Genomic DNA, 141356 nt, shown 5'->3' on the forward strand with positions numbered 1-141356 from the left:
AAACATTTATTGGGCACCTGCTGTATGTTGAAGACCTAGAGAAAGTCACTTGTTGGTCCAGTATGTCCACTCTGGCTCAAGGCGATGTGACATTAGGGGACATACACTGCACTTGGAGCCCGGAGACCCTGAGCCTTAGTCCTGGCCAGGCCACAGATTGCTGCGTGACCTAGACCAGCAGCCATGTCTGGCTATTGGTGGTTTCCTCTGTGTGGGGAGCAGGAGGGGGTCAGCCTAGGTGCCTGCTGAGCCCTGGCCTTCTGGGCTGCCACCTGTAAGATCCTCATATGTCCCTTGGTCCGGAAGGGCTGTACTTGTCTGGCAATGAAGTGACACCCTCCAGGACATGGGTGGCAGGGCACCTGCTGCTTGAGGCTCGAAGAGTCCTGGGAATTGCCAAAGCTGAGCGGGCGTCTGCCAGGAGCCCATGGCCAGCCTGGGTGCCCAGGGCTGCTCCCTGCCCTGTTTCTCCCGGCTTCTGCCTCTGGAAGGAAACCCTCCCCCACACACAAACTCCCGCTGGCCCCCTGCGGGCACTGTGGCATGGCCGTCCTCAGAGTATCACTACCCCACTCTGCGGACGCAAGGCAGGCTCAGAGAGCTCACCAGGCAGCCAGTGAGTCCTGGGTGGGCTGAGAGGCCAGCTCTGGCTCTTCCTACCTGAGGGGCTGGTGTGTCGACAGGCCTCGCGACTTCCGATGTTTTGACCTTTCGATGGTGTGAAAGCAACATACATTCAGTAGAAACATACTTCAAAAATGTTGAATTTTGACCTTTTTCTGGGCTAGCGCTAAGTGGTATGGTACTCTTGCATGAGCTATTCAACAGTTTACTATAAAGTAGGCTTTGTGTTAGATGGTTTCCCAGCTGTAGGCTAACGCAGGTGTTCCGAGCGCATCTGGGGGGCTGGGCTAAGCTAACCTCATGGTCAGTAGGTGTAGTCCACGCAGTCTCAATGTGGGCTGTCTTCACCTCGCCACGGGTGTCTCAGGACATAACCCCATCGTAAGTGGAGAAGCATCCGTGTTGGTTTGCCGTGGCCACCATGGCAAACTGCCACAGACAGAGTGGCCTAAATAACATTTATTCCTTCACAGTTCTGGAGACCGGAGTCTGGATCAAGTGTGGGCAGGGCTGGTTCCGTGTGAGGCCTGGGGGACCTCGGCTTCCAGACGGCCGTTTTCCCCCCGTTTCCTCACATCATCTTCCCGCTGCGGGTGCCTCCGAGCGCAGATTTCACCTTTCACTAGCTGTGTTGGATCAGGGCCCACCCTAATAACCTCATTGTACCTTAATGACAGCTTTAAAGGTCCTGTCTCCAAATGTAGTCATATTCTGAGGTCCCGGGGGTCAGGGCTTCATCGTGTGGATTTGGGGGGACACAGTGGGGCGCTCTGCAGATGGACCTTTCCGTGGCCTCCTAGGGCCCTTGTTCTCCCTGCCCACGTGCCGTGTCCAAGAGGACGGGAGCATGTGGCCAACTCAGCTGTTTCCCTTTTCCTGCCCTCCCTGAGAGGACGCTCCTTCAGGCTCTGGGGGACTGCTGGTGACCACGGCTCTGTCTGTGGCTGTCACTCTGTGAGCGGAGCCCATCCGTGGCCAAGAGTGCCTTTGTCCTCCTGAGCTCCTGCCCCAGGACAGGAAAAATCACAGGGCTTGAATGCGGCAGGAGATGCTGGGAGGGGCCCCCGTGGCCTGGGGGGGCCCTGGGTCTGTGCCCCGGGGTCTGTGCCCCGGGGTCTGCCCTTCTCGCCGGGCTGGGAACCTCTGACTCACTGGGCTTGCCCAGGGCTGGGGGGTTTCAGCCTCGTGAAAGTCCCCCACAGAAGGGCCACGGGGTCCCGACATGCTGGAAAAGCGTCCAAGCAGCCAGGGCCTCTGGGAGCTGCCCCAGAAGAGAGGATTCATTTGTCTTTAGCAAACAGCATTGCAGCTTTTTGCAGCACTGTGCAGAATATGAAGGAAATCGAGTCCCTTGCATTGTCCCATCATTTCTGATTTTATGCTTTTTTAGTAAGAAAGGAAGCCCCAGACCTGCGTCACCAGGCCCCATTCCTTCTCCAGCGTCCTTTGGGCTCACGGATGCCCTCTGTCCCCAGTACCCCAAACAGCCTTAGCTCAGAAGTGGGACTGGGGCTCCCTTCAGCCCCACACTCCGCACTGAGATAGTAACTACACGGGACAGTCTGAGGTACGCTGGCCTCTGGGGAGCCCGGGCAAGGTGGGAACCTCTGACTGGGGGGCCTCAGAGAACCATCTGAAAGCCAGAGGCTCACTCCACTTTAGAAAGGTGACCTGACTTGCTCCAGGTCACACAGTCAGTGGCCCAGGGTGACAGGCAAATCCCTCACCTGCTGAGTTTTGCATCGATAAAACAGGACAGTTTTCTTGCAGAGCTTTTGTGCCAATGAAGGACTCCCAGAGCTCAGCACCGCACATGGTGGATGAATGACTGTCTGCGACACATTGTCAGTTCAGAGCGGGCATCTGATGTGGGCCCCGAAGGACAAGTAGGGTCCTCACGGGTGAGACAGGCAGTAGCAGCGCTCCCAGGAGGGAGGCTGGCGGGCACCAAGGCTGATGCTGGGACCAACCAGGACAACTTTGGGATTGTGGAGCAGTGGGGCATGTGAGGGAACCAGGTGGACACCAGGCTTGGCATACTAGCTTGGGGGCTGGGCTATGTTCTGTTGGCTGTGGGAGCCATGGAAGGTTCTTAAGCAGGGCAGGGGCCTAAGCAGAGGGGTGCAGCATGTGCTTGTGCTCACGGCCACCCTCCCTAGTCCTGCCACCTTGCCAGCTTGGAGAGCTTGTCCTGGGACCTCCATCATCCTGACTATCTCTTGTGAGCTCAGTGGGACCCAAGGGGACACTATCCCACGGGGTCAGAATGGAGAACTTCTCTGACATTAGAGACTTTAGAGGCCAACTTATATTAGGAGCTGGGCTGGGAGGGCAAGGGACCTGCCTGGGTCGTAGGACAAGGCTCCCCGGGGCCAGCTCCTGGCCAGGGTCTCGGGGGCCTCTGGACATGGGCGTGGAGTGCCTTGCTGTGCTGCACATTGTCGTCTCCCAGTTGGGCTGTTGGCAGGTCAGTGCACAAGGATCCCTGAGCCCTGGGCACCATGTGTTGAGCTCGTGCTGTGAGTCAGGCTTGGCATCCGGTCTCAGCCTGCACTGTCCCCTCTGAGCCTCACCACATCGCCAAGAGCTCAGCACAGCTGTGCCCTTCCTGTCCAGGTGACAGGGCGAGGCTCAGGGGCGAATGACTTTCCCAAGAGCACTTGGCTCAGAGACAGCAGGGCTGGCCTCCCCGTTACCACGCCAACCCGGGCCAACCCAAGCCTCTGGAAAAGTCACCCTGGGTCCTCTCCCTCGTTGTGGTAGGGCCTTCATGTTTTGCTGTGGAGGTTTCCTGCACGAAGCCCAGGGAATTCGGGGCTTTATTCCCTTGGCATGTCCTGAGCTTTGTCAGTGATCACTGGTGTGGGGACAGCTCGCCTGTAGTCCATCCTGTCTCTTCCTGCGGTGAGCAGCTGGGCCCATAGGACGCTGCGCGGGGGCTGGGAAAGTTGAGCGCATGGGAATGGGCTTGGGCACCCTGGTTGAATTTGGAGGAAGCACCTTCTGGAACCTGCCCCAGAAGGTGACACTCCTCCCAGTGCTTCTGGGTAGTGCCTCGCAGAGTAAAGTGGTCACATGGCATGGGAGGAGCCCAGAAAGGTGGGGAGAGCCCAGGCAGGGCTGAGACCCCAGGGATGGAAGGCTGCAGTTTGGGAGCTGCAGTGGGCAGAGCTGAGGTGGGTGGGCCTGAAGTGGGTGGAGGCAGGACGCTGAAAGTCAGTTGGCTGCAGCTGCCTTAGACCCAGGGTGGGTAACTAGAGGGAGACAGACCAGGGTTTGAATATTGTCTCTGCCCGTACTGGCTGTGTGGCTTTAGGCTGGTTAGTTAACCTCTCTGAGCTCAGTTTCTAATTCTGCCGAATGGACATAAGCACACCTACCTCCTGGAATGGCTGTGAAGATTTGAAGCAAGGTCACGTCAGACTTTTGGCATTTTCTTTCCAGGATCAAAATGGCAAGTGCCTCCTCTTGGGACTTCGGTAGTGGAGGGAGTAGTTTTGCTGTCTCTGGGGAAGTCTGGAGTGAGCCTGCCAGAGGTGTGGAGGGACCAGGCGTAACCCACTGATCCACACTCCTGTCCTGTGTGCAGCAGGCAGTTACTGCATGAGCCAAGATAAGATGCATAAGGATGATTTGTAAACTGTTAATTGCTATACTCATAAAACCTAACTTTTGCTTGGTAGGCAAGTTTCAGACATTAGATCAGGAACAGGTATTTTTTCTGAGCATTTTCTGCAGAGCAGGGAAGCTGCTACGATCTACGTTATGGGTCCCCACACCTTTCAGAGAATGAAGACTCCTTTTCGAATTAACTCGTGTTCCAATGGTTGTGTTCAGATGTCCATACTGCTGAAGAACATGTTCAGTAACAAAAGCAACAGGGGATTTTGTGATACTTCCAAGTAAACCTTCACTTTTAAAAATTCCCCGAGCAGCCACATGAAGTGAAAGCCATGGTCGCTGTGTGTGCAATACAGACTGAGCAGCTTGTCTGCAGACAGCCACATGTGCAGACTCTCCACAGTCCCCAGGTGGGGAAGCACTGATTTAGGCGTGTCCCTGGACTCCTTGTGGAGGGGTGTGTGTGCGTGTGCGTGTGGTAGTGAAGTGGGGTGGGAGAGTGGGGAGGACGTGGCCACCTGCAGGCTGGGGGAGCCTGGCTCTGGTCTGTGTATCAGTGATGTGAGCAGAGGTTTTGCACAGTGGTGTTCTGGTGCCTGGGGTCATCGCTACGGTAGCATCCTGATTTTCTGTGGCTGCACAACAAACCACTCACACCTCAATGGCATGAAACAAGCATTCTGTTACACTCACGGGTCCTGAGGGCCAGACATTCAGAAAGGGTGTGGGGCAGATGCCCATCTCCTTGCCACGATGTCTGTGTTTGCATCTGGGAGGACCTAAAGGCTGGAGGTGACTCTAGAGCTGGGGCCAGAATCCCCTGGGAGCATCTTCACTCACACATCTGCTAGTCGATGCTGGCCATCAGCTGGGACTCAGTGGCCGTTCAGCCAGAACAGCTCCACGTGACTTCCACGTGTAGTCCCTTCACATGGGGTGGTTTGGGCTTCCTCACAGCATGGCTGCTGGGCTCCAAGAATGAGCATCATAAGAAAGCCAGGCAGAAGTTTGTGGCATTTTAGGAGCTAGCTTGGAAGTCAACTGCTATCAATATTGTCATATTCTTTTGGTCAAGGCCATCACAAAGGTCCACCCAGTCTCAAGGGGAGGGGTCTTAGATTCCACCACTTACTGTGAGAAGGGCCAGTGCCATTTGTATTAATAGAAGAGCACATGGGATGGTTGCTGTCGCCATCTTTGAAAACACAGCGTGTCACAGTGGTTTGATCAGACAGCCTAAGAGGAGCTCAGAGAGAGAACCGACTTCTGGAAGGACACAGTAGGGGATGCTGGAATGCATGGATCAGATGACGCATGCTGTGGGAAGCGTGAAACAGACACATGCGCTAAAAGGTTGCAATTCGTTGTGGTGTGTGGCTTCCCCCTATTCACTGACACCTCCTCGGTGGCAGGCACCGGGCTGGCTGCTGGGCCTCCAGGTGAGCCAGACAGGCATGGGGCTCACAGCCCCTTAAGAGGAGACAGACGTCAGAGGGCGTTCAGTGCAGCAGGTGGGCACGAGAGGACAGCAGTTCCTGCACCCAGCTGCCATTTACTGCCCACCCATGGGCCAGCCCTAAGCGGGGCACTGAGGACCTGGGCTGGGTCAGACCCCAGGAGATTGTGGCCTGGGGCTGACAGCAGTACCAGAGGGGTGTGTGGAGGTTGACAGGGAACATGGTGCATTTTCCTATATTCAGTTCCATCTGGAAATGTTTGTGCACAAGCCTTGCGTCTGTTCTCAGGACCCCAAGATAGAATCGAGCTGATCGTGTCCTTGGGGAGCCACCGTCTGGCCACAGGCAGGTTGGGATCAAATGGGAGAAACCAGAGCCTGTGAGTGCAGGGAGAGGGCCAGGTCACCTCGGGGCGGCGTTCCAGGGTCTCTGCAGTGTGCTTGTGCAATAACTGAAAGGGAGCCGTGGCACATCCCGGGAGGAAAGTGCCTGTGCCTGGGGTTCCGGTGGTGCTGGCACCACGAGCTTCCTGTGTGTGCCCACGTCTTTGTGTCCTCATTGTCCCCTATCTCTGTGCCCACGAGTGTGAGTGGCTTGGGGACAGGGGCTGCATCTGCCTCACTGCTTGGCAGGGACCCACCCAGTGCATGTTTGCCCAGTGAAGGTTCACCATGTCTGGCCACACGGGGACAGTCAGAGACCCTCGAAGCCCCTTCCTGGGCCCAGGCCGTGAGGGCCTTGGCGAGAACGGGGCCGGCTCCAGAACACAGCGTCCCGGCTCATGGTTATAATTAGCCATCAGCCCTTAAGTAGGTTAGGAAGGAGGTGCCCACGTGTGATTTGGCATGATTTTCCAACAAGTAACGCTTGGGCAGGACAGTAGGGAGGCCTAGACCTAGCCTGAAACCGAGATGCGACCTATAAAGTGAGTACTCCAGGGCAGGGGGGACTCTACGGCATGGGTGGGGGCTTGCAAACCCTCAAGAGGGCAGTTGCGCAACGTGGATGAGAATTCCAAGTGCGTGTTCCTTGTGCCCTTAATTCTGTGTTTAGAAAATTAGCCCAGAGAAGCCCCCGTGCCAGAGGGCAGAGCTAGCATGGGGTGCTCATGGCCACAGGGTGCATGAGCTCTGCTGTCTGCCTGCAGGGACTGGCTGAGAGCACCTCGGCACAGGACTGGGGCCAGCTCTGGTGTCCCCCAGCTCCCGGCCCTAGGGAGACACATCTCAGTCCTGGCCCCTGGCCCCTGGCCCATGGGGGCTTCTAGGCCAGTGGTGGGAGGCAGGCCAGGGGACAGCAGCCACCCAGCAACACTGTGTTCCATGGAAGTGTGCTTACTCCTCTCCTAGGAGGCACCTGCCCACCCTCTGAGTTGCCACCTCACGTCACCTCCTCCCAGAAGCCCTCTCTGACTGCACATAGGTTCATCTCCCTGCAGAGCCCCCAAGGAGTTCTCTGCTTGTTGTCATGGTCAGAAGGAAAGATCCAAAAGGCAGAGCTGGAACTGTGCATGCCGGAACCCGCCCTGGGGGAGCCGGAACTGCAGGAGTGCATGGGTGCGTGCGTGGTCTTAGAACACTTACTCACAATTATTAGGACATATCTAGGCAATCTGGAAACCTCAAACCAGCCGTTTGCATGATACACACAGTAGAGCTCTCCGAAATCATCTTGGCAGATGGAGTAGGGTTCCAGTGAGCACCCTCTGCTTTGGGCTGACCCCAGATTTTCCCCTATGTGAGTACTCAAGGGGCCCCATGTCCCAATATCAAGGTGGATTTACCTCCAGAGCAAACCCAGGAAGACAGGAGAACAAGACCAACATGGGCTGTAGGTCTTGCCAAACTGGGACCTGCTCAGGCTCCAGTGTTCACTGGGCCCCCAGAGAAGGATGAAACTAAATATAGATCCGTGGGAAGAGAGCGGAAATGAAGAGTTGAAACAATTCCCAAGGATCACGGGATGACGAGTGCCTTGCTGTCTGAGTGAAAGGTGGGTCGCTGGACGGAGGGGAGTTTGGCTGTCCCGTGCCCTGTTGGCCTGGCCTGCCCCTCCCGCTGCCGCCTGCCCTGCTGGGACAGTGCCCGTGGGCACCTCTGTCCCTCTGGGGCCCAGTGCTGCCCTGCTCCTCTGTTGAGCAAGTGAACGCATGATTTGCAGACCAGCAGGGGGCTGAACAGGCCCCCGCTGGGCCCTCGCCTAGCCCTGTGACCCTCTCTGTGCAATGGGGACGATCAACCGTTCCTGTGGGACGTGCACCAATGAGAGAGTGCACAGGGCCAGGACTGCATCTATTTTGTCCACTGTGGTATCCCTAGGGCCTCGACCAACTCAGGGCACAGAATAGGCCCTCAAACATTGGGTGAATGAGTGAATGAATGAACCAATGCCTTGACTGTTTTAGCATTTGGAGTTGAGTGCACTTTGGCCCAGTGGCATAGTTTTGGCTTACAGAACGCCGTCACGGGGACCTACAGTGGTTTCCAACGTCACAGAGCGCCACGGAGGATTGGGCAGGTGCTCTGCGCCTGAACATGGGGCTGTGGCAGCAGGATGAGGAGGGGCCTGAGCACACCGTGCACCGACCAGGGTCACCTGAAACACACGGGGCACACAGCACATGCGGTATCACAGTTGGCCTCCTGGTTTGATGACTGAGGGAAACCATGGGACCTGTGGTCGTGGCATCTGGAATGAGGGCAGGTTGGTGGGTTTCTGTGAACAAAGTGGGGAAGTTGCTGCTAGGTTAGGTCTGTGCCAACAGGGCGAAGAGGAGAGTGAAGCGTTATGTGGGTTAACAGTCCAGAAGCGGCTCCTCCAGCTCACAAGGCAGAGGGAGTGTGGGGTCTAATGGTCAGAGTGAAGAAACCAAGGCGCCCACCTGTGGTTTCAACTGGGTCTGGAGGTTCTCCCGCCAGGACACACGGTGCGGCTGAGAGCTGCCTCCACGTCGCAGGTAGCAGTGGCGTCTGTGGGGTTCAGCCAGCAGCAAGGCCTAGGGGTGGGTCTGTGTGGGTCCTGCTCAGAGTTCAGGACTGGGTGCAGCTGGGCGAGGCCCCGGTGTGCAGAGGTCAGTGTGGAGGACCCCGCCATCAGGAGGTCGCCATCGGGCCATTGCAGCCATGGGATGTTGTGGCCAAGGACCCGGAGGAGCAGCTCCCTTGCTGCAACCCCAGTCCTATGACTGCTCCCTGCACTGGCTGGGTCACCAGTTTCACGGCTCATCTGATCTGCCCTGTGTCTTGGGAATAGTTGTCCCCATTTTGTAGATGAGCAAACCGAGGCTCCGAGGGGTCATGTGACCTGCCCAAGGTGGCATGGCTGGGGATTGGTGACCCTCCAGTTCCTGCTCTTCTAAGCACCCCACCTGCCACCCACCAAGCTGGACCCATTCATGAGTGCACACCCAGGACAACTGGTGGATGAGGCTCCTGCTGGAGCAAAGGTGTGGCCCTCTGGGAATACTAGGCCAGGGGCCAAAATCTAGGTCTATGGGACAAATAAAGTTTTATTGGAACATGGCCACGCCCATTTGTTTATACATTGTCTACAGCTGCTTTTCAGATACAAGGGCAGAGCTGAATAGTTGTGACGGAGACTACATGGCATGCCAAGCCTAAAATACTCACCGTCTGGGCTTTCAGAGGAAACGCCATGGACTCCTGTGCTAGACTGTGAGACCCAGAGAGGACCTCAGAGGGATCATTTTTCTCCTTTCCAATAGCCACCCCCTGCCCTGCACACCTGGCCTCTGAGCCCTGGGGGGACACAACTCACAGCTGTTGTTCAGAGCCACGTCAGACCTTGCTCGAGCGGCTTTACCTACTTCAGTGGATATTTGAAATTCCTCGTAAGACCAAGCCCCAATTTGCCGATGTAAAAGCTGAGGCTCCGCAGAGTTAAATCAGGTCTCCGAGCTTGCACAGCCCCTGACAGTCGGTCCAAACCAGGTGGTGCTGGCTCCCGTCCCGACTCCTCCAGGTCCAGCAGGCTGGTGGCAGAGCAGTAGTCCAGCCTGGAGGGGAGTAGCGGGCTCCCGTGGTTTCCCGGAGGGCCGCGTCCCTTTGCAGTGGAGGTCGTGTGTTAGTGACAGCAGCCACCACGCTTGCTGTTCCCGCCACGGCTCCCAGCACGGGGGCTTCATTATCACAGGGGATTAGATAATCACAGCCCCTCGTACTTGAATCTTACCCCTTGAGTTTATGTTTCATGTGATTATCACAGCAGGGACCTGTTAGACCCAATTATTAGAACTGATCTTAAAATTGTGAAACGAACCTGCCGCACTTGTGGTTAAGTCTTGGGGTGTGGTTGCTCCTTTTTAAATGTTTATATTTTTTGATAGACTTTATTTCTTAGAGCAGTTTCTGGTTTACAGAAAGTGCGGAGAGGTTCCCATACATTCCCCCTCCCCGTCCCGGTTTCCTGTTATCAACATCTTGCCCAGCTGTGGTTTGCTTATTACAACCGATGAACCAATATTGATAGGTTATTATCTGAAATCTGCAGATACATCTTGGGGTTCCCTCCTGGTGTTGGACATGCTCTGCTTTGGACAAATGCACGAAGACCTGTGTCCACTGTATATCACAGTAGTGTACAGAGCAGTGTCACCGCCCTAAAAACCGTGTGCCCCACCTGTTCATCCCTCCCTCCCCCAGACCCCCGGCGACCACCGATCTCTTTACTGCCTGCCTTCTCCAGAATGTCGTGGAGTTGGAATCATGTGGTATGCAGCCTTTTCAGGTGTTTTTCACCCAGCAGTGTACATTTAAGCTTCCTCCATGTCTTTCTGTGGCTTGATAGCTTGTTTCTTTTTATCAGTGAAAAATATTCTGTTGTCTGGATGTTCCCCAGTTTGTTCATCCATTCACCTTCTGAAGGACACCTTGAAAGTTCTGTTTTTATTTTTATTTATTTATTTTCCATCTCCCCCTCCCCTAAAGTTCTCTTTTTAATGTAAAATCCATACACGGCAGGCTTTGGGCCAGGTTCTGGAGGACCGAGGTGAATTTCACCTGGCCCCTCCTTCCAAGGCCTTTCTGGTCTGGGATGATTGACAGACAGGTGGCCAGGGCTATCCACCCACTCAGACCTTGTGTGAAGGTGCATGCCACACACAGCCAGGAAGTGGGGGAGGGGAGCCTGTCACCCTGGTGGGAATCCCAGAGGACTTTGCAGAGGCAGTGGCATAGGAGGTGACTCTTAAAGGAAGGTATAGAGAAGCCGAGAGGGCCTTCCACATGGAGGGAACAGCATGTGCAAAGGCCCAGAGGCACCAAAGAGCATGTGTCCATGAACGATGAGTAGGCTTGGGAGCAGGCACCAAGAAGGTGGGGTTCTGGGAACTGGGGCTGTCCAGAGGGGGACATTTAAGACTTATACTCACTGAAGGATGTGTGTTTAGGTGCACAACAGTGGTGTGACTTTGTTACCGAATCAAGGTGAATGTCACTGACAAACAGGCATGTTAACATTTAGTTTGCCATTCTGGAAAGGACTCAGTGGGTTAGGTCACATTGGTCCAAGCAACTGTTGGTATCGCTCGTTGTTCTGGCCAACGCTGTGCTTTGTGAGAACCACGGAGGACCAGCCTTTAGCCCTGCAGTGGCACCTCCCTCCTGGAACCTGACTCCAGCTGGGGCGCGGTTTCACAAGTGTCATGGGGACATCCTGTCCCTCTCTCCCAAAGTGCACGTTTGCTCTGCACTCCGGAAGGCGCTGTCTGAAAGGACAGCCTGTGGTCCGGTCGCTGGCGTGCACCAGGCCAACTCGGTGAGAGACAGCCCGCGTGGCACTGGCCAGGCTGGGCCTTGCTGTTGGGAGCCGGCAGCTCCAACTCTGATGTCCGCGAATGAGTTACTCGGAACAACCAAAGCCGTTTTAAAAATAAAAGCTCTTGGCCCCCTGAATCACGAACTGTGTGTGGGGGGCTCAGGAGCACGTGTTGGGAAGGCCCCCCGGGGCAGTGCCAGTGCAGCCGTGTTGGCAGCCTCGGGCCTGGCTTGCCTGTGCTTACCTCCCTCGGCCTCGGTGTCCTCACCTGTGGGAGGGGCCGTCACAGCTGCCTAGCAGGGGTGTCGTGGGGGAGAGTCGACATGTGCATTGCCCTGAGGACAGGGCCCAGTGCACAGCGAGGGCTCAAGAAATACCAGTTGTTAAAAAGAAGGAAACGGTTTCCTTTCCACGAGCTTTCCCCAGCTGCCTGCTGCACATGGAGCCGGGGCTGGCGCCAGGGACAGAGGGGAGTCGGTGCCCATCCCTAGCCCTGAGCAGCTGGGAGGGAGGGCAGAGGCGCCTTATGCCTCAGCAGCTTCGTTCAGGACTAATCTGTTATTTGGAAAGATTGTTCCCATCAGCAGTTGTGCACTCCCGGCCGCTGGCTCCCTCAGACCTTCATGGCCAGCCAGCTCAGCTTCAGGGCAGAAGGAGTTTCTGTCTCTAGAGCACAGTCTGAGGGGGGCTGGGTGGGCTGGCACGAGCCACCAATCGGGGACTTCTGCGTCCCGTGCAGGGAAGCTGGCGCAGCAGCACAGGGCAGCCTGGCGGGGACAGCCCTCCCCGCACTGCCGCGAGCTCGCAGGGCGCCTAGCCCAGCCTCCGTCTGCTCACCCGCAGCACCTGCTCTGCTGCTGCCGTGGGAGGGGAGGCACCCTCTGGGGAGCACCCATCAGGTGTGTCGTCGCCTACTGGTCAGGGACGAGGGCGCCCAAGAGGAGGCAAGCAGAGTTGTGCAGGTTTGCCACGGCCACCCTGGCCTCTCCTAGTATGCCCCTGTCCTCGCAATTTGGCAGCCACGGCAGGTGCAAATAGTGAACCCTCTTGGTGGGGCAAAAAGACCCATGCTTCAAATGCACAACATCCACCCACCTGTGGTCCCAAGGGGGCTGGAGGGGAAACCTGCAGAGGTGGCACGTGCGCCTGGAGGTCCTCGCAGTGCAGTGTCTGCCTTCCATCACCAGAGGGCAGCACCACTGCCACCAACCCACAGCCCCCGGCTTGGGCGCTGCAGAGGCGGCTCCAGGAGGGTGGGGTAGGATCCTGCAAGCACATGGCAGCTCTTGCAGTAGCTTTGCCCTCAGAGCCAACTATATTTCCAGAAGCCTGGAAACGGGTGATGTCAGGCCATGTGTTCCCGAAAATAACGATAGCTATTGTTTCTTGAGCACTTATTGTTTTGCTGGGCTGGTTGCTAGGCAAACAGTTTTGTCCATAGTCCTGGTGTCCCTGGGGCCAGCTGGTGTGCACTGAGGACAGATGGGCAGATGGACAGACAGATAAATGGGGAGTCGGGAGTTTCGGGGACTCACCGAGGTCACAGCCTGTGGGAGGTGAGGGGCGGTCGGACCCCACAGCCCGTGCTGCCCCCGGGACTGACACTGACGTTTCCCGAGTGCTGGATTTGAGCCGCACTCCAGCAGTCTGAACACTTGTCTGACATGAAGAGACGAGCGCATTGTTCCTTGCGTTGCCAATAGACAGGAGCCCCACACCCCCCACCCCTACGCTCTCTGACTGAGTCTCAGACGTGGCCTGAGTCACTAGCGTGTCGGCCTCGGGAGCCCCGGTGGCCCCGCGCCAAGTGCAGCAGGCGCAGGCCCTGTCCGAGGTTTCGAACCGCAACTCCGATGCCTGCTCTGCAGCGGGAGCCTCAGGGTCACGCCCAGGAAAGCCTCACCTTCGGTCCCTCCGTCACCTTCATTGAATATGGACAAAGTGGTTTTTGCAATGATTCTGTGGGTGAAAGGGGCATGGGACGGACCTGCCACGAACACTTAGCCCAGAGGGAGAAACATCACTGTGGTCTCTGGGGCTATGGAGGAAGCTCAGAGGGCCCCTTGCTGGACTCTGCACCACCCTGTTTAGCGTCCTAGGCTCCTCTTGAAACTGGAGACAGGCATTGGCCCCTGGGCCCGGCTGGATTATCTTTCATGCTGTTCACCTCCTTTCCTGCACCTGCTTCTCCAGGCTGACACCTCACCCTCATCCCCAGACAGGTGCACCCAGCACCATCGGGCCGAATCCCCATCCTCAGAAGGCCTGCGTCACCAGGATGACCTGGGTTCCTTCTCTGTGCTGCTTCCTGTTCAAACCCCCATCTCTGGGCAGGGGGACTCAGCAGAGGATGGGTGGCCAGATCGGTGGCTGCCAGGCCATTTGGGGCTGATGGTTACAGAGTCCTCTTTTGGCTCCTGGGTTGTTGGGAGAGAGCAGTCTGCCTTCCCGTGAGTCCGATGTGTGGCAGGCTGGCTTCTTGGCTGTTTGCTGCAGACAGGAGCTGGTTTTCTGGGCACGTAGTTGCAGGTGTGGGCCAGTTCTGTCTTTCTATGTGGCCTCTGTCTGTGTGTTCAGTTTCTCGTAAGATCACGTGGATGAATTCCACCGTCAGCAGAAAGCACCTGCGTGGGGCCTGGGCTGCGAGAAAGCCTGCCCTTGGCAGCTGCCATCGTTGGTGACTCGTGCTGTCGTTGGTGACTCGTGCCCCCCTACCGAGGGGTGACTAGCAGAATGTGGGTGGGGAGGAGAGGGCTTGGAGCCTCAGGCGCTGCACCTGTGTCAGCGGCCTGTCTGAAATGATGACGGCTGCATTAGTGCACAACTGCTGGTGGGAACGATCTTTCCAAACAGCAGCTTAGTCCTGAACAAAGCTGCGTTAGCTTTCTTGGCTGCTGTAACAACTGACCCCAAACTTAGTGGATTGAAACAACACAAATGTATGGTCTTACAGTTCTCTGAGCTAAAATCAAGCTGTTGGCAGGGCCGGCTCCTTCTGGAGGGAGGGAACGTCCTGTCCTTGCCTCTTCCTGCTTATGGAGGTGCCCGCATGCCTGGGCTCGCCGCCGCTTCCTCCTTCCTCAAAGCCAGCAGCATGGCGTCTCTCTTTCTGCCGCGGTCATGGCTCCCTCTGGGAACTGTCCTCTGATGTCAAGGACCCTGTGATTGCACTGGGCGCAGCTGGGTAACCCGGAAGTCCTGAACTTAATCACATACGCAGAGTCCGTTTTGCCCTGTCTGGAAACGTGTGCACAGGTCCTGGGGATTAGGACATGGACATCACTGGGGGCTGTTACCGGGCCGACCTCAGCCACTGACCACAGAACCTCCTGCCCACCCAACCCCTCTGCGCCTTCCCTGGGCTCCGGGAGTCGTCTGTCCTTCTAGGCTGTTACTTTGCCAGCCAGCACTTCCTGGGCATTAGCTGCCCCTACACTTGGCCCAAGGCTCCCTCGTGGGCACTGCTCGCCTGTGTGTGTCCCGCACACTGGGCCCTCTGCCTGCGTGGCAGGCCTCCCTGCCCAGCCTCCCCTCTGTCCAGCCAGCTCCTCCTCATGCTGCCAAGCTCAAGGGGCTCCCTGGAGCTTCTCCCAGTGCCAGCTGGGCTACCAGGTTGTCATTGTTGCTCACCTGGCTGTCCCCACTGCCTGGCTGGGAGCCCCGGGGCAGACCTGAGGCTTCTCTGCCATGGGGCCCCGCATGCTGTGCGCTGCCTCCGTAGGCGCTCTAGGGGGATGGGGATGAGGAGTGCACGGCCTTGCCCAGTCCCCGGGAGCCCCACGGTCAGGCTCTGTGACCATCTGTCCTGACTCATCCATCTGCCCAGCTCCTCCTTGAACATCTTACACCATGGCCAGCTTTAAGGGGACAGCAACAATATTCAGATCAATGTCCCAGGACCCAGAGGAAATTTGAAGCAAACTCCCAAGAGGACCGTGGCTCTTGTACCTGCAGAGAGAGGACACTGGTCCCTCCCCTGCTGCTGAAGGGCTGTGAGCTCACCAGGGGATGCCTTGCCTCTGAGACCCTGGAGGGTCGAGGCAGCAGGGGTTGGGTCATCCATCAGGAGGGGCAGTTGTGGCCTTATCACTGCATCTGTGCACGCTCAAGGAGGCAGGGCCACCCACTGGATGGGGCTGCCACAGATGGGAGCCCACACTGGGGTTGACCAGATGGCCTTAGCCCCAGGCCCCTCACCTGTCCCATTATCTGACTCCTGCGGTCCCCGAGGGAAAAAGGGACATCTGTCCATCCAATGCCCTGTGGGGCTTGCGCTTTGTGCTATGGGCTTGCTGGGAGGGCCGGGCCCTGCGACCCCACACCCTTGGGCCTGGCGCATGCCACCCTTTAACCCGCTTTCCTTTTCCCACAGTGTCGCAGCCACAGGCTGCTCACAGCCCCCTGGAGAAGCCGCCCAGTACGGCGATCCTGTGCAACACGTGCGGGAATGTGTGCAAGGGCGAGGTGCTGCGGGTGCAGAGCAAGTACTTCCACCTCAAGTGCTTCGTCTGCAAAGGTGAGTGGCGCTCGGTCCCTCGTCCTGCTGCAGCGGCCGCAGGGACAGTCCTGCAGCATGGCCTCTGCACCGGGCCTCCCGGTGGCAGGTCCAGGCCCCCCAGAGTTCCCTGGGAACCTCGGGTTAGGTTCGAGTCCAGAATTCACATGCAACAGTGTGATTTTCAATGCAGCATGTGTCACCTGTGAGTGTGATAGAGGAATCTGCCGGAATGGGGAGGGTCAGACGACAAGAGTCCAGAACCCCAGGGCTGTCCTCGTACAGGAATTCCCATCCTGTGGCCAGAGCAGAGTGGCCACCTGGGCACCGTGGCCAAGAAGGCAAATGGTCACTGTCAGCCACATGAACTCAGAAGTGTGGAGCACCCAGGACCTTCCCTGGGCCACAAACACCCAGGCCCCTCCACCCAGAGGAGCACAGAGAGCATTACTGTTTATTCCAAATGAAAATCACTTTAATTTTTCTCTATTATAAAAAATAATGTAAATAGCATACTACATTCAAATAATATCAAAAAGATAAGAAGAAAGTAAAACAAAAAAATCACGTGAGAGCCCGGTGGCCCACGTGCAAGCTCCTTCCAGCCTCTTCCTGTGCTGAGGACGGTGCATGTTCCGCTGTGTGCAAATGGGACTGAACGTATCTGCATTCAATTTTCTAAAAATATGTGAAAATAGCATTTTTCATATGCAAATCAAACCAATGTGATGTAGCTAAACCCAAAGAGTTTGCAGTTGTAAAGGAATCATGTTAATGATGCTACAGATACCACTCTGTGCTGTGCAATATGGTCACAACCTGCTCTCCTGTGCGTTTGATACCTGCCCTCCTAGGCTGTTTGGCGATTCATGCTACCTTGGTGCAATGAGGGTTTACTTGTTTATGGGCAAACAAAATTAGGAAATTGTAGAGTGACTCAAGTTTCACCTAACATTGCACGGCCCCTAGTCTGTGACTGGGGGCTGCCTTTATCCGCTCCACAAAGGGTCCCAGGAGGCCCCACTGTGCGCCAGGCCTGGCCAAGGCTGTGGACTGCCCTGGGGACTGAGAAGGTGAACGCTTTGGCTGTGACGGGCTCGCAGGCTGGTGAGGGAAATGGGTGTGTTAGGTGAGGTGTGCAACATAATTTGAAAAAGAGTTGACTTTTTATAGTAAAAACCATGTGCCGGGGGAGGGGGATGCCCACAAGGGAGGATTTAGACACTTCCAGAGAGGTCTTCGTAAAGGAGGTGGTGTTTTGGCCATGACTTGCAGAGCGCAGAAAGCTGCCTGTCTGAAGCCAGGCCATTCCAGGCAGGACAGAATCCTCCCAGTGCCAGCAGCCCATAGGACGCGTGACTGCGTTCCGGAACGGGGAGGCTGAGGCCTGGAGGTGCTGGGAGCTTGTCTGGGGTTTTGATCTGTGCCTGCCTGTGGCCGTGAACTGGGCCCTTCCCTCGCAGGTTCCCGAGGAGGAACGGGGGAGAGGGGCCAGGGCAGCAGGTGGCCCCCGTCTCTGTCTTTGCCGGCCTTGTCCACTCGTCCACATCCTGCCCCAGGCCCTGTGTCACCACTGTGTGTGGGGTGGAGGGTCCTGTGCTTTGAAAAGGGAACTTCTGTTGCAGAAAGGGCAACACCCCAGAAATGACCCTGGTGCCACCGGCCTCTGGAGGAGGTCCGCGCCCACGGGCAGGCACGGGGCAGGGCAGGGCAGGTGACTCAGTGAAGACGGTGAGCTGTCCTGTTTCTTGCAGGGGCAGAAGTGCCCTGGGTCCCTCCGGCTGAGGTGGACCCAGCCCTGCCCCTCAGACACTGCAGCTCTGCGCATGGGCATGTCATGCGATGCCCCAGAGTCACCTGGATCCAGGGGTCCCCTGCACATCCACAGCCTGGCTGGGGCCCTGGTGACTTCTCCCCACAGTGCCCCATCTTCCCAGACACCCCAGCCCGAGTCCTCATGATGGGACCCGGGACACCCCCAGGATGGTGGTTTTGGGGCTGCTTGGAAGAACAATGACATGAACAGCATGCACTTTGGCACACGCTGGGATTTGTTTTCTGGGAGCAGATAGAGCAGGCTCAAGCTGAGGGTGTGAACTTGGTGGCCTTCAGCACCTGCTGTCACCTGCCTTACCACCTGCCTTACTGGGTCCCCTGCCACGGGCTCCAGAGCAAAGGGGGTGCTCAGTGCCAGGGAGGTCTTCCCTAAGGAGAGGGGGTGGCTGCTGTCCTGGTCACTGTCCCAGCCTGCGCTCGGGTATTTCCCTCCCTGCAGCCTAAAGCATTTCTTCCTTTTCTTGGGGGCTTCCCAGGGCATCGTGGGATTTGTCTGGTTTAATTTTCTCAACTCTCCATAAAAATACATTTGCTGTGTTTCTGAAAAGTGAAACCCATTAGAATGCTCTTTTTTAAAGCCTATTTTAAACGACAATGGGGAAGTGAGCACTTTATTTAAAAGGATTTTCTGTAAGCACGGACCTTAGGCATGCAATGAAATGCATCAGACTCCTAGAATGGAGTCCGTCACCTGGCATGACCCAGCGGGTTGGTTGGTGGTGGGAACTGACCAGGTCCCCTCACCACAGTGTCCTCTTGGGCAGGTCACTTCAGTCTCCTCCAATAGACATGGAAATAACTGTAACCCCTTCCTAACCAGCCACACTCTGTCTGACCTGGGGCCTGGGATTCACGCTCCATCAGCTGCCTGAGGCAACTAGTGACTCAAGTGGTGGCAGGAGTCTGTGGGCACCCAGGCCCATTCCCAACACTCACCATCACCCCGCCCGCAGTAGGTTATAGGAACTGACTCTGGGCTGGGCATGGTGGCTCACGCCTGTAATCCTAGCACTCTGGGAGGCCGAGGCAGGAGGATTGCTCAAGTTCAGGAGTTCGAGATCAGCCTGAGCAAAAGCGAGACCCCATCTCTACTAAAAATAGAAAAAATTAGCCAGATGTGGTGGTGCACACCTGTAGTCCTAGCTACTTGGGAGGCTGAGGCAGTTGGGTCACTGGAGCCCAGGAGTTTGAGGTTGCTGTGAGTTAGGCTGATGCCACAGCTCTAGCCCAGGCGACAGAGCAAGACTCTGTCTCAAAAAAAAAAAAAAAAGAAAAAGAAAAAGAAAAAAAATCAAAAAAAGAAAAGAAATAGAATCTCACTCTGTGCTAGGCACCATGCTGGCCCTGCAGACGCAGCAGGGCCTCTGCCTCGACAGGTGGCCTCTGCACTTCTCCTGCTGAAGAGCTGCATTGAGCAGCTAGTTCCCTGCAAGCTTTAATGGAAGCTGTGTTTGTTTATGTGTGAGAACCACACAGTCTTGGGTTAATCTTTTATCCAGGCATTCATGGAAATGCAGCTTATACATCATTCAGGTGCTTTTGGGGGAATTTAATAAAAGACTCAGCTCGCAGTGTCTTAAACAAGGTGGATATTTATCACCTTAATTGGAGTCTCAGGTAGCCCCCACCCCACGCCAGGGTTGGTTAATTTATCAACTCAGCAGGGTCATGAAAGGCCTGTTCTTCTTCCACTTCCCCTGTTTCCTCTCCCACATCTCATCTTCTGCACGTCAGCAATGGCTCTCCTCGTGGGTTCATGATGGCTGCTGTGGCTCCAACACCACATCCTCACAGGGTGGCATCTAGCCTGGGAAGGGGCAGGGGGAGAAGTGTACAGGCAAAAGGTCTTTGTCTCCCGTGATCCTCCCTCTGAAGTCCCCCCAGCCTTCCCATGTGAATCATTGGCCAGAAATGGCTCACACGTCCACCCCCACTGGCAAGGAGGAACAGGGGATTGTGACTGACAATCTTGTTCATCCTCAGGTAGGCACATTACCAGCTGAACCAAGGCAGGGTCTGTTAGCAGGGAAGACGATTGTGTCGCAGTCTGATTCTGATTGAAGCGGTCCCACTGTATTGGGTTCTTGCTACCCAGGCATTTGTTTGATGTGCCTCAGTTTACCTGGGAAAATCCATGAAAGAAATGACATATTCATAAGTATCCTCTTGTCCCTGGCTTGGGCCTTGTTGCCAGAAGGTCTGGGTTCAGATCCCTCCTCTGGCACCCACAGCTCAGGTACATCTTAGGCACATTTCTTAACCCAGTTTTTCCAACCGGAAGATTTGATCAATAACTACTGACTGAGCACCTGCTGTGTTCCAGGCACTGTTCTAGGCGCTTGGGATATATCCATGAGGAAAACAGACATCCTGTCCTTGTGGAGACCAGTCTGGTGCAGGGAGACAGATGGAAAGCGCTATTCAGAATAAACAAGCAAGATAAGGCCCGGTCAGGAGTTCCAGGGGAGTTACTATTTTAAACTGGGTGGTCAGGGTGGGCCTCAAGGAAGAGGTGACCTTTGAAGTGCAGAAGGAGGTGAGGGAGTTGGTTGTTCACCCATGTGGGGGAAGAGTGTTCTAGCCAGAGGGAACAGCCAGTGCAGAGGCCCTGCAGCAGATGTGGGAACAGCAGGAGTCCCTCGTGGCTGGAGCAGAACGAACGGCTGAGGGCGTGGGCAGGTAGAGCCTGTGCATTCTGGCGAGGACTTCGACTTTGACACTCAACGAGGAAGCCAGAGGAGCGCCTGCTCCGTTTTAGGTTTCTGGTGGCTGCGTGCTGCGCGGGTGCAGGGAGGCCCGCACAGGAGTTGGGAGAAGCATTTGGAGGCAGTTGCAGGAGCTCAGGCCAGAGATGATGATGGCTTGGACAAGAGGGTGAGGAGGCGTTTGATTCTGCATATATTTTGAAATCCAGCTGGTTCTGTCTTCATACTACAAAATGGGAATAAATGCACAGCATAAATATGTTGAACATATAGCACATAGTAGGTCCTTAAAAATGAAAACTGTTACCATTTTTACAAACAGCTTGAAATTTGCCTAGAAAAATGAAGCTGGTTCTCTTGACCCTTCATGGGTGGCTGAGCTCTGTGCTATTGGAACATGTTGTCTAGAAAAACTGATCTGTTGCCTCCCTACTTGCAATGCCCTGGAAACACTGCAGCAAGGAAAAGGTGAGGCCAAGACCAAGTGTGACCTCGGGAAAGCAGGCGTTTTCTGGTCTGATTAGCAGCAGAACTGAGCAAGTCCACGATTTTAGCAAGAGCCAAGAAAGCAGGCAGGGAGGGAGGGGTGCGGGTCCAGGGAGGACAGCGTGAGTCGCCTGTAACTTGGTAACACGGGTGGAGCTGTCAGTGGGGACATGTCCATCTGGGACTATAAATAGCCGCTTGCTCTAGGCAACGGGGAGTGAGAGGGGATGTTGCAGCATGCCTGCATGCCCGCCTTCCTGGACGTTCAGGGGCGTTTATGATACACAGCCCCACAGGAAGCCCCAGACAGGTGTGCCTCGGCCCCTAGCCCAGGGCACTCCTCGTTCTGCACAGCCTGGCCCAACAGGATCTCATGGCAGAGTTGTGACAGTCACAGCAGGAAGGGATCTCAGGTGACATCTGCCCTGTCATTTACAGGAGGGGAGTCTGAGGCAGAGGCTGGGCCAAGCCGGGGGCTGCAGTGACCGGCCAGCCCTGGAGCCACTCGCTCGGGATAAGGCCCCTGGAGTTCTCGGTTTCCCTTGTGCATTAATGGTACTTGATGCCCCACCCATGAAGTAGAAAAGTACGGAGGAGAGAGGGGAAAACCTCCCCGCGTGGTTACTATTAGAGTTTTTTGGTATATATTTTTACAACCGTTTCCGTTGTATGAGTCTTTTTTAAAATGTGAAGCATGCTCTATACCTAATTTTGTGTCATAATTTATTTACTTCAAACTACTGCGTAAGCACTATCCCCATCATATAGATTCTTCGACATGCATGTCAGTATCTTCCCAAATCCCTTCAAATGCATAGCCATGGTAAGCTTGGTAATCATTCCTCCATTGTTGGACATTTAAGTCATTTCCAGGAGGATGCAGGGCTAATCGGCTTTTTATACCCCATCTCATTTATTTCTTACAACAACCATGCAAGATCAGTATTGCAACTCTATTTCAGAGGTGAGGACTATGAGGTTCAGAGAGTTTAATTAACTTGCCCAGGGTCACACAGCTGGGAAGAAGTGGGAGTGAGGATTCAGACCCAGGCTGCCTGACTCTAAAGCCCAGGCATTTATTCACTGCGTTATACTAATAGTGATGCTGCAGGGAACACCTTGCGACTGAACTTCTATGGGTATTCATGATCACTTCCTTGGGATAGATCCCAGGAGAGGGACACGAGGTCAAAGGGCAGAAGCAGTTTCAACATTCTTTAGCGTCGGTGCCAAAGGATATTTCAGAAAGTAGTACGAATTTTTCCCACTGTTCCCTGCCCTCTCCTGTTTCTTGTAAATGACCCCAGTGTGTGCCCAAAAAACAGTGCTCAGTGTCACCCACCCTGCTCTGCCTCTCTCCAGTGTGTTTGCTAATTTCATATATTGCAAAATGTAATATAATAATAGTGTCTTATCTTGACATGGGTTTCTAAAATTCCTAGGGAATCTGGACTTTTTCCTTTTAGCAGGCAGAGGTCTGGGTTTTGTCTGCCTTGCGGTGACCTTAGCATTCTCGGGGCAGCTGGCATCGGACCAGGTGTCTCCCCGATAGTGGAGCGCCTGGCTGGGATGCTGTCTTTGCTCCTGCTCCCAGGGCCCTGTGACGTAGACTACGCCGTTTCAGTGGGCACCAGAACCACTGCCACATTCTTCTCCTTCAAGGAACAGCTGATGTCATCACATCTTTATGAAGAATAGAAAAGTAGCCAAATGCCAGAGCTGTGAGTGCTGTGACCGTCCCCTCCTCTGTCTTGGTACAGGTGGCGTTTACATAAAAATACTGTAACTCTCCCAAGTAAGGTCCCAAATAGTCTGTTCTTCCCGAGTCGGGATGCATTTGCTTGGTCTAAGACATGGTGCAAGATTAAACAAAGATTTTCCTGCTCAGACCGGGTGTTGAGGAGGAATTCAGAGCCCGCCATGACCGCGGCAGCTGCAGGCCTGGCTGGTGGCCGGCACGACTGAGGCTCACATTGCACCAGCTCACGGGGTGCCCGTCTGGGTCACCAGTACACCTTCAAAGGAGGTCCTGTTGTCTAGACGAGGAGCTGGGATTCGAATCCAGGCAGCTCCAGGGCCCGGCTCTCAGCTGCTTGGCTTTATGTCTCGCCTGGTCAGGAAAGCTGACCTCTCTCTCCTTGGAGAAGTGGAAGTGACTAGGTCCGGGAACGAAGGCTGAGCAGCTGCTGTGTGGCTGTAACTGGTTGCAAGATCTTGGTCACAGGTTTTGTACATGGACATCAGTTGTCTTGCTTTGTCATCGGCATTCCACTGGCTCCCCTCAAAGGACGACGGAACGGTTAAATTGAAAGGTCCCATATTTACATTATGCAGAATTACAGCCTTTCACGTGTCAACTTTAACATGTACAAGGGCTACCTGGGTTTTCAAAACTCTGGCTCAGGGGCTGTGAGATGCTCTACGCTATCAGGACCCTGGGCCGACGAGGCCAGCGGGGCTGAGGCTGCAGGGGCTTCCTCTGGGGCGGTGGCCAGCCAGGGCAGGCCATAGGCTGCTGTCTCCGAAACCGTGCATAACTCCCACGTGTCCCGGCACTGGAGGGAGAGCGTGTGGGGGGAATGTGCATGTGTTCCTGGGACACCTGTTCAGGGCTTCTGAGCTGTTGGTAGCTGGCAGGCTGTCCCAAGGTTGGGTGCTCCGTTCTCCACCCGGCAGAGTTCCCTTGGCCCCTCCCCAGGGCTCTACGGTATCAGCTTCCTGGAGCAGGTGTGTGCTGGGGGACAGGGACAAGAATGATTGACATTCAGGTATCCCCAGGCTCTCGAAGTCCTGAGGGGCATCTGGACTTGTCCACATCATGGCCAAGGGCTGTGAGGACGTGAAGACCAGAAGATTGGGGGGTGGCTTGGGAAGCCCCAAGGTAGACTGGGTAGACCCACCATGGGGACCTCGTCTGTCCTCCCAGTCCTCCCATGGGCTCTCACGCATAGTAGGCACTCAGGTTTTTACCTCTCTCCCAATCTGTTATATCCGGTGCTGGCAACAGCCCACCTGGAGCTGGGAAGGGGCTCATGGGGAATCCTTGGTGGGGTCTGGGAGGCTTAGGGAGTGCCTAGCGAGGTCGGGGGACTGGCCCCTCCAGGTAGTCTGGTTCCTATCCTGGGTCAGTACCCCTTTCCAGAAGCTTCCTAAAGGTAAGTTCACTCCGTTCCAGGCCCAGGGGACAGAGCTGAAATCTATCCGTGGAGCCTGGCCCCCCAAAGTTTGAGCGAGGCCCCTGAGTTTGTGGCAAGGCCTGCGTCAGGTGGGGCGTGTGTGTGGAGGGGGCTCTCCCTGGGGCTGTGGGGACGTGGGATGGTCACCTCTGCTGCCAACGCCACCTCACCATCCCCTCCTCTCCCCCAGCATGCGGCTGCGACCTGGCCGAGGGTGGCTTCTTCGTGCGGCAGGGCGAGTACATCTGCACGCTGGACTACCAGAGGCTCTACGGCACCCGCTGCTTCAGCTGCGACCAGTTCATTGAGGGCGAGGTGGTGTCCGCGCTGGGCAAGACCTACCACCCCGACTGCTTCGTGTGCGCGGTCTGCCGGTGAGTGGGCGCTGCCCGGCCTCCTGGAGCCCCCGGTCCACCCGTCCTCCCTCCCCTCCTCTCACCCCCACCACGTCCTCTCCTGGCACTATGGCCACATCCCAGGGAGCGCCCTGAGCCCAGGGCTGTCTGATGCTCCCTGGTCCCCGGTGCCCGGCACAGAGCAAGGGCACAGTGAGTGACCACTGCGAGGGGCTGGGTCTCCTGGGCTGAGCGGGAGGCCGGCAGGTGCCTTCCCACGTGCCTGCTTCCTCCCTCCCTCTCCACAAACCCCCACTCGTTCCTCCCAAGGGAAATGTTCCATTTCTAGAAAACAAAGAATAAAAAAATAAAAAACGGTTCATTTTCTGCTCTGTTCTCCCTGTCTCACCACACCCAGTTTTCAGGGGACTCTTTCAATGTTGTTTCCAAAGCAGTTCTCTGTAGCTACAGCATGTGCCCAAGACAGAAATGGAGCCTTTGTCGGAGGAGGCCGAGGAGAGGAGGTGGCACCGACAAGGAACATTTCTGGCGGAAGAGTCACTGTGTGTCACTGCAGCGTGACTTGGGTCAGAGCTCTCCCAGGGATTATCTGAATGTGTGATCTTTGTGTACACAGCTTAGAGATGAGGGCTGACAAGCTGACAGTTGGTTTGAAAGAGCATCTCTGGACAAGCCACTATTTTAAAAATAATAGCAGACAGTTCTGGTTGTGTTGGAGTAACTGGGGCTGGACTCATCTACCTGCCACAGACAACTAGAAAACTGGACAAACTATATGAAACAACTGTTTCCAGATGTCAGAGCACAGGCAGCTCAGGATTAAGAGAAGGAAAAAGCAAAATGAGCCCCGTGATCAGCAGTTTTCTGACTGGAGGCAGTGTCTTGAAGGCCAGGACAAGGACGAGAGCCCAGGCAGAGCATGGCACCCTCCTGAGGCAGGAGGCACTGGCTGGGAGGGCAGAGGCCGCAGGAAGGTATAAGGTGAGAGTCCAGAGGGGAGAGGGCAGTGCAGAGCAAGAGCTCTGGAGATCTGCATGGCTGCCTGTGAGCGTCTGACCGAACACAAAGCCACACAGACATAGAGGACATGCCACAAGGTGGGGCAAAGAATGACAGGGTTGCTGTAAAATAAACAGTTCTCAGGTTCGGGAAACCTCCGAGCTCTGACCAGAGTGGAGATTCCTTGCTGGACAGCCAGGGCATGGAGGAGGGACACCAAAAGGGCCAGCCTTGCCGACAGGACCAGAGTAGCCTGGAGCGAAGGCTGCAATGAACATGCTCTCACAAAGCACAAAACAAGCCTCAAGGAGACCACGCTGCCCCTGCACATACACCAATCGCCTGCCCGAGCAAAGCCCAGTGCTTTTCACAGGAAGATAAAAAAAAAAAACCCAGCACTCAACAGCATAAAATTTCCAATATACAACGTCCAATCAAAAACCACTAGTCATAAAAAGACACTGGAAAATGTGAAACAAAGCCAGAAGATCAGTCGATAACAGTAAACCCAGATTTTATAGCAATGGTGAAATTAGCAGACAATGACTTTAAAATAGCTATTATAAATATCTTTACATATTTAAAGGAAACATGAACATAAGCAGGAGAGTTATGGAAGATATAAAAAGATACCAATGGAGCTTCCAGAAATGAAAAATACAGTTCCCGAAATGGAAAATTCCCTAGAAGGCATCACAGGAGATTGGGTATTGCAGAAGCAAAGATCAGACACAGCAATAGAAACCCTTTAACGTAAGCAAAGAGAGAACAAGAAGACTGAAAAACACGAAAAGTGACTCAGTAATCTGTAGATATAGATCTGTCTGTCTATCTAGGTTGGGGGGAGACCAAAAAATATTTGAAGAAATACTGGCTGAAAATTTTCCAAACTTGATGAAAACTATTAACCCATGGATCCAACAATCTCAGTGGACCCCAAGCAGAATAAACACAGCAAAAACCTACCAACTCCGGTGTGTTGGTCCATTTTGCATTATAGTCCATATAAAGGAAATACCTGAGGCTGGTAATTTGTTTTGAAAAAGAAGTATTTTGGCTCACGGTTCTGCAGACTGTACAAAGGTGGCACCAGCATCTGCTTCTGTGAGGGCTTCAGGAAGCTTCCAGTGAAGGGGGAAGGTGAAGGGGGAGCAGGTGTCACATGGCGAGAGTGGGCACAAGAGAGGGAGGAGGCAGTGCCAGCCTCCTCTCGTGTGAACTAATAAAGTGAGAACTCACTCATTATGGGGGGGGCACCTTTCATGGGTCATCTGCCCCCATGACCCCAAACACCTCCCACCAAGCCCTACCTCCAACTCTGGGGACCAGATTTTGACATGAGGTTTGGAGGGACCGAACATCCAAACCATATCATCCATTATAATCTAATTGCTTAAAACCAGTGATAACAAAATCTTAAAAGCAGCAAGAGAAAAAAATATCTACAGAAGAACAAAAGAATGACTACAGAATCCTCATCAGAAACTATGCATGCTAGAAAACAATAGAACGACATCTCTAAAGTGCCGAATGAAAAATACCTATCAAACAATTCAATACCAAGGAAAAAAACCTTTCAAAAATGAAGATGAGACGCTAAAGTGTATGGGGTTTCTTTTGCAGGTGACAAATATGTTCTAAAATTGATTCTGGTGATGGTTGCACAGCTCTGAATACACAAAAACCCAATGAATTGTACATTATATTGTATATGAATAAAATAAATGTCAATAAACTGTTACCAAAAAAATGAAGAAAATATAAAGACTGTTTTAGATACACAAAAGTTAAGAGAATTTGTCGCCAGCAGATCTGCACAATAAAGTTACAGGCAGTTTTGTAGGCTGGAGGAAATACGAAATGAACAAATGTGAAAGCCAATCATCAGCTGGTGGAGAACAATTAGACACGTAAGTCTGATGTAGGACTGGTATACAAAGTACCCAAAGAACTTTTACAACTTGATAATAAGAAGAACAAAAAAATGGATAAAAATGGGCAAAAGAGTTAACAGAGACTTCACAAAAGAATAGATATGAATGACCAACAAATACATTAAACAGGGCTTCACATCATTAGTCATCAGGGGACGCAATCGAAGCCGCAGTGAAATGCCGTCATACGTCCGCTAGAGTGGCTAAACCAGAAAGGTGGATACTGACAAGTGTTGGTGAGGACGCAAAGCAAAAGGAATTCTCATGCATTGTTGTTAATGCAAAATGGTGCAGCTCCTATGGAACCTAGTTTGGCAGTTTCTTATAAAGTTAAATATACACTTAGCATATGATCAGAAATCCCACTCTTGTGTATTTACCCAAGAGGAATGAAAGCATATGTCTACAGAAAGATTTGTCGGCAAATGTTCTTAGCAGCTTTATATGTAACAGCCCCAAACTGGAAATGACCCAAATGCCCTTCAACTGTTGAGTGGAATACCTGCTGTGGTTTAGCCACGCACACTCAGCCATAAAAAGGAGCAAACTGTTGTATGTGCAACGTGGGCGAACCTCAGAAATGTTGTGCTGCACAAACACCAAAGACTACCTGCAACATGATTCACTTACGTGCAGTTCCAGAAGAGACAAATCTGTCCATGGTGACAAAGCTGACCACGGTGCCTGGGGCCGGGGGTGGGGGTGGGGGTGATTGTGGACAGTCACAGGGGACTTTTTGTGGAGGACAAAATATTCTATATTTTGATAGTGGTGGTGGTTACGTGGGTGTGTACATGTGTCAAGATGAACCTCAATAAAGTTGAATAAATAAAATGATAGCTACCTTGCTCAGCTCCGCACCCCGGGTACAGGCAGTATGCTCAAGCTTGCCATGCTGTACGTCCAATGGATGAGTGAACGAATGAATGACTGACACCCCTGCGATGCAGGTGTTATTGGGCCCATTTTATGGGTGAGAGACAGGATTCAGAGAAGTCGAGTAACGTGCTCTGTGTTATCCACCAGAGATTCGCTCAGAGCACATCTAGGGATGGGGGCTCCCCCTCTGTCCCAAGGTCCACCATCTCCAGGAGGCTGCAAGACTCTGAGACGGGGGAGGCAGACCACAGTGCTAGTGCGGAAGGCCAAGCACAAGGCCTCAGAGGGCTGCAGAGGCCCCAGGACAGGTGGCGGGTGAGAGGACTGCAGGACCATCCAACAAGCCTGGGGCCCTGGGCCCAGCTCAGCCTGTATTTCTCCTGGGTCCCCAAGAGCAGGAATTGGCCGAATTGGAGCCCAAGAACACACCTGCTGCGTGAACAAGGGCCCTGAATGCCAGCCCCATACAGTAGGGGACTACAGCTGGGCTTTATCAGAGGAGGCTCAGCCCATCGGGGAGGTGGGGCCACAGCCCCACAGGAGAGAGCAGGCTGAGCTCAGCCTCCTGGGGAAGCGTCAGCCCTTTACTTGTGCATTCATTCATTCTCTCACTCACTCAACAATGAATCCACTATCTCTTGAGTGCCTGGGGTCTGGAAGCGCAAGGAGGTGTTGAAGCAGGGGGCTCAAAGGGACACGTCCTGGTCCTTCTGCAGCCTTCTGCCCACAGAGGCACCAGGTCCTCTAGCCAGGCTGAGCTTGCGAAGGCGGTGGCCCAGCGGCTGCCAGCAGCTCAGTGGCAGCAGGTGTCCAGGACAGACATGTCTTAGGGTGTGCTTCTGGCCCCTGTCTGCAGGAGGCCTGGCCTCGGCTTGCCAGACAGCAGCGACCGGAGCCATCTCTCAGTCTCAAAGGAGAAGTCCTCAGAGCTGCGGGGTGGGGGTCTTTGCTGCCCCACACCCAGCCTCCCTCTAGGCACTCGATTTGGATGCAGAATTTAAGAGAGCACCAAAAACTCAGTAATCAAGGTAAATGATGTTTTAATGCAGTAGTTTTAAAAATTGAAATGAATGCAAAATAATCCATTTTGAACAAAATGCCAGAATTTTAAATAAAGACAGGATCTGATTGTACAGCCCCTTGACTTCTTCGAGGACACTGCCCTCTTAGGGGTCCACGTAGTTAAATCGTGGAACTTTGGAGCCAGACAGGTCTTGGTTTGACTCTGGCTCTGACACGTGTCAGCTGTGTGTCCTTGGAAAAGTTAAGTATCCTTTCTGAACATCAGTTTCTCACCTACAGAGAGAAAGCGAAGCACATACCAACTTGAACAAATGTCCTAAAGTCATTAAAGGAGGCAGCATATACGGTATCTGCTGTAGCGCCTGGCTCCTGGCACACAGTGGATGCTCAGTCGGCGGCGGCTACAGCCATCAGGATCGGACTGGCGTGAACAAAGACCCTGTGTGGGCAGACGGCAGGGTGGGCTGGGGGAGGCCAGGGGTCCAGGCAGCCCGGCTGATTGCCATGTGCCAAGCTCCGGGCTGGCCCTCAGCGGGTCTTTCCACAGCCTCAAGCACTGTGATCCTGCCTGTGTGTACAGATAAGGAAACTGAGGCTCAGAGGTCAGTGACTACCTGAGATCCCACTAGCAGGGACACAGCAGTGCCTGGCGGGGGAGGCCCTGCGTCTTGGGCCTGTGGCACCCATCTCTCCGAGGCCCTGGGGGGTGGCCGTGGTATTGTGCTCAGGGTCGGAAGGTGGGCCTGGCTGGTGACGAGCTCTCTTGTTTCAGGCTGCCCTTTCCACCCGGGGACCGAGTGACCTTCAACGGGAAGGAATGCATATGCCAGAAGTGCTCCCTGCCCACGTCGGTGGGCAGCAGCGCGCACCTGTCCCAGGGCCTCCGGAGTAAGTGGGCACTGAGGGGTGTGGGGGTGGGTGCTGAGTGGCAGGGTGGGGTGGCCTCCGCAGTGCCTGGCAACGGGAGCCTGACAAACTGGGCCCCAAAGCAGAGGCGGTCGCAGTGAGTGGCTGTGGATAAACGTGAGGAAGGCAGCCAGGAGCAAAAGTCTCTGGGCTCTCATGCCGCCACGACTTTGCACAGGCTGTGCCCGCGCTCCGTGTTGTGGCTCCTGCTTTCCCATCCAACCCCACTCTTGCTTTGCCCGGCTGCAGCCCACCTCCTCAAGGAAGGCTTCCTGGTCTCCTTCTGGTCCCCTCCCTCTGGCACTCATGCTCAGCTCCCCTCAGTTAATTCCAGGCCACCTAGAAACCCTCTGGGGGAGCGTAGAGTCAAGCACTGAGCTCTGGGCTCCCGTGGTCAGGGGCTCTCGGGCTCCCTGCTCCGCCACCCAGGAGCTAGGCTAGGTGTGTATGCAGTGGGGGCTCAATACATGCTTCTTGAACAAGGAAGCAGGAGGCCATTACTGTAAAAGAACAAAGGCCCACTGGAGAGTCACAGGTCTGTGGGTGTGGGGCAGAGTGACAGCAAGGCAGGGGCAGCAAGGTGGCCTTTCCCAGCCCAGGGCTCATCGGGGAAAGAGACGGGACGTGGCACTGGGGTGGAGGCCTGTACACCAGGACCTGGCTCCCAGGTGCCCACTGCAAAGGCTGCATTTCCAGAGCCCACCCTGAGTGCCGTGGTCACTGTGGTGTCCCCAGAGACAGGGCCACATGTCCCACGATAGAGGAGGGCTTTCCGCTGATTTCCAGAGCCAGCCCCTACCCGTGGTTAATTCCTCTCCATGTCAAACACTTTCTTTCTCCCACCTCATCTGCCATGTCGAAGTCTCTACAGAGATGACTCCACCACCAGCCTCTTGGGAGCTCAGTGTCAGCTCTGGGAGCTGGGAATAGTTTTCCTCTGTGAGATGAAGTGAAGCCTTCATCCTTTGGAGAGGCAAACTCAACAGCAGCACCAGGTGGTGAGGTTGTTGCTTTGGGCCTTGCTAGGAGAGTCCTCCATTCAAAAATTTCCAGCTGAAGCCTAGATTGATAGAACTTTTGAGAATTTGCTTCACAAACAGTAGTACTATTATAATTCAATATCAAATAGTAATCAAAAGCTCAGCAAAATTTAAAAAGGGGGGGATTAGTGTTGTACAGTTTGCCAAGAGCTTCCTGGCAACCAAAGTAAAAAGGGAAACATGATGGACCACAGAATCATCATCTGAGATTTTTTTTTTTTTTTGAGATTTTAAAAAATATCCTTGGCAGAAAGGCTTTGCCCTTTCCAAATGTAAATTTATTTTAAAATATCAAATTTGCATTTTCAAAGAATAAATGCTCCCCTGATCCCCAAACAATCTAATAATTTAACCTGCCCCTTCTCCCAGCCCATGGAGAGAATCCTGAGCTTAGATCATTTCTGTGCTTAGGAAACATTAACACCAATCACTAGCCCTTGGCTCCTGTGCTGATGTCTACAGTTTCCCGCCCCTGCCTCCTTCTGTCCCTAGAGTGCCTGCCAGGAGGAGCTCTTTTTCTTCTACAGTGACCGTCCAAGGAGGTGCTCTTTGTTCTGAAACTTGAGACACAGGTGCATTTCAGTGGGTGGGTTGGAAGGGAAGGTACTCAGGTGAGAACAGGTGCAAAGACTAGAAAACCGTGGAATGTGCTGGGGCACCCCCAGACCGTGCGAGTGGACAAAAGGACCGTAGTGTGGGCTGGAGCATGGGAGTGATGCTCGCGATATGGAAACCAGATGGCGGCCTTCCCCCAAAGCCGTACCACGGAGCGTGTATCCTGGAGGCAGTGAGGAGCCACAGAAGGTTACTGAGTGGGGGAGTGCCAAGATCGGTCCTGAGGCTGGGAAGCAGCCTGGCAGTACAGTGCTCCTGGCCAGGTGGCCAGGGCCCGCATGCGGGAGTAAAGCCCTTCTGCAGCCACCGACACAGCCACCTGTGCCGCTGCCCCTCCCTTGGGAAGTGGACAGTGGTTAGCTCTTTTGGTAGGGCTCCAGCTAGGGTCCCTTGGCCCTGAGCTTCCCTCAGCCCTCCTGAGCCTGTAGCTTAGTGACAAGAAATGCTTCAGGCTAGGCCATGCGGTTCTCCTTCCCGGGAGGAGCACATCCGGCACCCTGCATGCCTGAGTGCCCCCACTGCACCGTGGAGAGTCCCCTCTGTCCCTGAAGCACTGCTCTGCCCCACAAGGCCCCCTCTGCTCCCCTCCAGCCTCCTCCCAGCTCTTCAGCACTGAGCCCATTGCTGGACAGGAGCTGGTCACCAGGCATTGGTCACAGGGTGGCCCTTGGAGAGGCCAAGCCCTGTGCTGACTAGGGGGCGGCTCTGAGCACTCCCCACCATGTGCCAGGGCAAGACATGGCCTGTGGTATGGGCGTGGGGTCTGCGAGGGTTGTGGGTGGTGGTCTGGAGAGCATCCTAGAGGCTGAAGAGACAGGGCTTGGGCTGGGGACCTGCTGAGAGGCCCCTGTGGCCAGTTCTCAGGCTTGGCCACCTCCCAGCTCTGTAGCTCCACTGGCTGGGTCCCAGCCCGGCTTGGCATGGAGGGTGTCACACCTGGAGCTGGGACATGGGGAGACCCTGCTAGAGTCAGGAATGCAGGGGCAGGAAGAGGCATGTGGAGACCTGGGATCCCAGGCCAAGGACAGGGTGACAGCTTTACCACCTGGGCCGTGGCACTTGGAGCCCCTGTGTTTTCTGCTCATATGAGGCTGCACGGGTGCTACAAGGGCAGTGGCAGGATCTGCAGCCCCCACCTCACAAGTCCCCTCCTGCGCGAGGGTGGAGGTGACCTGAGGAGCCAGCCCCAGAAGCCCCCACCCCTCCTCCCACTCTGGCCCACAATGTGGCGCTGCGTCCCCAGTCTAGCCAGGACCTGCAGGCACTAGGGCTAACTTGGCTGTGCCTCATCTTTCCCTGTGGCTGCTCTGGGCTCTCTGTGCTCACCACGGCTCCCAAATGAAATCTCCAGCCAAGTTCATGAATTCTCAGTCATTACCAAGTTTTGGAACTCTGTCGGATTCCTCATTTCCAAAACTCAATCTCAGATTCGACTGGGAATCTGAGCCTCTCCCTGACTTCCCTGGCCCCGATCAGACCTGAAGTGCTGCAGGGGCCTGGTCCTCAAACCCATGACCGTATCTTCTGGGAAAGGGAGCACTTTGGGGAAACAGGAAACTGGAAGGTTCTAGAAGGGTCATGCGGGGAAGAGAGCCAGGCCCAGGGTGCATGGGTAAATGGACAGCTCACTTCAGGGCCCCCTCAGGCCCCCTCACGCTATTCTAGGGATATCCTGCCACTGACAGCATTGGCCTGCCATGTTCGTCACACAAGATCCTGTACTGCCTGCCGTTCGTACCCAGGCAAAGCTGTGCTGAGCTCCAGATGTGTTAGAAAGTGGTGATTGCGGTTTCCATGACAACATCCCTTTTTGCACCTTGCTCTTGTCTCCACACTCGCTGCTCTCTAGTTGACAGAAGAACAGGGTGGGCGGGTGTGAGGTCCCCATCCCTCCTGCCGAGCAAGGTCAGGCATAGGGAGGGGAGGGAGCCCCCTAATCTGGTAGGAGGCAGAGTGGCGGAGATGCCTGCGACAGCTTCCCGGAGGCATGGCTGCAGTAGTGATAACTACAGCAGAGCTGGACTGACTGAGTGGCTGTCACCGCACGTGCATTCATTCGTTTATCAAACACGCCCTCACTCGGGGCCCTGCACCCACGTCAGCTCTCTAGGAGGATGGTACTCTTCTGGTCACCATAAAGCGTGTCCCCACTTTACTGGAGCCCAGAGAAGTGAAGTGACTGGCCCACAGCCACACAGCAGGTGGGGGGCAGAGCCAGGATGTGACCACTGCTCTCTGCTGCCTGTCCTCTGGTCATCGCCACAGTCTGGTGTGGCGTGCTGCCTTGGTGTGCCCACTAGCAGAGAAGCCACCCAAGGCTCGGAGCAAGGTTTCTCAGCCTCAGCACTGTTCACACTTGGACCCAGACTCCTTCGTCATGGGGGCTGTCCCGTGCACTGCGGATTTCGGGTGGGTGGTGGCCCTGCCCACTACACGTCTGAGCCCCCTACCCCAGGTAGTGATAAGCAGAAGGGTCTCCAGACATTGTTAGATGTCCCCTGGGGAGCAAGACTGCCCCCAAATAAGAGCTTACGAAATGTGCCAGTCATCCCGTGAGTGGGAGTGCTGAGGTGCAGAGCTCGACCTGGTGGCTGTCTCGTCTCTGTCATGACAGGGAGTGGAGAGTGGGAAGGGTCTTGGGGGGGGGGCACGGGTGCCTCCTGGACTCGGGCTGGGGGGCATCCCGTCTCCTGGCCCCATTCGTTGTTCATTCTGGAGCCCCCCCGCCTCCCGCCTGCACCGGGCCTCCAGGGCCGGAGGCGAATAAGACCCTGCCCCTCAGGCCCCTCTGGAGTTAGAACCGTTCCCACTTGTTTCCCAGAGCTCCGCGGGAATGCGGACAGGCGGTAATTTAGGAAATGCAGAGGTCGACCCGCAGCTTCGTGGGTGTTAATTTTTTTTATCCTCAAAAACGGTATGATTCTGGTCTCCGCCAAAGAGAACAACAAAGGCGTGTGTGCGAAAGCGTCTGTGGCGCCCCCGGCCTGCGAGGCAAGCGTGGCCTCACTGGCTCCGTCCGCACTGGTCACCGAGGACTTGGGCACGCGCCGGCCAGACGCCTCTCCCTTCTGCGCGGCTCGGGATCCCAAGCCGCGCCCGCGTCGCGCTCCCGACACACAGCCGCACCTCGCGCGCGCGCGCACCCACACCCACACACACACACACACACACACACACTCACACACACACTCACACACACACAGACACACCCACACAGACACACACCCTCCCACACACAGAACCCTCCCACAGACACCCCCACACACCGACACACACCCTCCCACACACACACCCTCCCACACACACACACACCCTCCCACACACACACACACCCTCCCACACACACACACACCCTCCCACAGACACGCCCTCCCCCCACACACAGACACCCTCCCACACACAGACACCCTCCCACACACAGACACACACCCACACACCGACACACACCCTCCCCCCCACACACACACCCTCCCACACACAGACACACACCCTCCCACACACACCCTCCCACACACCGACACACACTGGACACACACACACAGACACACCCTACCACACACACATACACACACTCACACAGACACGCACACCTTCACATTCAGACACCCTCATGTACACAGACACGCACACAGGCACATAGTCATGCACAGACACACATTCACGTGAAGACTCAGGTGACACACACATACACGCAGCTGCACACTCCTGCACATAGATGCTCACACACTCACACAGACTCCCTGTGCAGGCCCCGGCGCCAGAGTCTCCCCGGCTCTCCCCGCCTGCTCCACGTCCCTGCAGGGCCCCCACTGTCTTCAGCACACGTGACCCTGGCTGTGGAGCCCGCAATATAGCTGCTCATGGGCTGCAGGGACCCTGGGCCACTGGCTCTGCAGGGCGGGGCTGGGACTGAGGCCCTGTGTGCAGGGGCGTGTGAGTAGGGGAAGCATGGCTGGGGGGTGGGGTAAGAGGAGGCAGCCATGGGCCCACTAGGCTGGTGGCCTTGCCATGGAGAGCACTGGTCACCACAGGGAAGGACAGCAGAGAGAGGTCAATTGGCTGGCTGGGTGCAGAGGAAGGAATCCCTGAGTCTGACTCAGGGCTGGGGACTCAGGCCTCTCCCATGTGGCACATTTCCCTCTGGTGGGCACCTTGGGTCATGGTTAGGCTCAGAGTTCCGCCTTCCAGCAGAGGACAAGCAGGGCCACCCAGACCCACCATTGTCAGAGCTCTGGTTGCCTGGACCCTCCCTTCCTGGCCATCCCCCACCCCATGTGCTCTTGTCTGAGTACACACCTCTGCCAGAGCCCACTCCAATCTTCTGGAAGGGAGGGCCTCAGTTTCCCCAGCTCCTAGCCCAGGATGCACACAGTGGGCACCCAATGTATGCAGGAGCAAACCTCATGATTTGTTTTCCACATGCTCCCATGGGCTGCGGTGTAATAGGGTCCTGCCACTCACTGGCTTTGGGAGTCTCTTCTGTCTCTCCCCTCCCGCTGCTCCGGGTGCGTTCCCAGGGTCTGGAGAGCCATGGTGGCAGGCACCTCTTCCCCCGGTTCACCTCGTGTGCCCCTGTGAGCCCCAACATGTGCCTCTCCGCCCGTGGTGAGGATGTCTGTTTCTGTTCTCTTTCCTCCAGGTTGCGGGGGCTGTGGCGCAGAGATCAAGAATGGCCAGGCCCTGGTGGCTTTGGACAAGCACTGGCATCTGGGCTGTTTTAAGTGCAAGACCTGCGGGAAGCTCCTGAATGCTGAGTACATCAGCAAGTATGTGGGGGTGAGGGCCCCAAGGAAATCATCAGCTCGGCCTTCCTTGTTCTGGGGGTGGGGCTGGGTCCCAGCTCTCCTGCCATGTCTCCTGTCCCTCGTGAGGCTACTCTTGTCCTGCAGTTGTCCTGCAGAGAGCAAAGCAGTGTCAGCAACAGGAATGAGGAAGAAGAGGCTGACCCGTCTCCGTTGTCAGGGAAGGACTGCATGACTGTGCTCTGTCTCCTGTGGGGCAGGGGCCCCTGGGCAGCTCCTGCTGGAACAGTGTCCCCCCAGATGTGCAGTCCAGCTGGGGTGGTGGCTGGTTTGGGGGACAGAGGAGCAAGGTTTTATCGGGGCAGTGGGGGAGCTTTCTGGGAAGGTCATGGCCATGAGCAGAGGCGGCTCGAGGCCAGGAGCTGGCATGTGTCTCCACCCGGGGAGGTCAGGAGCTGGGCCGGCTGCCCCCAAACAGCACAGGAGACGGCGACGTAACGCATGAACTAGAGAGCAGCCAGGGCTCCCTCCTGGGAGGGAGAGGCTCTTCCAGCAAGTTTTGGCAAAGGCTGCACTTGTTCTGAATGCTCCTAGGGAACAGAATCGTCACAGGAATTGACCGAGTTGAAAAAGTCCTGTGATAAAATGCAAAGAACGAAGTGCACACACGCACACACACATACACACGCATGCACACACGTGTGAATGTGGGTAACACGGAGTCTGAACAATGTGCCTGATGTCCCATGTTAACTTCTGGTCAACTACTCTCTAACTCTACGGGACATCACCACTGGGGAACACTGCCAGAGTAGACCTCTCTGTGTCGTTTCTCACAACTGCACGGAATCTACAGTTATCTCAAATGGGTCATTTTAAGTAAAATCCCCACACCAAGATGGGCTTGCACCAGGGTGGAGGGCCTTAAAGGGGCTTGAGCTCCTGGAACTCTGTCATAGCAAACGAATGGGTGCAAGACACAGGCAGAGCACTGGGATGCGGATTGAGGGCACCCATCTCCCAGCAGGCTTCAGGTCCTCACGTGGTGCTGGCAGCACACCCGCACCAGCGTGTTACTTAGCAGCCTCCAGAGCCATTCCAGAACTGACAAGGAGGGCGTGAGCGTTGCCATGGAGATGTTTTCCTTAACCTCCTGGCTTTGCTGCACATGCACCCATTTGTGGATTATAACGAGGGCCCAAGGTCAGCGGCATTTGGAAGCGGGTCCTAAGGACCTATTTTCTACCTTCTCCCTCACGTGGAAGGAAGGGCTGCCACCCTGCTGAGAGATGGCTTCTCAGAGAGCCGTGGTTCAATTGGAGGCCACACTCGGAAAGGGGCCCCAGCCCCAGGGTCCTGGCCCCATGCTGGGCCCTCCTCTGTTGAGGCACCCATGGGCCTGGCGATGCCAGAGCTGTGAGAAGAGGGCGGCGTTAATTCGAGTCTACTCCTTGACAGCTTGGGAGATCTACCTTCTGTCGCAGCTGTGTGAAAATCAAAGCAAATTGGAACAACATGCCACTTTGGCAGTGTAAAGGGGGCTGTACTGCAGTAACGGGGCTCCGCTCTGTGCAGGCCATGCCACACCCAGCTCCTGCTGGGCCCGGTTGGTAATGACAGTGGACTCACTGCTGTGGGCAGGGGCCTGCCAGGTACGAGGCTCTGGTCCCACCTTCTCTTGTTTAGTGCTTAGTATGATTTCCCCCATTTTTTAGGTGGGGAAGCTGAGGCTCAGAGAGGTTAAGTGACTTGCCCAGGATCACACAGCTGGTATGTGGCATTTGAGTCCGAGCCAATTCACTTAACCACTGCTTAGCAGCATCTCCCTTTGCTGAGCGAGGCCACTTGGGAACCTCAGGGCCACCTCTGCCCTTCACTCCCCCATCTGCACAGCATTGTCCTGTTATATTGGTCCCTCAATAATGATTATGAAAGGTTCTGAATTAGCCTCAGGAGCTACGCCCGCATCATCCTCCCATCCGTGACGCAGCAGAGAGCTATTTTCCCTGCAGCTCATTATTGGAGTCTCAGAGTGTAGGCAGCTCGCTCAAGGGGCAGGGCCTGGAATGACTGTCTCATCCGACACTGATTCCCTGACACCATGATGGCACCTGGCGAGCAGGAGGCACACTGTGAAGATGCGCAGAGTAGATGCAGCCGTGTGGCCTCCTGCTCCTTCCTGCTAGCAGGAGGCCGGGGCGCCTACGCATGTGGCCAAAGCCTGCCTGTCACCCCACTTCCTGGGAGCAGGAAGCACCTGCCTAACCCACCTGCTTGCACCTGGCCTTCTTGTCATCCTTGAGCCTGGTCCCCAAAGTGGGTGCCCTGCTGTACCCCCTCTCTGGCTCATATTTTTCTAAGGTACCCTAGATGCTGATCTTTGGACGGGAGGAACCAGAAAGAGCCAGGTTTATGGAAGCATCTCTTACTTCCCAGATGTGGCTGTTGCTCCCTCAGCCCAGCCTCTGCAGGCAGCCGCCAGCCCCTCGGCCCCACACTGGCCAAGCAGCCTTGCCTCTGCACGCCTCGGTCCCTCCATCTGTGAAATGGGACGGTCTTCAGGGCATTTCTCATGGGGGCAGATGCCTGCAGGCACCCAGTGAACGCTCCCTATTAGAGGGATTGTTATTTGGAGCAGGAGAAGGTGGGCATGTCCCCACTTCGATGCAGACCCTCTGGCTGGGGAGAGTTGTCAGATCCTGGGGCAAGCACCAGCTATCCTCGGGTGACCCTGCCCCGTCCTGAGCGCCCGTCTCATTGCAGGGACGGGCTGCCCTACTGTGAAGCCGACTACCATGCCAAGTTTGGCATCCGCTGTGACGGCTGTGAGAAGTACATCACAGGGCGTGTGCTGGAGGTAGGTGGGGCCCCGCCCTCTCTGAGCTGAGGCCGTACTGCTCCCTGGGAGTTACTGTGAGGTTTGTGTGTGTTTGTGCGACAACCTGTCCCACCCAGCCTTCGCCTCCGCCTCCTCCCAACACCACCGCAGGACACCTTCTGGGGCCTGCTCGGTGCCACCTCCTCCAGGAAGCCTGCCTCACACCTGTGCCACTTTTCAAACTCAGAGAGTCGGAGAGGGGGAAGGACTTGAGATCTTTTGGCCCAGCCTTTTCCTATACAGGTTGGGACTCAGGTGTGGAGGATGGGAAGTGAACCTAGGGGGCTGGGAGGGTGATGCCCATGGCCCCACAGCAGGACTGTGTCCCCAGGGTGGTCACCTGGCAGGCAGGGTAATCGACAATTATGGGGGCATTCTAGGTACCAACAGTGCTGTGTTTCTTGGCCTGGGTGGTAGGTATGTGGGCGTGTTCCCTGTGTGAACATCACACGTGCTGTGCGCTTTTTTATGTTTCCTTCAATGAAATAAATCCCATGGCCCCAGGACCAGGCCCTGCCCAGGTGATGCACAGGCCCATCCTGCTCTGCGGGCTGCCTTGGCTTAGGGCTGGGTGCTGGGACAGGCAGATGGAGTGTCCCAATCCCTGGGCTGGCCCATGGTCCGTGGGGAAGGGACAGCTGACCAGAGGGTCTGAGAATGGGGAGGGGCTATGCACTGACCTGCTAGAGCCGGCGGGAGGCCAAGTGGGGAGGAGGCTGCAGGAAGAGGGCACCTGGGGGGGCTGGGGACCCTGGGCTGGACCTGCATCTAGAGCGCCCCCTCTGGCTGCCGCAGAGGCCGGGCTGCACAGGGTGGACGGGTGCTCCCTGGGTCTCCAAGGGCTCCTCTCCAGTTCCCACAGCAGGTGCCCAGCACCTGAGAGGGCTTCAGATGCTTGAGTGGAATTGAACAGTGGACACTGAGATGCTTTTCTTCACCTCTGAGGCACCTAGTGCAGAGGTGCACCTGGACCTCAGAACACCTTCTTTCAAATCCCTCCCTCAGCCACACCCATTGCAATCCCTCTCACTGCCCCTCACTTCCTCCAGATTCGTACATAAGCATTTTTCAATATTGTATCATATTTCCTCGTACCATAAGCTCTTCCTCTGAAATGCAGGTGGCTCTGAAGCTCACCCAGGTCTACACCAAATGCGGGCGCTTCCACCCTATACCATACACGCACCACATCCTGCCACTCGCCTGGGCATCTAGCTGGGTCTGCCCACATGTTGGGCCATTGGCCACCTGAGAGCAGGTGGCAGAGCCCGACTTGAGCCCTGGCTGCCCAGATTGTCCTGGAACCCCTCATCTTCTCCCGGTGCACCGATGTGGGTTTGCATTTTTGCCTTAAGAGCGTAACACCTGTTGTGCCTAATGCCCTAAAGGGAGTGCATCTTGGGCCACCACTGTCAGGGCTGCAGGTGCGTGCGCCTAGCCCGACCCACCTTCCTGACGTCCGTGGGCAGTGGCCCCTGCACCGGAGAGGCCCTGGCCTAGGTGAGGCAGAACTGACCCATCCCTGCTGCTCTGCCCCTCTGGGCCCTGGGCACGTGCTGCACCTGGTGAGCCTGGCCGTGGTCAGGGCATCAGGAAGACCCCATCTCGGAGGGACCCCCAGCTCAGTGCTGGCCTGGTGATAACTGATGGGGCAGTCAGTGGCCCCCTTGATGGATTGGGAGGGTGGGGTTCACCTCATGTCTATGTAATGCCAAGTCAGAATGGGGGGCTCGGTGCCTGGGAGTGGGGCCCCTCGGTTTATCAGAAGGGGACTGTCCCAGCTGCCAGGAGCAGGAGCAGAACAGGTCTGGGTTTTCCTCCTCGCCTGTGGTGGGGGAGAAAGGGCCTTGCAGGGAAGATTAATGCTTTTGTTTTCGCCTCTGCCGGGGAGGCAAGTCTGCATGAGTCGGCGGCGGGCTCTGCAAAGCTCTGAGCAGCCTCCGCTGTGGTGCGAGGCGGGAGCCGAGGGCGGAGACGAGCCTCGCTCCGCAGAAGAGGAGCTGCCGCAGCTGCGGTGGCACTGCCTGAAGCTCGGCCCAGTGTGCCAGCACCCGGCCAGGCAACAGTGGGCTCTTCGGAGCCACCGGAACAGGTGACAGACCACTGGCTGAGGGTGAGCACGTCCACCCTCACGGGCACAAGCTGCAGGGAGTGGGTGGACTCAGGTCACTGTGCAGGTAGGAAGCCTGGCCCCCACCTCCCAGGGGCTGATGGGGGCTTGCAGGACCCATGCTGCACTGTAGTGGGTGGGTTTTCAGGGGCAGATCAGTCAGGCGTGAGGCCCCCGGGAGGCACTTGTCCCCGCACCGTTTTGCTCCAAAGGTGCTTGTCAGCATCCTGGCTTTCCTCTCTGCAGAGCCCTGGCATCCCAGGCTCCCCTGCCAGCAGGAGCCATCGCCTTCGCGGGGCAGGCATGGTGCCATCTTAAACACTGGGCGCCAGCAGCACCCGCCCGCCGTGAAATGTGCATTCGGTGGTGACAGTGGGGTTTCTCCTTCCCTCTCTCCCTTGCTCACTTCTAAACATGTAGCATCCACTGATGCGTGTTTTCCTGCAGCCTGCCTGTCTCTGGGTGTCTGTCTCCATGAGCCTACTCCTGCTGGGGTCCCCTGGGAGTGTGAGAGGGGCTGACATCTGTGCCCCCACCCCGTGGGCCAAGATGCACTGCTGGGGTGGGGGGCTGCACCATGGGAGCAGAGGTGGGTGGCGAGGCTTCCCGGGCACCTGGCAGCAGTGTGCTGCAGTGCCCACTCCTGGAGAGGGAGGGGGTCACCCCACACAGGGGGCCAGGACGTGGCTGGTGAATTCAGAGGGATCAGGGTGTGACCAGACCTGGACCACAGCTGGACGAGGGGGAGGAGGTGTTGCCTGCAGACTTCCAGGTCCTCCCAGACTGGGCCCATGTCCCCTCCAGGTCAGGTGATGCCTCCCTGCAGACTAGGCCTATGTGGTGGGGTGGGGGCTTCTTGCTCAGCCCCGCCCACTGTTAACCCTGCAGTGCCTGGTGCAGCCTGTGCACCAGTGGCTGTCTCCATGGTAACGAGGAGCCCAGCATCCTCCTGGGCCCACTAATTAATTCCTCCCTCCCCTCTTCCCTCCCTCCATCCCTCCTTTCTCACTTCTTTCATTCCCCAGTTAGCCACTCACTGCGTAGACCCTTCCTGGACTCACCGTGTGCCCCACCCAGGGCTGGGTGCTGGGTTCACGGAATGAAGGAGACAGGGTCTCTGCCCTGAGGAGCGTGGTCTTGGGGGGAGCCCGCAGGAGAGGGGCTCACTCTGCCCTGAGTCAGGGGTCACTAGACATTGCTCCATTTAAAGTCAAACCATCTCCTGCAACTGTGGGAGATTTGTTCACTTGCTTCCTCCTGCCTGTTTTTGGGCGCTTTGTGTTGGATGACTAAATGTGGATGACTCTCAGCACTGGGAGAAAACAAACATGTTTCCTAACAAATGCAGCGTCTCTGAAGGATAGAGGTAAAGTCAGCTTCTCAAGCCCCCAGCTTCTCTCTCTCTCTCTCTCTCTCTCTTTTAAAAATAAGTGTGTTAATTTTAAAAACACACTCAGAAGGAATACTTGTTTTTCATAAAATAAACAAAGAAAATCAATCCTAATGAATGCCACCACCCAGACCAACATTTAAAAGTCATACTTTTAGATTTGAACACACATGGACACACAGAGATACACAGACACACACAACACATAGACAACACACAGACACACAGCACATACCCACCCACAGAGACACACAGAGACAACACAGCACATACAGACACATGCACACACACATATAACACATACTGACACACAGAGACAGAGACATGGACACGCAGACACACCCAGACACACATACTTACACACTGAGCCTGCCATCGTGTTCCCGCATCACATCCGACCCAGCCATGCAGCAGAGCCCCAGTCCTTACCTTCACGTGTGCGTCCATGGTGTCCTCCACCGTGTTCCTGGTCCCTGAGTCTGCGGATGCTGGGGCAGCAGTGCTAAGCCGCTGTCTTTGCGGCAGGACCTTAGATCCTCGATGTGTAGATGTGCACGTGAATATCCACAGGTGGGATCCTGGCAGCTGTTCCCAGACTGGTTCTGGTGGAACCCCTTTGGTCCTCCGGGAATGGCCGAGGCAGGCCTTGGTGGGCTCCTTGCTTCCTCGTTCAGGGCATCTGCTGGATGGCTCCTCTTCGGGTGACACTGCTCTGTGGCTGGGTACAGTGGAGAACATGGCCGCACTGCCCGGCTGCTCTGAAGCTCACTCCCTAGATGGAGCCAGGAAATGAGGAAGAGGGAGAGGGGAGTGGGCTAGAGTGGCTGAGCACCGGGAGGAACTGTCTCTGAGGCCTGCTAGGAGATGGGTGCGGGCAAGGGTCTACAGTGGGGAGGGCAGGAATGGGGTGCCAGGGAGGAAGCTGGGCCCTTCTTCCCAGGGTGAAGAGCCCCTGGGGATCCTGCGCTGGCCACCGAGCCCTCCCCGGGTTGCCTGGCCCTTGCTCAAAGCTTTCATTTGCTACTCCCTAAATTTCATTTTCTCTGCACACCATGGTGATTAAATCTTTTAAGATCTGAACTCAGTTCTGGAAATTCAAAAAGGAAACTAAAGCTCTGAGTTGGGCGGGTGAGTGCAGGAGGAGCAGCCTGGGGGAGCCGCCCACCCTGGGCCTGAAGAACCAGGGCCTCTGACCAGATGGAGGGAGGGTGGAGGGAGGGTGTGGCCTCTGACCAGATGGAGGGAGGGTGGAGGGAGGGCGTGGGGGGCAGTCCATGTGGCCTGCTGTCCAGTGTGCAGAAGAGGCCTTTGCTCTGGGATCTGTAGGTGGATTTGGGGAGGGAAGGGGCCACCTGCCTCAGGTGTGCAAGGCCCATCGCAGAGGAGGGCTGATCTGTCCCCCACACCCCCATGAAGGGGGACTGCTGGCTCCCCTCTGCAGGGAAGGAGATGGGAGTCTCGAGCGCAGCGGCTTTGCCTCGGCTCATTAAACATGACAGCCAATTGTGGGAAGTCACAAGATGTCTTTCTAAAACCATGCACTACTGAATCTTGTGGACTTTTAACATAATTTTTAAATGCGAACCATCTTGAGCCCTGCACAGATGAGAGCGGGACATCCGCCTGCCCAGCCAGCCGAGGGTGGCCGTACAGATCTCCACACTGAAACCACCAGTTCCTGATGTTTCAGGCCCTTCTTGGTAGAAACTGGGAGAGAGGAGCCCTCAAAGGACAGGGTATGGCCAACGTGCCAATGACTGGGACTGGAACACCCAGTCACTGTAAGAGAGAAGGCAGTGACATGAGAAGTGATACAAGTAGCAAGGACACTTTTCTCTTTTGACCTCATCAGCCATCGTTGGCCACCTGTAACCCAACTGCTCCCAGCAGGGAGTGTGGGGTAGGGACGGGGCGACGTTCACCATATGGGTACATCCGGCTAAATGCCCCCTGGAGTCAGAGAGCCCAGTTATCCTACCCCAGCCTGAGAGGGAGGGACAGTCCTCTCCATTTTACGAATAGGGACCCTGAGTCCCAAGACATGACGCCACCCCAAGTCACACAGCCGGGAATTGAAGATCTGAGCTGGAACCCGTCACCTCCGTGGCCTCAGCCATGAGCCAGGGACAGGCCAGGGCACCTGAAGGCACGTTTCCTCAGTCAACTGGACAGTCTCTGACGTCTCCGGGGCCTGGAGACACAGGCATCTGAGCCCTGTCTCTCCCCCACAGATGGAATGTTCCAGAACATGGAGCTCCCTTGAAATTTGGTTGAGCCATTGCCTTTGGCACTTTGTAGATGAGTGGTCCAAACTGTGGGAGAGGGGCTGGCTCCTGGCCACGAGGCTGAGGACACCCTTCCCATGAAGCCGAGGCAGTCAATGGAAGGGCACAGAGGTGGCACTGGCTCTCACGTGGCTCACGCTGTGGCTTTGTGGACCCCAGGCTCCTCCTCAGCACAGTGAGCTGGACACGTGTGTGTGTGTATCAAAGGCTGTTCACAGCACATAGTAGGTGCTCTACATCCCCTCCTTCTCCCGTGTCCCCACCTTGGGTGTGGGAGGAGGGAACAGTGCGCCGAGACCGGGACCTGCAGGGCTTGGCCACCACTGGTGGCTATTGTGTCACCAAGGCCCGTGGATGTTTTCCCAGGAGGCAGATCCCAGTCCCACCTGATTCTAATCCTGGCTCCTGCGTGTTTTGATGTTGGCCTTGGGTAGGTCTCCTGCATCCCTGAACCTCGATTTCCTCATCTGGAAAGTGGGGGTAGAGAACAACGCCCACCCCATGGGCTTGATGTGAGGATGAACTTGAGCAACTGGAGGAAAGCGGTTAGTGCGATGCTTGGCTTATGGTTGGTAATAAGAAGTTCCCCAGATGGGGATCAACTTTTTTTTAAAAATTGAGGTGAAATTCACACAACTTGCAATTAACAATTTACAATGTACCGTTCGGTAGCCTTTGGTGCGTTCACAATGTTGTGCAACTTTCACTTCTCTCTAGTTCCAAAACCTTCTTATCGCCCCGAAAGGAAACCCCCCACCCACTGAGCAGTCACTCCCCTCCTCCCCCCAGCCCCTGGCAACCCCTCATCTGTTCCTGTCTCTGTGGATTTGCCTGTTCTGGACGTTTCATATGGAAGGAATCATATAAGTGGACTTTTGTGTCTGGCTTCTTTCACCCAACGTGTCTTCAAGGTTGGTCCGTGTCATGGCAAGTGTCGGGACACCATTCCCTTCTGTGGCTGGTAATGTTCCAGTGTATGGACAGACCACAGTTTCTTTGTCCACGATGGACATTTGGGTTGTTGGACCTTTTGGTCATTGTATAATAATGCTGTATGAACATTCACGTATGAGTTTTGCGTGGACCTACATTTTCATTTCTCCTGTTCTGTTCTCTTTGTTTTTCTTAAATGCCAAGGAGTGGGCTTGCCAGATCATATGGTAATTATGTGCTTAACTTTTTGAGGGATTGACAAACTATTTTCCACGGTAGCTGTGTTATTTTGCATTCCCACCACCAGTTGTATGAGGGTTTCTATTCCTCCACATCCTCACCAACTTTTTATTTCCCTTTTTTGTTGTTATCATAGCCACGCTGGTGGGTATGAAGTGGTGTCTCCTGTGGTTTTGATTTGCATTAATGACAATGGTGTCGAACATCTTTTCATGTACCATTGGTCATTTATATATTTTCTTTGAGGAAATGTCTATTCAAATCCTTTGCCCATTTTTTAATTGGCTGTTTCTCCTTTTGCTGTTGAGTTGCAGATGTTCTCTGCATTCTGGATACTACAGCCTGATCAGATATGTGATTCACAATATTTTCTCCATCCTTTAGGCTGTCTTTTCGTTTTCCTGACAATGCCCTTTGATGCACAAGTTTTTAATTTTGATGAAGTCCAATTTATCTGTTTTTTCTTCTGTTGCTCATGCTTTTGGTGTCAAATATAAGAGTCCACTGCCAAATCTGAGGTCACTGGGATTTAATGCTATGTTTTCTTCTGTAGTTCCGCAGTTTTAGCTCTTACATTTAGGTCTTTGATCCATTTTGTGGAAAACTCTCTTGTTGGCGTGTAACACACAGTGCAAGAATCTTAAGTGTGCAACTTGATACATTTTCAGAAACTGGACACACCCGTGTAACCAGCACCCAATTTGAGAAGACCATGCCCGATGCACTCAGAAGCCCCGGGCGCCCTTTGGTCACTGCCCCAAGAGCACACTAACAACGCATGTTGTTTCGCCTACTTCTGAGCTTCGTAAAACAAGGCTGTGCTTTCGTGTGGCTTCTTCTGCTTAATGTCAGTCCCGTCACATCCTCCACGTTGTTCGTTCTGGGCATGAGGGTTGAGGAGTGTCTTAATCTGCTTGCTGCTGCTTGTAACAGAATACCTGAAGCTCGGTAATTTATAAAGAAGAGGAATTTGTTTCCTACCATCGTGGTGGCTGAGGAACCCGAGGCTGAGGGGCACATCTGGTGAGAGCCTTCTGCGGGTGGGGACTCGCAGATCCCGAGGTGGCACAGGGCATCCTGTGGCAAGGGGCTGAGTGTGCTGGCTCAGGTCTCTCTTCTTATAAAGCCCCCAGTCCCTCTCCTGTGATAACGTGTTGATCCACGGGTGGGTTAATCCATTCGTAAGGCAGAGTCCTCATGACCCAGTCAACTCTTACAGGCCCCATGTCTCAGTACTGCCACACTGGGATTAAATTTCAATGTGAGTTTCGGAGGGACAAATATTCAAACCATGGCAGGCAGCATGTGAGGACGGGGTCCCTGCCCCAGGGTTGAGACCCATACCGTGGACCTGGGGACTGCCAGCCCCCAAGGCGTGGGCTTAAACTGTGCACTCAGGGGCCAGACTCCTGGACCCTCATGCCAGCTCCATCTGCTACCTGCTGTGTGACTTTGCTCAAGTTCTTTCACCTCTCTGTGCCTCTTATGAAAGGTGAGGGTAATAATATACTTCATAGGGCTGTTGAAAGGATTAACCAAGTTAATATGTGTAAAGTGCTTCTTGGCACAAGCCATAGAGACAGCAGCCACTGTGGCCAAGGGGAATTCAAGCCTGTCATCTTGGAAACTGTCCCCAACAGAATCACAATCTCTCCAATTCACATGTGGACGTGCTGCGGAGACATGTGGTGTAGACAGCAGGCTTTGTGTGCCCTGGAGGACGTGCTGTCTCCCATGTGGCTGTCACGGAACTCCTGCCGTTAGTAATCATGGGGCAGGCGGGGGGTTGTACCCCTCAGTGTGAGGTGAGGGCACCTGGATGAGGTGGGTGTGAGCACAGGTTGGGGATCACAAACTCGCGAATATCCCCTCGGGTTCGTTATGAACGCAGTGAGTCATCAGTTAACTCTGTGAGGTGGGTTTCAGGTGAATTTTACTTCTAAAAATACCGAGTTGTCTCAGTCTCTCATTTGTACCTCAACGAGAGCGTGCTACTCTGACCACTCCGAGTTCTAATGACTGTAATCCCCAAAATGACTGTTTCGCCCTCACTCTGGGGCTGGATGCTGGGGTGTGACCTGCTGTCCAGACAGCTCCCTGCAGCTAGCGCCCTGATGGCGGGCCACGTGCCTGGGAGGCACCTGCGGGGTGGGGCTGGGGGAGGACTGAGCAGAGTAAAGTGGCTGCACATGTGAACACGGGGCTGTGAGAGCCGAGTTAGGGAAGCTTCTGGGAAGGCTCCTGAGAGGAGGTGGCGCTTGGGGCGAGATAGAGAACATTCAGGGCGGCCTGGGGGGTGGTGCGCGGGAAGGCGCTCCAGGTGGAGGGGCCGTCTAGCCATGGCCTGGGCCTGAGGCCAGCAGGAGTGGGCAGCGTCTCGAGCTGTGGGGAGGGCCCCTTTGCCTGAAGACACGAGGGGCCTTGCAGCTGGCCAGAGGTTGATGGAAGAGGCCACTTCAGGCCCCACATAGAAGAGGAGCGGTTCTCGATCCTTCCTCCCGATACCCAGGGGACACCGTTTGCCTGTTTTCATCATTGGGGAAGGTGCCAGTGGGCATGGAAAAGAAAAGCGAGATGCTCGGAATGACCCCGTTACTCATTCCGGAAAGCGATTACTACCCTTCAAATTCAGTAGTAATTATGAAACTTCTTCCCATTAGGGAAGGAGGAAACATAAGGATCTGGCAGCCACATTCACCTGCAGGCTACAGCCCTCCATACCCCAAGGTTAGGAAATGGGCCCTGCAAAGTAACGTTGGATACAATATTCAAGGGCGATTTTTTTTTGCTCTATGCAAAAATAAGCTAAACCAGGTAGTGAATTTGTTTAGGTTATTTCAGTATTAATGTTTGTAATCTAATTTAATGGAATTTAACGGTTATAAAAATAGGAAATGCTAATTGAACAAATCGAGCAATACAGAGATACAGAAAGAAAATTATTAATCATTTTCACCCCACTTTTGCAGTCCCTCCTCCTGGTGAGTCCCTTCTTCCTCCCCCTCCTGCTGGAGACACTCAGGTGAGGGGGACCAGGCTCCTCCCTTGATGCCTGCTAAGCCCAGGAGGGAGCTGGATACGGGTCTCCTTCAGGTCTGGCAAGTGCAGCTGGGTCTTGCCCAGCGGCACCCCTGGGTCTGGGCTCCATGTAGAGGTCTTTGGTCCCAAAGGTTGTGGGGCCGTTTGGTGTGCAGCACACCTTCCGAAATCGCCTGCGTACGTGTGCTATTCCCAGGCCAGGTGCTACGGCCTAGTGGACATTTCTACCTTTAGCAGAAACACCTCTGCCTTGTGCTTCCTTGCAGGCAGGGGAGAAACACTACCACCCTTCGTGCGCGCTATGTGTCAGATGTGGCCAGATGTTCGCAGAAGGAGAAGAGATGTATCTTCAAGGTAAAAATAAAAACATGCTGTTTAGTCCCCTGGAGCAAGAAACTGTCATGCCCTGGGTCCGTACCGTGTGCTGGGCAGGAACTGCTTGGCTCCCTGTGTCTTCCTGCTAGTTTGGGAGCACCAGGCTTTCAGCGGAGAGCTGGCAAGGCAGGGCGGGGGCACAAGGGTGGCTTTGTCAGCCTGCCTCACCCACCGGGCTGACGTCAGCGAGCCTGAGATGGGTGCGATAAGAAAGGGGTGGATGAAAGATCAGCATCCAGAGTGCTGGCTACTTGGGTCCCAGTAGCAAAACTTAAACAAATGTAGTCTGTTATGTCCGCTGTCACTTTAGGATTCTTCTAGAGAGCCTCCCAGCCCAGAGTCCAAGTTAAGAGTTTAGGTGTTTCCTGCCCCTGCTGCAGCCATCTATCCAGAGCAGTAAAGGCCGGGTGGGGCTGCTGCTGGCAGGGCCGAGGCCTTCCTCCTGCAGCAAGGGGAGTCTGCTGGCACAGCGTCGGGGAAAGGAGGGTTTTGGGGGAAAACACTGACCTCCTCATGCATGGCATGGCATTTCATGGGAACTCCCCCCCCAACCCATTCAGCACTAAAAATAACAATAATAATAATAATAATAATAATAATAAAAGGAGAGGTGGCCTGTGGCTACCAGATCTGAAGAAAAGACAAGGCTTAACAAGAATCATCACTCCCCTTCTTCCAGATTAACCTTTTTTAGCTCTTTGCTTCTCATTTTAACAATTAAATTGGCATTCCGATAACAAGATTCAGCTACCATTTATTTCCTTACAATGTATGTAGCAACTGGCAGGCAAGGAGGGAGATGAGAGCTCTTGTAGGGAAAGAAAAATAACTTTCTCTTCACCCTTCATAGTCCTCAGGACGGACACCTGCAGCGAAAGATTAACAAGAGAACAAGCGTGCAAACACGTGTGCCGCATGAATGCCACGTGTGCACGAGAGCGAATCCAGAGCGAGGAGCACTTCTCAAGTGCAGGTCGCGAAGGGCAGCTCTGATGTCTGGCTTAGATGCCACCTTTCCCTGGCTCAAAGGACAGTGTGAGGAATGCACAGTTCTGTCAAGACTGGGGCCCTGTAAATAGGGGAAGCTGTGCGCCTTCCCCGCTGACGAGAGACTCCAGTGACTCAGTGTCATCCATCTCTCCCCGGCGCGGGAGGAGGTGTCCTTTAGCAACATCAGTTTCCCTGACAGAAGGGTCACTTCTGCTCTGTTTTCAAAGCTTTTCTGAGTCTGCTGTTTCCCCAAATAATCAACGCAAAATAATCCTTATGCCAAAGAGGCACGTTTCGGGTGCCGTACTCGGGCATCCTAGTCGTGTTTTGGGGGTGTGTACACTGAGAGTGATGCTTTGCTTTGTCACGTTGACAACCCCCTCACCTGTTGCCTACCCATTCTCTGAGCCCTCCCAGGTAAAGAAAACTATCCTGTCGCTTGTTAAAAACAGCGAGGAAGACCATTCTGGACTGTGGCCGCAGGGTCAGAGAGAGACGGCTGGATTCCGAATCCCACAGAAACAGTGGGGAACTATCGCCGGGAGGCAGGGAGGGGTCGTGCAGGGGAGCTACGTGCAGGTGGTGGGATTCCTGCTGAAATCAGGCCAAGGACTTAGACTCCAAAGGTGGGGGTGAGGAACGTGCTCAGCTGTGGAGGTGATCAGATGTCAAGGGTGGGAGGTTCCTGCTAAACTGACTTAGCGGGAGTCTTGTTGAGCCTGGGCAAGGCAGGCCTAAGACCGAGGCAGAGGCCAGGGCCAAGGCTGAGACCCAGTGGAGAAGAGGGCTCAGAGGAGCCTGACTGGAGGGCCCCGCCCCAGGGCAGATGAGGGTGTTACAGCTGTCCTGTGCTGGAGGTGCCATCCCCAGGGGCCAGGCAAGGAGGGCTCTGGTATTGAGACTTCTCTTTAGCCACTACTTACTTTTGAAGATTTCTGTCTGAAGTGATCCCAGAGGCCAGCTGGGCTGGGCTGGTGGCAAGAGAGCTGCTGTCGTGGCATCTGCCATACATGCGTCCTGCAGGTGCTGAATGACCTCACCCAGCTGTCCTCTTAGGGCTGCGTGTCAGACAGGCCTCCCTTTCTGAAGCCGAACCCAGTGGGGTGACATGACGGCCTTGTCTCCAGTGTCGCCGTTGTTCCTCGAGTCTCTGCTCAAGGGCCCGTGAAGTGGTCCTTTGGGCCCACCCCACAATGCTGGGCTGCTGGGGCAGGGGGGCTTGCTCTGCCTGGGTCTCAGCCCCCACAGTGTTAGCACCATTGTGCTCTCAGATGACGACTGAGGCAGAGCACAATGGCACTGGGACAGCAGCCCTGGGATGAGAGCTCATGTCCAGGGTGGCCTGGTCTTGGGAACAAAGAGGCTCTTCATTTCTAAAGTGGGACCTGCTGCAACTGTCCGTGGGTCACTGAAGCCAGGCCTTCCCCGCTCCAGGCCTTGGAGTTCCCAATCTGTACGACAACAGGTCAGACCAGGTTGGTGACTGTCAAGTTCTGTTCTGCGGAGCAGACCCCGCCTGGTCATCCGGCCTGAGGCCCGTGCCTGGCCTGCCTGGGTGTTGGGGCCCGTGAAAGTGTCATCGACAGGGTTATCTTCTGCCATGGGAGCCCTGCAGAGCGTGGATCCTGGTGCCCCCAGCGTCTCCAGGGGTGATGAGACAGGCACCACCTAAGTGCCACCACCGCCCCCAGCACAGGCGCTTTCCCATAGCCTGCAGGAGGGGAGTTGGCACTCACTGTCTAGAAGCCCAGATTAAAATGACTTTGTCCCATTGTGCCGACAGAGGTGAAAAGGAAGTGTGAGCCTCTGTGTCACTGAAAATGCAAGGAAAGAGGCCTCTTACCCGCTGGGAGGGGTGGAAAGTGGGAATTGCCAGAACTCTCACGAGCCCTGAACATGTCCACCCCCTTGGAGCCCAAACTCCATTTCTAGGAGGTGTGTGCCAGGTGTGCACGAGGGGCCCAGCAATGGTAGGACAAGCAAATAAAACATTCGGAAGATAATTCACATCTATCCTCAGGGTGGAATGTTATGTAGCCCTTACAGTTGCATTTTTTGATATTTAATTATATGAGGCAATGTTTAAGATATTTTTAAACAAAAGATACAGGATTTGAAGCTATTGTATGTGCACATGAGCTGCATTCCATTAGAACACACATGTCTGCTGGAGGGCAGCCCGCAAAAAGTGGGTGAGATGTTATAGATGGTTTTAATTTTCTTATTGATACTTTTTAAGGTTTCTATAATTTTTAATAATGAAAATCTGTTACCTTTATAATAAAAAATTAGAAAACAATGAACATTTTATACACACACGCACACATACTCCAGCCCCGGTCTCGGAGCTCTGTGCAGATGCAGCTCTGCTTCCAGGGAGGAGTGGTAGTCAAACCCACATGACCTGGAAGGCTTCGCAAGCAGGGAATGGGATGAGTTCCTCATTCCACACATGCTTTTAAGCCCCTACTGTGTGCCAGGCCTGTGTGGCTTGTTTGGGTGCTGCGAAAGCAGGTTAGGAGCTGGGGTTAGAGGATAAACCCAGAAGACACACAGCCATGGCAGCAGCAGAGGGTGTGTGATCTCAGGGAGCAACAGATCCGGCTGAGGTTCAGGGAGCCCCAAGAGGAGAAGCAAGTGCTCTGGGTCCCCAAGGATAGGGAGGTGGGCAGGGGAGCTGCCGTGCATTGAACCCCCTGTACAACAGCAATTGTGCTGATGCAACTAACATTTGCATGCAATTCCCAAAGCACTTTCCCAATACGTCATTACCTCTACTTAGTTTTATTAAAGTCACCCAATGACCTGATGAGGTAGGATTATTATTAATAGTGGTTCTGTTTTTAGGTTAGCAAAAACAAAGACTCGGGGCAGGTTGAGGTTGAATTAGAAAAGAGCAAGGTGCCAGGGATGTAGAGGTGCTTGGTGCCTGGTGACCTTGTTATGTTGATGGTAGTGGCTATTGACATAGTGGCTGGGCAGAGCTGACAGGTGGAGAAACTGAAGCACAGGAAGCCTCAGAGCCTGAGTGACAGTGTTGGGCTGGCATCCGAGCCCCGTGCCCAGCTCCTACTCCATCCCTGTTCTTCACCTCACACCCACCCTAAGGAGTAGGCCGGGTTCCCACCTGAGCTTCTCCCTTCCTGCCTCTTAGCTGAGAGCTCCACCCTCAAAGTCTTCCTCCCCAAGGCTGGTCCCCATTCCAGCTTCAGTCCCAGCTGTGCCCTTGGGTGGGCCCGGCCACCGCCCTCAACGCCGAGCCTGCCTCTGTGGGCTCTGCCCAGGGGGCCCCTTCTCTCTTCTCCTGCCTCTGTGCTTGAGACCAGCTCACATATGCCCTCCTCTGAGAAGCATTCTCTGGCTGCCCCAGGCTGGGTGAGATGCCTCCTCCCCTCCCCCAGGTTCCTCAGGACCCTGTGTCTCTTCCTGTGGGAGCAGTTAGCGCATGGTGGTACATTTGCCCATTTATTTCACAGCCAAAAGCAGGCTGTGAACCCCTTGGGGCAGGCACTGTGATCTGGGAGTACCATGCCCAGTGCCACCCCAGCCCAGAGGGATTCTCAGGGGCTGCTTGGAGGCCATTCAAGTCCCTGCATAGACCAGATCCCTCCTCTGACTTTCCACGTGGGCCCCCGCATCATGGGAAATGACTCTAATCCCTTCCCTCTTGGGAATTTGTCAACAGGTTCGTCCATCTGGCATCCGGCATGTCGACAAGCTGCCAGAACTGAAGACAAAAATAAGGTTGGTGGAATTTACTGGTTTCTCCAATGTAATCTTCCTTGCTCACACGCAATCTCCATACAATTAAGAGGACACTGACCAGCTTCCACGGGTCGCTGACAAGGCACACAGGCTTCGGGGTGGGGGCAATGAGGCTTAGGAGGTGACGGGGGTAAGCAGGTGGATCAGGTGGGAGATGATGCAAGGTATAACAAGGGTGTCTTAGTTTTTGGTTGCTGTAACAATACCACAGACTGGGTAACTTATTTAAAAAAGAAGTTTATTTGGCTCATGACTGTGGAGGTGGGGAAGTCCAAGAGCGTGGTGCTGGCAGCTGGTGAGGGCCACCCACGGTGGGAGGGCAAGAGGATGCGAGAGTGCGTGAGACAGAGAGGAGAAGAGCTGAACTCCCTCGATGACTAACCCACTCATGCAATAATGACATTAATCCATTCATGAGGGCAGGGCCCTCATGGCTCAATCACTTCCCAAAGGCCCCACCTCTGACACTGCCACAGGGCCACCAATTTTCCAACACACGAGCTTTGGGGGGGACATTCAAACTACAGCAAACGGACATTGAGGAGCATCTGTGCTGGGCCCTGCTGACTTCACCTGTTCAGTGAGCACCGATGGCTATGAGAACTTGGGGATGGCTGCGCCGTTGGAGGGGCCCAGACAGTCCCCAGGACCACCCTCACTTCTGACACCAACTGTGTGTTCAAGCCCCCACTCACCCCAAACTACCCTCAGGCTTGACAGTTTACTGGAAGGGCTCACAGACCTCATGGAATGTGGCACCCCCATGGTTATGGTTCATCACAGGGAAGAAGGATACAGAGTGATGTCAGCCAAAGAAAGAGCCACATGGGCAGAGTCAGGAGGGTCCTAACACCAGGCTTTTGTGGTTGTCTCCCCATGGAGTTGGGACACATTGCCCTCCCAGCACCGCCGTGTGACAGTATGCATGGAGTATTGCCAACCAGGAAAGCTCAGTGTCCCCAGGTTTTATTGGGGCTCTGTGACATAGCTGTGATTGTTCGATTAATACTAGTTGCCAGGTCAGCTGATACCATGTAACCCAAAGCTCCCACCCTAAGTCATGTGACTGGTTGCCCCCACGCTAAGATGGACAGACGTGGCCAACCCCCTCCCCAAACAAAGATGCTCCTCTCAGGTGCAACACAGTTTCCTTCCCAGAAACGTAGGGCAAAGGCCAAACCTCCCTTGGGTAAGGCCAAATCCTCTACTGCACAGATACCCTGCTGTGCGCCAGGCGTGGGAGGTGCAGCCATGAGCAAGTGGGCGGTACCTGGCCACCCTGGAGCTCATGTGCCAGCAGTCAACACCTCAACACACAAAACAGTAGCACAGTGGCTGATGTAGCAGGTGCACTGAAGGAAGCCAATGGGGCGTCCCAGGGAGGCCAGCAGGGGAGAGCCCACCTAGATAAGATGTCAGCTGAGGCCTCCAGAGGAAATCAGCTTGGAGCTAAGGGGCACCGAGTCAGCCATGATGAGGGTGGGAGTGGAGGGTGTCAGGCAAGGCCAGCGGCTTGTGCAAAGACCCTGAGGCAGGAAGGAGCCGGCAAGCTCCAGGAGCTGAGAGGAGGCTGGTGGCAATGCCTAGAGGGAGGGAGGAATTCCTGCTACCATCCATTCGCCCACACCCCAGCTCCACCCAAGCAGGTGCACCCCTGCTCAGGACTGTGCCCTCCCTGGCCTCTCTGCACCTCTGCAAATGCCTTTCCTTCCACCAGGAAGGCCCTCCCCTCCCCTTGCATCCCAGAAAATGCCTACCTCAAGGCCTTTAAGATCCACCTTGAATGTCACCTTTGAAGACTTTGCCAACTCCTCCCCATGACCCTGCGTCCTCGCTCGCCCCCACCCCTGCCAGGTGAAAGGCTTACAGATCACCTGTGCACCATGTCATGGAGCCCCTACCCCATCGGACCACATCAGCCCCTCCTGCTGAGCCCCACCAGGAGCCTGGAGGAAAGCCTCCTCGTTCCGGAGTCCCCACTCCTGGCCCGAGTCCTGGCACGTGGCAGAGACTTATGTTTGTTACATAAAGGAAGGAACAGAATCTAGATGGTAAACTACAGCCCACCGGACCACAGACCCTGGCAGAGGAGGGGTGAGTCAGCCAGGTCCGGCTTCCTGTGTTTGCAGGCTCTGTGCTAGGGACCCCCCATCGGGACCCTCACCACAAGCTCCAGCCCACGAGGGCCCAAGAGAGTGTAGAGGACAGGACCGGCCTGGCCAGCGGCCTGTGGCCAAGGACAGCCCTACAGCCCACAGGTCAGGCCATGTCCTGGTCCAGCCACAGGATCACAGCGACCCCTGGCCTCCCACTTCCTCCCTCGCTGGGTCCCAGAGCTCCGTCTAGGTCACCAAATGGCTACCTTGAGGGTCCTGAGTAACACAGACATCCTGTAGCAGCAGGTCTTGGCTCCTGTTTGAGAGATGGAGAAACAGCAGCAGAGCCTGCAGAGAATCAAGTGGACTATTCAAGTGTCTTTTAGGGTCTGGGGCAGAATTCGGGTGCAGGACTCTCTAAGCTAAGCTGTGTGACACTGGCATCAGGACCCTTGGGAGGGCAGCACCTCCGCCGGCCAGCACACCCCAGCCAGCTGAGACATCGAGCCGAGAGTGAGGGTGAGGGTGAGGGTGGTGTCCCGAGAGCAGCTGAAGGAGGAGTCGGGGAGAGAACAGGAGGGCAGCAGGACAGCACTGCAGCCAAAGGCTGGGCAGAGGCTCCTCCCTGTCTCCCCAACACTGTCCTCAGTAGCTCTGTGTGTGGCAGTCTCTCTCAGCCGCAGGACAGTCACATGACGAAATCCTGCTCCTGGTTTTCATGGCAGGGGGTGCAGTAGGTGGCAGCACACTGTGAATTCTTTCGTCCTTTCAAGTGGCTGATGAGGTCTGTGGTTCATTCTCCAAACTGCCCTGTGCCGCCCGGGCCTCAGAGACGAGCAAGGTGGTGTCCCTGCCTGAGACTCGGACGAGACCCCGGGGCCCTGGCGTTTGTCTGGGCGGAAGGCCTGTGAAAGGGACCTGACTGGGTTCCTGGCGTGTGCACGGGGAACTCTCACCTTGTCTCCTGAGACTGACTGGGCAGGAAAGGGAGACCACGGGCCACATTCAGTTCCCCTGAAGGACAGGTTAGGATGGCCTGCACCGACTGTCTACAGGGGCCTCGGCTGTAGCCTGGTCTGGCAGCAGCAGCTCCACCCTCAGCCTCAGCATTCATGCCAGCCGAGCTGACCTCCCAACCACGGGCCTGACAGTGGGGAGGCCCTCAGAACAGTCGGATGCTGCAGGACAGGGAAGAAGGGGTCCTTGTCCTTATGGGCCTGTGCAGGCAGAGTCACCTTCCTGGGCTCTGTTGTTCGAAGATGCTTTTGAAACAGTTATTTTTAAAAGAGGGCTAGTTGGCTTTGTTCAACATGCCGGGCAGAGGCCAGGCAGCCTGTTACTAAGTGAATGTGCATAACTCAGGCACCGTCAGCCCCTAAGAAACACAACATGAGGTGGCAGCAGCATCATTAACGCTGAAACTGCCACCCACGTAGAGGTGGTCCCACCGCACTACCTGGTAATTAGGAGGAGAAATGACACCCTGTCCGGGGCACGTGCTCAGCAGTCATGTAGCAGGGGCCGCTCTCAGGCTGCAGGGCCCTCAGAGGAGCCAGCTCCACCCCTGCCTCAGGGTTGCCCTCCAGCAAGAGAAGCAGGTGCCTGAACCCCGGATCCATACGAGGACATGGGAGGGAGGGCACACTGGTCTCCACTACCTGAACCCTGGATTCCTGCGAGGACGTGGGGAGGAAGGTGCATACTGGCATGCTGGTCTCCGCGTCCTGGAAGGTGTTCCTGCCGCCATGGCTGCACCCCTCCCCACAGGGATGGGAGCACCCCAGGACAAGTACCACATATGAGATGTCCCTGGTCATCTGCCGAGGGTTGTGGTCCTAACTGCCCTGTCCTGAGTGTGTCCTTGGCATTTGGTCATATGGTCATTCAGCACACAGCCGCTAAGTACCTACTGTGTGCATTCTGGAGTTGGGTGCCTGGAACACAGAAATGAATAAGGCCCTGGGGGTCCCTGCCCTCAGGGAGCTCCTGTCTGCTGGGGGAGGCAGTGGGGGCTGCAGGCTCTGAGGTGCGCTGTGAGCGAGAGAGGGCCAGGCCCAGCCAGGGTGGGGATCACAGACAGCATCCTGGAGCTGTGACTTGCGGCCCAGCCCAGTTTTGGCTCTGAGTCCTGTGTCTGAGCGTGACCTGCAGGGGACTGAGTGAGGGTTTCAGAGCCATGTGGCAGGGAGGTGGCCCTGTGCTTGCTGGGTAGCCAGAGACGGGCACTGAGAACGGTGAAGGTGACCACGGGGACAGCTCGGCTCAGAGGGGCTCCCACTCTGGCCAGGGGCTGGGTGACTTCAGGGGAGGGGCCCTGGCCTGGCTGGCTGGTCCTGTAGGCTGTGGGTTTCCATGGCGATGCCTCCTGGTCTCCTTCAGAGTGAGGCCTTCCCAGTGCAGAGGCCCAAGCCAGCGTTACTGGGGGTGTGAGCCTGGGAGGGAACTGGAGACTGTGGTGCCACAAAGTGAGGAGGAAACAGGCATGTTCACCCTGCCCAGGAGGCCAAAGGTAGGCCCATTGGGCCCACTGTGAGCAGGAATGTTCTAACAGAATTCTCAGTGGTAGCCAAAGGTGGTAGAACAAGCTGTGGCTTTGGAGTCCAGCTCTGCCTCTTCCTAGCTGTGTGACCTTGGGCAAGTCAGTATCCCTCTCTGAGTCTCAGCCCCTTGGCTTTAATATGGAGATGAGGGGGTTGACCTTAGTGGGAATCTGGTGTCCTGTCACTCTTGGACAGCTGCTTCCCTGGGGCCAGGTGAAGCTGGAGAAGGTCGTGGGGACTAGAGCCAGGTGAGCTCCCAGCCCTGCCTCTATGGGTCTGAACGAGGCTCTCTCCCTCCAGCCCGGGGAGAACCCATGGATATGGACTGTCCTTGGGAAGCTTCTTTGGGCAAATTGGAGTCAGGGTAGAGAGAAAGTCAAAAAAAGCTCCAGCCTCCTCACCCTGGGGAAAATGCCTTCTGTGCAGCTCTCTGCTGCTCCCTGAGCTCAGTGGAGGCCTGCTCCTCCTCCTTCCTTCCTCCTCCTCCTCTCAGAGCTGGGACCTGAGACCAGAGAGGGGTATGACCTGCCTCAGACATGCCTTGAGCAAACCAGCCTCTAGGGCCCATGCGGAAACCAGCCCGAGCTCCCTTCCTCCTAAGCATAACCACCAGTTTGCACCAGGGCTCAATTGGAGGTTGTAAAATATTCCTGGGAGACGTTCTTGTGCTGCTGTAACTGTGCTCAGCTTAGGGGAATGTAGAACATTTCTCTTAAAACCCCCAACGTGAGTCCACTTTGCAGAGAAGGGCATTCTCTGTCAAGGTCATCTCATAAGCCCAGCTTGAGCTGAAATAATAGTCACAGTGCTAAGCACCTTGCCTGTCTCATCTCTGCTCTAACCCCCAGAAATGGAAAGGGGAGGAATTTCCATTTTATGGAGAAGGAAGCTGAGACTCAAAGAGTATTTTTAATCTACAAAATTAGGCATACATCATTTTGGCCTGTAAAATACATGACCTTGCCCTAGGGACAGCAAGAATAGCAGACCCTGTGTTACAGGCCTTGGAGTCGTCACCTTCTTTGTGAGTGGCACGTGGTACTGTGCCACCCTGGCGTGGCCAAGGGCTCAGCCTTTGCCGGCCCCCGGAAGCCCAGTTCCAGGGGACAGGCAGACCCCTGAGTCGATGCTCGACTGGTGTGCAGTGCTGGGGCTGAGGGAGGCTGGGCAGACCTTGAGAGGAAGAGGAGGAGGAGGAAGAAGAGGAGGAGGAGGAGGAGGAGGCAGTGGCAGCGGCGGCGGCCATGCTTAGTCCTGAAAGATACAAAGGTGGTGCCAGGCATGGAGAGGGCTGGGCAGAGCTGAGCGGGAGCGAGTGCAGAGATGGTGGGTTGAGCATCACGCCCCTTCCCTCTTCTCTTTCCTTTCTAGATGCAGAACCAAATTTGCAATCAGGTTTGCCCAGCCCCACCCCCTATGCCTTGCAGGTTTGCCCTGCCCTCTGACATGTGGCCCCATGCTGGTCCTGGTCCTGTCCCATCTCTGCTGGGGGCCTGCTGAGTGTAGGAGTAGCTAGCTGTCACCCACACCACAGGGGGGTGCAAGGAGGGAGCTCCCTCCACTGCTGGAGTGTAACCCCTGATAGCCACCTCTGGGAGGTTCTGATGTTGAAATATCTGTCTTCATCTCCTCCTCTCCCCTTCTTTCCTAGGAAACCAGAACTTCCTCAGAGAGCATCATTTCTGTACCTGCTTCCAGCACCTCAGGGTCTCCGAGCCGTGTGATTTATGTAAGTCAGGACTTTCTATGGAGAGTGGGCTGGGCAGGAGGGTGGAGAGGGAAAAGGGGACCTGGTGCCATTGCTAAGCTGGCTTTGGAGACTGGAGAGTATCCTAAGAACTGTCATTGAGGGCACCTGCTGTGGGGCCAGCGCTTTTGTCACTGCCAGGGCAGAGGTCAGTGCAGGCTTTATGAGGTTGATTCAAAACCTGCAACGTGGTCATATTTGTTTGACCTGGCAGTTCCCTTGGGAACTCATCCCTGATTATCTGGTGACCAGAGCACAACGTGGTGTGTGCACAGCTGTTGTTTTTAATGGCGCAAAAATATCACATCGATAGCCGATAGTTGGGGCTTGCCAGGCACCCGTGTGGGATCATGCAGGCTTTGTGGACAACAGCACAGAACTTCATATTAACGTGCAAAACGTTCCCAAGGTGTTCCCTAAAAGAAGTGTGTTAAGGATGCTATAAATCTTGTGATCCCATTTCCCTTACAGAGGGTGTGTATGTGCATGTCTGTGTCTGTGCATGTACATGCGCATACACTTACAAGTATAAAAATGATTGGAAACATTTTAACAAGTTGTTAACAATAATTTCCTCTGAATGGAGGGATTAGAAATTGGAGGTTACTGTTACTATTTACTAACATTGCCTGTGTAAATACCCAAATACCTTGTCTAGGAGAGAGCCCCAAGGTCCAAAGTGAGGGATGGCGTATCAGGGAAGGAGTCCAGGTGGGACATGCAGGCCCCCTCCACCACCAGAACTGGCCACCAGAAGGGCCGGTGACATGGACAAGTCACTCTCCCCCCAGCCCCACCCACCCCAGCTGGGACCTCAGCCATTTATGCCACAATGGGTGTTGGATTTGACCTTTTCTATGCTTCTTCTCTGCCCTTAATCTCTCACAATAGTTGGACACAGGGTCATTCCTGACCTTATGCTGATGGTCATGACAACAAGCACGCTAGTCCTTGGGTAATGTGACATATCGCTAGCCCGGAGCACGGATGGCATTGTGGCCCTTTGAGGTGTGCACTCTGGGGCTCAGAGGGGCGTGTGACGTCCCTGGGCCAGCTGTGTGCCCTTGGTGAGGCATTACCCGCCCTGCGCCTCCAGGAGCTCATCTGTGGGACGTGGGGAGCCCAGCACTTCCGTCCAGGGCCCATGGGCTCTGCCTGTGAGGCTCTGAGTGCCTCCTGGCCTGGGGAGGAACTTTGGAAATGCTCGCTGCTGTCATGTTACTGCCTCCTGTGCTAGTCTGCTGGGGCTGCCGTGACAAAGCACCACAGACCGGACAGCTTCAACAGTGGAAATTTATTGCCTCAAAGTTCCGGAGCCTGGAAATCCAAGATCAGGGTGTGGGCAGGGCAGGTTTCTCCTGAGGCCTCTCTCCTTGGCTTGCACACGGCTGCCTTCTCCCCCTGTCCTCACGTGGTCGCCCCTCTTTGGGTGTCTGTGTCCTAAGCTCCTCTTCTTACAAGGACAGCAGGCAGATAGGGTTAGGGCACAACCTAATGACCTTAGGTCAACATAGTCACATTCTGGGGTTCTGAGGGTTAGGACTTTATCAGCCTAGGAATTTGGGAGACACAGTTCAGCCCATAATACCATCATTATCATCATGAATAATAATAATTATGATTATTACTGTTTAAATGAGATAGTGTTTGTGTATGTGTGGAAAGGTGTGATACCTTTCCTCACCCATTGTAAGGATCACGGCCAACACTCTGATGAGAAAAGACAGGTTAGCAAGAGAAAAGCAAACACATTTATTTAATCTAAGTTTTATGTGACACAGGAAGCCTCAGAAATTAAAGACCCAAAGGCCCAGGGAAAACTGTCCATTTTTTACACTTAGGTTCAATGAGGTATGGACAGGGAAGGAGCTCAGGAAATTTCACCTCAAAATGTGACAGAGTACTTTGAATTAAAGGGCCGGAGAGATCAACAGGTCTTGGAGGGGCTTTCCCTCTTTCTTTACAAAAAACCAGACCCATAAAGAAGAACAATGAAATGCAACCAGACCTGGCGCAAGTCGTTCTGAATATAACCTGTCTCTCAGGTTAATTGATTTTCCCAAGAGAATCATTTATAAGTGAGTCTGTTTCCTCATCCATTCATTCTCCCAAGTACCTATTCATCCTCCCTAGTGACCATTTGTTGTCCCTAAACAGAATTCTCATATTCCTCATCCCCCTCCCTTCTAAAATGAAATATATGAACCTCTGGACCCCCTGAGATATTGGACAACCACTCTGATTCTCCCCATGCGCAGGATAGATACATGTCTTTATCTCAGTTATCTGCCTTGTTGTGAGTTGATCTGTCAGCAAACCTTCTGGGGAAAGGGGGAATTTCCCCTCACCCCACAGCAGCCATGCAGAAATGGGATTGGACAAATAGAGTCTGATCCAACAGGAACAGACTGGGGGAACCCAGCAAGGCCTGTCTGCTCAGGTTCTTCCTGGCTCTGTGTGGCCCTCCCTCCTCCTGCATGCAGGGCAGGACCCCGCTGGAATGAGGGTCTTATGACAGGTAGGTAGAGAATTTCTTTACAGCCAGCCCTATACAGAAAGGTGGGGGAGGTTAGAGTCATGTTTCTAGGTTTTATGGCTGGCTTTGGGGGTTTCCGCAGCTCACTTCGGGAGGCAGGGGGAAGAGGGGCAAGAGACCAGAGGACAGGAGAGGGTCAAAGGCTTCCGAGGCCTCCATTCTGCTCACGAGTTCTGAGTACTCGTGCTGAAGCCGTATTTGGGGGTTTTCTGAGCTTCAACATTGACAAAGCACTGAGCAGAGGGCCTGGCATGGGGTATGCACACAAGAGATGGCAGCTGTTGTTCTTTTTGTTGTCAATGTCAACTGCATGGCACATAGTAACTGCTCATTGAATGTGAGCTTTTTTTGTTAAATAAATTGGCATTTGCAAAGGGCTTAGGAACCATAGTGACCCTATAATCCTGCGGTGAACGGTGACAGCCTCTGCGGTCTTAGTTCCACTTTCAAGGCCATACGACAGCAAATGTCAGAGCAGGGCTTTGAACCCAGGTTTCTGTGACCCCAAAGATTGGGGTTTTTTCTAGGGGCCCCCACTTCTCAGTGCTGAAAACAGCTCTAATGGGTCCTGTCTTCTTGCATCAGGTGGTTGCAAGCTCAGCCAAGCACCAAGCCCCAGGCTGGGCCCTGGGGACCCAGCTGTGTCAGGCCAGAGGGTGTCCTTGTTCTTGGGTGGGAAGGGCTTCTGTTCCACAGGAGTGATGGGGCACGTGCTGTGCACGGATTTCAGGTGGGTGCGTGCTGAGGAACAAGGCAGGGTATTGGTGGGTGAGGAATTTCCCCACCAGCTGGGTGTGCACCTACTGTGCCTGACCCGTCGCTCAGCGCTGGGCACACCCACGACCTCAGGAGGGGCCCACTCCATGCCACCTCAGAGTGCTTTGCAGGGTGCTCCTGGTGGGTAGAGGCTGTGCCTTGTCCATGTTGGTATTAGGGGTAAAACTTGCACACAGTAGGAGCTCAGTAGATTGTGGGCTTTTGACATAATCCATTTTGCTGCTTTTTTTAAATTATAAAAGCAGTCTGCATTTTTTCTTTTAAAAAAATCATGATCAGCACAAAGGAGAAAATTAATACCATTTATTATCCTGCCAGGCAGAGTGGCCACCACTCTGTTGTGGAGTGCACCATGTGAGTCCCTCCCCTCTGTGTGTACGTGTGTAATGTTTTTAACAACATGAGGTCACACTGAACATGCTGGTTTGTAACCTTTTGTTCATCATGGCAATAAAGCACAGTATAAAAGCAGCATTATTACGTTATATATTATTAATGGCTGGATTATATTGTAATGATAATGTCATACAGGGCCATGTTATCATTTATTATGCTGTATGGAGTATGGGAAGGAAGAAAGCAGAGAGAAAACACTTGTACACACGTACCCCAGTGGCCTTCCACCAATGAGACAGCATAGCCTGTTGTCATGGCAACCACCCAAGGACTGGCCTGGGAGGAAATGGGTCTGCAAGGCCACAGCCCGCAAGCGCAAGTGTGTGCCCTCCGTGGGCCAGCACGGGCCAGAGGCGGACAAGACAGACGCGGTCCTGGACCTCACCCAGCCTGTCAAATGTTGGGCACTTTGCCGAGTGTGTATGAGCCTGTGAGCGCTCAGAAATGCTGAGTGTGAGTGTGAGCCTGTGAGAGTGGATGTGTGTGAATGCGTATGCGCTTGGTGAGGGTCAGGTGATTACGTGTGCAGTATGTGTGGATGAGTGTACACGTAAGTTTGTGGGAGCGAGTCTGGGTGTGCATGTGTGTGCGCCAGTGTGTGGGAATGTGTTGTGAGTGAGCTGTGGGCATGGAAGGGTGTGTGAGCACCTGTATCGGTGTGTGGCTGTGTGCAGAAGTGTGAGCGTGGATGTGCACATATGTGTGCTAGTATGTGGGGGCGGGTGGGGATGTGAGGTGTGAGTGTCTGTGCCTCCACAGTATGAGACAGGCACATTCCCTGTGAGTATACATGCATATGCATGCAGTGCACATGTGTGTTTGTATACATGTATACATGTGTGCGCGCACGTTTGTGTAGGTGTGTGCCATCACCCTCCATATCCATGGGTTCCACATCCACAGATTCGTGGATTCAACCAACCTCAGATTGAAAATATCGGGAAAAGAAACAATAAAAAACACTAATACAATAATTAAAAAATGCAAATAACGTAATACAGTATAACCACTACTTACCCAGCAGTTACATGGTGTTAGATGGTGTAGGTCCTCTAGAGATGGTGTAAAGTGTGCAGGAGGATGTGTAGGTTACATGCAAACACTACCTCGGCTGACGTATCAGATCCCCCATAAATACCAAGGGAGGATTGAATCTGTGTGTGTGCATACATGTGTGTATGTGTACATATATGATGCATGTACATGTATGTGTGTTTAGGCCGTGGACTGAGTCTCACTGTCTGCTGTCACAGGCTTCACTTCACTTCCGGACCCCACAGCCATCCTGTGATCGTGTCCGCCACGTTATAAAGAGGAAACTGAGGATTCCTTAAGGCTGGGTGGCTCTTTGTGGCTGGGCCTCAGGACCCAGGCCCATCTGCTCCCGAGTCCCCTGTGCTTTTACCTGGGAGCTGGGGCACGCCCAGACTCTGCCCTGCTTTGGGGGCCTCTGCCCTGCAGGATGTGGATCTGACTGTAGCCCCCCTCTGCTCTTTCTCGCAGGCGAAGCTCGGTGGGGAGATCCTTGACTACCGGGACTTGGCTGCCCTTCCCAAAAATAAGGCCATCTATGACATCGACCGCCCCGACATGATCTCCTACTCGCCCTACATCAGCCACTCCACGGGGGACAGGCAGAGCTGCGGCGAGGTACGGCCCTGCCTGCGCTGCCGCAGGCGCGGCTGTCCCTAGCGTGGGTCCCACTCGGACAGAGCCTACTTCTGCCCTCACCGCCTCTTGCGACCCTCGGCCTTCTCCACACCCTGCAGATAACCCTGTGCACGTCCCACTGGAATCGTTCCCAGTATGCTCTGGCCCCAAATTTCTCCTCACTAAAGGAGGGAATCTGGAAAGCCTCGTTAAATGGAGCAGAAAGTAGGAAGCACCCTGGTTTTTAGGAAAAATGATAGCAAGTGAAAATCTCTTAATTTTCTTAAGTATTGGATTATTTTCACAAAGCACGAAAAGCACTGTTTTCCTTATCCGAATAGTCTGGGCTGCACGCCCACCCTTGCTGCTGTGGCACATGCCTCTGGCCCACAAATACCTTTAGCCAATTTCACCAACCTGCTTGAACCACCAACTATTTCCCTGGCATTCCTGTGGACAGTGTATTCTATTATTTGGTGACTTCAAAGCTGCTCTTCTCCATTTAATGTGGAATTCATGTTGGTTTTCGCTTTTCTTTTTGTGGTTTTGAGGTTTCGGTGTAACTGCGACTGCCTGGGTAGGAAGAGCCATCTTTGCTGTTGGTGTGTGGCCTGGACACAGGTGCTCCCCTGGGCAGGAAAACTCAGTCCTTTCAGACATGTTTCCCTTGGACCTTCTCATTTTGAGACTTTAGCAAGGGCCTCTTGGGAAATGAGGGCTGAGACTCCAGGGGTGCCGTGCTCAATGCAGCTGGCACGGGGTGAGCCCAGCCCGGCCCTGCCGATGGAGTCATAGCTGCTGGGCACAGCTGCGGAGCCCGAGGGCCAAGGGGGAGGGTGGGAAGAGCTCAGGGCCAGCAGGTGCCCTGTGGGTGCAGGTGGCAAGCCCCATCAGTGCTGAGAGTGCAGGTCCACCCACCGTGTGTCTTCATCACCCAGCATCTGGTCTATGCCCAGACTGGGCCCTGGGAGAGAGCCAGTGAGGTCCAGCAACTGGGCCACAGTGCCCGAGCCAGTAGGCAGCAGAGCCAAGATCCAAATCTAGTCCTTTCTTCCCCGAAAGTCCACATGATGTGCTGGCTGTTTCCTCAAGTCTTCTTTACACTTTCTCTGAGATGGGGACTGTAGTCCGAGAGCTAGGTTCGGGCTGTCTGCCTCCCCCCAGGCTGGGACGTCAAACCCTGCCTGACACGCACGCCTGTGTTCTGAGCGAGCCATGCTGGGAGGGGCTGTGTGGGTGTGGCTGTTCCCACCTCAGTCCTGCTTCCTTGGGTCCCTCCACGTCAGTGAGCACATGACCAGAATGCAGCACGGATGATTACTGACCCAAGGGCCTGTCCCGGGGGCGCAGAGAGCGGCAGGAAGGGAGGGCTGTGTGTGTGGCTCAGGAGTCCCCACTCCCTCTCTGTGGCACCTGAGTTGGCCTCTCTGCTGTGCTGCAAATTTGCACCTTGTGCGTGAGGTCCCACCCACAGCCACAAAGGCCGTCCCCAAGGGGCCTGGCTCGGCAGGTGGATGGTGCCAGGTGTCCTGGGTCAGGTGTGTTCACTCCGAGGTTCCTCTACACCAGTGCCTGAGGACAGCCCAGGAGGGTTTCTCCCCTCGATCCCACCTCCCCTAAGGCCGTCCCATAGGAGGAGGGTGATGCTGCACAGGGCCACCGTAGCCTCCCAGATGGCGTCACAGCGTTGCACCGTAATAGTAATCGTTCCTGCAGATGGAGTGCCTTCTACTAGCTGCGTGGGGACACAGTTCTCTTCCCTAATCCTCACCCACCCCGCAAGGACAGCGCTCTGGTTCTAGGCCCCTCCGCCTCCAGGCTGCCTCACTGAGTCTTGGCCATGTCTACGGGTGGCGGGCAGAGCTCGCCCACCCACCACAATGGGAGGTGCCAGGCTGTGGTCAGCCCACTCCCCAAGGCCCTGGGGCCCCCCAGGCAGGACCAGGCCTAACCCCAAAGCCAGAGGTCCCTCTGCCCTCTCTCCCTGCTGGGCCTCTTTCCTCCCTTGTCCAGAGAAAGCCCAGGGCATGGCGTACAGGCTGTGCCACCCCGGCCCTGAGCCGCAGTCTTCCCTTTGGACATGTGTCTTGGTGACAAGTGGCAGGGCATGGAGGGCCAGGGCAGGGAAAAGCTCAGCAGCATGACCTGAGTTTCCGGGGACCTCTTCCCTGGGTGCTGTTGCCCATATTTCTCCAGAAAGGTTTTGGAGGCCCGTCCTGCATCTCTCGTGGCAGGGTCCTGTCCCGTTTGGCAGTCAGGCCTTGCTGTATGAACGCTTGCGCCCTGCGTTGCCTGCGGCCACTAAACTCTCCCTTCTCCCCCGAAGTCGCTGCCTGATGCCGCGGCACTAACAGGCCACTTTGTGTGTTGTGTCCACAGTCGCCTCAGTTGCTCTCGCCAACGCCGACTGAGGTAACCATCACCCTCTGCCTGTCCTGCCTGCTCGTGGTGTCGCCGGTTGTAAAGATAACCGCCTAGCGCACCCAGGAGGGGCCCCAAGGCTCCTGATGGCCCCTGGGCTCAGGGTGCCCTCCTGGGTGCTGGTTATTTTTATAATCATGTCTCCTCTGCATGCTGCCCTCATGTGTCTGCCAGCCCCACAAATGTACACGCCTGGGACACGGGTCCCGCTAGGGCAGATGTTGGTCTGGGTCACGGCTTCCGTTAGAGGAACAGTCAGGAGCTGGGCGAGCCAGAGAGCATGTCATGCCCCTCCCACTGGCCCATGTGGGAAGAGGCCAGGCCCTGGAGGGTGGATGCTCAGACGCATTTCTCTGTCAAATAGCCTTTATTATAATACTAGCGGTCCAGGCCCTCCTTCCTGTTTCTCAAAATTAATCAGTGACACAGACAGCTGCCAATCAGACTCCAGTCTGCTGTGCAGCTCTGGGCACTGGCTGTCTACGTGCAGGGATGTCATCGCAGCCAGGAGTGAAGACCTGTGACACAGCCACACGTGAGCGCTGTCTCCGTGCTCAGCGCTCTTGTAAGCATTTTGTGCATATTAACCTCCTTAGCCCACCACGGCCCCCCAAAGTAAGTTCTATGATATTTCCCAGTTTACCAGTAGAGAAATCAAGGCACAGGGAAGTCAAATAATGTTTCCAGGGTCACAAGCTCTGAGGTGGAGGAGGATTCCAGCCCGGGCCCACCCTACTGGGCTCCCTGGCCTCCCATCCCAGCCGACCTGCCCCAGTGGAGCTGTGCCCCGGCCATGGTTGTCACAGCTGCTACTTAAATTACCAACATAGCAATTCCTTGATGCGAGTAACCTTTGATGTGCTGGGCCTGGGGCCAGGCATTCTTGCATCACCTTTGTATCTGCACAAGGGAGTGATGTGGGCTCCACTTCTAGACCCTTCCAGATGAGGTGAAGGGTCTGCTCAAGGCAGAGCCCACTCTAAAGAAGAGCCTGGTCTCGTTGCGAAGCTCCCTCTCTTGGGCCGTGACCCCAGGCTGGACGCACAAGTGCACACGGTTAGTCAGTGAGAAGCTGCACGGCCGTGCGCAGCCTGTAGGCTTCCAGTCCACAGGTGATCATTGTGGCCCCGGTACTTCAGCCACCCACACCAGGACCTGCCTGCTTCCTGCCCTTAGCCTGGTTTCCCAACCAGCCCTCAGGCGCAGTCCTGGGAGAACTTACCTCCTTGTCCTCCCAGGCCGAGGCCATCCCCTTGCTCCCTATGGCCTAGGAGAGCCAGAATCTTCTGCAGAGCCCTGGTCTCTCCGCTCGACTCTCCAGTCTGTCCCCACAGACACAGTTCTAAGGCACTGGGGAGGAACAGGGCACATGTTCGCCCTGATGGTGCTGTTCTGTGGGGAGAGCCTGCCCCACTTGGAGAGCCTGCAGCAGCTAGGCATCAAATCCTCAGACGCGGGAATGTGACAGCCAATCGTGCAGGTGGCCGGCTTGTTCACACTGCTCATCCTGTGTCGAGCCGGTGCACCCCAAGTACAGGCTGGGCGAGGAGCCAGGACACGTGTCAGGGGCCAGTGGCTGCCAGGGCTGTGCAGAGGATGCCAGGGTGGAGAGGAGAAAGATAGCAGGGCCTAGCTACCTGAGAGAGCGTGCCCAGGGCTGTAGGGTGTGACAGGCCCTAGGGGCTCAGAGCCAGGTACAGGTAGGAATTTGGCTTGAGGGCTGTCCTGAGAAAGCATGGACAGGGTGCACAAGGCAGCTTAGAGACAGTGGGCCCTGAGGGCTAGAAGGTAAGCTCCAGCAGGCTGGGGGGCTGGGGGGCCAGGCCAGGAGCCCAGTTGCTCATCACAGCGCTGGCAAAACAGCTCCCACCCCACAGCCGTGTCACGACCAAGGCCAGCATGCCAATCTGTGGCAACAGGGCAGCCTGCTCTGCTATGCCATGGTGTCATCCCATCTCATGCCACCCGCCGCCCGCTCTGACTGCTCCAAACAGCTGCCCACTCCTGCTCGGATGAGGTCTGCCTTGTCAGTGCCTGTGGGTCTGACTCAATGGGGCTTCCCAGCCCGGGAGGGGCACGTCCCCACCTCCAATGTGCCTCCAGCACCCTTAGAGTCCCTGACTTATGCATGAAGGACCCTGTCAGGCCCGGGGGGGGCGGTCCCAGTGGTCCTCACGCTGTGCTCTAAGGATCCTTGGGTGCTGGGAAGGGTTGGGTAGGAAGGGACTGGGGGAGCCGGTGGGCCCAGGTGCTCTGACCCCCTCTGAGGAAGCCTGCAGGGGAAGGGGGGTAGCAGAGGGCTCTCCCCAGGGGTGCCCTGTAGGTATGGGGGATTCAGACACTGGGTCAGGAGGGCAGACTCGAGCTGGAGGCGGGGGCGGGGGACAGGGCGGGCAGCGCTGTCGGCTCAGGGGCCCACAGCTGTGTCTTCCCTCCCAGGGGGACCAGGATGACCGCTCCTACAAGCAGTGCCGGACCTCCAGCCCCAGCTCCACTGGCTCGGTCAGCCTCGGGCGCTATACCCCAACCTCGCGCTCACCCCAGCACTACAGCCGTGCAGGTACTTGGCTGCCATGGGCCCTTCACCCCCAAGCAGAGCTGCACTACTCTTTGGTTTTCCTGTTATAAAGTGGCCTCTTTCTTGCGCAACTAAAAACATGATGGAAGGGGTGGGATTGCCAGTGGAGGGGTGGCTGAGAACAGGTCAGTTTAGCCACATAAAGAAAAGGACTTCCTCACGCCTGGGTGGGGTTGGTCACAGGCAGCCATTGCCTTGTTGGCTGGGGAAATTGTCCTGTGACACATAACCTGAGTAGAGAATGCAGCCAGTATTTCAGTAGCGAGAGATGTGAGGAAGATAAAGAAGGCACCAGATGTCAGCCAGGTCCGAGCCCTTGTGGGTCTGCGAAGGCTTGAGCTGTGAAGGTAAAATCGGTGGCTGAAAAGTGGAGTGAGAGTATCTGTTCACTGCCCACCTGCTGCTGGGCCGGCCACCCCAGCAACAGCCATCCTCACGGGAAAGTTGGCGAGAGGCCACCGCCAGGCCCCTGCCAGCAAGGAGGGTGCTCTAGGAGGGTCCCCTCCAGTTTCATCTCGTTCCCTGCCTGGTGCCGGCTGTGTCTTGCTCCCCTGTAGCTGTGAAAGTCTTCCACCCCCTGAGTGTGTCAGAGCCACACGCAGGGGTGCTCCCTGCAGACGCTGCCTTTTTGAGGGATTTTTCCAAGCTGCTTCCTCTTGGCCAGCTGCTGCATTGCCCCATTTTCATATCCATGAACTACAGCTCTTATTTTTGCAGACTTTGTGGAAAAATCAAAACTCATTCATTTGCAAAGTTCTTTTCATTGACTCTTTGCAATGTGCCTGGTGCATTTTGCTCAATAAATGCTGAGAAAGTGGGTGAGCAAATGAGTTAGTCAATGAATGAGTGACTGAGTGAGCTAATGAGAGAATGAATGCGTTATTAGTGAGGAAATGAGGAGTGAGTGAATGAGTAAGTGAATGAGTGAGTGCGAGTGAATGAATGAGTGAATGAGTGAGTGAATGAGAGTGATTGAGTGAGCAAGTGAATAAGTGAATGAGTGAGTGAAGGAACCAATGAATGAGAGCGAGTGAGCAAATGAATGAGTAAATGAATATATGAATGAGTGAGTGAGTGAATGAGTGAGTGAGTGAGCATGTGAAAGCTCGAGTGAGCAGCTGGGCAGGCAAGTCCTGGGGACCCCTGGCTGCCTGCCTGGGTCCGTGGTCCAGGCCGCTGTGGCTTGCCAGCCAACATGCTTGGCCGGGGCTACCCCAGAGAGTCAGGACTGTGTCTCTCCAGGCAAGGCCAGCGAGGCCATCTGGTGACAGGCCACTCTCTGGCCTCTGGCCAGCTGCTCTCCACCTGGTGCCTTGATCCAGGGAGACCCCCAGCATGGCGGACCATCCTCCCCTGCGAGTCCTGGCAGAGGCGCCTGCCGACAGCCCTCAGGGCCACCACCTTGTCCTCCAGAGGGTGGGTTTCCCTGCTTCACGCCTGGAGGAGAGTGGCCTAAAGCATGTTTGGTGGCCCCTCAGGTGCCTCAAAAAGGTGTGCGTTCCTCGAGAGAGGAAGCAGCGGTGCTCCTAGTGGAGCAGGGTCTGGGCTGCTGGCTTTGTAGCTGCAGCCCAGGGCTGACTGACGCTCTCTGTTGCCCCGTAGCTGGTACTGTGAGTGTTGGTACCAGTAGCTGCCTCTCCCTGTCCCAACACCCAAGCCCTACATCCGTGTTCAGACATCATTACATCCCCTACTTCCGAGGTAAGGCGCGCAGTGCTGTGGCTGTGGTGCTCGGAGGGTGTCCGCGCCAGCGTCTGTGTGCTCGCTGTCCTGCGTCCTGCATGGCTTCCCTGGAGCCCTCCGTCCCATGCCCTGTGCCCCTGCTGTGTGTGTCCTGTGCGTCGGGCTCTGTGTGTCGGTGTGTACATGTTCCTGGGAGAAGAACGTAGGTAACGTGTTACGTAAAAGAACAGAGGCGGGGTGGGCTTGGGAAGCTATGGGAGAAGGGGACCAGGCTTGGCTGGGCACCTGCCCCAGGCTTTGTACTAAGAGCCTTTATGCAAGTCACCTCCTTTGACTTCCTGTGTCGGCCCTGAGGGCCCAGGACACAGACCTACCCATGGTCGTCCATATCCCCGCATGGGCACCTGCACACGAATCCCACTGGGAAATGCCAAGCTCATGTTTACCATATACTGTGGACTGAACTGTGTCCCCAAATTCTGTATTGAAGCCCTAACCCCAATGTGACTGTGTCTGGAGACAGGGCCTGTAAGGAGGTGATTAGGGTCAGTGAGGTCATGAGGGTGGAGCCCTGACATGATAGGGTGGGTGTCCTTGTGAGAAGAGGAAAGGACCCCAGAGTGCTCTCTCTGGGCACACTCAGGGGCCATGTGAGGATAAAGTGACCGTCCACAAGCCAGGAAGGGAGACCTCACCAGAGACCCCGCCAGACCTTGACCTGAGACTTCCAGTCCCCGGAACTGTGAGGGAAACCCTGCCAGTGTTTAAGCCACCCAGTCTGTGGTATGTAATCACACAGCCCTCGCTGACGCCTGCACCATAGCAAGACACTCCAGGGGTTAGAGGAAGCAGCAGTGAGTGAGCGCCGATCCCCCAAGCGACACGCGGGGTCCCCTGTGCCGCGCAGCTGCCCAGTGGGAATGGCCCTGACAGAGCCTCCCACCACAGGGAGCAGGAAGGCCAGACAAACACCGTTGGCTTCTCCCACCACTCGAAAATCACCAAACGGTTCATGAGGACTTGTGCATCTCTCTGTGCATGTCATCGTCACCTGCTTTGAGTAGGCCCTGTGGTCTGCTGAGAAGAGTGTCCCTCATCCTAGGTGCGCCTTCCTCACTGCTGCGTGGACTGTCCCTATGGCCCTCGGCCTTGCTGGGATGTCCTGACTCATTTGAGAAGAATAAAGGCTGAAATGGCACATCCTGAGAGCAGGTGTGCAGCCAGCAGGGGCCTTGCCACACACATCCACAAGGCCCCCGGTGGTCGCATGGCGAGGGCACCCTTTCAGACCCCGGAGCGAATGTTCCTATTTAGGCGCATCATGGCTGGTCACCCAAGAAGATGCCGCGTCTCCCTTTGCTCAAGCATCAGAAGGCCCTGGCCACTTGGCCACACAGCTCCTCCCAAGCAGTGGCCCTACTGTGGGTGATGTTGTTCCCATGGGGACCCTGGGTGGGGCGGGCCACAGCCCAGCCAGGCTCCCCTGGCCCTCCAGCCGGCCCAGGGCAGCCCCGGGGCCCAGAGCTAGCGCAGACCCTGTGACTCTGTCCTCCTTCACCCCTTTCTGAGTCCCCACCCTCTAATTTCTGTCACTGCAGGGCGAGCAGAGGCCAGGGCAGTTCCCCTGGGCAGCAGTCAGTGGATGCAGCACTGTCCTCAGCACATGAGAGAGGCCAGAGAGGACCGAGTGACAGGCTGCCCAGCCCCTTCCTCCTGTCCCCTGTGGGGAGGAGAATGCGGAGAAGCCCCACCCACCAAAGTGTGTCTCCAAAGCTGTCACCAGAGCCCATCCAAGGGCATCTGCCGGGGCCAGGAGGCACCGTCCCTGTGTGGTCTGCTCTGGGTGGGGATGGGGCACCAGGCCCATGTTGGCTTTGCCACCTTCAATGCCTGTCTCTGCCCTGGTTCCTGCCTGGCTGCTTCAGCTGCCAGCGCCTTTTATTCAGAAGTCAGATGGAGCCCTCTGCCTTCCTCTCTGGTGTCGGATGCAGGGTGGTTCAGCACCCACGCCTCTGCCCCTGCCCAACTTCCACAGCTGTCCATGACCTTGGGAGCACCTGGCCTTTTTCTAGAACTTAGCCCTAAGGAGAATGAGGCTCAGAGAGAAGTCACTGGCCCAAATTCCAAAGCTCCTTTGGGCAGAGCCCAGAGCGAGGCTCCTACCCTGGGGCCCTTGTTCATAAGTCATGTCCACCCTCGGGTCCTGGGTCCACCTCTGAGGCCACACCAAAGGGAGCCAGTCCTCTCCTGCAGCCATGGGCTCTGGCGTATCTGGCCTATGGACACTTTGGTGGCCAGCTGTGCCCAGGGCTGCCTGCCATCCTCTCAGCTGGACATGGAACCCGGTGCCCATCCACTCTCTGGGAAAGCCTTTCCCGTTCACTGCCCATGGCTCCTTTGGCATCTTTGGCTGCAGTCAGTGGACATGTCCCTGTGGACAGTGCTGTGGGGGGAGAGCTCCCCAAGGAGAGGTGTGCCCACCTTGACCTGGCCAGACACTGACAGGGGCCCTCACTTCCCTCCTTTCTGCCCACCCCACCACCCACCCAGATACACCTTCCCACCAAGACCTACTTTCCAGAGAGGAACTGGCCACAGCCATTTGTACTTTAGTATGAATTTCAGCCCTGGGGGTCTCCTGGGGTGGTACACGATTTAAGCCTGACCTCTCACCTGTCAAGGAGCAGGCTGCAGGGACAGGCAAGTGTGAGTGCCCCAGGGAGCCACTGCTGCTCTCTGGTGAGGTTTCTCTGAGCCACGTAGCGTGAGAAGGAAGGAGGGAGAGGGCATTGTTGTGAGCCCCAGGTCAAGGCCACCTCCCTACCCACCCAGTGTGACCATAGGTACCTCTTCATCTTGCCTTGTCCACTCTTTTGGCTCCCAAACGGGCCCTCATGCCTGGGCCATCCTACAGCGGGTCGTGGTCGATGACTCAGGTGGGATGTAGTGGTGTGTTGCACAAGCAAACGTGTCTCGGTTAGTGTGCATGTGTCTTGGTTAGCGTCTTTCGCGGCACTGCACACAGCTGCAGGCTAGTCTTGCTTTGGTGTCACCTTGAGAAGGTTCAAAAGAGCCACCTGAGAGAGCTCCTGGGGGCCAGAGCTGGAACAATTTGAGCAAAAAAATAGCTAACATAGTATGGGGTTGTAATCCAAAGTGTAACAAATATCAGTCCACACTGGTGAAAAAAAACAGTTGAATAAATAAATAAATGGGGGAGAAGAGACAAATCTCCCACACAGAATCCAAATCATTCGTGCAGCTGCTCTGTCCTCAAGGGGCCGGGGCATGAGTCCCTGGCCACATGTGTGGCTAAGCGTGGGCTGCACCTGGAGACTGCCTTCCAGAGAGCGCCGTGCGGGAAGGGGAGAGGAGTAGCTCCACAGCGGGAAGCCCCGACGGACACTGCCGGCCTGCAGGGGCACTGTTGCGGTGCTACATCCTGCTGACAGCAGGGGCCTGTGGCGCGACGTGATGAGGATGGCCCTTCTGCTCTGGCCTTCCTCCCCAAACCCATGCCCCATGCCCACCATGAGAAAAACCTCAAACCCCAGTTCAGGGACATTCTACAAAATACTTGACCAGTACCTCTCAAAACTGTCAAAGTCATCAAGAACAAGGAAGTTCTGTGAAACTATCATAGCCAAGAGAAGTCTAAGGAGACGTGACGACACAATGACTCAACGTGACGTGTTCTGGGTGGGATCCTGGAACAGAAAGAGGACATTGGGTAAAAACTGGTGAAACCCTAATCGAGCCTGGCGTGTGGATGGCACCGCTGTTCCGGCGTGCGCTGGGATGCACGATGGGAAACTGGCTGGGGAGTGTGCAGAAACTCTCTGCCCTACCTAAAGCTGTTCTAAGCAAAGCACCGATTTAAATAAAAGAAAGAGGAAGAGGAGGAGGAGAATGTGGCTTTTCAAAAGGCCTGAAGCTGCCCCTCGCTCACGGGTACTCTCTCGAATTAAGGAGCCAAAAGCCCCAGCCCCCGATAGGTGTCAGGAGCCACCTGGGAGGTGAGCGCCCTCAAGAGTAGCCGTGAGCCCCCCAGAAGGGGCCTCTGTGCCTTTCCAGTGTCACCCATGGCCAGGCTCTCCTGTAGTCTTCCCACTCACGGAGACATCAGTGGCCTGGAGTTTTCACCACCGAGGCCCAAGGAGGAAGCTGGGCTGTGAGCAGTGACGGGCTGGTCTCATGGGGCACTGGCCCCGCACCTGGCAGCCCTGTGCCCTCCACAGAAGGCGGGCAAGTTGGTGCCCACCCCACAGGGCTGTCACGGCTATGTCACGAGATAACTTGGGCAAAGCCATCCAAGTGGCACTGTGGGGTCACAGCTAGTGATGTGTTTTGTTCTGATGAAGCCACATGGGGAGCTGACAGCATGTGCAGAGAAAGGAGGGGTCTGTGGTGGGCCGTGTCCTTCCTGAGGGCTGCATGGAAGAGGTGGAGCCTGAGCCTGGACCCAGGAAGGGTCTAGACAGTGGGAAGCCTCAGTCAGGGCGTTCTGGGAGTGGCCATGGAGTGGGGGTCATGGCAATGGTGTGTCAGGCAGTGGCTGAGGTGACAGAACTCGGGGACAGGGTTAGAGGGCCCAGGTGGCAGGAGTGAGACAGGCCACCACAGCTGTGTCCTGGCTGCCCCTTGGTGTCGCCCCTCCGAGCATCTGCTGGAAGTTGTGGACCCTCCGCAGATAAACAAGCACAGGTGTGCACAGAATTGTAATTTCAGGGGACACCGAACTGTGGGCTGGGAACTGGGGAGGCACAGGAATGCCACAACACATCAGAATCCTTGGCCAACTGGGTGTGAGCCAAGGCAGACAAGAGGTCAGGATTCCAGATAGAAAGAAATGTGACATTCGAGGCCTCCCGGGTTCCTTGTTCCTCAAATGAGAGCAGCTCAGCTCAGTGTGACAGCACCGTAGGTGATCCCAGAGGTCGTTCGGATGCATTTGTTAAGGCCCCTTTCTGTCCCATCTTGCTGGCCCTGTGGATGGAACTCATCACAGCCGTAGGCGGTAGAAGGGATCTGTGGGCTCCTGTCCTTGCACGTGAGCCTAGTCTGCCTGGTGCAAGGCACCGCTGCCACCGGAAGGTGCAGGAGCCAGAAGAGTCAGGTGAAGCTCTGGGAGGCTCTGTGCTGTTTGGAGGGAGGTAGCTAAGGGAAAAGCAGTTATCTCAAGTTCCTTCGGCATTGACAGGTGAAATTAGCACCCACGCCCAGGTATGAGAAAGCGGCCAAAGTTGGAGTCAGTGATCCCCTTTGTGGCCTCAGCCCTGTGCAGGTCACTGGTTGGGGTCTGCTCAAGCTGAACCCGCCCTGCCCTGGGCACCCACCTGCTGCAGCCAGCCCACCCACCCAGGCAAGAGCCCCTCTGGGCTGGCATCTTTCGAGCCTTCCTCGTTTGTCCACCAGGCAGTCCCTGGCCGGTCCTCTCCCTGGCCTTGTGTGGTGCTCACCTGCTATGGAAGCTCTGATTCTTGACGACGTTACTTCCAGGTCCTGCCGTTTGGAAAGGCTGCAGCTCAAAGGCGATGTTCTCAAGTCGAGAACACCCTTCCCCTTGCCACCCTGTCACCTTGTGCCGTGAAAGGTCCCCGAGGCCAGGAGAGAGGGATGGTGCCTTAGAGTGTCTTGCCAAAATGAGTGTGAACCTCATCATCGTGTTCCACACCCATGCGTCTGTCTATCGTGTCATTCCTTAAAAAAGTGGGGTGAATTCGCCCAGGTCACTCGGCTCTTCAGCTTTGTGGCTTGATAATCCAACCTTGTTTGGAAAAACAGCAATTACCACTGAGGTAAGAAATTGGAGCCAGGGTCAGAGGCTCAGAAGACACTTTCCATTTAATTTGCCACAAAATAGTTTTGTTTAGGAACTTGGCAACTGATGGATGCTGTTCTTTTCTTTTTCTCCTGTAGCTGGTAAAATTTTGATCAATGGCTTAAAAGCCAAGATGATTTCAATTCATTTTAGCATTTTAATTTATTCTGAATGACTAATTTGTGGATTCTCAAGGAAAGCAGCATCATTTTATACAAGAGTAATTAGGAAGGGTGGCCAGAGTTTTGGTGATTTGCAATTTGCTGGATTCAAGCACCTGCCAGGGCAGGAAGTAGCCAGGACAGGGTGTGCACCCCAAGGCCCCTGGTTCTGCCTGACAGGCCAGCCCCACCACCGTGAACCTAGAACAGCAGCTCTTGGCCCTGGGTGTTCTTGCGCCTCTGCCCGGGGCATTCACTGGAGCTCAACTCAAGGTTGGATTAGCAAGCTGTTGGGCCCAGTCTGGAAATGTCGGTGGGCCAACCTCCCTCCCCTGGCAGAGGGCATGGGCTGCTGTACCGTGCAGGAGAGATGGGCTCATGCAAATGGGCTGTCATGCTTGAAATACTCTACTCTGCTTTTCCGTTTCCCCCTGGTCTGCTGCCTTTGCTCTTCCGTCTGGAGGCAGTGAAAGTGGCCGGAGCACCCCCAGCCTCTCCGTGCTGTCAGACAGCAAGCCTCCTTCCTCCACCTACCAGCAGGCGCCTCGCCACTTCCACGTCCCAGGTAGGCCCCGACACACCCGCTGGCCCATCGTGCAGAGGTCTGGTTGTACCGGAGTTGTCAGAGGGCTGGCCTGGACTCCGCAGGTGCCATGTGATTCGTCAAGCCTCTCCACTGCTGCCCCAAACCCTGAGAGTCTTTAAAGGTCACCAGATGGGTTTGCACATCCCCAAACTGATACATGATTGAGTTTCTCCCAAAGCCCCACAAATGCCAGGCAGACACGTTTGTCCTCCTGGGAGTCGGCTGGAGGAAAGGGATTGTCTGGGCAGCTGCAGCTCCCAGGGGCCCGAGGGGCCCGCTTGCTGTGCAGCCTGGCTGCCTCTCTCCCCATCCCCTTCAGATGGGGGTGGCCTCTGGAGTGGGGAGGCTTGGCCTGGGGCCTGGGTGTCTGTCGCTTGCTGGGTGGCACATTCATCCTGGTGATTCTAAATCTGGGCGAGTGCTTATTGCTGACGAAGCAGAAGAATGAAAACCGCCACAGTCTGCTTGCTTACCCTCCTGTTCTCTCCTTTTTCTTTCTTCTTCTTTCCCAGACACTGGCGTAAAAGATAACATCTATAGGAAACCCCCCATCTACAAACAGCATGGTACAGTCGGACCCTCCCGCCACCTGGTTTGCCTGCATGCCTGTGTGAACGCATCCTTGGCTGTGTTAACTGGGTTTAACTGGGGAAGGCACCACCCGGGCCCACGGCCGTCTGAATAGTAAACGCAGATTCGCTGATACCCTCCTGAGAAGCCTCCATTCATAAATTGCAACGAAAGGAGCAAAGGAGCGTCCGAGTGAGGACACTTCTGTGTGTGACAAACCCGAGGCTACTCCACTGGCCGTCAGACGGCCGGGGCGAGCCTGGCTGTGGTGCCTTCAGGGGTGCTGCTTTGGGGGAGGCAGAGTGACTTTAGCCAAGAAAGTAAGGGGTGGGCACTTCTCAGACCATGACCTGATGCAGGCCTGATCTTTGGAAAACGGCAAACTAGAGTCAGTCGTTCGTCCCTCAGGGAGAAGTTATAATAGGTCCTATGTTTGGGGAAATTCTGATGATAGAATGAATGACCTTGTCTTTGTTAAAGACATTTCTTGAATAAGCAAATAAGCAAATAGGGGCTGGAGGTGTTTTGCAGTGAGGGCGTCTCTCAGCCCTCTGACTCCCCACCTGCACTCCACATGACCCTACCTGGGACAGGTGTGCAGGGAGCAGATTGCTCAGGCCATGGAGCAGGAATCCAAGGCTCAAAGCCTCCCTTCTTGTCTCCTCATGAGATTGCTAGGTGGTTGAGGGCACACTGCTTCCCTATCCTGAGCCTCTGTTTCCTCGTCTGCAAAACAGGACCCTCTGCCCTGCCCTTTCCACAGGCTGGTTGCGAGGGCTTCGTGGAATAAGGAATGTGAAAACACGTCCTAAATTGTAAAGTGCTGTACACATGGTAGGGACTGTTATCAAGTTGCTAGAGATGGGAGGAGGGATTTCCATATGGAATGTTCTTGTCCAGATGCACCCAATGAAAACAGCCACGCCCTGCATTGACAATTGGAGGACACTTTTAGGTGGAATCTTACAAAAACTGGGATTTCTGTGACTTGCTGACAGTTCAGTGGTCTAGTTATGCAAATGACTTTTTAAAAATGTTTTCCATAATGGCAGTAGGCCCTGTACTTTGTACATGTTTTCCTTTTCCTGGGAAGGAAAAAAATGAATTAAATCTCGTGGGTTCCCAGAAGATGATGACTTTTAACCATTGCCTTTAAACAAAAATCTCCAGGAGGGACCTGGCGGGATAGGCCCGTCAGACTCTAGGGCCCTGGAGATTGCCCATACCAGCTCCCTTGAGTGACAAGTGGGGAAACAGGCCAGGCTGAAGGCAGGAGCAGTCACAGTGAGTGACTGTCAGTCCATCATGGTTCCCAGGCTGCACAGCACAGAGGGCAGTGTGTTTTGTGCTTGTGGGGGACAAGATTGGGATTGACTCCTTGGCCTTTTATTAACAACCACTCTGTCTCAGACCCACGCACGCAGTGTGGAAGTGGTGGCCCCTCAGGAGCGGGGAATAGACGGTAAACCAGGTTACAAAATCACTCGTGAGTGTCTGACAGAGCCAGATATAAGAGAAAGATCTTCAGCATCATGTGCTTTAACTGAATTGTCTGGCAGAGACATTACTGTTACCAGTGATGATCTTTGTGTTTTTTTAAAATCTGGATATAAATGACTCTCCTACCCAAAGACAAGTTAATTCCTATTTTACCAAACCCTGAGCAATTACCAAAACCCTTTTGTCATTCCAGAATTTTGTTATATTGAGTCTTTTATGAGATAGATTTTGTAGAGCACCTACTCCCTGCCAAGCATTTGGCCACATTTCTGGGAACAAACATGAGTAAAATCTGTCCCTGACCTGGAAGCAAATGGGCCATGTGAATTGTGTGTAATTGTACGCAAATTGAGGCGTGGGCGTGGGACATGCTCGCTCCTTAACCAGCTTTCCTTAGACAGCACTCAGAATACGGCGGGTGTGTGAGGGTGTGTTTGGTTCACAACATGCACATCCAAGTAGATTATATCCTGTGGAAAGTGTGTGTGTGTGCACAGGTGTGCACATGAGCGTGCATGCTCGTGTAGGTGTGTTTAAGGCCCACATGTGGCCCGCTGGCCCCATCTAGGCAAGCTGACCATCTAGTCATCTCTGAGGGGAGAGAGGGACACAGCTCAGGCCCGAGCAGCCCTTATTTTAATTTCCCAACTTTCCTGAAACAAATTCTGGGTGATGATATTGAATTACTGGACTGTTTAATTAGTTCAAGATAATATATTCAACAAGTTAAAAAAAAAACCTTTTAATTAGCATATTTACTTTTTCACTTTATATTTCAAACTTATTGAAAATTTTTTAAAATTAGCATTGCTCTTTTCTGATGCCAAGGCCCATTCCTGCTTCGGAGAGCAGGGCCTCCAGCCGTGAGGGTGGCCAGGCCTGCAGGGCCAGGGGGTGACGCTTGGTGCAGAGGACAGGACGGTTGGTGGTGGTGTGGCCCCCACATACAGGACATAGAGAACAGCTTGTCTCACCTTGACACCTCTGGTGTTATGGCAGATGAGGAAGCTTCAGCCAGGGTGGGACGTGACCAGTCAATGGCCAAGCTGGCATTCACACCAGGTCTGCCTGGTGGTCCCTGACCCCTGACCCCTGACCCTGCTGCTGTCATGGTACAGCATGTAGGGCCTGGCAGTATTTTCTTGTTCTACGTTAGTTCCACTCTACTTGGTTATTATTTGTTGGCTTTTTAAAAAGAGAAAGAAAACAAAAGAAATGAACAGGAAATGAAAAGAAAGGAGGAAAACAAGAAAAGTCAAGGGTGGAGCAGCTCCCTGGATAGTCAAGAATAGACACAGCAGGACAGGTGATGGGGACCAAATTCAGGAAGGTCAGCAGTTCAGAGGCAGGTGTGTTCATATCTTGTGTTTTCATGTATCATCTAGAGTCACTTGCAGTACCAGGTTACCTTCAGGAGTGTCAACCTAAAAAAATCAGAGAAAAGTATCCCCAAATATGTTGAATTTATTTAAGAATTGGAAAAGAGGATTATAACCCAAAATGCATGGCTATGGCAAGCCGCAGGTGTGCCCAGAGCGGGGAGAGTGAAGGGGAGCTTTCACTGGCGCAAGGAGGAGTTCACACGAGCCGCCTGGAAACAGAGCTCACTGGTTCTGGAGGCGCAAAGCCGGAGTTGGTGTCAGTTCACTCGTGGAGACACCGTTACTGGGCAGTGTTCTTTGGAGAGCATCTCATCTGAATTGTGGAGGTGCTAATGAAGGAATTTCTTCTGGGGTTACTTTAGAAAGCCCTTGAGACAGTCTTTATCTCAGATATGCAGCAGGAGCTCTTCCCCTTCCTGCTGTCCCGGCTCCAGCTTGCTCGGATCTGACAAAGTCGGTCTCACCCTGGGGCCTGCAGCTTTCACAGGAGGCAGGCAGTGCAGACCACATCCCCGGAGCTTCCCTTCTCAGGGTCTGTCTCCTGCTCATGGGAGTTTCTGGAAATAGACCCTTCAAGGGATGGAAGTGGTGCCCAATGTTTAAAATGAATTCATGAGAACAAAATAACACCTCCCTCAAAATTCCCAAGGAAGTTCAACTGTACAGATGCAGGGACAGTACTAATATTTCACCAAATCTCTTGTTTCATTTCTAAGCAAATGTGAACCATCGGGTGGCAATATGAGGACGGAACTTTGGCTCCTGGGAGGTGGGAGTCGGCTCATCTCAACACCCGCACACCTCCAGCACACCAAGCAGTGAGAGTGTCACTCCCACCAGCTGCCCTCAACAAGACAGGAGAAGTGATACCATGGGGCACGCATTATCGCCTGTTGCTTTGGTCCCTGGTTTAAAACGGGAATTAGTCTCTTCTTGTGTGTCTCTGGGATTTCCTTCTATTAGGGCTGAGTCTTATTTGGTTTGGGTCCTTTTCGACCCCAAATGGTAGAGTCTCATTTTGGTCTGGGGGCTGCCAGGATGGGAGTAAGGAAAAGGCAGACAGGCTCTGTACCCAGAGCAAGATCAGAGACACCCTACCCTCACTGGGGAGCCTCCAATGATGCTCCACAAGGCTCAGGGTGGGAAGTCACATTTACCAAGAGAGTTCCTCCTGGCAGACACATTCCTGGCTCGAAAGGAACTGCCCGTGTGTTATGAGAGACACACAAGACTTCCTTTTTCTGGGCCGGGCGCGGTGGCTCACGCCTGTAATCCTAGCTCTGTGGGAGGCCGAGGTGGGCAGATTGTTTGAGCTCAGGAGTTCAAAACCAGCCTGAGCAAGAGCGAGACCCCATCTCTACTAAAATTAGAAAGAAATTAATTGGACAACTAAAAATATATAGAAAAAGTTAGCCGGGCATGGTGGCACATGCCTGTAGTCCCAGCTACTCGGGAGGCTGAGGCAGGAGAATCGCTTGAGCCCAGGAGTTTGAGGTTGCTGTGAGCTAGGATGACGCCACAGCACTCTAGCCCGGGCAACACAGTGAGACTCTGTCTCAAAAAAAAAAAAAAAAAGACTTCCTTTTTCTGGTGTGGAGGATGCAGAGAGAGGGTGGGTCACAGAAGGGTGGAACCAAGGGAGGGAGGGGAGGCACAGGCATTGCCTGGGGGCTGACACACCGGGCCCTGCTTCCGCTTCCTCCCCTGGTGTCATTTTCAGTCCTGACACCACCCGCTGAGCAGATGCTGTTATCCCAGCTGAACAGATGAGGAAGCCAAGCGTGGAGGGATTTAAGTGGCTTTCATTAATTGATCCAAGGCATATTTTTAGGACACCCACTGTGTGCTAGGCTCTGTCCCAGTGCCAGGGATACATAGGTGACCATACATGGCCCCTGACCCCATGGAGCTGAGATTCTGTGGACTTCTTCACGCCAGACAGTTGGTGAGAGGCTAAGCAAGGTTTCCAGCGCTCTGGACACCACCTACACATGCACACACACACACAAATGCACATACACACATTCTCTCTCTCAATCTAATGCCAATTCAGTTAGAATTGTAGAGATGGGTGTCATTCTGGGAAGAGCAAGAAACATCATGCTGAAGGGTCTACTTCTTAGAAGCCAAGTCTGGAGGACAGAGGAGGGGCCACGTCCCACAGCCTCCTGCAGAGCCCTTCGGGTTCCTGGGAGAGGAGGAGAAGGCTTCCCTTGGCCTAAGGAGTGAAGCCCTTGAGCACTTTCCCTTGTTGGAGGCGGCACCTGCCTGGCCCTGCCCTGGCTGCCAGAGCCCTGGACTTGCTCGGGTCTTACAGACATCAGCAGCAGTGATTCTGCACTGCACGCCGAACTCCAGCAGGGACCGCAGCTGAGAACACTGGTGGCTGCAGAGCTCTGGCTGGCACCCCTAGAACAGTGGTGGAATAGCCCCCACAGCTCTGCTGGCCCTCTGGACACCAGCACAAGACCCCTGGTGGTTAGAGTGGCTGATGTGTTGATGCCGGCAAAGAGGGCATCCCTTCCAAGGGAGGCTGTGTCCCTGCCACTCACCTCCTCTGTATGCCTGCTGCATGCCGGTCACCACATCAGGCACCACAGGGAGTGCAAAGGCAGTCAGATGCAGCCTTTGCCCTTGAAACCTCTACAGTCAGCTGCACAGTGGAGAAAGGGCTTTGTGACAAATCACAGTAAGCACAGTCAGTGGTGACGCAGCCCTAAGTCTCACAATGCACAGATCTGACAGGGAGAACAGCACGATTGCTGTTCAGCCTTCAGGGTCAGACAGGTTCAAATTACATGTGTGACCTTAGCCTCTGCACCTCATGTTCATAGCATCTATTATTATTAACACACTTAACAAACATTTATCCAGACCACAAACAGGGCCTGCCCAATGAGTAGGTATTCAGTAAGAGCTTATCACATGTATATTCTTAAGGGAGTGCCTCTGTGTGGACTTTGCTCCCCGCATCAGAGCACTTGTTACGTAGAGAAACCTTCTAACACACCTGCTGCCTCCACCTCCCTGGCCGGTGAGCTTCTGAAAGACAAGGGTCGTGTTTGAGTTTTTCTGCATCCCCCATGCTTAAGACAGTGCAGGTGCACACGAGGCACTCAGCACAGGGAGGGCACACAGGGGCAGACAGCGGCTGGAGGGAAGGCTAGAGGGAGAAAGGGCTGCATGGACGAGTGGACCAGCATGGACAAAGAGGGCTGAGTGGCTGCGTGGGTGGGCAAGTGAGTGGATGGCTGGAATCGAGATGAGATGGTGGTAGCTACGTAGTAGAGGGTGGCTGGATCTGTGGGTGGGTGGAGGGTAGGTGGATGGATGGATAGACGGATGTGTGGATGGATAGTTAAAGGAGTGGGCGGGTGGATGGATGAGTAAAAGGTGGATGAATAAGTGTATGGAAATGGATGAATGGGTGGCTGGAAGGATGCATGCCTGCATAGTGCTCAGATATAACCGAGTTATAAGGTGGGCTGTGGCAAGAGGACTGGCAGGCCGGTTCTGCATCCAGAAAGAAAATCGTACTTTCACTGGGATGCCGCCCACCCAGATTCCCCCAGGGATCCAGGAAGTAGTTAGTCAGCCTTTCCCGGCAGGTTCCTCCTGGCAGATGCATTCCAGGGTTTAAAAGGAACTGCCTGTGTGATAGGCAAGACACACTAAACTCTCCTCTGATTGGCCCGAATTTATCTATTGTTTCCTGACACCCTAAAATAGCACGCTCAAAATTAGCCATAAAAGTAGCCTCGTGTTCATTCTTGATTTTTCAAACCTGCAAGCTGAGTTATCCCTTATGTTCCAACGTTCATATAAGTTATCTCCTGTGATCCTTGCAACTTGGAGGGGTAGGCATCACGTGCCCATTTTACAGATCGGGAAACTGAGGCTCAGAGCTATTAAGGAAGCAAGCCACCAATAATACAAAGTGCCAGTGTCCTACCCAAGATCCTAGTTCTCAAGAGAATTTGTTGTATGTTTTGCGGACTAGTAAACTTTGGTTCTAAAAAGCCCTCTGTTTCAGCCTGGTTAAATAGTGCCCACCTGGTGGAGCTGGCAGTGTTTGCAGAGGAAACTTGCTCAATCTTAGCAGAATACCCCCTCGTCAGAGGGCGGGGCTCTTTTGAGCCCCGATTGCTCGAACAGCCAGAATGTGTCTGCCCAGCCTGTCCTCCACAGCTGGCCCTGAACTCCAGGGACTGGGATTTCATGTCCCAGAGAGCTCTTTGGTGGGAGCCACTTAATTGTTTTTGCACTCGGAGATTATTCCAAGTGTGGTGACCCGCCTCCGGCCTCCTGGCTTTTCAGGAGTGTGGTTGATTTATTTTTGCCAGCAGACTTGGCTTTGGGGCCTTCTCTGGTGTGGAGGGTGGCTGTGCTCTTGGAGCTCCAAGTAGCTCCGGGGGCTTGCTGCGTGGCTGCCAAGAGTCACGGCTGATGTATGGCCACGCACTCAGGGCTTTGCTGCCCAGCGACGGCCGTTGTCTGGGCAACAGGAGAGCCCACAGTGATGGGCATGCGTCCGCCTATGGCTCCGTGCCCCCATCTCTCCATCACACGCTCCTCAAGCAGCCTCAGTGCTAATTTACCTCTGTGAGTGGAGACAGCAGGGTTTTTTAGCTTCACATTGAAAATCGCTGTGTCTCCTGGAAGAGGGAGAAACAAGTAGCCATTGAGAGTGACGAGATGTCAGTGTGTTTGGAACAGAACTGCTCAGTCTTCCATTTTGGCCTTATCTTGTCAAGGTCCTGTAGCCCAATCCCAAATTTCCAAGCTCTCTGGCCTGGTATCAGTCTTATCCTTGGTGGTGCAGGAGGCAGGGTGCTCCAAAAGACTGCCAGGCCCAAGCCTGCCACAGGCTGCAGGTAAGAAGCCCACCCTCAGCGTATCCTTACCGAGGCCTTGTCTTTGTGGCAAGCTGGGGAAGGAGATGGGTTTTCGTTTAATTGTTCCGTGCATGGGGTCAGTGTTTCAGTGCGGGATACACAAAGTGGGTCTTTACGTACTAGATTAGATGCTGAGAAGTGTGATGTATTTGCTCGTTCTTGGTTAGAAATAACGTCAGCCCGACTGGGCGTCAACCCCCAAGAAGGCAAATGGAGAATACAGACACCTCATTGCTCAGCTCCAGATCTTGCTCTCAGTAAAGGAACTGCTGCAGAATGAATTTTTGCTGCTCTATTGCATTGCGTTCATTTCTGGCTGTATTTTGTGATATCTTCACTGTTCCCCATGGACTTTTTCCAGGGGCAGAGCTCCCTCACCACCTTGTGTTTTGTGAGCAGCAAGTAGTGAGATGAGGCAGACAGGATGGACGTTGGACTCGGACACCTGGGTCACGTCAGCCTCTGCCACCCTCTAGCCCATGGCCTTGGGTGAGGCAAGCCATGTCCCTGAGCCTCAGTCTCCCGATCTGTGAAGTGGTGGGAAGCCCCTTCCTGCAGCGTTGGGTGGGGCTAGGCAGTGATGTTCGCAGAGCAATGGCCCACGTCCAACATGCAGGGTCTCCATGGCTGAGGCCTTATGCTGCTTTAAAGTTCAACTTGGAAGGTTTTTAGAATCTGTTCTTCAGAAGGCCAAGTGGCTGTATCTAAAAATGCGACTGTACTTCTCTGTGTGGCTGTTTGGCTGGAATTGAAATTAGTCATCGCTTCACACACCTGCTGTTGATGCTAAGAGCTGTTCACACTCAAGGGCACACGCCCACTCCACTGGGAGCCTTCTCCAGCCAGCCTGTTCCTGGGCCCTTGAAAGGAACTCGCACTGTTGACCTTTTCTGTGATTGTTTTCCATTTTCTATCATAACTGTAAAGTGGGAAACCATGACTTGGAAACCCAAAATAAATAATTTGTTGCCTTTACAAATTGATGTTTCCCTTCCAGCCGCGCGGCGATCAGATGGGGAGGATGGAAGTTTTGACCAGGATAACAGGAAGGTAATGCAGGGAACGTATGTCATTTAAAACAGCCTTGTTCAGAAAGAGATGAGGTTTTGTAAGGGCTCCTCCAGTCGAAACTTCAGGATCCTTCTCTTACGTTCTGCTCCTCGGAGGCCAGTTTCCTCCTGACACTTAGGGTGTGCCCTTCTACCGAAGCCCTGGTCATGGCCTGTGTGGCCTGGTTATGGTTCTGTAACTGAGGACATGTGTACGATGAACGGGAAATAAATCAAAGTGCATCCTCAGGGAAGTTGGGACGATTGTTCTAGAACAGGTTCGGCAAAGAGTATTTCCAGCTTTGCGGGCCACACCCTGTCCAGCGCGGCTGCTGAGCTCTGTGAAAGCCACTGGAGACGACACATGCATGCATGGGTGTGGCCATGTCCCAGTCCCGTTGTAACGGCAAGAGCAGGCTGTGGGAAGGATTGGCCCGTGGGCTGAGTTCACCCTCCCTAGCTCCCTGCACCTGTCGTCAGGGAAGGCGGGTTGTGTGTGGAGAGCGCCTGAGGCTGGACTGGGCGGCCTCACCTGGTCTCCACCTGTGAAGCCATGTGAACCCCTGACCTCCCCAAGCCTCAGCTGCCTCATCTGTAAAGTGGGGCAACACTGTTTCCCCCTAAGGCTTCATGTGCCTCTGGAGCATCTGGATAGGTCACGTTAAATGGTGGGCTTTTTATCAAAAGCTGGGTTTTCACATATTGAGTTTTCTCATGGTGGGGTCAGTTTTTAGGTTAGAAGTAAAGAAGCCACTAAAGGTTCTGGTGAGATGTTTCTGCCATTGCAGATGACCTTGAAACTCACGTGAGTTTTTTTTTTTTTAGCAGAAGACCAGCTGGCTGATTCTCAAGGGGGACACAGACACGAGGACCAACTCTCCAGACCTGGACAGCCAGTCCTTGTCCCACAGCAGCGGGACTGACAGAGATGCTCTCCAAAGAGTGCAAGGGGACAACTCTCACTCACGTGAGTGGTTCTTTTGAGCAGGAGCGATGATGTGCACAAAAGGCCTCCCAGCAAAGGGCCCCACAACTGAGCGAGTCCCCCAGACCTGACTAAGCCTTGCACGTTAAACCACAAGAGCAAGCCTGCGGACACAGGGCAGCCGGTGGGAGAGCAGGGCCTCGACCACGTGCTGATTTCCTGTGACTGCCCTCAGTTAGCCAGTGTGGCCACACCTCCGTGTCTCCCGGTAACTTTGTCTCCAGAGCTGGGGAGAAAGTGGGGAGCCAGGGCGGGCTGGAAAAAAGTCTTCCTGGGCTGCCAGGTGGAGGTTCAGAGCCTATTTCCCTCCAGAGCAGACGTGGGCGTGGTCTGGGTGGCGAGTCCAGACTCGGAGGCCACGGCACAGCCTTGTCCACATCTCCTGTGAGGTCCTGAGCAAGGTCCGGGACAGTCGGAGACATTGCGGCCTCAGACTTCACAGGCAGACAAAGGTGCCGTTGCCTGACTATAGGGGTGTCGTGAAGACTGAATCGGGAGTGATTTTCAAATGTAGAGAAAACTCCAGAAAATGTCGTTTGCTTCAAGATGCCATAAATCATAGGTGAACACCAACAGCAAGCTTTAGTCAAACCCACTCAGTGTCTCTGGGAAGTGGCCTCTGGCATAAGGCTAAGCTGGGCCGGGCAGTTTCCTATGGGCAGGGCTTGGGCTTAGCTTGGAAGCTGAGACCAGGAGGGGATGGACTTGGGTGGGAGGGAGCAGAGGAGAGATCCTGGCTTTGCAGTGAGACAGACCCAAGTTCAAACCAAGCTCAGCACTGACCGGCCCTGCGATGGGGGCTAGTTCCGCCTGGCTCCCTGGCGGGTCATTAAGAGACGGAACTTGGTACGCGGATAGCACTCTGCCCGGCCCATGGTGGGTGCTCAGTAAACAGACTGCCATCTCCATCCTCATCCTCATGACTAGGCACTGTCAACCGCCTCACCAGTGAAAGGTGAAAGTGTCTCAGTGTGGGAGGACAGAGTGAAGACACAGAACCTTGGAAATTGTGATGTGTTGGAGAGTAAGTTTAACAAAGAAAGGTGTATTGTTTTGTGTATGATCTTTATAAGCAGGTGTCTGTACGCCCCTCATGCCTCCGCCCCTGCCTGGGGTGCAGCTCTCTAAATATTGGGATCACAGAGCCGGTGCACAAGGCTGACGTCAGCCTGGGGAGGCCACATCAAAAAAAAAGTCCCCAGAGGGAGAGGGACACATCCGCGATGGCCCCGTGTGTCCCACCCACAGGGGCCTGGGAGGTCTGCAGCTGGGACAGGCAGCCGCACGCTGTCCTCCCTGCCCTCTCTGTGCCCGCAGGCACCTGCTGCCCCACTGCCCCTTGCTGGAGCAGGGCTTGCCTGTGGGCCAGGGACCCTCGGCCTGACCATGGCCTCTCGTTTTGCACCCACTTGTCCCTGATGGCACTTGTGCTTGCAGTGGGAGAAGCTCCTCTTGATCCAGCTCGGTAGCTTCCTCGGCAGCCCACCCCTTGGTCAGTGTCCTGGTATCGAGGTGTGAACCCCAGGAACCAAGAAAGGGATGTTTGGGGATCTCAAGGTGGCATTTTCCAGCTTTTAGTCCTCCCGTGCTGGGTGGCGGGCAGGCCTCGCTGTGAGTCTGGCGCCATGCGAATGACCTCCCCAGACTCCCTCGGGGAGGCCGGCTCCTGGCCCAGGGAGGCCCACTGACCTGCGTGGCTCAGGGCTGAGGGAGGAGGGGCGCTGCGTGGGAGAAGCCAGGCTGGAGACTGCCGCCCTGTGGGCTTGCCCTCTGCCACTGCTGCCATATGACCTCCACCCCCTCATCTCAAAGTGCCAGAGTGAGGGTGCCCTGGGGCTGCCCCAGGGGCACACGAGCCTGGCAGGTGGCAGACCCCGTGAGGCCCGGAGGCCGTGCCAGGTGCCTCCATTGGCCAGTCACAGTGCTGCAAGGACCCGTTTGTCACCCCCGCCCTTTGCCGTCACATTTACATCCCAGGCTGCACACGCAGACACAGGTGGTAATGCGGCTGTTTCCGTCCTGGGCACACCTGGTCTGCAGGATCCAACTGCCTGTGCTGGGGTTCGTGATTCAACCGGGAGAGCCCTCGACAGTGCGATGTGTGTGTGTGTCCTTCTGTCACCGCAGCTTGCTGCCGCAACCGTGGTTGAGATTCCGTCCTCCCTTCACCTTCTCCCGGTCTTCCGACGTCGGTTCCTTGGAGCAGGATACCCAGTGTCTAGCCATGTGATTGTGCCTTTACTTCTGTCCTGGCAACATTGCCTTGTTTCCCACATGCATGGAAGTGGCAGCAAGGCCCAGGTTGTGCCTGGCTCAGGCGCGTCTTACTGTCTGCAGCCTCACGAGGAGCTCAGGCGGGAAGGGTAGCACACGCGGGTCAAGGGTCACCCACTCTGCTCTCAGGGCTCTTTCGAATCTCACCACGTAGCCCCAGGCATGAGTCCAGTCCCATCTGCCCAGCTTTTACTGAACAGAGTGTTTGCACACAGCAAGGCGCACCCGCCCGCACCCCTGGGACGTCCATCTGTAGCGCGCCCAAGAGAGGTAGGATTGTGACGCTCAACACAGTGGGCGCTTAATAAATGTCTGTTGAATTGAGATGCGTTAAATTCAACGGGTATTTATTGAGCACCCACTCTGTGCCAGACACTGAGCGGGGCGCTGAGGGGCACAGAGAAGAGGAGCAGCCCCTGTGCCAGAGGAGCGTTCGGGGAGCTGGGAGAGGCACAGTCGCTGACGGAGCGAGCCCACGAGCATCCTGCCACCACCTGCCCGCCTGGGCGCCCCGCAGGCTCACAGGGCCTGGTCACAGCCTCACCCCACCCACAACACCATCACCACATCTCACCTCGGCCCGAATTCATCACTCAGTCATTCATCCATCCCTCCACCAAATCCTTACTGAGCACCTGCTATGTGCTGGGCGGGGTGCCAGGCAGCCGAGAGCCAGGTGGACACGGCCCGTCCCCCTTCCCAGCAGGGAAGCCAGACGACTAAATGGCAGTGACACACCAGTGGGACACCCCTACCCCTTATCCCAGTGGTTCTCGGCAAGCACTGCTACCCTCTCCAGAGAGGGTTTCATGTTGAAATATCTATTTTATTATAGATGACTTCTATTTTCCGTTTATATTACACATAGGGCATTGTCTGGACTGTGTGTAAAGTAGTTTATGTTATAGACAAACTTGATTTCTGCACAGAAAGGGGTGGTGTTGGTTTTTGTTATAAGAAGAAGGCCTTGAGCCTTCCAGGATGGGGCTCACTGCCCCAGGGGAGGGACACGGTGGTATGGACCGTAACCCTGCGTGAACCCAGTGGACAGGTCTGCTGGCACTTGGGGTCCCACATTCTTGCCCTTGAGGTCCTGTCTCCTCTTTCGAGGTCCCCCCACATCCCACCCCCAGGGGTCAGAGGTGTGTTAGCATAACACAAACCCCTGGCCAGCTGGACACAGTGCCCAGAGGACTTAGTGGTCCCTAGAAAGGACCCTCCTTCCAAAGGGAGCAAGACCCTCTCCTCAAATCCCAGCACATGAGATGAACGTGGGGAGGTGGAAGGGTGGCAGCTGAGAGCGGTTGGGTCAGCTTGGAGAGGGGGAGAAAAGCTCTCAATCGGCACCCGAGGCAACACAGGGCTGCTTCGCCCCCAAACCTGCCTGTGGCTTTGGCACGTCATGTCACCTTCTGTATGTCCCCTCCCCTGTGAGGACCCCTCGTGGAGTCCCGTGTCTGATGGGACACGTTTGTCTTTGTTTGTCCCACCCTGCCCAGGCCAGGGCCTGGTCTCGGCACCCATCCAGAGGTCGGCTTAGGAGACAGACCTCTGTCTTGGGGTTTCTTTTCCCACTGGCAGTAGGGAAGGAGTCGGGGCCTGGCTCAGAAATGGCCTTTTTCTTTTCCCCTTTTATTTCTCTGTGCTTCCAAGGTGGGAAAAAAATCATTCTCACATTTCTTAGTCCGTGGTGGAAAAGGAGAGACTCCCTGATTTGTTGTCACTGTCGTGACGGTATCTGATGGGACCGGCAAGCGTCCAGCTAGGGGCACCGTTTCCTCACTTACAACAGACAAGCCAAGGCCCAGAGAGGGGTGAGCTGTCCGGTCAGCGGCAGAGGCAGACGGCCCCCACGCACGAGGGGTCCGCGTCACAATTCTTTGACTTCGCGATGGTGCGGACGTGGTAGGCATTCGGTAGGAAGCGTAGCCGTGCTGCCAGTACCGCATGTATGTCTGCTTCTCGCCTTCAGCAGAGCATTCAGTAAATTACACAGATGTTCTGCACATTTTATAAAATAGGCTTAGCTTGTGTCCGACGGTTTTGCCCAGCTGTGGGCTCACGTAAGTGCTCGGCGCACATTTCAGGTGGGCTGGGCCAAGCTAGGCGACGCTGTGATAGTCGATAGCTTAGGTGTATTAAATGCATTTTCAACTTACAAGGGGTTTACGGGATGTAACTGCATGGTACGTCGAGGAGCATCTGTATTTCACGAGCTCTTGCTGTGTTCTGGAACTATCCTAGGTCCAGGGGATAGAGGCCAAAGCAGATACAATTCCCTGTCCTGTGAAGCTGACATTCCAGTGGGGGTTGGGAGACAGAGGCGGATTTGAGCTATGTTGGTGCCGTGCAGTGGGGGGCGTGGTTTACATACAGTGAATAGTGGGGGGGATGCATCTGGCAAGGCTTGAAGGGGGTGTAGTTGTGAACAGTGCCGATATTTGGGGGACAGGCACTATCCCCGGGGGAGGGGGTGGTCACGGTGGTGGGTTGGAGGAACAGTGAGGGGCCCATGTGGCAGGTCACATAGCACCTTGTCGGCCCTTGGGAGGCCTCTGGCCTGGCCTGACCATTTGAGAGGCCTCTCATTGATTGTCACTGAGGGCTGAAAGGGGTTCCAGCGCACTTCCTTCCTCGGACGGGGACACTGAGTTTCTGAGAGGGGAGCTACAAAGTCACCTAGACATGTACCGTGAGCTGGTGGAGATCTGTCTGCCCAGGGGATGGCTCACTGGTCAGTTGATTACAAAGCATCCCAGGATGCCATGGTGAGCCAGGTATCCCTCGATGTGTGGGACAGTCCTCCACCAACAAGGGGCCTCACCTAGAACGTCCAGATGTTACTCTGACCTCTGAGGAGCCAGGCTGGAGGAGGACAGACCCGAGGAGGACATGCTCAGGGCCCCAGGAGCAGTCCCAACAGAGAGCCCGGGGCAGGGTGGCCTGGGTGGGCTTCTGAGAGGAGGTGGCAGGGGAGCCTGGGTGGACTGAGCTCAGGCACGGGGAGTGGCTGTGCTCTTGGCCTGATGCGACTTAGGGTCATGATCACACAGCTGCCAACTCGCCCCAGGTCCTCGGCACTGGCTTCTCTCTGTGGTGAACACACGGGCACTCTCTCTCTCTCTCTCTCTCTCTATCTCTCACGTGCACACACAGCCACACTCTCCCGAAGGCTGTGTGATTCCATCTGACACGCAGGCCCTACACCCACAGGCCTGCAAAGCCGCATCAGGGCAGACTGCCTGGGAGCAGATGGGCTTACTGGTTCCTGAAGCCGGAAGGCCTGGGCTCTCATCTCAGCCTCTCTGGCTAGTAATGGTTTGACCTTATACCGATTATTTAATATTAGGCCTCAACTTCCTCATCTGCAAACTAGGCTGATGTTTCATGTGTAGGCCAGTAAAAGTCAAGTGAAATCTCTGAATGTGTGAAGGAACTTTTTAAGCCAATGGTTCTCAGCTCTGGCCATACACGAGACCCCTGGGACTTTTAAAGTCTACTGATTGCTGGTTCTGTACCAAGAGAGACCAATTTTAATGGGTCTAGGACAGAAACCCAGGGGTTGAGATAGCATAGACTCCTCTCTCCCTGCTCTTCCCCACTGAGTCCCACTGCGAGAACATGGAAATAATAGCAGATCCTCCCGGGAGAACTCTAAAGGGTGGGAAGAGGAAAGTGGACTGCCTCAGGAGCCTCGGGACTTGAGGAGAAACACAGGAGCCCCACATCTCCCGACCTCCCAAGATACAGCAGCAGAAGGTGACGAGGTAGATGTTTTCCTGCCTTGGCCACACCAGCAGATTGAGCAGGAGGCCAGTGGGCTCCCTGTAGCCTGAGAGTGGACCCATCCATGACCAGTGTTCCCACCCCACATGGTAGCAGGAGGCAAGTCTGCCCTGATGCGGCTTTGCAGGCCTGTGGGTGTAGGGCCTGCGTGTCAGATGGAATCACACAGCCTTCGGGAGAGTGTGGCTGTGTGTGCACGTGAGAGAGAGAGAGAGAGAGACAGAGAGCGTGCCCTTGTGTTCACCACAGAGAGAAGCCAGTGCCGAGGACCTGGGGCGAGTTGGCAGCTGTGTGATCACGACCCCAAGTCGCATCAGGCCAAGAGCACAGCCACTCCCCGTGCCTGAGCTCAGTCCACCCAGGCTCCCCTGCCACCTCCTCTCAGAAGCCTACCCAGGCCACCCTGCCCCGGGCTCTCTGCTGGGACTGCTCCTGGGGCCCTAAGCATGTCCTCCTCGGGTCTGTCCTCCTCCAGGCTGGCTCCTCAGAGGTCAGAGTAACATCTGGATGTTCTAGGAAGCACGTTTCACCCCCACATGTGGCACCAGTGGGGAACTAGTGGGAGCACTGACAGCACCAGGTGAATTTAGCAGAGCAGAACACCACTTTGACAGGCACCCTGAAAACTAAATTGTCATTGGAACCATAGCCCATAAAGGACCAGGCACTACATGCTAAAACTAAACAGGGTCACAGCCTGCTAAAATAGGAGACTTAAATACTATTCTGTCTCCTAACATAAAATCCAAAATATCCAGGATAGAATTGAAAAATTACTCATCACACCAAGAACCATGGAGATAAACTGTTTGGATGAGAAAAGACAGTCAATAGGTATTAACACAGGGAAGACTCAGAAGTTGGAATTATCTGACAAGGATTTTGAGTCATGCCTCATAAAGACGCTTCAAAGAGCAATGGAAAATACTTTTGAAACAACTGAAAAAGAAAAAATTCTCACCAAAGACACAGGAATTATAAAAAAAGGATCAAATGGAAACTATAGAACTGAAAAATAAAATAACCAAAGTAAAAAATTCCCTGAATGGATTCAATAGCAGAGAAGCTGACTATGACAGAGAAGGGGGATCAATGAACTCGAAGATAGGACAAGAGACGTTATCCAATCTGTACAACAGAGAGGAAAATAGAAAGAAAGGAACCTCAGGGACCTGTGGGGCAGTATCTGTCTCACTGGGCTCCCAGAAGGAGAGGAAAAAGAGAATGGGTTTGAAACAATATTCAAAGAAATAATGGCTGAAAACTTAAAAAATTTAGCAAAAGACATAAACCTCCAAGTTCAAGAAACTGAGTGAATCCCTAAGAGTATAAACTCCCAAAATCCACACCAAGACACATCAAAATTAAACTCCTGAAAATTAAGGACACAGTAAAAAACCTTGAAAGTGACCAGAGAGAAAAGACATATTACCTAAGGGGAAATACCAATTTGGCAGATTTCTCATCAGAAACCATGGAGACCTGAAGGAAATGGCACAACATTTTTCATGTGCTGAAAGGAAAGAACTGTCCCCACGATTCTATGTTCAGTGAAAATACCCTTTAGGAATGAGTGGGAAAAAAAGACATTCTCAGACAGGGGAAATCAAGAGAATTTGTCACTAGCAAACCTACCCTTAAAGAATGGCTGAAGGATGTTCTCCAAACAGAAAGGAAATGATCAAAGAAGGGGGCTCTAAACTTCAGAAAGGAAGGGGCGTTGGCATAGGTAAAAATGGGGATAAAATATAATAGACTGTCCTTCTCTTCCCGAGTTTCTTAAATCATACTGATGGCTGAAACCCACCTGATGTGGGCGCTAAAGTGGGCAGAAGAAACACCTAGGAGCACGGTGGTTTGAAGTGGGGATGGTAACGTGACCTGGTGGGAGTGAGGCCTCTGCACTGCACGTGAAGCAGTTAAACATCGCAGTTAAACGTCGCGAGCAGTCACGCAGCCGCATGCTGGGAATTGTGCCAGCTGTGCAGGTGACTGCACGTGCGCCCGGTGGAGCCCCACTGGCTTAAGAGGGGAGCGAGGATCTAGCTGAGAGTATTTGCTGTCCTTGAGGCCAGAGGGCAGCAGTTCCCAGATGTTAGCGTGGCTTGTGAGCACACAGATCCCTAGACCCCAGCCCCAGAATTCTGACGCAGCAGGTCTGGGGTAGAGCCCAAGAGTTTGCGTTTCTAACAAGTTCTCTGGTGAGGCTGACGCTAGCAGTTGGGGATCGCACTTTGAGAACCACTGCTCTAGCATCTTTGGCTGAGAAAGAGCCCCATCTCCGCTGGAAGGCCCCTCGGGATCCCAGAGTAGGTCTGGCTCTGGGCGTAAGTTAGGAAGCAGGTATTTCCTGGAGGGACCTCAGGACTGCAAGTCAGGAGACCTCGTCTGACATGCTGGGGTCCCCTTCCTGGCGAGGTGACCTCAGGCAGCCCCCTGCACGTCTCTGGGCCTCAATTCCCTCCTGTGGAGTGGGAAGAGTTGGCCAGGCCCCATGTCTGGAGGAGCCTGCGTGAGGCCGGGTGGAGCGGGCGCACTGGCAGGCCTGGCCCCAGCCCTTTCCCCACATCTGCCTTCCTGGCTCCTCGTTCATCTGTTTTGTAGATCGGGGTTCACATAAGATTTCGTGTGGCAGTGGAATTCCTCTGCTAAGAAAAGTTTGAGAACCTCAGTGTTGTAAAAGGCCCTTCTTGACCCACATCTGGAACCTTCCCATGGGCACCCGATGGCAAGTCCGTCCCCAAGGCAGGTCCCCCAGCTGAGGCATCTCCTGCAAACTGTCCTGTGTCCATGTGTGACCTTTATGGAATTTTTTCTCTGTCCTCGCCGAGTCTGTGAGGAACCCCAGAGTGGAAGGACCCGGATGAGCATCCATTGCTCAGAAGCAAGGCCTTCCTGGAAGGGGGGCAGTTCTGTGCACAGCTCCACTTCACTTTTGGAGGCACAGTCCTCGGTCCTGGGGACACACACAGCCTTGTGAACATTGAGGAACATGACCTGCTATCCCCTCTGAGGCCCCACGGGGCAGCGTGGTGACTCCCAGGAGCAAGCGTGGACATCTGGCCCTGTGCATGGTTGGCCCATTATGCTGAGTGCTGGGCCCAGCGCTGGGGTGGACACCCCCAGATGAAGCAGGTGTGACCCCCTGCTTTTTAAGGGCCCACAGGCTAGTGGAAAGACAGATATTCAGGGACCTGGGACAGGCCTCCTAAGGACGCCTCCCCCAGCGTAGGGATCCCAGGCCCTCCAGGGGGGTAGGCTCTGCTATTTCCTTCTCTTCCAGAATGCTCCCACACCACCTCTGAGCCAGGCAGGTGTTCAGGGCAGAGGGTCATGGCAGAGCTTCCTCTCTGCTCTCCCCTGGAGTGGCATTGAAGCGGTTAATTGGGAGGTCTCAAACTCCTGGGCCCACCCAGGCTGTCCAGGGCCAGAGTGAAAGGTAGGTGGACGGAGCCAGGAAAGGCAGCCCCACCTGACTCTGAGGCCAGTGTTTCCAAGAGCCCTTTGTTATTTGAAGAGATGTGAGAAGTTAGGGCTGTAATACGAAATCCCCCAACTGTAAACATGTGAAGATTTTTTGAAAAATAAAATTGTCTCCAGGTCCCATTTGCTTGGCGGTGGCCTCCACTTGCCGCCTCTGGCATGGGATGGCACAGCCCTACCTGTCCCACAAGGTCCCACGACTGGGCTTCTTCTTACTCTGCCCCCAGCTCTTCTGGTCTGTAAAGTGAGGGGCTTGGCCTGGGTATCAGGGGGTGTCCAGGCCCCCAAGCCTGTCAGTGTGCATGGGGGCCTGCGGGGCTGTGGTTGAGGCTCCGTGCTGCTCCCTGTGTCATGGGCAGGCTCGGGGCATCACCCCTCCATGGCTTTGTAGTTGGTGCCTTGGGGACAGGAGGTCACAAGAGAGGCAGGACATGATCCTTGGGGGTCTCCCACAAGTCACCTGCCTAGCCCTGCCCACCTTGGCGGCAGCCCACCCTGGGCCGCGCCCTTCCTGGCTGCATCGAGTCTGCGCGCGTGACCAAGCTGTGCTGTGTCTGTTTCAGGATCCCCCTATTCCAAATCTGACTCTCTCCCAGGACATGGAAAGAATGGCTTGGACCAGCGGGTAGGTACTCGCCCCCTCCCCGGCATACTAACGATAGCTGTGAGTCTGAGCACACTCCCCACAGCTTCCTGACCACACAGCAGGAGGAGAGGCCCGGGGACCGCCCTGCCTGCTTCCGCCTGACACTCCACTGGGGCTGCTGCTGCCACCGCTGCTTTTTCCACACCAGGACCGAACCAGACTGGGCACCACCCTTCCTCCCCCTGTGCCCCCGCCCCAGGCCCAGGGACCTCAGTGTGTGGGCAGGGGAGATGGGGACCACCCAGAGTGACCAGCCTCTGCTCTAGGAAACCCCTCCTGACCCCTCTCCTGTGCCGCAGAGCCTCACAGGAGCCTTCAGGGGTGATCACATGGCACCAGCCAGGGTGAGCCAGGTGCCCACTTCCTTGCTGGAATGCCACAGGCCCACCAACGTTGCTGCTGGGACCACCACTAAGTACCATTAGCACCTACGACGATCGTCCAAGACTGCAAAGACTGGGCCAACTCGTCGTTAGGCTTTCTTTGGCCACTCCCAGCTGACGTCTGGTCGGATCCCCTGTCCTGAGTCTTCTGCAACGGGACATCTGAATGTGAGCCCAGATCGTTTGGTGCCTGGCTGTCCCCGCAGAGCGGCCAGTGGCGTTCCAGACCAGGAAGTTGGCACTTGGCTCACTTTGGCTCGTGAAATGCCCTGGGACGGTTAGTCCCTGTGTTTCATCCTCTTCTCACAGCGTCACCAGGTCTCCTGTGAGGATCCCTGGGGTGGGAAAGGCCTGATGGCACCAGAGCCTCCGACACACACACGTACCTACACGTGCACACGAACGCACACACACGCACACACCCACACACCCACACGTGCACACACGCACAGACATGCACACACGCACACATCCCCACATGCCCACATGTGCACACACGCACACAGACATGCACACGTGTACACACACATGCACACAGACATGCACACACACACACACACGTGGCCTAGGAGACCCTCCACTGCCCAAGGCAGCCTCTTCCCAGTCTGAGAACATTTTTCCACAGACAAAGGCAATTCACTTCTCCAAAGAGGCCCGTAAGAAACTGAGCCCCCATTTGCTGCACTGGAGCAGTCCTGGTAATAAGTGTGTGACCGAGGGCAGCCTCCCCTGGATGCATCTGTTTCCAGGGTCAGGCCACAGGCTGCCATCTCTAGGAGCTGCGGGGCATCCTCCTGGGCCAGCCTTTGTTCTCTGTCTTCTTCGGGCTCTGTCCGACCCGCTGTTGTGCTTTTGTCCAAGGCCCAGCCTCCTGGGGTCTCCCTCAGGCCCAGCCACCTCTGCATGGTTTGATTCAAGTGAACCCCAACCCCCACCCCACTAACCACTCTTCCTGTTCTGGAATGGGCCAAGTCGGGGACATGCATGTGGCATGCTTCTTTAAATTTTCTTCAAAGGATTTCTCTACCCTTCATCTTCCACACACAGAGCAGGGGCTTAAGAAAGCTGGGCCAATGTCCACAGGACCCCTGCGACACCAGGACATGTAAATCCTGGCCTAAGGTCAGTGTTAGGGGGTCCTGAGGGCAGTGGGAAAGCTGTCTAGAATGTTCTCTTCTCGCCTGGAACAGCTGTTCTCTCACCCTGGGCAGGTGAGCACAGTGTTTATGGTCTGGACCAAGCCAAGGTGCTCCCCTAGCCCAGCAAGTCCTGAGTATGCAGAAGAGTAAGAGAAAAGCTTCCTCCTCCTTTCTTCCTGTGTTCTTGATGCCCAGACTGTGCGTCCTCTAGGAATTTCTTCTCTTAGTTCACTTGCTAAAGTGACACAGATTGCGGCCTCTCGCATCTGCAGAGAAGGTCGTGGTCCCCAGACGCTCCACTGCCCAGGGGAGTTTGAGAACAGCTGACACAGACAGTCTGGCCAGGACGGTCTTCATTTCCTCTCCCAGAACCATCAGGAGCAGAATCTTAAGCTTTGTGGAATTCAGACCTAAGTCCTCTGCGAATGTGTTTCTCCTGTAGCCTGCAGGGTGGGAAGGAGAGGGTTAGAGGCCTGTGTGCCTGCTGCGTGCGCTTGGAGAGTCAGCAGAGGCAGAAGTCACCCCGCGGAGGTCCTCAGCTTTCACACGGCTTCTGTGGGAGATCGGTGACTGCGACGGATGACTCTGCTTTGGGATTCTTTTTTCCCTACTAATGTTCTTTCCTATTTTCGTCACTCTTTGAAAGACTTTTATGTACTTTTATGCCTGTTTCTCAGCAGGAAGGTGAGATACTTGATCTTTCAAGTGTCCAGCCTTGTCCGGGGCAGCCACACCCAGCACCTGCACTGTCGCCCCCGTCCTGGAGATCTCCAGCGAGTGCCGTCTGTGCCCCATTGGCGCTGGCCCACAGGGCTCCAGAGTTGTTTGTTAGGTTGTTTCTTGGTTTGGTTTTACTTCCAGAAAGGATTCTGGGTGGCTTAAAGTAAAAGGACAGATGTAGTGAGACCAAAATGCCATTAACATGAAATCACAAAGGAAGAGAGGAGGAAACTATGAGAGAAAATTATATCAAAACCAAAAAAGGAATATTATATGAGAAAAGCTATCAAAGCTTAGCTCCGAGCTTCCTGATAGCCAAGGCATAGAGGCAACCATGACCGGCTATGCAGTTCCCACTGTCTGGTGGGAGAAGGGAAATTAGTTTATCGGGGAGGCAAAGATATTCCTGGGTCTTGCTCCAAGAAGAATTTGTTACAAGGGTCCGGGGATCCTGCACCATATATCCCACAGGCCATTAAAATGTCCTGATAACCAGGCCTGCTGCAGCACCTGACACTTGGTAGGTGCCCAAAACCTACCCATGAAGTCAACGGGGGAACAGCCAGATGAGGCAGTGGTGATTCTGACATCACCACCTGTTTGCTACTAAGGGCCTGAGCACTGGCCGGCAGCAGATCCTCGTGGTAGCTCCCTGAAGTCCCATTTTGAAAGCGCCTGATGCTAAATGTGAAGAGACTGATTGGATTTTCTTTAAAAAAAAAATAGCATGTATTATTACAAGATTCATTCTCAAAATTATTTTTAAAGGATTAGAAGTAAAAGAATGAGCCGGGCGCAGTGGCACACACCTGTAGTCCCAGCTACTTGGGAGGCTGAGGCAGGAAGATCACTTGAGCTTAGGAGTTCAAGACCAGCCTGGGCAACATAGCAAGACCTGTCTCTTAAAAAAAAGAGAAATGCTAAAATCACGAATATATGGAAAGCAGAAGTGATAATACTAATATCAGATAAGGTGGAAGTTAAGGTTAAAAGAAATTAATAGAATTAATAGTATAAAGAGGGGACACTAATTCATGATGAAGGCATAAATTTAATTAAGCAGTTTTAGCATTCAAAAACTGAAGTGCATTAAGCAACATGGCAATGCCAGACACCTTGATAAACTACAAGTATGATAGGTGATTTGAATGTGACTCTCGAATAAGACATATGGATCAAAAAATAACCAAAAAGTACATAAAGTAATTGAATAGTGCAAACAGCAAACTTTAATAGGTATATGAAAAAAATTTGTGTCTTTCGAATCAGTTTTTCACATGTTCATAAAATGTTTATAAAAGTATTTATATGGCCGGGCGCGGTGGCTCACGCCTGTAATCCTACCTCTCTAGGAGGCTGAGGCAGGCGGATCGTTTGAGCTCAGGAGTTCGAGACCAGACTGAGCAAGAGTGAGACCCCGTCTCTACTAAAAACAGAAAGAAATTGGCCAAACAACTAAAAATAGAAAAAAAAAAAATTAGCTGGGCATGGTGGCGCGTGCCTGTAGTCCCAGCTACCTGGGAGGCTGAGGCAGGAGGATCACTTGAGCCCAGGAGTTTGAGGTTGCTGTCAGCTAGGATGATGCCACGGCACTCTAGCCCAGGCAAGAGAGTGAGACTCTGTCTCAGAAAAAAAAAAGTGTTTATATGACTACAGAGAACTGTAACAAATCAGAGAAGTCTGTTATTTCCAAATGGCGATGCTGGGAAGGACACACCTGTTAGCATTAGACAGCTCTGAGTTCAAGTCCCTGCTCTGTCTTTAGGGAAATTACCTAAATTTTCTGAGTCTCTATTTTCTAGTCTTTAAAAAAATGATTCTTACCTCCTGAGGTTACTTTGAGGGAAAATAGCATTATGATTGTGAAATCTTTTTGTAGGCTCCATAGCATGGTTCCCGCATGAGCAATTGTTTAAAAATCAAGTCCCTACTGCCTCTCACTTTCACAGACGTGGCTGCTGAGTGAGATGGCACATTCCAGTGTGCGCTTTTGCAAGAAAAGGCTGGTGGCAGCCACAGTCTCAGTTCCTGTTAGCAGTCCCAGTATAATTTTTGGAACATAAAATACATGGGTTCGAATTTTTACAGTCCCATGTATTTGTTGTGTGATTTGGGGCAATCTTGACTTCTCTGAGCCACATCTGTAAACTGGTGACAATGCTGCCCACCTCCCAGAGTTGCCAGCACACACTGAGTGCCGTGCAGATGGAGAGGTAAACGATTTGTTGCTTTGAAAATCTCTGGTGCCTCCATCAGGAACTATAGGGGAGTCAGCCAGGAATAACCCAGGTGGTGCTGCCTTTGTGTGTCCCCTGGACTCTTGGCTGTCCTGCCAGCCCACACACCAAGGCAGTAACACAAGAGCCCTGCACCTGAGAGGTTCTGTATAGCCCACCTCCACTCTGCACTTGGAAGATGGGGGTGGACTCCACTTCCCCTGCTCTGGACCTATCCGATGTTCCCCTGCCTTCACTTGGAAGATGGCTCATCTCCCTCCTGGAGTCTCTGTCTTGTCTCAGAGCCTGAACATCAGGGGAAGCTGATTTTGCTGCTAGGAAGTGAGTTAACAACGGTCCAAAGGGAAGGAGGTGGCCTGAGAGTTTTCGAGGCCTGTGACGCAGGCCCGCGGCGCTAGGGGGCAGCATTTCTCTTCCCATCAGACGGGCCAGGCAGCAGGACGGTGGCACACAAGGGGGTTCCTTGGCCAGGACAGGTGCACCTGGGGGTGCTAGTCTGAGACTGAGAAAATGTCTCAAAAATTATTCTTGGAAACTCCTAAAAGTTCTTTTGTGAAGTGGCAGAGGCAAGAGGCCATGGAGAGGACCCCAGCTCAGGGTCCAGGGCCAGGATCGGCATGAGGCGAGTGAGGCACTAACCAAAAGACACAGCCATCAAGACATTTTAACACAGTATTGTTAGAAATCCAAAGTAATGCAAGAAATTCCATGATGAGCAAAATATAAACAATTTAAAGACCAGTTCCAACCCTCGGGCTTCGTGCTCACCCCACTCATGAGCCTGGGCCCAGCCTGGTGAGTCCAGCTCTGGGACAGCAGGAAGGTCTGGCTTCTCTCTGAGCCTCAGTTTCCCTGTTCAGATGAAGGGCTTTGGAGTCAGAGCTCTCTGAGGTCTCCTTGTGCTCCTGCACTCTCTGGACTGTCACGGGCGCCTCACTTACCGCCTACTGCAGTGCTGTGCTGAGACTGTCCCCGGTAGCAGACCCACCAGGTTAAGCATACAATGCCCTTTCAGCTGTAGAACTCTCTCCGTGGAACTTTAATCCCTGTACCCAATTTCAGAAGCACTGGCCAGGAGCCCTGATTCCATTTCAGACCCCATACCAGGTGCTGGGGATCCCGGTCCTGGGCATGAATAAGGCATTTTCTTCAAGGGGCTCCGTCCACTGTGGGCAGCTGCTGCAGCACCGCAACAGCGTGGCTTGTGGTGCAAACACCAGGTGCCAGAAAGGGGCAGAGGATGAACAGGAGAAGGACTGGCTATCTGCTGCAGCAGCTCGATGCTTTACAGCATGGGACCCTGCACAGAAGTTTGCAGGGTGTGTGGAAGATGTTTTTGGGTGGGCAGAAGGAAAAGAGAACTCCAGGCGTTGAGGGTCGCAATGCACTGAAGTGGCTCCTGAATGCCATGGGCATCTGAGACAGGTGGCAGGACCCTTAGCTTCACAGCCCTGAGAGTGTCACCCCATGAGTGTCATTGTCAGAGGCCAGCCACTCTGTAGGGTGTGCTTACAACACACACGGCTTTGCGCCAGGGCTTTACAGACACCTGGCTGCTTTAATGCTCAAAACAGTCACACACAGAGCTGCTGTTAGTGTCATGGTTTCTGGGGAGGTGGGACCCCCCGCCTTGTCATGGGGTGGATGGGCTCTGACTCACACACACAGCTGTGTGCACCAGTGCAGCTCTGGGAATAGAGTAGAAGTTCCACGAGACAGTGTCTAGTCCAGGAAACCGTGGCTCATGCTTTCTCCCCAGGCATCTTGCAGGGGACAGAGGGCCCAGCGTGGAGCCTGGGACTCCCCGAGCGCCTGGGGATAGCAGGTTCTAGGAGCTGCACTCAGGAGCCCACCATGTGAGGAGCAGAAGCCCCACAGATCACGAACCCGGGTCCACAGAGCGCCATGCCTCTCGCAGCATGAGCAGAGGGAACAGTACTGAGCCAGCGCGGTGGTCCACATCAGCTGCAGAGCGGGGGACCCAGGCACCTGGGAGCGGCTGTCAGAGGGGGTCGGAATTGACCAGACAGGCAAGGTCAGCAGAGGCCTCCCGCAGCAGGTGTCCAATGAGCAAACCCACTGAGCATGACAGCCATGGTCCCACAGGTGCAGCATCCTGATGTCCCCTTCCAGAGCCACCGTCGTCCCTCTGTCACCTAGGCCCCACTGCTGTGCTGCAGCTGACACGCTCCTCCCCAGGCTGTGCGAGGACCAAGGCCATGAGGAGGGGTTGTATCCTGGCCCCTGCCCGCCCACCCTTGTGCCACCTGCCTCTTGCCGCCCACTCTCTCTTTCTCTTCCAGAATGCCAACCTGGCCCCGTGTGGAGCAGACCCGGATGCCAGCTGGGGCATGCGAGGTACACGGCCCGGGGACCCTGTGGGTCTCTGGCGGGGGCAGGGGTTGCTAACAAATTTCCACAAGTCTCATTCTGAAGACACCCCGGCAGGGGCCTGCTGGTGGAAGGTGCCAGGCGCGGTGGGCAGGGGCACTGTCGGGGGAGGGCATGCTCATTTCCCCCCGTCTGCCAGGCAAAAATCAGTTTCCTTCCACTCCAGCACTCCAGGATGTTCTCCCTCCTGGCTGGTGTGGCACTCCACGTCACTTGGGGAAACCGAGTCACAGTCAAAAGGCTTCCAGTCTGAGTGGAAGGGGAGTCGGGTCAGACCCTACCTCCACCCTTGCTGGTCATGCAGCTTCAAACTGGGAGGGCTGCTGGGAGGTTGGTGTTACCAGAGTGGCCAGCCAGTCACGTGCCAGTGTCTGGCAGGAGGCAGGGCTCACCCCCTGGTCACTCCTGAGAGTGACAGGGGAGCTTGGCTCTCGTGGACTGGTTTGCACGTGGGTGACAGTGTCTGGGCGCTGTGGCTCACTCCCTCTAAGTGGCTTTCCAAGTCGCTGGGCCTCGGAGTTGGCACATCTGGAACTACACATGGCATGTGGGGAAACTCAGGGACTGGCCCCTACTCGGGATCTCCCTTCTGAGAGGGCTGGAGGCCCAGGTCGTGGAGACCTGCTTCCCATGGGTTGTGTGCGCATGGAGGCCCTACTCTCCATACTATTTTATTTTTTCAGTAAGATGCTTTTAGTCTGGACGTAGAACATTTTAAAAGCAAGGGTGCAAAGCTCAGTCGTTTAAAAAGGAGGAAGGAAAGAGTTAAGAGGGTAAGACAGTGAGAGACGGAGTGTCAGACCACAGAGGGATGTCAGTCTCCACAACACCCCACAGGTTTCCCAAGAATGCCCGTTGCGCAGGTGGGAAACTGAGGCTGAGGAGCACAGGGCGCTGTCAGCTTCCAGTCTGGCCTCCAGCCCGGCCACACCCTGCTCTGGGTTTCCTGCTGAGGCCCCCAGAGCCCACCTCCTGCAGCCAAGATTAGAGCCCAGTGCCGGCTGCTCAGGGATGGGCCTGGCCAGCAACTGCAGGGTGGGGACACAGGGGCCCCCAGGGTGGGACTGCGTCCACCTCGAGAAGAGTTATTGCACTTTCTAAACAGCCCGTGGTCTCCGCTCTCTCTCTTACAGAATACAAGGTAAGAGGGGCCGCGCTCTCACACTGACCTCTCCATGCCGCGCCACACCTGCCCAGGTTAAAGTTCCTTTCTGTTGTGCTTTCCCTGTGAAATGTGTGTGTCAGATGGAACGCAAGTATGTATTCCCAGGTGGCCTCTGCTCAGCTCTTTGGTGCCAGTGCACACTTGCTCCGTGAGATGACTCTGTGGTTTCCTCCCCGACAGATCTATCCTTACGACTCGCTCATCGTAACAAACCGAATCCGTGTGAAACTGCCCAAAGATGTGGACCGGACGAGACTGGAGGTAGGAACTGGCCCTGGGGGTCTCCACAGATGCCTTTTCCACACCGTCAGAGTCACCACCCGAGGGCCACGTGGGGACCGAGTTGCTTCACAGGCCACAGCAATGATGGCTTCGCAAGGGGGCACTTGGATGGGGCGGGGAGGCCTTTGTAACAGTGACTTGCTCCACGGAGTCGTCTCCGCTGAGCGCCGGAGCTGGGAAACCTGCTCCAGCTCCCGGATGGCCACAGCCTCCTGGGTTCTTCCCACTTGACCACGTTGTCACCTGTCTGGAATGATCTGAGGATCCGCGGAAAGCAAGTGTGTGTTTAAAAGTCCAAACAGGAGGTCAGCACAGAGTAGGTGTTGGGATAACATTTGCTGACTAAAACGACTAGCTCTGCTGAGTACCTACTGTGCCCAAAGTGCCACGCGTGACACTGTTTAATGCTCACAGCCATCCTAGAGTCAGCAATGTCCAGCCCGTGCGATTTCCTCTCCTGAGCCCTTTCATGGGTGTGTCCCTGCCTTTTAATGACTCTTTTGCTGAGGGAAAGAGGTCTCAAGGCTCCTGAAGGGCAGGGCCGTCCGGCCCCATCTGTGCCCCAAGGCTGGGGCGTGTGTGAGGCCCCTGGTGCACAGGGCCAGCTGCCTGACCCTGCCTGACCTGCCTGAGTGGGCAGGGCTCAGCCTGCTGCCAGGAGAGGAAGCAGGAGGGCTGGACTCGGCAGAGCCCCAGGGCTTGGGGCTCTCCAGGAGGGGGTCTGGGGAGGCATTCCAGGCCAAGGGAAGCCCTGTCAAATGCTTGGGGGTGCTGGGCGGAAGGGCGCCCCAGTGGCGTTGAGCAGGCACCAACTTTCCTGCACTCGCCGGCTGTGCACTCTCACGCCTCAGTTTCTGCACCGTTGAGATCAGGATGTTGGTGTCCATTTGAGTGGGTCGCTGTGCGGGGAGATGTCAAGAGGTTTTGCGAAGCCCTTTGCCCAGGGCCTGGAAAACAACACTCCCTTAGTGCAGGGTAGTGGCGAGGAGGAAGGGGACAGGGATGCTGGTGTGGCTGCAGCACTGGGGAGGAGGTGTATCCACTTTGACCCTCTTTGTTGTGAATGACAGGAACCTGGCCCAAAGTGACTTATTGGCTCTCATGACTGAAGGTCCCCTTCAGGTGTGGCTTGATCAAGGGCTAAATGATGTGTCCAGCACACAGTTTCTTTCCTTCCTTCTCTTGACCGTTCCTCCTCTGCACCACTCCAGTGATAGCTAGACTTCTGCCTCACCTCTCTCAGGCTCTACGTCTGCAGGGCAGAGACCCGTATCTCTCTCTCTCTCTCTCCGTCTCTCTCTCTCTCTCTCTCTCTCTCTCTCTCTCTCTCTCTCTCTCGTCCTCTGGGTGGGTCATATGACTACCCCTGAATCCCCCAGACTGACCCAGGGGATGTTGTGCCCTAGCTGGCCAGCGTCAGCCCTATGCCCAGGCCTATGCCTGGAGCTACCTGAGCTGGGCAGTGGCTGCTAGAGGAAGCTCCAAGACCTGGTACCTAAAGATGGGGAAGAGGATGCTGGGCAACAGGCAGCAAATGTCCACTGGCAGGGAGGGGCAGGTGAGACTGGGGGGAGGGGGTGACAGCACAGCAAGCTCTGGACCACCCGGCCGGTCAGTGCTGTGGACCCACGGCGTGTACTGAGCACCCCACATGTGGGGCCATTTGCTAGTGCAACATTTGTTTGAATTTTACCCTACAGAAGAGGAAAGTTCTAATGTGTTGGGATGTGTGTGGCCATCCGTGGGAGAGGCCGGGCCACAGGGGTCGGCTGGGAAGCTGGTGTGTGCGTCGGGGTAGGGGTGGGGGGAGCCCCCGGTGCTAGGTGTGCAGATCAGACTGGAATGTGTGCTGAGTGAGGGCACAGAGGAGGCCCCGAATCCAGCAGGGCCTCTGTCTCCTCCTGAAGCCTGGGTCCTCGACTGCCTCTGCCAGGGGTCACGTATGACTGGCCCCGGCAGCCAGGGAAGGCGCCCACGCTGGCTTTTTGTGCGTGTAACTCCGGCACCCTAACTGCCTGCAGGGGAAGTGTTCTTCAGCGCCTGTGGCAGTTGGGTCCTTGTTAATTGTGGTTCAAGTCCAGTGTAAACACCACTGTAGTAAAACCGGTGCTTCGGGCTTCTGGGTCAGAACTGCCTGGAGGTATTTGCTGTATTTGCCAGGTGCCTTTGTTCCTTGCAGGGTGTGTCCCCTGCGGGTGCTGGAGTTGATTGCTGTCACCAAGAGGGGTGAGCTCAGACTAGGTGCCCAGCAGGTCCTGGCACGGCAGTGGCCTTGGGACCAGGAGCCTGTTGGAACTCACCTACAGCCCTCTTGGGACTGGGGTGTGCTTTACATCCGCGGTGCCCACCCGCTGGCCTCCACCGCGCACCACCGCCGAGCTCCACACCACCCCCACCCCTGGTCTGCAGAAAAATGGTCTTCCATGAAACCAGTCCCTGGTGCCAAAAAGTTGGGGACTTTAAACGACTTCTTTTTTACCTTTTTTTTTCTTGCTACAATACAGAATGAAAGTTTCAAAATACCAAGGGGTTAACATATGTAAATGTATCCTTTTCAAAACTCTCTGACACCTGGGTAATGGGTTTAATCATTCAAATCTCCAAGAACACACCCAAGGGTGGGACACTAGTTCCTCCTCAAGCTGAGCCAAGCAGAGGGACTGGAAATGTTGGCACTGTGGGCCACATCCCTCCGGGTTGGCCCAGCCTAGGGATGCCAGCCAGAGGGCTCAGGGGGCCATCTCCCAGCAGGAAAGGGAGGGACCCCTGATGCTTTTATTTCAGGGGAATGAGCTTTATCTTTAATATAAAAACAATTCATAACTATTGTAAAAGTCCAGAAAAATACAAAGAAGAACCTAAAAATCTTGTGGAATGCCCCCACCCAGTCCTAACTGCTAACTGTGGTGGACATGCTTCTGGAACTCTCTTTTTTGCACATGCACTTGGAGATAAGCAAATCCTATTTTGGATGAATAGGCTTATGCTGTAGATGCAGTATGACGTCCTGTTTTTTGCTTGCGAATTTGACGTGGACATTTTCCGCCGTTAGTGTGGATCTGCCCCACCTTTTGAATGGCCAGGGGGTGGGCCGCTGGGAACGCGTTTCCTGTGTGGGAGGGTCCCAAGGGCCCGGCTGTGGAATGACAGGCCTCACTTTAACTCACAGCCATTGGCTGGAGCCCAGTCTCAAAGCTCCCGTGGAGGCGGCTGGGAAGTGCAGCCAGGACGAGGAGCAGAGGGTGTGGGTGGACCTCAGCGGAGTCCATCCCTCCGTCGGGCCGGCCCTGGAAGGAGTAGTGTGGCCAGTGGTCAGTGTGTGGCAGCAGTCCCTACCCCCACGGTGCTCAGCTGAGTCGCCATTCATTCAGTGACCATGCGCCAGCGCCTAGAGGTGTCTGGTGAGCCAAAACGGCCTGAGCTCTGCCCTCTGGACGCTCAGTGTGACACAGGAGACAGAGGCCATCCACTAATGACCCAAACGAGTACACGTACTTACACACCGACACCAGGCCTCTGAGGGGGAAGAACATGGGCCTGTGAGCATTTAAAATGTGTAAAAGTTAACTGGGCGAAATAAGTGTGCGCACACGTGCGTGTGCATGTGTGTGTTTTGTGAGTGAGGTGAGAGATGGCAGGCAGAAAGAGAATTCTAGGAAGAGCAAACTGCATGTGCAAAGGCCCTGGGGCAGGAGGGATCCTTGGCTGTCTAAGGAAGTGTAGGACTACTGAGGTGTCTAGACCTGAGCAGGGGAAGGTGAGGACGGGCCAGGCCCTGTAGGGCCCTGGGCCATGTTAAGCAGTTTGGCTTTTAGCCTAAGAGCAATGGCATTTAATTTGGGGACCATGTTATCAGGTGTGCAGTTTGAAAAAACCCTGTGGCTACATTGTGACGCTCAGATTGGCTGTGTATATGGGGAGACTGTTTAGGAGCCATTTGGGTGGTAGGGGTAAGAAGTGATGGCATCTTGGACATGGGTGGTGGCATTGCTGCGGGTGAGACTTCTTTGGGAAGTCAAGGGGCATGACTCAGTGATGGACGTGCATGGCAGTGAGCAGGGAGGAGCATTCCAGCTGCGACTTCAGGCTGCCTGGGAGGGGTGGTGGGTGGAGTGGCAGTCCCTCCACAGCAGGATGTGCCCGGACACCATTGCCACTCTGGCCTCTGAGGCATGGCCGAGGGGACTCAGGCTGCTCAGCCTGGCAGCAGGGGAAGGTACCATGGAGGTGCCTGGTAGCACATAGTAGGTGCTCAGTCAATGTGGGTGACTTATGAAGGAGTATGGAGGAGCCTCGATCATCCTCTCTGGTTCTGGAAGGGCCGTCACGTGGAAGAGGAGCAGAAGAGTTGTGAGATGCCAGGGGGCACAGCAAGGATCCGCGGACATAGCCCCTGAGCAGCAGAGCTGAGATTCAAGGTGTCACTCGGAGCCACTACGCTATGCTGTCTTGCTGGGTAATTACAGCACCGAAATGACTTTCTGACCCTCCTAGGTGCCCCCAGGGCCCCAGTGCACACATACAGCATTTCGCTCCTTAGGCCAGAAAGCGTGTCAGCCAGCGCTCTCCAGAGAAGCAGAACAATTAGAGACAGACAGACACACACAGATATATGTTAAGAAATTTATTTTATGAACTTGGCCTGCGCAAGTGTGTGGGCTGCAATTCTGACATTCGTAGGATCGGCCAGCAAGCTGGAGACTCAGGCGGGAGTTGCCGCCTTGAGGCAGTTTCTTCTGGGGGAAACCTGTTTTTACTCTCACGGCCTTCAATGGATTGGATGAGACCCAGCCACGTTATCGAGGGTAATCTTTACTTAAAGTCAACTGCCTGTCGACAGTGACTATGTCTACAAAATGCATTCACGGCAATTCCTGGACTATGTCCAACCGGACAGTTGGGCCCAAGCAAGTTGACGCTTAAAACGTAACCGTCACAGGCAGCAAAGTGAGGGGGTAGGAAAGGGGCCTCTTGTCCAGCCCCTGTGTCCAGGTGAGCCCCTTGAGGTCAGTTGCTGCTGGGTCACACCTCGAGGCCTTCCTGCGTGCTCAGCAGGCCGGGGCTGCGAGGAGGCTGTGGGCTCTTGAGCGGCCTCTTCCACACCCTGCGGCTAAGCACACACCCCAGTGTGCTCCGGCAGGAAGAGCCTGCGTTGTTGGAATGCACCTGAAAAGCAAGGCCCTGCAGTTAAAGAATATCTCCTTTGTTTAAACCCACCGGACCGGTCTGAGGAGAACCGTGCACCCTGATAGACTGATGGGTTTAGGAGCCACGTGGGTGTGCCTGAGGGCTGGGTTTGCACCAGAGTCCAGGCTCCGTGGCCTCCCTGGCTGAGACGCTCTGGAGAAACCCAAGCGGACCTGTGCGGCTGAGAGGAAGCGCTGGAGTCCGGAGCAGCCGGAGAGTGCGGGCCGGAGGCCAGCTGGGGCAGGGCCTCACAGGCCAGGCCAGGGCCAGGGAGGGCACGGGCAGTGCAGGAGGGGGTCCTGGGGGCAGATGTAGATTCACAGATACAAACAGACAAGGCAGACTGACCTTGCCTTCAGTAAGGGTGGGAGGGTGCGGCAAGCAGACTGAACGGTGCCCACCCTGCTTGTAGCTGAGAGCCAGAGGAGGTCTGGCCGGGTCACAGTGCCCCTCTCCTGGAGGGTGCCAGTCACCATTCACAGCAACTTCAGAAACCACCTGTGAGCTCCTGCCCACACGAGCCCATGGCCATCGCCAGCAGCGCCAGGGCCGCCAGCACCCACACCCTCACCCTGCTGCCCTTCCCTGCCCTGCCGTCCTTCCTGCTCAGCCACCAGCTCCAAGTCATCCCTTGGGAGGCTCCCACCGTTTGGCACACGCACGGCTGTGCTCCTCCCCCCTGCAGCATGCAGTGCATGGCTGCCCGCCGTCCACTCTCTGTGCCCCTCTCCTCCTCCTCCATTGTGGTGACCAGCAAAGACCCAACCCTGGTGAGACCCAGCGGACCACTGGCTTGCCCGTCTTCCTCCCTTTAGACACACGGTCACGGGTAGCAAGGGCACCGGGCACTGCCGGGATCCTGCCGTGCCACCTCACTAGGGACCTTCCTGCCACCCCCTCTGCCACCTCTGTGCCCCTCCCCTGCCTCAGACCCCATCGTGGGGAGGGGCCTCCACAGCAGAAGGCAGGGCCATGTGGCAGGGAGCCCACCGGTACCGGTGCAGGGTCTGGACTCTCCTCACACTTCAGCGCTGTCCTTTCTCTTGTTCGCTCCACACCTGCTAAGCGCCCCCAGCCCACCCACACGAGAGGCGGTGTCGGAGCGAGGTCTGGCCTGTCGCGGGCCCTCAGCCAACATTCACTGGGGAGCAGTGGGAACAATCTCCCTGCATGGCTCCTTTGATCTCACCCGTCTGGATTGTAACTCAGAAGGTGGTACTCGGGGCCTGCAGGTGCAGGGCTGCAGACGCACATGACCCAGCCAGCGTCTTAAATGTGTCGAGAGACACAGTCTGGAGTGGCGACTCTAAGCCTCTGTGGACTGGGCTGTGGATTTCTCAGCACACCAAGAACCCCCAACTCAGCACCGCGCAAATGGTTAATTTCTGGCAAGCACCAGGGTTCTTTTCCCGATAGCAGCAGGCAGCTGAGGGCCCCTTCCTGGCAGAGACTTGCTGGATACGCTGTGACTGCGAGTGTGTGAGTGTGAGTGTGAGTGTGTGTGTGAGAGAGTGTTAGTGTGAGAGTGTGTGCAAGAGTGTAAGTGTGTGTGTGTGATTGTGTGAGTGCAAGAGTGTGCGTATGTGTGTATGTGGGTGTGTGTGAGTACATGTGAGTGTGAGTATATGTGTGTATGTGAGTACACATGTGAGTATATGTGTGAGTGTATGTGTGTGTATGTGTGAGTGTGAGTATATGTGTATGTATCAGTGTGTGTATGAGTATATGTCAGTGTGTGAGTATATGTGTATGTATAAGTGTGTGTGGGTACATGTCAGTGAGAGTGTGAGTATATGTCAGTGTGTGTGAGTGTATGTCAGTGTGTGTGTGCTAGTGTGAATGTGTCAGTGAATGTGTGTGAGTGTGGGTATATGGTGTGTGTGTGAGAGAGCATACCTGTGCGTGTGCTTGAGTGTGGGTATATGTGTCAGTGTGTGTGAGTGCGTCAGTGTGTGTGAGTATATGTGTCAGTGTGTCAGTGTGTGTCAGTGAGTGTGTATCTGTGTCACTGTGTGTCAGTGTGAGCATATGTCAGTGTGTGTGAGTGTGTCAGTGTGCGAGTGTATATGTCAGTGTGTGTGAGCGTATGTGTGAGTGTATGTGTCAGTGTGTGTGAGTGTATGTGTCAGTGAGCATGTGAGTATATGTGTCAGTGTGTGTGTGAGTATATGTGTCTGTGTGTCAGTGTGTGTGTCAGTGTGTGTGAGCATGTATGAGTGTGTCAGTGTATGTGTCAGTATTGTGTGAGAGTGTCAGTGAACGTGAGTATATCTGTCAATGAATGTGTGTGAGCATATGTGTCAGTATGTGTGTAAGTGTGGGTATGTGTGTGAGTATATGTATCAGTGTGTGTGTGTATATGTGTGATGTGCATGAGTGTGTGTGTGTGTGTATGTGTCAGTGTGTGTGAGCATGTGTCAGTATGTGTGTGCGTGTGTGTGAGTATATGTGTCAGTATGTGTGTGAGCGTGTCAGTGTGTGAGTATATGTGTCAGAGTGTGTGTGTCAGTGTGTGTGAGCATATGTGTCAGTATGTGTGAGTGTGGGTATATGTGGGTGTGAGTGTGCCTGAGTGTGTGTGAGTGTGAGTATATGTGTGAGTGTGTGTGAGCGTATGTGTGTGTGAGCATGTGTCAATATGTGTGTGAATGTATGTGTCAGTGACTGTGTGTGTGTGAGTATATGTGTCAGCGAGTGTGTGTGTGAGAGTGGGTATATGTGTGTGTGTGAGCGTATATGTGTGTGTGAGCATGTGTCAATATGTGCGTGGGTATGTGTGTGTGTGAATGTATGTGTCAGTGACTGTGTGTGAGTGTATGTGTCAGCGAGTGTGTGTGTGAGTGTGTGTGTTTGACTCCTTGCCCAGATTCAGTTAGGACATGGCCTTGTGCGGATTCTTGAGTGTCCTCCTCCAGATCAGCACAACAACTGATTCTAGAGCCCAGCGCGTGCTGCGTAGACTTGGTGACGTTTGTGAAATACACGCGCGGCAGTGGCCGACGGGTGACGTGTGTAGAAACTGGGAGCTGCGGGTTCTGGCCCCAGCTCTGCTCCTGGGTACTGTGTGTCCCTAGCGAGGCCGCTTTCCTCTGAGCTTGGCTCCTTTACTGCAAAAGGGGTGTCGAGGACCACAGGAGGCCCGGCACACAGAGGGACCACCCATCCTCACCCCAGTCCGTCCCAGCCGCAGAGGACTGGCCCAGCAGGGCACCTTGCAGAGTTGCTAACTGCCCCCTCTCTGTTTATCCTTTTGTTTGAAGAGACACCTGTCGCCGGAGGAATTCCAGGATGTGTTTGGGATGAGCATGGACGAGTTCGACCGCCTGGCGCTCTGGAAGAGGAACGACCTCAAGAAGAAAGCCCTGCTGTTTTGACGGTCGCCAGCCTGCTTCGCTGCGCGTGGGGAGACTGGAGAGAGGGACCCCCGCGAGAACCATGCGAACACCCCCCGCCCCCCCACTGCGCCTTGCTCAGGCTACTCTGTGTCGACGGGGCTGGCAGTGGGCGCCTGAGGGGGCTGGGCCGGGGCCTCCGGGTGGGAGGGGCCCCTGGCAGGTGCAGCCCCTGTTTCTGCCACTGACCCTCCTGCCCGTAGTCTAGGGCCAAGACGGCTAGCTTCGCGCCACCCTCCCCGCTGTGGCCTGGCGTCGGGGATGCCACTGAGTCGCTGTCACAGGGGATCAGATGGAAGATGCCAACAGCCCAGATCCCCAGCGTCCTCGAGGTGCCCCGGCCCCTCGCGTAGGCATGTGGGGTACAGAGGTGGCCAGGACGTGAGCTGTGATGACGGACACTGACACCACCTTGGGGAGCATATGGCTCCTCAGGGCGGGGCAGGCTGGCCTCGCAGGCACACTCACTGGCCAGCGCAGGGAAAGGGCTGCCAGCATCCCGGGCAGTGCCAAGCCTCTGTGACGGGTCTCTTTTTAGGGACAAACATCAACCTGACCGGGCACCTCCCGCCGGCACCACCTCCGTGCACTGCGTTCTTCCAAACCATCCCCTAGATGCCTACGTGATAACTTTAAAGTAACACAGAAGTTTTTATTTTATTAAAAAGTATAGCCTACCTAAACGTAAGACGACATATATAAAGAGTTTAATTTCACGGTCCCCTGGCGGGGAGCGCCTCCAGCCTTACTCACCACTGCTCAGATCTGTGTGGTTTCTGTCACTTCTCAGTGTGTTCCTCATAGACAGGACTCCTTGTCTGTTTTCTTTTTTGTTGTTTTTTTCTTTTTCACATGTCACATAGGTGTAGCCTTAAAGACAGACCCCTCTCCATACTGCTGTTTGTAAATACGTGTGAAGTATAGCTGCCACTGTTTTCCTTGCTGTTATTTTTCCAAGTCTTGGAGAGAAAACATCCTCCTCCGATGGCCAAAGCCCCGGAATAAAGGACTTCCACGTACCCAGCCTAGCCCCCGACGTAGCTTGTGCTGTAGCGTCTTTGTGCCGTAGCCAGTGGTGTCTCACCTTGCCCACCTGAAACACAAACCTGCACACGTCCCAGGAGCAGCTGGGACATCCCAGGAGCTCTTGTGCATGTCCCTGAGACAGACACCCACACGCTCTTGGGGACAGAGAGGAGGAGATTTGCCCTCTTCTAATCTTTGAAGCCAGCAGAGCACCCCGTGGCAGAAGGCAGGTGGGCTCCGCAGGTGAAAGGCGTGCGCGTCTGCAGCCAGGCGCGGGGTAAGGTCTGGTGCCTGCTGTTGCCAGATGCTGATGTTGCTCACTGAGAGGTGGGTGAGACACCAAAGTCTGTTCCCCAGTCCTCGGTGGGTGTTGCCTCTGTGTGTCCTGGCTGTCCCCACACGCAAGTGTGAGTCGGACTTGCTCAGCTTCCTCAGAGCCTGTAACACGCCAAGTCTCATCTTGCACTCTGCTCGGCTTGTCACCCTGCCGGCTTGGCCACGAGGGGGGATCTTTAGCACCCGATTCGCTTCCCGCCGTTTAGCAGTCAGCCTGAGCAACTGGAAACCCCGTTTTCTCATTAGTGCGGCGTCATGTCTGATGTCAGGAAGCCTGGAAAAATAAAAGGCAGCGTATCATGACCTGCCAGAGCACAAAGCCACTTGTCATGAACGCGTGTGATTTCTGCAGGCACGGGGTGCTGCACTCAGTGCTTGGGGAGAGCGTCTGTGTGCTCGGGGTGGGCGAGGCCACAGGGGGACCCGCAGGACGGCCCTCCGCAGGCAACAAAGGAAGGATCCAAGCCTCCCTGTGCCCCAGAGCCCTCGCCCAGGGCCGGGCACTGGGCATTGATGGCAGAGATGAATGGGACCCGACGCCTGCCCGCCCCCAGGGCTGGGGAGACACGGGCAAGACTGATGGCCGCTCTGTGGAGCAGTCCCCAAGGGGCCCCCAGTGCACCCCCCAGGTCAGAACAGGCTTTCTCGAGAAAGCGTTGCCCAAACTGAGTCTTGGCAAATGGTAGGTATTCTGCGAAGATGATAAGGGACAGGCATTCCAGGCAGATGGAACAGCAGGAGCGGAGGCACTGAGGCTGGAATCAGCCTCACAGGTTCTGGAAACTTTGGTCGTTGGTTACATCTGAGCGTAGGGCTGAGGAAAGGGCCAGAAGGAAAGAGAATATGGGCAGGGCCCCCACGGTGGGGAGAGGGAGGCAGTGCCATCCTGGGATTAAGTGTTTCATTATATCTAATCTTACTCCAATGACATTAATGATTCTTATGAACTTTGGGTTTTCCCCCAAAAAACCTGTCCACACACACACAAGCTGCCACCGCCATCTGTGCAGCTCTGCAGCCAGAGATCGGCATTCTCCGAGGGTCCCCCAGCCCCCAAGGACGACCGTCAGCAAGTCCTGGCAGCTCTCGAGCATCAGCCTACGTCTCTCCAGTCGCACAGGTGCCGTCATGGGGGTCTGGGCCGGGACATTCTGAGAGCAGAAGGTGGCACGTGACCAGTGATCCTGGGGCACAGGTATGAGTCTGGCCACCACCCTCCAGGCTCCGCCCTCTCACAGCACAGGCCTCCCCTCAGCCCCCTCCCACTCTCGCCTGTGGGCAAGTCGTGTCTGCCCAACAGCCAGAGGCCAGAGTGATGCCGCGAAAACATCGCCTGGATCCGGCGGAGCTCCCAGCGGCTCCTTCCATGGCCTCGGAGCCAGGCCTTATGCAACCCCCATGCCCCTCAGGCCCCGTGTCCATTCCCTAGGTCACAGCCACTGAGGGTGCGCTGACTTCCTCTGAGACCCTGAGGCAGCAAGCCTTCCAGCTTGCACCCAGGGTCCCCCCCAAGGGGCTCCCCCCACCGACAGGCCCCTCTGTTGACGCAAACTCCCCCACCCATCCCTGGCCTGCCAGCGTGTCAGCATGTTTCTTTTTCCGTGGTTTATTGGCGTCTTCCTCCATCGAGGCTTAAGCCCCGAGGGCCGACAGTTCCATAATAGTGCCCTGTGAACCGGGAACAGCCTTGGAGTGTTCTGCAAGGAGACCGGAGCCCGTCTGGATTCCATGCTAAGCCAGGGGCTCTCCGGGCATCAGCACTTCTAGGACAGTGCTGTCCAGTCACATGTCTGCAGTGATGGTGTTCTCCATCCACGACACCCAACATGGCAGCCACTCGTGCTTGAAATGCGGCTGTGTGAGTGAGGAACCGAGTTTTAAATTTAATTCATTTAAAGTTAAAGTTAAATAGCCACATGTGGCTAGTGGCTGCATGTCAGTGCGGGCCTAGAGGATTAGAGACTTGTACTGCCCTAACCTGGGACAGGGACTTCCACAGGAGAAATTGTCACTCTTGGCTAGCAATGTTCATCGGTGCCCAGACTACAGGATTTAGAGCTCACGTGCTGAGTGCCCGTTGGCGCCTGGCACTGCCAGGGGTGTGGGGATTGCAAGCACAGCCCCTGCCCTCCAAGCTCACGGTGTCTGCGCCTGAGCCTCAGCGCCCCCGGCTCCGAGGACCTGCCGAGTTTGGCTCCATCTCCATCCAGCCTTAGTCTCTGCCAAAGGCACCAGTTTTCCCAAATCAGCACCAGCCTGGACCCGTGTCAGGAACCCCTCCCAGGACGGTGGGGCAGGGAGACATCAGAGCCGCAGGGGCTCCTTCCTGGGCCCTTCTCCCCAGGGCAGCTGCACATTCCGTGCTACTCACCCAGCGTAAAGCTCTGAACCTGCTGCAGCCAGGCCAGGTCTCAGACCTGGCCAGGCCAGGTGTCAGACCTCCCACAGCAGGTCTCAGTGTTTGGCTCAGAAGTGACACGTGCCACCTCTAGTCATGGCCCATTGGCCAGAACTAGTCACATGATTCCACCCACATGCGAAAGTGTCTGAGAAAGGAGAGGGCCAGAGCCGGGCGAGCGTCACTAATTCTACAGCTGAGGCTACGCACACACGTCTCCTCTTCCCCAGCCCCAGCCCCAGTGCTTCCTGCGGTTCTCCATGTGGCTCTGTTTGGAGTCCTCAGCTGCCACTGTCCTCTGCAGGTGAGCCACCCACTCATCGTCCGTGCAGGTGGCCCCTGAGCCATCTGCAGAGTGGATACCTGGTGGCCCAGGGCAGTGGCTCGGCCCCACAGAGAGACTTTGCTCCGCTGGGGGATCCAGCCAGTCCGAAGCTCTCTCAGGGAGGTCGATAGTGAGACACCCAGGAACTGCGGGGAGCAGGGGAGCATGGCAGAGAGAAGGGGCAGCGAGAGAAGCTGGTCAGGAGAGGAGGAGGCAGGGGCAATGGGGAGGTAGATGGATCCTGTGGAGCCGAGTCACAGTAAGGTGGACGTCCCGAGGGGTGGACCCTGCTGACTGCTTGGGCTGTCCTTAAGGCCCCCCTCCTGCCCTCTGGGCTCTGAGCCAGTTGAGAAGGACATGAGGAGAGGAATGATGACCTGGGGACAGGAGTAGTTTCCCTGAAGCACCAGTCTCCAAACCCCTAAATGCAGAATTTCTTGAACAACTGAGTTGGAAGATCAGAAACATCTTCAAGGGTGGTCTACCCTTATCCTCACTCCAGAGCGGGGCCCAGGTCCCTCCAGGGCACAAGCTGGTGATGCTGGGTGAGGTAGAAGCACTGGCACCCAGCCAGCTGCAACGGGGATGAAGCCTGCCTGCGAGCCCGCCCTGGGGACCGTCTCCAGGACCACAGAACCCAGCCCCGCCCAGGGCCTGCCCAAGCTCGGTCACCGTGGGAGGCAGAGAAGAGAATCATCACAGCAGTCATTTGTCAACTCTTCCTCTCCAGCACTTGGGTCCTCAGATGATCAGGAGGCAGATCCTTCCTGAATCCCCACTTTACAGATGAGGAAACTGAGGCACAGAGAGAGGCGATGTAACATGCATGAATGGGCCCAAGACCCGTTTATCCGATCCACACCCACACTCTGGACTGTGATAAGATGCATCATCTTGCCTGGTGTTTCCCTGCCCAAAGGGCCAGGAGCAGACCTTGACAAGCAGGTCACTCTTAGAACAGGCAGGTGGTGGCTTGGCCTCCCCATCCCACAGATCGGAGGAGCCCCTTGAGTGCCCAAGGAGGAGCAGGTGGAGGGAGGGCGAAGGAACTGGAAGTGGTCCTGCAAGGCCGCCTCCTCCCAGATACACGAGGAGGGGTCCCACCTGGCCCGGTGGTCACCAGGGCTGGGGCTGGACTCCTGGGCTCCAGCTGTGTCGACAGGGGACCCTCACCACTGTGCTAGTGAGGCTGGACAGTGGAGAACCATGTTCTGGGATTCTGTAGTCTCTATGCCACAGCTGGGGGGAGGGGCATGTCCCCACGCATAGAAGCACTTCTGACAAATTAAACGGGAAAGGAGCTCGATGATTCCCAGGGGACCAGCAGAGGCTGCCAGGCCTACGACTGCCCTGGGTTTCATGAAGAATGATAGAGGCTTCCTTTTCTCATGTGTGAATTGTGAGGCCCCATAAACATCCCCCCGTCGGCTACACATTGTATCTGACAGCCCGTTCGCCAGCCCGCCCGCTCTCAGCTCTCCCTGGATGTGTCTCTGTTATAACACTTATACCCCATGCCCTTCCCTTGTTGGGGCCAAGGGCAACTTCCCCTTTGCCCTCTGAAAGTTTGCTGAAAATAACTGACAAAAGGCAGATTAGCAGGAGAAAAGGCATACAAACGTGTTGACGAGCAGGGGAGAAGCGCAGAGGGATCATCCCAACCCCGCTGTTACATACCCTTTCCCATAGGGAAGGTGCCAGAGGGGAATGAGGGGCAGTGAGTGAGCGTGAGGGAGAATGAGTGGATCAGGGACACGGAAATTAACTTGCAAATGATTCTCTTTGGCATTTAAATGATCCTGAGAGGCAGGCATTGTCTTGCAGAACAAAATGTGGGATCTCAAAGAAAGGGAAGGTGGTTGCTGCTTTCATATGTTCTCCAGGTTGCAGAAGCACAGAGGCCTGGATCCTGGCGGAACAGGTTATGGGGGAGGGGAAGAGGAGGCCTGGCTGGCAAAGGTGGGTTTGCTGCGCCCTGAGACCTCACGGAGAGCAGGCCCAGAGAGTAGATGGGGGATGTTTCTTTCAAGCCGTTAAAGGCATCAGAGTCCCAGCTGATCCTCCTAGGCCAGGACATGGGCGCCTCAGAGAAAACAGGGCTACACCGTGTAGATTCTCTCTACAGCTGCACATCTGCCCCAAGGAAGATGCTTTTCAGCTAGTCTTGTGTTTCCATCCCTCTGCACTGCCATCTTGACATATGTCAAAGTTTATCTGGTGTGAGATTTGGTTCCTTTACCGCCGGCCCATCCTCCACTCTGAAGCCCACAGCAATCTGTAGCGCAGACTTGACCACGCCATTGCCATGTGGGACCTCCATGGGCTTCTTCCCTGATGAAAAATAAAATAATACTTTGGGCCACCCAACCAACTGAATGGACCCCCTTTTGGCCAAGTTTTTAAGAAACCTTAAAAACTAAGTTCTTGCCATGACGGAATGGGAGGTCAGGCACACCTTGCTACACCCCTTCCTCACTGGCCGCCGTGAGGCTTTCTTCCTGGAGGCCTGCACGGAACCAGGGAACCAGTCTTTGGAAGGACGTGGGCCACTGCTGACTGCAGCCAACCTCACTACTGCCCCTTCCCTTTCGTGGTTTCTGCATGGCTGACCAGCGTTCCTACCTGATAGGAGGCCACCGGCCATGGAGGGTCCTGGCCAGTCTGCACCAGATGCACAGTGAGAGTTTTCATGTCCTCTGCCTTACCTTTTGATGTCTGAGGGCCAGAACTTTGCCCTCAGATCTTGCTAATGGTGCATTTTTTGAACATGGGCCCCATGAAGGGGCATGAAGCTCAACTGCGCATGTGCATGTTTCTCCTCTCAAAAGTATTCATGACTCCTCCTATAGCTTGTCAGATATATATACTTGGCCACCCCACTCAGTATAAATTCCTGCTTCCTTTACCGTTGTGCCTGTTTCTGGCTTCTGGCAGGAGGCTATTTCCCAGCCCATCTGCATGGCCACCTGCAGGCTACAACCCTTTATGAGAAATGAAGCTCTCTTTCCAAATGTATGAACCTCATCATTCTCCAGCTGACACTGCTAAAGTCCAGACTCCTTCATAGACCATCACCTGGCCACTGTCCCCCCCAGCCTCGTTTTACCCCTTCCCTCTTACACCCTTTCTTCTTGAGCAGCATCTTCTCACCTCCCTCCCAAACACTGTGTCCTTTGCAAAGGCTCTACTCTCTGCCTGGAATGCTCCATCTGGCCAACTCCTATTTATCCCTCAATGCCCAGCTGAGACTTCCATGATACAATTCCTCCTCCCCCAACTGTTATGCCCAAATAACCTCATTGGAAAATTAAATAATTTGGAATTACAATAATTCAAATAAATCTGTTGGAACTTTAAATTATCCTGGGCCTTGACAAAATGTGGCTATACAACCTGAGTGACATGCATGCAGCTGCGACTTCTGCCATTTTTTCTGTAAATAGTCAAGACCAAACAGCGCCAGAGATAAGAACCCCTGGGATCACTACCCCGCCTCATCTTCCTTGAAATGTAGCAATCTGTAACCAACCAAATAGCTGTGGCATATGCACCCGGTCTCTGTGGAAAATGTCACCCTGCTGGAACTTTCCGTCTCTGCCTATGTCCTCGCTTTGGAAACATGGACCCCATTCTTTTGGAGTTGCTGCTTTCCTGGGTGGCTATCCTCAAGCTTTGTGCTCACATTAGCTCTCTAATCATATTTTCTAAATCTCATTACTTAAGGTTGACACAGTTCATCAACAAACATTTGCTGAGCTGGGTGCTGACAAAACAGAGATAAAGAAGACACCATCCCTGACCTCACGGACCGATCTCAAACCAGTGGCTGAGATGTCAAATGGACAGGCGAGGCAATGCAGGGGGTGGGGGCAGCGCAGGAGGAGTGTGGAAAGGGCCTAGCCAGGAGGGAGGCAGGGTGTGTGGGAGGCTTCCAGCACCAAGTTCCACTGGAGCTGCGCCCAAAGGGGTGAACAGGGTCAGCCACCAACTGCCTTCCAGGCAGAGGAAACGGCATGGGCAAAGGCCTGAGGACCGGAAGCTTCAGGGCACATGGAGGAGCCACCCCAGGGTGGCCAGAGTGTGAGTCAGTCCTTCTCTGTGTTCCACAATGAGCCGACTATGCCCCGCCAGGGAGACACTGCCAAGCTGCCTGTGGTCCTTGGCACTCACTGCTCTGTGTGACCTGCAGGCTTCTCACGCACACATCGCTCCTCTGGCCCTGGGATCTCTCTTGGCCTGTGTGGGGGGCAGGCCTGGAGTGCCAGGGGTAGCGCCCTTGGGATTAGCCCTCAGCCAATGAGGTCCTCACCCATCTGGCGGGGCAACTTCAAGGTTGTTCTCACAGTGGCCACCGGCTCTTTGACACCCCCCTCTTGGCATCTTCCCTCCCTGGTCACACCCCTGCTCCTCACTGGTACTTTCTGGGGTCACCTCCCACTTAAGCCACTTGTACTCAAGTTGTGGTGTCAGCATTTGCTCATGGGGGAACCCAGCTTCAGACACCCGCATTTCCGCCAGCCTCACCTGCCAGGAGCACAAAGGTCCTTGTGCTCCACCTTCCCAGGTGTGAACAACTAGCAGAGCGAGGTCTGGTGGTGGCATAACTCCTGGGGCTGTGCAGGGCAGCGTGGGCCATTGTCACTCTGCTACTGTGATAGGACAGGCTCCCACCATGGGGGCAGCCCCACTGCGGATCCCCCGAAATATGAACGCCCAGAGCTCTTTTCTTTCTCCAGCCTACAGAAAACGCTCACTACCTCTCACAGCCGATGCTCCCAGGGGATTCTCACAGGGGGCTGCTGGGCTGCAGAGACTCACAGCTCTCTCCTTCCCCAACACTCTGCAGGGCAGGTGCAGCCTCCGCCCTGCCTGGGATCCTGCTCCTGCTGTCCTCTAGGCCCTGCATTCCATCAGGCCCCTTCCTGACGCACAGCTGGCCTGGGTTGTCAGCTCTGGGCTGGCTTCAGAAAGGACCCCTGCCCCAGCACGTGTGAGCGTGGGTCAGCGCAGGCTGTCAGCCAGCCTCCGGCTCTTGCCCTCAGCACTCGCAGGCCCCCACAATGCAAGGCCCGCTGGGACCTGCGTTCCCGACCATCTCTGGCCAGCTGAGTGCTCCTGGCCATGCTAGGACACTTTGGAGTGCAGGCCGACTAACTCGTCACCTGCCGGGAAGAGCCTCGGTGCTCACCAACCAAAGTATTTTGTTACCCTTTCTCTACACGAAAATCTTTGTGGTCCTTTAAATGTTCCCAAGAATTTTTTCTTAACAGGAAAGTAGGTATAAGGACAGCCATGGTTTCAGGTCATTCTCTGGACTTGGTTCCTAGGGACATTTTCTCCCACAGCCAGAGAGCCCACTTACCAGTGGGCTGGGACGACTCTCCAGCTACGTCCAGGGGTGCAGCTGGGGCAAGGTCATTACCCTGCATGTTCATCTGTTTCAATACTGACCAGCCTGGGGCCCTGCTGCCAGGCACCCAGCTCTGCTGAGGGGCAGCCCTGAATCCTCTCGTGATTGAGAGGCATCTGCGCCCGGATGCACTGGCCCTGCCTTCCTGGGCACATAGGATTGGACCAGAAGTGGCACAAGATCCAAAGGCAGTAGGTCTGTAGGCTGGCCAGCACCACAAGGTGGACTGACGCAGAATTTCTGCCCTACAGAAGGAACGGTGATTCACTGGGCCACCCAGAGCCTCTCCCCCTCTGAAAGCTGAGATGGGTGGAGAGGGAGGGAGAGAGTGGACACAGAGCAGGAACAAACCGTGGAGGGTCTTAGGTTACAGATGCACAAAGGAACAGCCCTCAGTGTCTTAGTGACCTCCATGTCCATAGCACCTTGCCCAGTGCCTCACATGGACAAGGTGCTTAGAAAGGTTGCAGAAGTTATATAATTTTAGAATGTAGGGGTGGAGGGGGGCTTCCCCTCTTGCCATGGAATGGTCCAGATTGAGCAGTTCAGTGTTAAGTATCCAGCCCAAGAGTCTCGAGATCTGGCTCTGATGCTAAATAAGTATGTGCTCTTAGGTAAGTCTCATCACAAACCTCAGATTCTGCACCTGCAAGGAGGGTGCTGTGCTAGGTGGTCCCTAGTGGTCCAGGCAGAGTTGTCCATATATGCCCAAAGCAATGAGACTCTTCCACCTTGGGATGAGATCATAAATAGTAGTTTCCCAGCCCTCAAAATGAAATGCTCCTTTAAAATGGCTTATACATGTATTTAAATAATTTTTGATATGCAATAGGTTCTTGTAGCTCACAGTATAAATTTTTTTAATACAAAAAGACATGCAGTGAAAGGTCTTCAAATCCCTGTCAACAATCCACTTACCAGCTGAACAGCCCACCTGCAATTTTAAACAGAAGCGATGATGATGGGAGCATTCTTTCTGGCTTTAGTAGGAATAGGACTTCTTCTTTTTTTCTTTTTTAACTGTCAATCTCATTTGTGTGAAGAAGTGGACTTAAGTCCCTGCCCAAAGGCTAATGCTGGTTTTTGAGTGGAATATTGTATCACGCTAAGGAAACGTTCATATTCATCTAGTTCTATTTTATTGAATTTTTTTAAAATCAAGAATGGATGTTGAATTTTTGGATATGATTGTGTGATTTTTCTCCTTAGAAGACCTATTACTATGATCTAACATATTAATGGGTTTTCTAATATCGAACCATCTTTGCATTTCTAGTATAAACTCTGCTTGGTCAGGCCTTATTGTTCTTTTTAATTATTGTAATGGAATATTATAATAGATATAAAATACAATAGATATAATAATAGAATAATAATAGAATTATTATTCTAATTTTTGATGTTATGTTGAATTCTCTTTGCTGAGGTTTTATTTAAGAGTTTTACTTTAACATCCATCGGTGAGATTGGTCTATTGTAAAATGTTTCTCACAGAGGTCTCTAGAGGAAGTGCTTGTATTATCCACACTCTTTTGGGAAACCATTAAATTCTGAAAAAAAATGGGAAGTAGAGTTGCATAAATAAAGTCAACATAAACATATTGCTTGAATTAGAAAAACAGGCCATTTTTTCCCATTGTTCTGGACAGCATTTAAGTATGATATCATGTTTTTCGCCAGTGCTTACAGGAGTCCCATTGGAATCAGTGGGAATTTCATATAAAATGTAATTGGAAAAAAACAATTTGTGCATAGAATTGGAATCTGAAAAGAACCAGAAGAGGAAATATGTCTTACAGAAATGATTTTGTTGGCAGGAGGCAAAAAAAAATCATTCCATTGAGATGAGGCATCTAAGAGCTAGTTAAGCCCCACCATTTTCAGTCAAGGCCTACCATATTTTATTTCTCACAAAAACTTTATCTTCATCATCATCATCACATCATTTTCACGTATTAGCAACTACCATTAATTCAGCACTTGCTCTGTGCTAGAAACCAGGGTGGGCATTTTATAGACATTGTATCATTTAATTCTCAGAACGACTTTGTAAGGAGGTGTTACTATCTCCATTTTAGGGATGAGCAGACTGAAGCTCAGGGAGGCTAAATCAATGGCCTGAGGTCATACGGCCAGTAAGTGGCAGAGCTGGGATTCAAACCAAGGGGTCTTTGAGGCCAAAGCCCATGTCTTTAACTTCTCCAGCCACCACTTTTGGGAATAGGCAACAAGGCAGGCCCAGTCTGAGAGTTTTCAGGTCTCATTGTCTAATTGAACCAGCAATGCTACCCCATTTTATAGATAAGCAAACAAGGCTGAGAGACAGGAGATAACTCATCTGTAGTTGTGCAGCTGGTGCACGGAGGTATGGAGTTCGAGCCCAGGATCACTGAGCTCCAAGCCCATGCGTTCTCCGTTACCTGGGGCCCTCCTCTTCTCATATTCCACACAGGGGTCAAATTCAACAACACTGGATTTGACCCTTGTGCCAAATAGGTATAATAATAGAATATCTTATATAATCCATTTTGTGGCCATTTTTTTCAATGAAGAGCCCAAAGGGAAACTATTAATACTTTTTGGCACAGGTATTTGTATGAATTGGTGTTTTGTGTGTCAAGATGCACAGCTTACCTACTACTGCCCAAAGATAAACATTGAATGAATGAAGAGTTTAATTTAAATAATGATATTCATCATAGACCAGAATGGGAGTAATGCCCATGGTGTAGGGCCTTAATGACCATGTCCAGATCCTGCAGGAGGGAACCCTAGGGCCAAAGGGAGCAAAGAGACCACCTCCAGCCCCAAAGCCAGGACAGAGAACTAACGCCCCTTCCAGAGCTGGTTCAGACAGTGTATGAGAACATAGATGTATGAGTCCTTGTGCAGAAGACTCAAAAAAAAAAAAAAAAAAGATATTTGGTGTGAGCTGTGAGCTGTATTAGGGGGAAATATCTTTAGGGTTTGGGGGGCAGGGGCACCCACACCTACATTTTGTCACTGGCTAGCCAGAAATCCATGTAGGTACCAACCCTGTCATTTTGGAATAATTCAATAGTAAAGTATGGCTTGATGGCTTTGGTTGAATGGGTTTAATCTACTTATTGGGCAAAAGTGTGTGAAGTTCTGATGTATTCAGTGAGATTGCTTAGGTGTCTCACTTCTGCAGCCAGCCCCTTCTCTTAAGCTGACACAGACATGAGCCAGGACCCCCTCTTATGAACCAGAAACCCCCCCTAACCATGGCTCACACGGGCAGCCTGAGGACCAGACCTAAAGGACTGGGGTGATGGCTAGAGAAGGAGGTCGCTCCACTGGGATGATGCAAGACTGGCCTTTAGACATCCTTGTTCTCAAAGTGTCAAGGCCACGGTTGCCACAGGACAGTTCCCACCAGTGGACTTTCCCCCAGGAGCCCCTTCTTCTCTCTCTGCTGCTCTCTCTTCCCCCCTCTCCTCTCCCTTCCCTCTGCCCTTCCCTTCCCTGTGGCTTCCCAAGGTAAAGCGCAGCTCATCTACCTACAGCTAAGGGGCTTCACAATCAAAACTGTCCTTTGAGGTGGCTTCCCAGAGCGAGGTAGGTGCTTTCCTCTTGGAAAGGACTTCTGAGATTTGCTCTTGAAGGACTATCCTGCCGCCTTTCCTGTGCCCTGGGCTGTCCTGCAGAGAGTGGGTTGCAGGGGCCAGGTCTGGAGGCAGGAGACTGGTATGGACCCTTTGGCCATAACTCTGCGGAGGGATGCTGAGGCCTGGAGAAGTCCACACCGGGGGCTGGGATGTGGACTCCAGAGAAGAGATTCTCCTGGAGGACTTACAGTGATTGGATGCGGGGGACAGGGGACAGAGGTGCAGAACTGGGCCCTGCTTTCCAGCTTGGGCAGCGGATGCAGATGGTGCAGCTGTTCACAGAGTGAGGAAACTGGGGGAGCAGAGCGCTTGGGTGGGAGGGAGAGACAAGTCCTGTCTGCAGTGCGTTGTGTTTGACATACCCACGGGCGGCACAGGTGGAGGTGCCCAGGAGACAGCTGACCTCCAGATTTGGGGCTCAGTAGAGAGGGGTGGGCAGGACATGGCTGTGTGGGAGGCATGGCCGTGTCCTGGTCCTGGGTGAGATCGCGTGGGGAGACAGAGCAGAGTGGGCAGAGCCGGCAGTCTGGAATAGGACCTGGAGGAACACCGAACCTTTCTGAGTTTGCTGGAGGAAGCGCAGAGCACAGAGGAGGAGAATCAGGAGGGCCTGGCACATGGAGGTCAAGGGCGCACAGCGTGAGGAGGGAGGGCCCCAGAGAGCAGAGGGTGAGGCGAGAGCCAGCCAGAGAGGCCCAGGTGTGTCCTGTGGAGTTAGTCCAAAGGAGTCCAGCAGTGAACTTGGCAAGGAGAGTTGTGCAGAGTGGAGAGGCAGAAACCAGACAGAAGAGAGCACTGTGGGAGGTGCAGAAGAGCACACCTGGGCATGCACACCTGTGTCTGGGTCGGGGAGAGGCTCGGAAGGGCAGAATGGGGAGGTGGGGGCTTGTTTATGTGAGTAGCGGTGTGGGCGATGCGCTAGTCTTGCACTGAGAGAGGTCTGAGCGTACAGATACCAATGGGCAAGTGGCAGGGGAGGGATGGAGGGAAGGAGAGAGGATGAAGAGGGAGAAAAACCAACATGTTTCAAGAGCACAATCCCTGCAAGGCACTGTTGCAAAATAGTCAAACCCCTTGACAACCTCATGAGATTAACTGATTAATTCAACGCATAATTATTAAGTGCCTGCTACATGCCAGGCACTCTTCTTGAATCTGAGGATACAACAGTGAACAAGACATAAAAATCTGGAACTTCTCTTCTATCTGGGGTTGGTGGGGAGCGATATAGGTGTTGGGGGAGGTAAAATAATACGGAAAAACATTATTCAGGATGAGGGAGGAGAGTGACGAGAGGGTGCTGTTTTATACAGGGTGGTCTGTGAAGGTGACAAACGAGGCAAACCTTGGGGAGGGGAAGTCCCTCCTTCCATGCTAACAGGGAAGGAGGTAGAGGATGTCTGGGATGCTGGTTAGTTTGTGGCATAAATATGTTCAGCATGAGATCATTTTAACCCTGACTACTTTCAATAGAATTGCAAATACTCACTGAGCACACACGATGGAGCCAGGCATCTCGTGGGTGCCAGGGAAATAAGGATGAACCCCCCGCCCTGAACAAGCCCACTGTTGTGAGGGAGAGACAAATCTGGAAACAGACCATGATGGTGTGATGTGTTAAGTACAATAATGTAGGGTGGGTTGTTCAAGAAGCTGTGAGATTGTGCAGGACATAGGGATACCCTTCTGGGGAACTGAGATAGCTTCAGAGAAGAGATGACATTTGGGCTGGGTCTTGAAGAATAGGTAGGAGTTTGCTAGCAAGAAAGGAATTTACATTTATAAGGTGCCTACTATGTGATGGGCAATTTCCACATGCAATTTTATTTAGTTCTCAGAAAAATCAGCATGGTTATTATGCATATTTTACTGTTACAGTTACTAAGGCTCAGAAAAGCTAAGAGACTTACCCAAGGTCATACAGATGTTAGAGCTGGGTTTCAAAACATGATCGTTCTTACTCTCATGCTTTCTCCAAGACACCACACCACCATAAGAACCTGACAGGCCAGTGTTTGCAAAGATACCAAGCAGTGCAAGATCATGACATGCTTGGGGCCAGCTGGGAAATGGTTCTTTTCATATTATGCCATATGCATAAAGGGACTGAAGACAGTGCATGTAAGTGGTGGCAATGATTGTAGGCTTTGCAGGAGATAAATTGACAGTGTTTTTTCCTTTCTTTTTCAACATTATAAAACTATTATTCCATTGCCCCCCTGGCTTCCACTGTTTCTGATGAGAAGTCATCTGTAATCCTATTGTTATTGCCCAGAATAGGTTTGTTATCTATGGCTGCTTTCAAGATCTTCTTTTTAATCTTTGGTATTCAGCAGGTGTGGTAGACAGCCTCAGAGATAGCCCCACTCCTGGGATTCTCACCTGAGTGTGGTCCTCTCCCTTCAAGTGTGGGCTGGACCTACAGACAATAGAAGACAAAATGTCACTTCTGGCACTGGGTTACAAAAAGACTGTGGCTTCCTTCTTGGGTGCTTTCTCTTGCTCTCCCACTCACCTATTCTGAGGGAGTCAGCTGCTGTGTGAGTTACCCTGAGTAGGGCTCATGCAGTGAGCAACTAAGGAATGCCAACAACTGGTAAGGAAATATGGCCTATGAATAGCCATGTGACTGAGCTTGGACATAGACCCTCTGCCCCCATCAAGCCTTCACATGAGACCACAGCCCCAGCCCACGGATTCACTGCAGCCTTGGGAGAGGCCTTGAGCCACAGGCATCCAGTTAAGCTGGGCTAAATTCCTGCCCCACAGACTCTGTGACATAATAAATGTTAGTTGCCTTAAGCTTCTAGGTATTGGGCGGGGTGGTAATTTGTTAAGCAGCAGTAGATAACTAGTGCAGCAGCCTTGTGAGCTTTTGTTGCAGTGGTGAACTGACATCACATCCTACACTTGGCCCAGAATCTCCCATGGGTGCCCCGTTGCCATAGACGATCTTTGCTCCCTTTAGGCCCCACAGACTGCATCAAAGGTGTCATGGAAATGAACCTTACTTTGGCATATAAATAGCTCATGATTATTTTTTTCCCATAAGAGATATGTCACTGGAAAAGTCTGTTAGTTTCCACCAACTACTCCTTCACAGTATCCAACTAGGTCAGGAGTTTCCACAAAGAGGGTTGGTTCAACTTTGGATCAATAAATCCTAATTTATTTTTCCATAGGATGAAAGCTCTCTTTACATCAGAAGGGCTGTGGTGAGAAAGAGGGATTTGACTTATTTGCTGAGGTCCCAAGAGATCAGAAAATTTCAGTTTCATAAAGGGAAAAACTTTCTGCTGATTAGAGCTGTCCTACTATGCCTGGACTGGTTTACTGGGTAGTGAGCATCTTGCCTGGATCAGGAACGTTGATTGAGAGGTTTCCAAGCACACATTTATGAACCAGACTGTTTATTAATTTAACAAACATTAATTCTACATGCTTCAGTTAAAAATCCTGTAAGTAAGTGCAGAATTGACTAACAGTGGTTTAAACAAAAGAGGATTTGTTTTTCCTACCTGATAGAGAATTTGGGTTGGTGATTGCTGGTCTTGTTTCAGTGGCTCAGTTGTGCAAGGTTCAGAATCTCTGATTCTCTTGTCCTTTCCTCATGGTTGCAAGATGGTCACTATGGCTCCAGACATCACGTACGAGTTAAGGCTAATAATCCCTGCTGCTGAAAAAAGACAGTATCAGCTGTGCCTATCCCTTTTCCAAGAGAGCAAAAACTTCCCTATAAATCAGTGGTATGTGGTAAATTTTCAATTACTGGCATTTTGGGGGAGAAAAGGAAGGAAGAAAATCCTGATTTTTAGCAGTTACCGATTTCTATATAAATTCTCCTACCACATCTGATTTCAAGCTGCCAACATGACATTGCTGACTGCAAAGCTGGAAGTCAATAGCACACTGTTACTTAGGGTTTCTAATAGACTGATGCAGTAGATGTAAAGTCCTCAAGAGCACACATAATAGTAAACTGTAGTAAAATAATTAGGAAATAATGAATTTTGCCTATTTATTGCCTTTTAAAATATATTTTAAAAAATTGCATGTTTATATAATGTTATATTTTCGAGTAATGAATGTGTTTAACAACTGACTTGCAGAATTCCTGAACAATGGGCAATCAGCTCCCATGGTCTGGTCTGGCCCCAGCACATCACTGCTAGAAACGTTTCAGCCAACTTCCAGTTATGTCTCCCCAGCCAGGACAAAGTCGCACGGCCACCCCCGGCTAAAAAGGAGTCTGGGAAGGCCAGAAACTATTCTGGTCTCTACAATGGAATATGGCCAGGGACAAGGGGGCTGGGAGGGACAGTTGGGCCAGCCAACCTGCAGTGTCTACCATCAACCAATGGCCCTAGGACAAAACCAGGCTGGATGCTTGGAGCACAGCTCTGAACCAGGTAGTTCCTGTTTCTGTTCTCACAGGGCTTTTATGCTAGTGGCAAGAGAGAGCTTTTAAAGAAATAAGTATAATTGAGATGAAAGCCAGAAAGGAGAAGTGCAGGATGCTGTGACCATGTGTAATAGGGAGGGGACCTGGGTTATTATATCTATTCTTATTGTTTCATAGCAAATAACTACAAACTTAGCAGTGTAAAACCACACACACATTTCTTAACACTGTTTCCGTGAGCAGGAGGTTGAGCACATTTTAGCTGAGTCCTCTGCTTGGGGTCTCCCCAGCCTCACTCAACATGTCAGCTGGGCTGAGTCCTCCTCTGAGGCTCGACTAGAGAAGAATCCTTTTCTAAGTCCACCCAGGTTGTTGGCAGAATTCGTTTCCTTGGGCCTGCATGCCTGAGGGCCCAGCTGTTTGCTGGCTGCCACTTCTACAATTCCTTGCCAGCTGGGCCCCTCCAAAGGCCCTCTCTCAGCCTGGCAGCTCGCCTCTACAGAGCCTGCAAGAGGAACCTCTCTTCAGTCTGCTGCAGTAGAGAGACCACGCTAAGACACGCTGTGAGAGTGATATTCCGTCCCCTTTGCCACATTCTGTTGATTAGAGGGGAGTTGGTAGGTCCAGCCTGCACTCAAGATCAGGGCACTTACACAGGGCATGGGCCACAGGGAGTCACTTTAGGGTGTGGTTGCCACCGTTGTACTTGGTGAGTCTTGGGTACAGGGATGAGAGCATGTCAGGAGATTGGGGGGCTGGGGGTGGTGGTGTGCAGAGGCCTGAAGCTCGGAAACCTCTCACTCACTGAGGTTTTCTTTTCTTGATCCCTGAATACATCCCTGGACCATGGTGAAGGGCCCCAGCTGGGGAGAGGTAAGGAAGCTTCTCACGTCCATGCAGGAATTTATTGGGCAAATCAGATTAGGGGCAAGGCTCTTTCAGCGGGGTATGTGTGAGAGTACAGGTGTGTGTGTGTGTGTGTGTGTGTGTGTGTGTGTGTGAGAGAGAGAGAGAGAGAGAGAGAGAGGAGAGATGGGGTTGGGGTCTGCCCCAGCCACAGTGGAGAACTTACCTGTTTATTCATCCACTCTACTACATCCCCCGCGTGCCTTTGGGGTGCCAGGTCCTGTTCTTGGGCACAGAAGTGAATCAGAGGGGACCCCTGCCTTGTCCTAGAGAGGCCACACTTCACCAGGGAGAGAACCACTTAGAACAGCCCTGGGAAGGCAGAGGATTGTGTCAGAGGGTGGGGAAGGACTCAGGGTGATTTGATATTTTCACCTGAGCAAACGTGGGGGGTGGGGGGCTGTTTACTGAGAAGGGGAAGAATGTGGGTGAGCAGGTTGGAGCCCTGATAAAGCACTGTGCATGGAGGTGAGAAGTCTGAGCTGCCTCCTGGCCCCCACTGGGGATCTGGCAGGCACAGAGCGGATGGTTTTCCAGCCTGGGAGAGCATCGGATGTCGCAGTGAGCGTGCCCACCGCAGATAGAAGGGGTCACCCTAACAGGCACAGGCTGGGCAGAGAAGCGGGTGGGGCAGCTAGTGAAGCAGATAGAAACCCAGAGCGTGGGTAACATGATGCAAGAAGCTTGAATAAGTTGAGGACAGAGATTTTAGAGAAGATTGGTACCAATCTCGGATATATCGGGGTGACAGGTGGGGAGAGGAGGGCATTTCAGGTGGGGAAGAGCAAAAACACAAACGCTCTGAGGCAAGAAAGGGAAACGGTCCACACTCGCTCCTGGCACCTTGACAGTGTACTGAAGCGAGGCAGTGACCAAGTTTGCTTCCACCCCCTCTAACGCGCGCTGTCGGTGCTGTGCAAAGTCCGCTGAATGAAGAAGAGATGAGCCAGTGAATGGGACTTCACTGGCTTCCGGCGGCAAGTGATCTCGCTCCTTGGGCCTCAGTTTCTCTTTCTGTAAAGGGAAACTGCCTCTCGCTCTGTGCCCTGACAGAGACAAACCTGAGTTCTGGCTTTGGGACCAGCACGGCCTGCTGAACCGACTCCCAAGCGGACGTCCAGGCGGGCCTTGCCAGAGACGACTGTCCTGCCAGACCTCGGCCAGGCCTCCCGGCGCGACCCCGGCAGGCCCAGCCCCAGCGCGGCCCCGCCCAGCCTCCCTTTGTTCCCTAGGCCCCGCCCCCTCCGCGCGGCGCCCTCCCCATTGGCCTGGGGGCGGGCCCTGGCAGCCTGGCCGCGCCGGGGGCGGGGCGGTGGGCGGCGGGCGGGGCTAAGCGCGCCTGCGCGGTGCCCGCCCGCCTGCCGCAGCCCCGCCGGCCGTTGCCCCGCGCTCGAAGCCGGAGCCCTAGCGCCCAGACCAGCTGAGGCGGCGGTGGCTGCGACCCCGCCCCGGGGCTCCATTGTTGAGGCGGCCGCGGCTCTGCTGCTCCGCTGCGCTCCACTCAGCGGGAGCGAGCTCGGCGAGGCGGCGGCCTGAGGTGAGGCGGCGGTCGGCGGGCGGCGGGGGGCTCCGGGCCGGGCGCGGTCCAGTGGCCGGGCGAGGCGAGTCGGAGCGGGGGTCGCCGCCCGGTCGGACACTGACCACGCATTGTCTCTGTCCCGGAGTGGCACCGGGGGCTCCGCGCCTGCTGCGGCCCTGCGTGGACCCGCACGTGGGCCCGGCCACCCTGTGCGTGGGGGCTGTCTCGGTCTCCCTTCCCCGCGTGTGACTGGTTCAGTTTGTCATTGAGGGCGACTGCGTGGGCCCTGCGTGGGCTCGCTCCCGTCCCCCCGCGGTGTGGCCGGCTCCCGGTGTGTCACCGAAGGTGACTGTGGACCTTCGCGCGTGGGGGTCCCAGGCACTGTTCGATGGGAGGCTCTGTCCTCATCGCCCCCCCCAATGTGGCTGGCTCAGCGAATGTCACTGAGGGTGACTGCGTAGACCCGCGCCCGTGGGTCACCTGTCGCCCTTGGTTTATCTGAGTGTGACCCCCCATTTGGGCGCGGCCCACTCTCGTGCGCGAGCGCGTGTAGGTTGGGGGGCCTGTGTGTGTGCTGGGGGGCCCCGTGTGTGCCTGTGCGCGTTGGGGGGTCCGTGTGTGCGTGTGTGTGAGTGTTGGGGGGCCCATGTGAGTGAGTGTGTGTGTTGGAGGGCTCGTGTGTGCGTGTGTATGTTTTTGGGGGGGTCCGTGTGTACGTTGAGTGTTGGGGGCCCGTGTATTGGGGGGCCCGTGTGTGTCCGTGTGTGCGTGTGCGTGTGTTGGGGGGCCCGTGTGTGTATTGGGGGGCCCGTGTGTGTATTGGGGGGCCCGTGTGTGCCCGTGTGTGTATTGGGGTGCTCGTGTGTGTCCGTGTGTGCGCCCGCGTGTGTTGGGGGACTCCGTGCACTGGTCGAGGTGCCCCTGGGGTGCGCCCGGCTGTGCGCGGGGAGCCCAGCTGGCCCGCGCGGACCGTAGACCGGCTCTGTGATTTACTGTCGTCTCTGCCAAACGCGCGGGGGCCGGGAGCGGCGGTCCGGCCGGCGCGGGCTGTCACCGCGCCCGGGGACCGGGCGTCAGGTCGCCGCGCTTCCTGCTCAGCCGCTGGGCTCGGCCGCCCGGAGCCGGCTCTGATTGGAGGGAGCAGAGCCCCTCTGCCCGGCGCTTCTTGATTTCTTCCGTTAAGATTGGGAGGAAAAAACATCTGGAAAGCCAGATTTTGTAGCTCTCAGCGCCTGGAGAGTGGAGAAACTCTCTCAAGAATTTGGCGGGCTGAAAATGCGTTTGAAGCAGGAGAATCTACCCACGGAATGAGGCCAGCCAGTTACAGTTAGAGGTCAGATTTATGAGGGGAGAGCCAGGGTGGGGTCCGTGGGTGGGGAAACTGGATCTCAGCTTGATGGGAAGACCTGATGCTGCCCTCAGACTCTGTATTTCTCAGGCACTAAATCAAGTGGAATCATTCATTAGTTTACCCCTTCATCAAACTTTTGAAAAACACCTATTGTATTCCCAGATGATCGTCCTGTCTGGGGAATGCAAAATCCAACTGGACAGTTTGTGTTAAATAGCCATAGGCATGAGGAGCTCTAATGTCCAACCTGAACTTCTTTCTGAACAGGAGATGAGGTATAAATAGCAGGGGTACAGGATGAAATTGTTAATAACCGCAGCTGTCCCTACTGTAATTCCAAACTTGTCATACAAACCCCCCACTCTACCCCAGTCCCCCTCCAGTCACTCAGCTCCTGCTGATCCATTTTTGTGGTTTCCATTTAGGTGGCACCTTCTCTCTGAAGCCTTCCCTGGTCTCTTTAAGTCCTGTCCTTTAGAAGTTTATGATCCCCAAGGACAGAGTGGGTTTGGACAATAAGTGGTTAATCATATCATAGCTTGAAAAATGTTCTGATAGATTTAGGTACAGTTTGTATATGAGGCTAAATGAGAGGTCCTTTTTCTATACCATGAATTCATGTTATTTTAAATCTGTAATTCTTTGACTCTCCAAAGGGTTTTTAGATTAATTTTTCGCTATTGTTTACTAGTGTTGGTTGCATAGTGCAGAATACTTAATTAGAATTTATTGGGTCTACTTCTGGTGCTGCAATTAATTTACTGTTTGTTCCTGCAAGGCCATCTCTTCTGGGCTTCAGTTTTGTCACCTTTGAGGGTCTTAAACTAGGTAATTTCTAAAGATCTTCTCAGCCTTCAACCTTTAATTCTTTAAACCAAATATAGCAGAGAAAGTTCTGCTAGTGGCAATGGTATAAATAATGGAGATCTCTGAAAATGTGGATTCTAAAGTGGAAGTTCTTTTTCTTCCCCTTTTTTTCGCTTTTAAAAAAGTTTAGTGGCTTGGCTGTGTACTTTGTCTCAGAGTTAAGGACAAGTAGCTATGATGGAACCTTAATAAACTTTTTGGTAATGTCTTGCATTATATATTCTTTATAATTATATTTTATTGGCAACATCCTCACTATATCAAATTGGTTTTGTGTTTTCATTGATGAAGTTGTTGAGTGCAGATCTTTTTTCAGGAACATTTTGTGAATCTTTTAAGTGTCATATAAAGTCTATCAACTGTAGGCTTCTCAATGTCCCAGTCTCTAACGGAGATTTTATTTTGGAGAATCTGAAATAAATTGAATTTTGGGAGTGCCTTGAGTAGATGTACTTGGCTTTGTATAACAGTCTGAAGCACAGTTTAAAATTACCACTTGCAAAACTGCATCATATGTTAAGTGATCTACAAGGGAGCTCCAATTCTAAGAAATATAGTAATTAATCCTTTAAAATATATTAAGCCCCTTTCCAATTTATCTATTTGGGAAGGTGGGAATTTGGTGTGCTCGAGTTTCTTAAACTGTCTGTAGAAAGGATACACAATTTTCTCTGCTATTTTTAGTTATTTGGATGATTATAGGAATTAAAAATAGCTATTTGGTTGAGTGATGCTGCTGAATTACAATTTTTGCTTAACTCAGTAGGATTTTTGTCTTTATTTTGATTTGCATTCTTATCTTAATTTAAAAAAAGTTTTATTATGTGATACATGTGGTTTGTTTTGTTAGGGAATCTCATTTTAGGAGAGGTCTTTAAAACTTGATCAGATTTTCTTTATGGTTTTCTTAGATTTTATTATTATTATTATTTTTTTTTTTAATTTTTTTGGAGACAGAGTCTCGCTCTGTTGCCCAGGCTAGAGTGCCGTGGCGTTAGCCTAGCTCACAGCAACCTCAAACTTCTGGGCTCAAGCGATCCTCCTGCCTCAGCCTCCCGAGTAGCTGGGACTACAGGCATGCGCCACCATGCCCGGCTAATTTTTTCTATTTTTCTATTTTTAGTTGTCCAGCTAATTTCTTTCTATTTTTAGTAGAGACAGGATCTCGCTCTTGCTCAGGCTGGTCTCAAACTCCTGAGGTCAAACGATCTTCCCGCCTCGGCCTTCCAGAGTGCTAGGATTACAGGCGTGAGCCACCGCACCTGGCCTTATTAATGTTTTAAATAAACTAACTAGTTAATGCTTGTTCTGCTTTGAGAGTATTCTTCATTTATAGCAGGCTTGATTTTTATATGAATTAAATGAAAATGGTCTCAGGGAAGGGGATGGAGAAGATAGATTTTGAACTGTACTTTTCAGAGTGTCCTCTCCTGGTTTTGCCTCAGGGCCCAGAGAACTTGATCCATCCCAGCACAAAAGTACTCCCTGGTTTGCTGCCATTGGCTTGGTGTCTTAGAGATTTGCTGTGGCTGCTAGGAGTGTTTCAAAGAACTGATAGTACTTCTCTTTTTTCACATTATGATGATTATATAAATGTGTCTTTTGTCCTCTTGTTTCCTAGCTGTTATTTGCCTTGAACTAGAAGTTGAGAGATAAATTTTCCTATACTATAAGTAATCCTCTTTCCTCCCCACTGCCCCCGTATCATCTACAAAATGTTTTTTGCTTCTTTGTTTTCCATTTTAAAGTTCTTATTGTGTGGGTATCTGTTATTGCAGGCTACCTCAAACTCTTTTTGGATGTTGACAGGATGTAAATATGAATAATCTATCAAAGATAATTTACTCTAGTTCTTTTGGGGAGGCGACTTTAATTAGAAACTTGGCCCCATTAAGGCTTTTGTTAAGTCCAAGTACTTCTCTGAACTTCAGTTCACTCTTCTATAAAATGGAATTAGCTGTTATTAATACCTGTTCTACCTAACTCAAGAGCTTGTGTTGAGGATCAAATGAAATCATTAATGTAATGGAATTTGTAAATTGTAAAATACTGTGT

General features: G+C 54.2%; 1 protein-coding gene across 2 annotated transcripts; it reads left to right on the forward strand.

The window, feature by feature from the left end:
- The first annotated feature begins 8395 nt into the window (after nt 1-8395).
- ABLIM2 (actin binding LIM protein family, member 2) lies at nt 8396-117233 on the forward strand. 2 transcript variants are annotated; one of them, XM_012656746.1, is made up of 18 exons: nt 8396-8405; nt 15850-15993; nt 24366-24549; nt 30139-30254; nt 36567-36693; nt 39433-39526; nt 49811-49898; nt 54595-54653; nt 60962-61039; nt 66270-66416; nt 71277-71397; nt 89011-89063; nt 89891-90029; nt 100154-100215; nt 107019-107073; nt 108240-108247; nt 108452-108532; nt 117001-117233. In XM_012656746.1, exons 1-18 carry the CDS (start codon nt 8396-8398, stop codon nt 117112-117114), a joined length of 1680 nt encoding a protein of 559 aa, XP_012512200.1. In that variant the 3' UTR covers nt 117115-117233. The 2 variants fall into 2 exon arrangements, with proteins under 2 accessions (XP_012512200.1, XP_012512201.1); XM_012656747.1 differs by lacking the exons at nt 8396-8405; nt 15850-15993; nt 24366-24549; ... (1 more) ...; nt 36567-36693; nt 39433-39526 and adding exons at nt 68796-68828; nt 80179-80232 and having other exon boundaries at nt 49843-49898; nt 89888-90029; nt 117001-117114.
- Nucleotides 117234-141356: the final 24123 nt, after the last annotated feature.

This window comes from Propithecus coquereli, unplaced genomic scaffold (assembly GCF_000956105.1).
Source record: "Propithecus coquereli isolate 6110/MARCELLA unplaced genomic scaffold, Pcoq_1.0 Scaffold518, whole genome shotgun sequence".
Classification (NCBI taxonomy): Eukaryota; Metazoa; Chordata; class Mammalia; order Primates; family Indriidae; genus Propithecus; species Propithecus coquereli.

Excerpts from the sequence above, each read along its gene's own strand:
- ABLIM2 (XM_012656746.1), top strand. Across the intron at positions 61,040-66,269 it reads CTCCGAGCCGTGTGATTTAT|GCGAAGCTCGGTGGGGAGAT; the intron begins GTAAGTCAGGAC and ends TCTTTCTCGCAG. Across the intron at positions 108,533-117,000 it reads TGGACCGGACGAGACTGGAG|AGACACCTGTCGCCGGAGGA; the intron begins GTAGGAACTGGC and ends TTTTGTTTGAAG.